The sequence below is a fragment of the Macaca mulatta genome, chromosome 15 (assembly GCF_049350105.2).
Source record: "Macaca mulatta isolate MMU2019108-1 chromosome 15, T2T-MMU8v2.0, whole genome shotgun sequence".
Taxonomy (NCBI): Eukaryota; Metazoa; Chordata; class Mammalia; order Primates; family Cercopithecidae; genus Macaca; species Macaca mulatta.
In genome coordinates, this window is record NC_133420.1 from 10,989,227 (window position 1) to 11,132,583 (window position 143,357).

The 143,357-nt window shown below is 48.7% G+C and overlaps 2 long non-coding RNA genes across 2 annotated transcripts; one reads left to right on the plus strand and one right to left on the minus strand.

Moving 5' to 3' along the window:
* The first annotated feature begins 26,313 nt into the window (after nt 1-26,313).
* LOC106996240 (uncharacterized) lies at nt 26,314-90,643 on the plus strand. The gene is made up of 3 exons (XR_013405074.1): nt 26,314-26,470; nt 88,849-89,098; nt 90,487-90,643. It is a non-coding gene; the product is annotated as an uncharacterized LOC106996240 (long non-coding RNA).
* LOC144334832 (uncharacterized) lies at nt 50,680-52,288 on the minus strand. The gene is made up of 2 exons (XR_013405075.1): nt 51,576-52,288; nt 50,680-50,988 (listed from the first exon to the last, which is right to left on the minus strand). It is a non-coding gene; the product is annotated as an uncharacterized LOC144334832 (long non-coding RNA).
* Nucleotides 90,644-143,357: the final 52,714 nt, after the last annotated feature.

Consider the following 143,357-nt stretch of genomic DNA (forward strand, 5'->3'; position numbering starts at 1 on the left):
TTGTCCCGAGGCTGTTACACTGCCCTGGGCTATGTGGCCTTAGAAAGCTGTGCCCCTCTGACCACTTGCCTGTGGAATCTGGTGACTTTGAAGTTAATCCAGCAACTACATGTTTTGGAAAGCAGATTGCCTCTTAAAGTGTTGGTGATTATGATTCTAACACTAGAATTTCAGTGTATATTTTCCACCCTTCTTACTTTGTCTCCTCATACACTGAGATGCTGTTGCATTTGCCCTTAGGCTTCATTGAGGGGAGGGTCAGTTCTGACCCTTTCTTAGATATTGACCTTGAACGGACAGAATCGAGATTCAGAAAAACCCTCGAGCTGTGAGAGTGTGCTGATGTCTACGTAAGTGGGGTTCATGTGTCAAACTCAGGTTTAAGAAAAACCAATTCTAGGCTGGGCATAGTGGCTCACACCTGTCATCCCAGCACCTTGGGAGGCTGAGGTGGGCAGTTCACTTTTGAGCCCAGGAATTCGAGACCAGCCTGGGCAGCATAGCAAGACCCTGACTTTACAAAAAATAGGAGTGGTAATGTGAACCTGTGGTCCAGCTACTTGGGAAGCTGAGGCTGGAGGATCACCCAAGCCTGGCAGTTTGAGGCTGCAGTGAACCATGATAGCACCACTGTACTTATGGTGCACTGTGCCTGAGTGACAGAACAAGAACCACCACCACCCCCACACACAAAATATCAATTCATGCAGTGGCCAGTTCTTCTGGGACCACCTGTAAAGGCTACTCTGGGCCTCACGGTTTGAGAAGGGTCTGTCCGGGGGCGAGAGGGAGTGGCTTGAGGGCCTAGAAGCCAGTTCTTGTGGTTCAGGGTGACTGCGGGTGTGGAGCTGGGGGCAGGGCTCTCTAGGGCTTCTAGGATGAGCCCCTGTGACTTTGTCTGGTTTACATCCGTCCAATAGAAATCTACAGGCTCTTACTCTAGAAGCTTCTGCCGGGGCTGGTGGACTGGCCTGGGGACAGAGGGTGTCCTCAGAGCCTCATGGTGCCATCTGGTTTAGGAAGAGCACTTAGTCACCTAGATCTAGGATTTATGGCACTACAGGGGACTCGTCACACTTGGAGCAGCAGCCATCTGCATTCTACACTTGGTTCTAGGTGAAGTATTTTGGAGCCTGTTGGTACCCTGTGTTCTGTTTATGTGTAAAACAAGTTAGAGTTATAACTAGTTAAAACCTATTTTTTAAATTTTGCCACAGAATATGGCAGTTGTGGTGGAGCCTGGTCAGAGACCCCCACTCTCGTACGCTGCCGCATGCTGGGGTTGCAGGCGTTGACTGCATCGGCTGCCCCTCCTGGCGTGTCTGTGTTGTTGACACTGGCACCCATCGAGGCTTGGCCTGTGGGACTCGTGCAGCCGTTTGTCTGCGTGTTCCTCTGAGGTTCCGCAGACTTTACGGTCCCGTGGCAGAGCGTACGGTATCTGCTTGCATCCTGATGTCCTCAAACCCCAGGACAGGCCAAGAGTTCCTTACACACAACTGCAGAGGGCCCCGTGGTGTAGATTTGCGGGTGACACAGCCTTTCCCCAGCTCGACCTTCGTCTCCAGAGTTGGCTTTAGGGTGATAGAAACTTCCTTCAGACTGGGGGGCCCTGAAGCTTTGGTGCTAGGAATTCGGTGACCAGCACGGATGATACCCCATTTCTCTGCATTTGTAGCAATAGTTGTTAACATGACCACAAGATGTATAAAGGAAGGGAAAAGGAGGTTTTATTTTCAGAGTAACACTCTGTGCTTTGGGAAATGTGGTCTTGGGGGAGCTGTAAGCACTCGCCCCTCAGGAGGGGAGGAGGCCGCGGCGTTACACATTCCGGGGTTTGTTGGTTGTGTGTGTTTATCGGGCTCATGGAATGTCTGAACGTTTACAGGGAAAGTGGGGTTTGTTCATCCGGTTCGTGCAATGTCTGAACACTTACAGGGAAAGTCTAGCACACATGCAGTGAGTTAACCTGTAACACCCATGTTCGCCTTGGGGCAAGCGTAACATTTGAAATGAAGTGGACTGGGCGTGTCATGTACAAAGGTGAGCTGTTGGGCGCAGACGTTTATGCGCAGCCTCAGTCACAGCCAGGACTGGCTCAGGGTCTGCAGTTTGTGGTGGGAAAGGACACTCACTTGGCCATCCTGTCCAGTCGGGGCTGCCGGCAAGGTCCCAGGGTGGGGTTGTCTGTTTGGCCGGCGTCTGGAGTCCACCCAGGTCCCGTGGGCAGCGTTCCTCTAAACCAGGCTTCTGATTGTGGAGGAGACTTCATGCTGGTTAACAGACTGTACAGGAGTAGTGCTGTGGGGCTTTGGGGTCGACTTTCTTCCCTATGATGCCGGTTACATTTCTCTCGGGACCTCATCCTAGCCACAGAGAGTGCACCTGGTCTGACAGCAGGGGGTGCCATGTTGACATAGTAATTTATTGTATTAACCTTTTTATTACTATTATAATAACTTTTTTTTTTTTAAAGGGATAGGGTATTACTGTGTTACTCAAGCTAGTCTGGAACTCCTGGCTTCAAACAATCCTCCCACCTCAGCCTCCCAAAATGCCGGGCTTATAGACGTGAGCCAGTGCGCCCAGCCTACAGCCATGTTTTTAAAACTCAGCAGTTTAAAAATCCTACTCCTTTCAACCCCTCGAGCAGGCTGGTTGGCTTTGTGCAAACTGGGGTGTCACGATCTTGGCCCCTGCTTTTATTTTTCCCTTTGGCCTCAAGTTCTGATGAGAACAGCAGTTCCAAAATGGCCATTAGGTGATTCTTCCATTACTAAAGCCAGAATTCTCACCAGTTTGAGATGTTTCTCCCCAAGATCCCAGAAAGCTGTTTTGAATCAAGCCCGTAGCAAAGAAGTAAGGAACTAAACTCGTGGTTCCTTGCTTAGTACCTGGGGAATGGGTTAGTTGCTGATACCCTTTGATCTGTGCTCACGTGCTGCATCTCGTCATGGGAAGCAGAGTTGCCCTGTGGAATAAAGCCCAGCTCACGGTGGCACGTCGAGACGCTCTGAGCTGTCAGTCTCTTATACAGCGGCAGACTTGGAGACTCAGCATCGCATGCAGAGCCCAGGCAACTGGAGTGAATCCATCTTAGAAACCACACGGCCGGTCCGCAAGGTGGACGTCCAGGCATATGGCCCTGACAGGCCCACTGTGAGGTGAATTAGGAATTCGTTAGCAAAGAAATCAAACTCGTCTGTGGGTCCCAGCCACTTGGAAGGCTGAGGCGGGAGGATTGCTTGAGCCAGAAGATCAAGGCCGCGATGAGCCATGATTGTAATACTGCACTCTGGCCTGGGTGACACAGCGAGATTCCGACTCAAAAAACAAAACAAAACAAAACAAAAAACCTTACTCTTCATAGCAGGGGGGAGAATTTATCAAAGTAGCTGCAACAAAATCTTAGATGATGTAATTTCAGTGGCTAAGTGAGCTGTCCAGCCCACGTGGCTGGCTCACAACGCAACAGAGCAAGGTGCTGCTGCAGCTGCCCTCCCACTCGATCGCTTGTGGACATTTTCTGTTTTCCCATATCTCCCTTTTGGATACGTAGCTCGCTACTTTATAGCTAAGCATCAGTAAAACAGGTTGTCTATTTTGAAAAGTAACTATTGTGTCTTTTGAGGACAGAAAATGAAGCAGGTGACAATAGCATGGTGACGTGGTGAATAGATTTAGAGGAATATTTAATACTTGGCACCACTCTGATCCCTTCTTCTTCTCTCATGCTTAGTTACAGCTGCCGCCTGCTAGGACAGAACACTTTGAGCTCTGTGAGTAGGAATTAAACATGCTCTAAATCAAAAGTTTTAGTTAAGCAGTATTTTATGTGAATGCCCAGTCCCTAAGTGCTCACTGTGCTGGTGTGTGGTGTCGAAGAAGGAAGGGGGGCTTGGGGCCGGGTCTATGGTGCAGTGTCCGCGTTCCCACATGTGAGATGAGGGTCATGAGACATGGCCTAGAAGGTTCAGACTTTGGGATTGAATGGATCTACCCACTCCTGAGAAGTCTCGAGTCTAACTCAACTTGGGCTGGTTTTAGGGAGATGCTGGGCAGCGCTGTCCTCATAGGTCACTGGGAGGGGCTCTGGCACCGTCCCTATCAGGTGTCTCATGATCAGCCCAGCTTGCTCATCTCAGAAGCTGCTGGTCGTGTTCTCGTTCCTGTTGTTTGTTGCGTGTTATTTCGGTTCTGTTCATGTGGGGACCTAGGAAGTTCCACAGTGAGAGGAGAGCCACTGAGCCGCCTTCCTGCCTGGACGCCAGCCCCACGGAGGACCGTAACTGCTTGAGGGTGGCTTCTGCGCCCAGCCTCACCTGTGGAGGCATTGACGCAGTGGTACTTTCTAAGCTCCTGGAGCACATAGTGCTATTGTGTGGATCCACAGGCCACTGTGGCGTCCAAGCACGTGCTCCCGGAGAAGAGGACTCTGCGGGCACTGATAGTGGGAGCTGGCTGAGAGTCCAGTGAGTGAGACTCCCTGTGACATGCACAGCTGCCATCTGCACAGCCCCTCCTGACGCCAAGATGGTCGTGCGATATATGCACAAAGCACATCTCCAGCAAAAACCCGCCGAGTGTCCACATCCAGGGTATCCACCACGGCGGCTTTTTGGTGTTAATACGATGAATGTGAGTAGCAGGTGGTCTGCGTTCTGGGTGAGTGTGTGACTGTGCCACTGCAGTTTTGTTCTCATGTCTTGATGAGCATGAACGGCTCCTGACGAGGGTAGGTAAGGATGCTGTGACCAGAGACTCTGCAGTATTGTAGCTTGAGGAATTAAAGAGGTTTTCTCTCTTGCAAACCCATCAGGGAGGATGTTCCAGGCTGGTGACTGCTCCATGAGGTATTCAAGGATCCAGGTTCCTTCCAGGCCCCTGCTCTGCATTCCTTGCTGTGGTTGGGACTGGGTGATTACCACGCTGGAGATGGGGGGAGGCTTAAGGCGAGAGTGTCCATGATTGACCTAATCTACGTAATGGCAGGCAGCCAGGGAGTAAAGTGTAGCCATGGCCCGGAGGATGGATGATGGATGTTGGTGAACGACAGTCACCACAGCTGGCCCAGGGATGGGGAAGGATGGCTGAGTATGCCGTTCAATGGTACCTGGTTCTTTTAGATTTGACTTCCTTATGGATTTTCTGCTGTAAAGAGGAGAGAGCCTGTGGTTCTAGGCCAAGCATCTCACTCATCTCATAACATCTTGTATCCCTTAGCCAACATTTATGTCAAGTTTTAGAAGTCCTATCAAACTGGCAAGCATTTCTCAATTTGGTTTAACCATTGGATTCTATATCTGTGTATGCATCTCTATTTTACATCTATGTGGTTATTTGACACTCTGTAGTACATTTGTAATAGGTTATATTTGGTAGAAGTTACTTTCAACAAACCCTTGCTGCTACTTGAATTTTCAAGGTTGCAAGTAGAAAGGAGAGAATAAAAACCACATCTTCTCTAATTTTGAAATGTGTTATTCCTCAAATCACACCAGAAGTACAAATATTACAAATTACAAAGGCAGCCAGAATCAAGGTTAAGAGATTTCTGGGGGATTCTGGCTAATCAGCAGTGTTTGCTGAGGTGTGTGCAGCACAGCAACACGCCAAGAAGCCCGGGAGCGGGGAGAGTTGGGAGGCCAGGCTGTGACTTCAGAGGTGCTGTTGCCTCAGGGAGAGAAGCTAGATGCAGAGAGGATAAATGGCCACAGGTGTGACCACCGCCGTCCTTGCCGTGGTACGGAGGCCTTTGTATGGGGGCCTTTGTGAGCTGAGTTAAAAATAAAAATTGAGAGAGTGCAATGCATTCTTAGTTTTTAAAATAAAATGCTAATAGAGAAAGTTTTGTTTGTAAGAATGTAAAATGTTACATCTTTGTTTAGAATTTAAGGATAGTAATTTGTTTCTGAGATCTTTGTGACTGAGATATGAAATCTTAACTATGGTTTTTTTCATCCATGTTTTATACATATGCACGTATACACATATATGTAAGGTATATAAAAGGAAAATAAGCGTGTCTGTATTCACATTTATATGCACTTCTGTAATGTGTATACTTCTAGTCACACATAGGTCTAATCGACTATGACTTTACTTGATAACCACAAGAGGGTAATGAAATAATGTACCTGCTCTTAGCCTTGCTTTTGCATCTGAGCAGGGACCCTGTGAAATGCGCCTCCCACGTTCCAGGCCTCACACAGCCTGTGCCACGTTTTGGAAGCAGGAGTTTGTCTGCAGCCACTTCGGGAAGCACGTGGTTGCCAGGATTGCCTAGAGCTCCAGGCTGTCTTCAGTCCCAGCCTCCCTGGGGTAGAAGCTGCCCTACCAGGGTCCTGGACATGGACGTTAGGGCCTGGAGCCAGGGACTGCTCCTGAAGCGGGGGGACTCCCCTCAAGGCTGGGCATGAGAACCGAGAATAGGAGGCGGAACTAGCCTCGGGCCAGTGCATGGCCTCCCGGAAGTGCTTGCGGGAAACCCCAGCCACCCTTTGCTGACCCCACAGCCAGCACCAAACTCTGTGAGATCCCCTTGGCCCACCCCTCAGGTTCCTAAAATGGTTAGGGTTTCCTGAGCTGCGAATTTTTTGGTCTAGGCTAAAAAGTCCTGGGACAGACTCACAGGGTTCTTTATGTAGAAATGATGAGTGTGCTGGTGACTCAGAGCAGGCACTGCACCCTCACTCCAGGGTCCTTTGCGCCAGGTGGAAATGAGCGTGTGGGTCCCCCAGAGTCCCTGCGTCCTCACTCCAGGCTCTGCTCATTGATTTCTTATTTAAAAACCTAAAAGCCTTGATAATGAAAATGCATTCTCCCCAGAGAGTAGAGTTTCCGGTTACGGAGGCTCACCTGTAAATGCCGTGCCAGGTCAAATATGCTGAGATCTGGGCCAGGTCCTGCTTCCTACCCACGGCCAAGGCAGGTACATCATTTGGGAGGTGACCCAGGGGGACATCTGAGAGGCTTGCTGGTCCCCGAGGGATGAATCCGCTGGCCTTCACACTCTGCTCCGGCCTCCATCAGCTCCTTCTTACCTGCAAACTGCCTGCTTTGACGTTGCCATCATTGGAGATATGTTAGGGACTTAGTATAGTCCCTATACCTGTGGGTATAGTCCCATAAGATTCTATACCCACAGATATAGAATCTTATGGGTTGACGCCAATAAGACCAGCAGATCGTGGAAAGGTAGGAACCAGGGCTGGGAGGGTGGTGACCATGGCCAAAATGACAACCGTGTTGCACTGGGAGGTACATCTTCTGTCTAAAGTGTTTTTTTAAAATAAAAAACGTACTGTCTCAGGAGCATGAGAGGGCAGGCCACAGATGGGGAGATCGCATCTGTAAAAGACTCATCTGAGAAAGGCTGTTATGCAAACCGTGCAAGGAACTCTCAAAACGCAACAAGAAAATGAACAACCTGATTAAAAATGGACCAAAGACCTGGACAGATACCCCAACAAAGAAGATACACAGATGGCAAATCTACACGTGGAAAGATGACCCGAGTATTATGTCATAGGGTGAGGCGTCACAGTACACCCATCAGCCTGGCCAAAACCCAAACTCCGACACCACCACGTGCAGGTGGGTGTGTGGGCATCAGGACCCTCACTCATCACTGGGGGAAGTGGGGCAGCTGCTGTGGGAAGCAGCGTGGTGCTTTTCCATGGAACTAAGCTCTCCGACCACAGGAGCAATCACAGTCCTGGACATTTACTCAGAGGAGCTGAAAGTTTACTTCCATGCGGAAATGTGCACACAGATGTTAACAGCAGCTTTGTAATTGCCAAAACTAGAAATCAACCAAGACGCCCTTCGGTAGGTGAATGGATAAACTGTGGTATGTCAGATACTGGGATACTATTCAGCACTAAAAAAAACTGGATCCCTAAGCCATGAAAAGACATGGAAGGATCTTAAACGCATGTTGCTAAGTGAGATTCCAATGTGGAAAGGCTGTCTGCTGTCTGAGTCCAACCACAGCACAGTCTGTAAAAGTCAAAGCTGTGGAGACAGTAAAATGGTCAGCGGCTGCCAGGGGTTGGGGAAGGGAGAGATGAATGGGAGGAGCATAGGGGATGTGTAGGGTGGGGCAGCAACTCCAGGTGGGGCTTTCATGGGGGATCCATGCATTCCACGTCTGTGAAACCCAGAGAGTGAGCAGCAGCAGGCCGAGTCCTCGTGTGAGCTGTGGACTGTGGGTGGTCGTGCCGTGTTGATGCTGGTCTGTCGGTCGTACAGACACGCTGGTCTGGTGAGGGCAGGAGAATGATGGAGGCGGTGCCTGTGCTGGGAAAGACGATACGTGAGGACTCTCTGTACTTTCCTCTTGATTTTGCTATGAACCGAAAACTGCTTTTAAAAATGTCTACTGAAAAGGCAAACAAAAGAGTGCTGGCCAGACAGCATCTGTGTGAGGGTGTGGCCTGTGTTCTACATTCAGAATTATCTAAATTATTCAAAGTTAAACTTTTGCATTAATTAACTCACTAGAAAGTTACAGTATCAGCTTGAGCGCTGCCAGGATGGCCAGGATCCTGTATCCTGACCAGCTTCTCCCCTTACATGTGCAGTTGACGTCCATGGCCACATTCCAGTAAGCAGCAGGGCTGGAATCAGGAGTCAGGCTTTGCGGGACAGAGAGGAAGTGAGATTTGTAAGCACGTGGCTGAGGGCCAGCAGGGATGACTTTTTGAGCAGTTTTCCATATTGCTGAGGCCTTGGGGCGTTGGGAGTCCCCAGTCTCGGGTGCCTCAGAAACCAAAGGCTGCTCATAATCCTCAAGTTCCAGATGCCTCAGGGGAGGTACCTGGGTTGTTGGGTGCAGTTCCATTATTTGCTGCTCGGTGGGATTTGCCTGCAGCATTTCTGGTTGTTTTTAAGAGCTGATGTTTGAGCTGCTTAAAATCACATACAGATGTCGATTTACCTATAAAAGTTAAGAACAGAATTTGAGTTCAAAGAGTTGTGAAAATGTTCAAGGTTGTGTACTAATGTATACATTACATTTGTGGAAATATCTGAAAGTCCAGGATTTATATTAAACACTTCTCTTGATTTTTGTAATATCTACCTGTCATTTTTCCATTTGATTAATAGATGTCAGAGGGTTTAAATTTTGAGTGTCTGAATTCACTGAAATTAAAACTTCTTACATCAAATGTAATTAAACTGAATGTAGCCAACAGTGCATGCTTTTGTAAGTATTGATTAAAATATATATAAAAACACATATCTATGAACATGCAGATGCCGGCAACAATTAAACCATGAAAGTAGAATTAGTATTCTTTGTTTTCTGAGAAGACAAATTTTTAAAAAGCCAACAGGTCTTATAACTTTCTAGTTTCCAACTTATTTGCCCTAAAATGGAAGATTGACAGCAGCAGAAGAGGAGATCCTGGGCCAGTGAAGGCTCTGGGAGCAGCGGGGTGAGTGCTGGAAGGAGCTGGCTGGAGGCAGAGCAGGGAGGTGCTCAGACAGGCCAGGACGGCCTCAGGGCACGCGGCTCAGTGAGTGAGAAAAGGTTCACATTTCTTGGAGAGCCCTTGACTCTGCCCACGGAAAACCCAAACTCCTTCCAACTGGGATGTGCATCTCATGTAAAAGTTGTTACTCCCAGAAAGAAAGCCAGAGGATGTAGAAATTTTTTGTATGCAGAAATTACTTCAAATTTGTTTCTAACCTTATCCTTTTCTTCCCCCATCTTAATGTGTGGTGACTTTCTGCAGGTGACGCACACATCTTAGGAGAGCGCTGTATTTCAGTTGCTGTTGGCTCTGTTGTGACTTTGTGGTGTCTGATGTTCTGGTTCTGATGTTCTGCGCAGAACGTGGCTCCTCCCTGCTGAACGTTGCTTGTTGAAGGCCCGTGTGGAAACTTTCCTTGTAAGCTCGTTGACCACAGCAGTCTTGGTTCAGAAATCTTTGGACATCCTGAGACTTCACACAGCCTTCTAAGCTTTCTAGCGTGACCTTTTCATTTTAGTGTTCCCCGTTAATTTAGACGTTTTCCAGAATGTAAGTAATCTGCTGAATGCAGGGTGGGGGGTGCCCTCCGTTGGCTCTGGGGAGAGGCATCGCTGTTTCTCCGGGTGGAGCTTCCCGCCCACCATGGTGTGCTCCAAGACGCAGCAGGGTTCTTTGGCAGAAGTAACCGTCGAAGACCCGCGTCTCCGTGGCAGGGTGGCTGTGGGTGTGCAGCCTCGCGGCCATACCGGCCCCTCCCCATCATTGGCATCACGGAGAGGAGCAGGGGGAGGCCTGGGATCTGTCTCCAGAGTCACAGCTGTGCTTCCGAGACTGTGTCATCCGTGTGTAAGTAGACATGCAGAGAAAGTGTTGGAGATAAGCAGGAGACGGTGTCTGTCCCTAATGAGCTCAGGCGTGCCCTTGAGAGAGTCAGGTTTCTGTGCGGCTGCTCCGGACTCAGCCTGGCTGTGTCAGTGCAGGTGACTGCTGGGCTTTGGCAAGGCTTCACCCACTGTCCGTCTGAAACGGTTCCCTTCGCAGGCTCGCGGTGCCAGCTGGGTGCCCAGGTCTGATTTCCCGTCAGGACGGAGGCCCTGTGTATGTGTCGGGGAAGGGGGCGAGGAAGGGGGAGGTAGGGGTCCTACTTTATTGCCGTATCCAATGCCACGCGGGGTCACCACTCAGGAAACACGTGTTGTGTGGGTCAGCGATTGAGTTCAGAAACCTGGAAAATTCAGCAGTGTAGGCTTTGGGCATGACCCGTCCAGCCCTACGGCTCTTTCTTTCTCTGAATTTCCTTCCATGGCATCCTCCTCATCCCAGGGGCACCTGTCCCCGTATGGCTGTTGGCAGCTCCACAGCTTCCTCTGCTTCCCCTCCCAGGCTCTGGTGTGGTTGAGGCAGCTAGTGGCCGTGCAGACCCCACAGCCAGTAGATCGCTGGTACCAATGCCCTGGGCCTGGGTTACCTGAGTCAAGGACTCTAGTGCATGGCTGAGCTCACCCCAAATGCCTGGATCGGAAGGCCTTGGTTGCAGAAGGGTAGGGTTTGGATATTGAAGGACAACCTGCAAAGCAGAAGGGGAAATGGCTGTGCTGGATGGGCAGCTAGAGGAGTCTGTGCAGAGCCTGGGACCCAGTGCAGACACAGAGCTGACATGGGCAATGTGGTGACACGGCCACCGTGGAAGTGGGCAAAGTTACAGGCTTCAGAGCGACATGGAAGGGCTGATCTAAAACGATCCTCCTTTTCCTTTAATCCTAGCAACTGCTGGCTTACGGGGTGGGGGAGTGAGATCTGTGGTGGCCGCGAGGAGAGACAGGGATTTTAATTAACCCCTCTTTCTGGGAGAGGGGAGTAACCATTTCTGTAGGATGGTGAGCATCGTCATCTCAGGCAGCTCAGGCTGCTGTAAAGAAACACCATTGACTGAGTGGCTTATGAACAGCAGGAATTTGTTTCTCACAGTTCTAGAGGCTGGAAAGCAGGATCAGGGTGCCGCATGGGTCGGTTCTGGTGTGGGCTCCTTCCTGGTTGGCACACACCTTCTCTCTGGCCCTGACACAATGAGAGGGTGAGGGATTTGCTGGGCCCCTTTCTGAGGCACAAATCGCATTCAAGGAGTTCCAGCCTCAGAAACTCATCACCTCCCAAAGACCTCCTGACAGCATCACATTGAGGGTGAGGATTTCAATCTGTGTTTTGGGGGACAGGCAGGCAGTTCGTGACCGTCACCCTCTTTGTGTATTTCTGACTCAACATTGAGTCTACATTCAGCTGTCCAGGGAACAGAGCCTGTGTGGACACTAAGCAAGGTCAGAGCTGCAAGCATGTACACATCGGGGGCATGGGAGCTGCCAGGGGTGTGAGAACAGGGTTTCATGTCAATTGGAGCTGCTTTCCTAGCAAATGTACTCATAAGCTATCCTGGCAACATTTGCTTTTCACGAAGAGTGGATCAGGCAGTGGGGGCAGCAGGCGGTGTTGCCAGAAGCTTGGAACTGATGAGCAGCAGAGAAGGGGCAGAGGCCACGACCTTGGCCGTACCAGGTGTCTGCTCTCCAGGCCTCAAGCCTGTGACTGTGCAGAGACCAAGCCGACCGGGGCTTGCCGGCCAGTGTGGCTGTCATGCGGGTGATTATCGGGGTGTGCTTTCTATGTAATGTTCCCTCAATCCTATGCCCACCCTACCAATTTCTGTGCCTAGCAGAAATCATGCTGCGTTTCCTTGATGAAGCCTTGAGTTTCCTATGGAGATGTAGGAATAGCACGATTTGGCTCACGTCAAAATACTTTGCAGTGAAGCTGCATGGAAGAGGATTCTGGGCTTCCATTTGATGTTTTCAACAATACCTGAGTGTTAAGGGACCGTCTTGCTTGTTAAAAAGCACCAGATGAAAAAGGCTACTGGTTAATAAAGGAGACTTTTTACATTAGCACAGAGAGGGTGGCTTGAGATAAATTCAGCGTAACGTAGGTGTGTTTCTAAGCCATCAAAGGGACCATCTCTCTGCTGGCGACACGTGTTTTCTGGTATTGGTTTTGTTCTGAAAAAGGATGACTGGCATTCGGTAGAGTCATTCCAAAATTCACCTGGAAGGTGTCCACATGGTGTCTTGTTTTCTCCTGACATTCTGGGCACCACGAGGAATTATTCCTGTCTTCAGCACTAGCAGGAGACTTTTCCTGAACACCTGCTCCTCTTTGGCATCATGCGTGTGAAGGAGTCAGAGTGACCCTGTTTTCATGGAGTTTTCAGACACGGTGGGGACAGTGTAGCATTAGTGTCAGGCTCGGGTGGGACGCAGGTTTTCCTCAGACAACAGCTGCCGATTCCAGGATGGCCCTCGACCCCCCCTCCCTCTGTTCCTCTGCATCATGTCTGAATTAAGGCTGTTCTATCGTAGCAGGGGTATCATGTTAGCTGGAATTGTGCTTTTTTTAACCTGGCAGTAAGTAAATTAATGGTACATTTGCCAAGGACAGCGAGGTTTGATTTGATGAATCCAGTGGGGAAAAGGAGAAGGGGCTTGGCTGGGTGGGGACGTGTATGATGGGAGCAGAATGGAGCAGCCATGCAGGCTGTTGGGATGGAGGGGCTATGCCCGCATTTCCATGGGGTCCGTCGATGTTTGTGGCATTAGACCTGAACCTCTGTCTCTACTTCTAACACCCACATAGTGAGGAAGCCCCTGACAGGCCTGAGTTGTTACTTCCCATGGCCATCACTGGGAAGTGCCCCGGACGACTCTCCTGGCTGGTGACGGCCCTGGGCCTGGACATTGGCTTTGTCCTGAGTTGTTTCTTCTTGTGGCCATCGCTGGGAAGTGCCCTGGATGCCTGTCCTGGCTGCTGACGGCCCCGGGCCTGGACACTGGGTTCATCCTGAGCTCTACGAGGGGCTTGGGCTCCATGCGCAGCAGGCACCTGCGGATCCCTTTGGACGTGAGATGTTGGCGCTCGGCTTGGAGGCCACCGCGATCTGGGTGTGGTCAGGACCCGGCTCATCCTTTGGAGAGACAGCACCTTCCCAGGGGCCCCTCTGAGGTGCGTAGTCGTGCAGTGCCCTCACAGGATGCCCGGTCCTCCGAGAACTTCCCGCCATTCCCCTGGACCATCAGGTGTGGGAGTCAAGTGTGGTGTGTATGTCACGGGCGGGGGTGCTGAGGACACCACGTGCCTGCTCGTGCGAAGACCCGAGGCGCTGCGTGGGCTCGTTTCCAAGGGCCCGTTGGCATCTGGGGACCTGTGGGTGTCTTTCTACTGGCAGGAAATAATGGGTGGCCCATGTTAATTTGTGTCTTTTTTTGTCAAAAAGCCCTAATGTCAACATTGTTGTACCACTATTGGAACCGCCCACCTCAGGCTCACTGGCCCTCCTGTTTCTGGGCTGCTGCAGTGTTGTGTTGGGATAACTGTGTTAACTTCGTTTGAATTTTCTTCCTGTTCTTTTGGAATAAGTGTTGATAGCTTGTGCTGCTTGTTCACCCCAGAGGCGAGGGTGTACTTTAGGCCTGGAGGAGCACAGCCCGTGCAGGGAGGTGCCGGGTCTCTGCCTCTCGTATCGTCCACAGCCCTCTCTACATGTCTGCTCTTCACTCCTCATGCCCACGGCCAGGGTCAAGGGCCGCTCGCTCTGCTGTTTGAGATCCTCGGAAAAGGTGGTGTTTACACTGAAGGGAGATTGGGGGTTTGCGGCTGATTTTAAATAGGAGGAAATGATGGTGACAGAATGAGCAATGCCTAGCACTTAGTCTCAGGCTTGAGAAATTGTGTTTTAGAAGCAAGGTATCCCCAACTCCGGTTTTCTTCAAATTAAATCTTTTAAAGAGTTCACAAATATAAATAGTTAAAGCCTAAAAACTATGCAAGAGAGGGCCTAGAGCCCAAGCCACTGCCAACTCTGACTCCAAGACACCTCAGAAACTTGGTCCTCCTCCTCAGAGAACTCCGCTTCTACTCCTCCCTCCACACTGCTCCCTCCACACTCCTCTTCCACCCCCTCCCCTTCTTCCTTCCCCTTCCCTTCTTCCTTCCTCCCCTTATTCCTTCCTCCCCTTCCTCTTCTTCCCCCTCCCTGTCCTTGGGCAACCTCCATGGAACTCTGGTTGAAAGTTACTGCTCTATAGGGCCGCCCATTTGATAGACGAGCACGCTGAGGACCAGACACAAGTGACTGACTCAGACCCGCGCAGAGGCTGGCCCAGCTCGCATGCGTCTCCTGCCTCCCGTAACACTGGGTTGTCCCTAATGGAAGAGAATCAATGATGCTGCTTCACTGATCTCCTCCAGGGAAAACAGGGTGATAACAGGTTATAAACATGGAAACGTTTTGGAAAAGCCGTCGTCCACTTGTCATCTCCATCTCTCCTGCCCGGAAGATGTAGGGAGAACCTGCCTTCAGCCCACCCTCATCCCATAACAGGACAGAGAACAAAGGGGCAGAGACCCAAGTCCTGTCAGTGCCCTCAGGAAACCCCCTGTTTCCTCCTTATGGTGGAAGTGGAAACCATCCCGCTGGACTAGATCTTCCCGGGAAGCCCCTCCACCGCGAAAGCAAGGAATCTGGTTTGAGCAAACACCATTCTTGGTGCCATCACTTTCTGCAGCTGAACCCTGCATACCTGGCCCATTAATCTTGCTAGTCCGGTGTTACTGGGTCCTGGGAGTTAATGTGGTCTCATGGCAGGTGTTTACCGTTGTGTTCAGAGAGGAGAATAGAACTTTATTGTGTTGAAATCAGATGATAACCATTGCCATGTGATTCCTTGGGTTGGTTGGGGCGGGTAGTGCTCAACACTTTTCCTGAGGGCTAAGTTCTAGTTTGAGACCGTCTCACTTTGTCGCCCAAGCTGGAGTGCAGTGGTGCGATCTTGGCTCACTGCAACCTCCGCCTCCTGGGTTCAAGCAATTTTCCCTGCCTCAGCCTCCCAAGTAGCTGGGATTATAGGTGTGTGTCACCACGCTTGGCTAATTACAAAGATGTTTAATACAGGCTGGGTTTTGCCATATTGGCCAGGCTGGTCTCGAACTTCTTGCCTCAAGTGATCGGACCACCTTGGCCTCCTAAAATGCTGGGATTACAAGCTTGAGCCACTGTGCCTGGCCCGATCCTGACATCTTTTAAAGCTGCCTTCATGTACCAAAAGCCAGTCTATGTTTGAAAATCAGGCTTGAAGAGCCTAGGAGGAGAGGGATAAACTTCAGCTAGGTAAATAACTATACATATGTTAAAAATATGGGCCAAAATCTACCGCAAATGTTAACTCTTCTGCTTTGCATTTTATATCCATTTATGGTTATTCTTTCAGTATTAAGATTTTTAAAGATTCTTTTGATAATTATGAACAAATTACTATTAAAACTCAGCTGCATTTGTAACACTTTAAAGAACTAATTGTATGACATTATTTTTACTGGAGGCATTTTGGATTGTTACATAATTAATGTTTATCTCTTTGCCAGAAATCTTTTTTTTTCTTTTCCAGAACAGAAACCTGAAAAGAAACTTTCCTTTGCATTAAGTGTTATTTCACTGTGTGACAATCAATTTTTGCATATGAGAACAAGATCATCGTGTATTTTTGGGATAATTCTTGCTTAATAGTGATAAAGCTAAGTGTTAAAATTATGAAACAGCTTGTTTCTTTGAAAATTACTATTTGCCTGCTCACCAGGTGAGGGCTGATGAGACCGTGAATGTAAAAGTTAAATTGTATTTAGCTTGTATAAAAGAAGTTAACAACAAAAAAAAATTTTTTTTTTTTGTGCTACTACTGAAGTCGCTTAGCTGTGGAAATGAGGTTATTGCAGGCACCTAGAATTTTATCTCCTTCACTTCTACAATGAGAAGAAATTCTCCAACAAGCACAGGAATCTGACTTTCTGATGTTGAGACTCCTAGGCATCAAGCCCCGTGGAAGAGTTGGTGATTACGTGAGCGTTGGCGTTGGCGTTGATGTGGGCACCCTCCAAGCTGGACGCAGGGAGCAGGGAAGGGCAGGACAGGCCCCTCAGGAGCCATGAGAAAATAAAATGTTGGCAGCAGTGGTGAGGGTTAATGTCAGGGGCCAGGAGGAGGTGGCAAAGGGAGCATGTGCCTCAAGGCAGCCCTGGAACCCGCAGTCCCTAGAGTGAGGTCTGGTCTGCAGGGGATGTGGATGGCCACGTGGCGAGGCCCACAGACAGCCTGGACTTCGCTGCCTCAGAACTCCGGTGGACGCTGCAAACAGCCCCACAGGGTTGCAGTGTATATTCCTCGGACAGAGAGAAGGTGCTTGGATCTGTTCCCGACATGAAGCCAGCACCCTGTGAACAGTGGCCGCTGCTGTCGTGACTGAGTGCTGTCCAACTTGGGGGCATTTGCTCTGCTCAGTTCACTTAATTAGGCAAGGAATGGGGTTGCCCTGCCTTCAACAAGCTTGACGCATTGAACGAGGACTCAGTCGATAAAGTACCCTGTAAATACGCTCTCCCGGCTAGAGTGAGGAAAGCCCAGGGAGCAGTGGTTCTTCAGTATTAGGTGTTTGTGGCGGGGCCAGCTGTGCGGCTGCCAGAGCGAATGTGACCAGGAAGCCTCTGTCCCCGCCGGGCGGTGGCCAGCGTTTCTGTTACACGTGCCGTAGGCAGAAGGTGGGCACTGCTGGGAAACTTGCTCATATTGCTGTTTTCTGATTAGAAATTCAAGGTTTCTGAGCATCCTACATCAAATTTGTACATTGCTGAGACTGTACACATTTCAACACTTGTTTTTTTCTGCTTTTCGGATCCATACAACCTGGCATTTGGCCGTGGCTTCCAGGACAGGCTGGATGCAGAGTGAAGTCCTCTCCTCACTGTCAATGTTTGCAGATGTCTTTTTGTAAAAACTTTGTATTTCTTGAGAGTCTCAATTAGGTTTTTACTTAACTAGACTTTTAAAATTGCCATGCACTTAACTCTCCCAGTTACACTCGTGAGCTAACGTGGGTTTTTGGTTTTACTTTGATGAATGTTTAACATTTGCATGCTGGATGTGGGGGTGGAGGTCATTTATCTGCTTTTCATTTCCTTCTTGGTTATACTTAGAGACTTCAGGTAAGGTGTGGAAAGCGTGGTACAGGGTGAATTGCAGGCTACAGTGTGGCGTGGTGGAGGAGAGGCGGGGCTGCAGTGTGCACAGTGGATGAGAGTAAAGAGATTCCCATCCTCGAGGGAAACACACAACAAACAATTTTAAAAACTGATCATCTAGCTTGCATGAGGTCCAACACATTCAGTTTGCAAAGTTTAACTTCCAAGTTAACTTAGTAACTTTTCCCCTAAGTCATTAATTTAGTAGCTTATGTTTAAATATATGTTTTGTCTAAAACAAGTCATAAATTCTAAAATGAATGACTAAACATGTAATAATTTAGGCATACAGCACCTGAAGGGAAAACTGCCAGTATGCTAAAATATTGGATACAGATGCTCAAAAAATATAATGTAGCATTCTTACAATGCATGTGCTTTTAGCATGTAACTTTGTGAGTAGTTTTGAGCTATATTTTTAGGAATGTGTATATCTTGAATACTTTAGGGCACCACTGCAGATGTGTGCGTGAGAGGTATAAATGCTGAATGTTCTTCTCCCTTCCCTTAAATGAAAAAGATTAGCTCCCTTCATTTTTATTTCTACTTTGTTTTTAAGTGGACTCTCACTCTTGTTGCCCAGGCTGGAGTGCAGTGGCACAATTTTGGCCCATTGCAACTTCCGCCTCCCAGGTTGAAGTGATTCTCCTGCCTCAGCCTCCCCAGTAGCTGGGATTACAGGCACCCACCACCATGCCCCGCTAACTTTTGTATTTTTATTAGAGATGGGGTCTTGCCATATTGGCCAGGCTGGTCTCAAACTCCTGACCTCAGGTGATCTGCCCACCCTGACCTCCCAAAGTGCTGGGATTACAGGCATGAGCCACCACGCCCGGCCAGCTCCCTTCTGTAATGATTTATATAGTTGTTTTTGCTTTTTGTTTTTTTGAGACGGTGTCTCACTCTGTCGCCCAAGCTGCAGTGCAGTGATGCAACTCTTGGCTGACTGCAGCCTTCACCTCCTGGGCTCAGGTGATCCTCCCACCTCAGCTTCCTGAGTAGCTGGGACTAGACACATGTTACCACGCCCAGTTTTTTTTTTTTTTTTTCAATAGAGACAGACTTTTGCCATGTTTTCCAGGCTGGTCTCGAGTTCCTGGGCTCAAGCAATCTGCCGGCCTCAACTTCCCAAACTGCTGTGATTACAGGCGTGAGCACCACATCTGGCCCATTTTTTTTTTTCCTTCTAGGATTAGGAGTCGACTTTCAGAAAACCCTTCAACCTTGCAAGCTTAATTTTCCATAAAAATATTCCTCTAGGATAAAAACAAGACACAAAGTAGTATGTGTGGACTGCAGTTAAAAATTTTCAAGACAACGTAGCTTAGGAAGGTTGACATTTATAAAGAGCAGGAGGCCCGTTCAGTGCCTTCTAGGCACTGGGAATGGCGGTCTGTGGGCGACTTTAACGTGTGCGGCGTCCTGAGACGTGATCGTGGTGTTCACGCTTTTACCGAGGGCCTCCTGGGAGTACCAGAGGCTCTTCTTCTGCAGTCGGCCAGCTAGGCAGCAGCTGCTGGAGAAGGAACAAACAGTAAAAGACAGATGTACACGGTGTTATTGTGGCAGAGAGGTTAAAACCAGGCTCACTTTGTTCTTACCTTTTTAAAAGACTAATAATGAAGTCCTTAAATATGTTCAGGATTTCAAAGCAGTTGTGGGTGTGTCTGTGTCTCTAGCTCCCATTCGGGTGCTTCCTGCGAAGAGAGCTTAGAGAGGCCACCTTTCCTTGATGAGGTGGCACAGCCTGGAGAGGTGTGAACCCCGTGGTGGTGGGGTGACTGACCTGGGGTCAGGCTGGGTCAGCGTGGGGATCCACCCCCACTCCACGTTTCTGTAGGGAATCCACAGTTCTAAGTCTTTCTGATATGGGTAAAATGAACCTGGAAGGGGTGTTATTTTTTAAGAAGTAAGTGCCATGCTATTTTTTCCTCATACTTTTCCGTGTTTAAGCAGCATTGAAGGATAAGACACTGGTAGCATGTTGGTTTGGAAGTAATGTTGTTGGTTATTTTCCGTTGAATCTGACCCTAAGGTTGCCTGGTAACACAAGTTTTCCTTTAACAACATGGGACTCTGTTGAATCTGTCGCCCCATTGGCTGAGCCGTCTGAAGTCAGTGCGGTGGCAGCTGAAGAGGCCTCTTTCCCTTGGAGGAAGCCGCTGGATTGGCAGGAGGCACCGCCCTTGATTGAGGGAGTGAGGCGCCTTTGCAGGGACCCCACGTGGCACCTGCGGCTCTGTCCTACCCCCTGCTAGTTGGCCAAGCAGCCTCACGACAGTGTGCTGAGTGTGAATGTTCACTGGGGCAGGCCAAGGCTTTTGTTCCAGAAACACTGACTTCAGAAACGGCCGGCCATGTGTGTTGAGCATGGCAAGAAAGACTTAAGTGCGTCTTAAACCTCTTGAACAAAGCAAGTTGATGTTTCAAATGCATCTCGAAGGCTAATGACTTTGCTATGGTCAATATTCAGGAGAAAAGAGGGTTTGATGAAATAGAAAGACAGGAGTGGCAAGTGACGTGCTTGTGCCCCATATGACTAAGCGATGTCCTGGCCGTTCCACACCACGACCTCTGAGCAGCCAGCCTGCAGATACTGGGTCAATTTAGATATCCCTGATCTCTGCAGAGGTTTGATGAGGTAGCCCAGGAGCAGATAAACACAAACGCTGACTGGAAACCCTGGAACACGGAGGCACTAGAAACAGCAAGCTGCTATTAACATCATAGTGAGAGACAGTTGCCTGCTCTCTTAGGGGTGTCAGCTTCTTTTGCTTCTAGACTTCCATCTGCGTTACAATACAGTTTTGTTCAGTTTATCCCCATTACTCCGCTGTTTTCGCTGTTAAAGTCTCAGCCAGCACTTAGCTCTGACACTGCAGGAATTTGACTGTGCGGCTGACCAGGCCTCCCTGGCATGGCTGTAAAGCAGGCGAGAGCTTTCCGGAAGGTGGTGACGAGAACCCGAGGCAGAAATGAGCGTTGCTGGTCGACATAAGGCAGTGCACCTGCAGCAGAGCATGTACGTGCACTTTCAGGCTAAACAGGTGGAGGAGAGAAGAAAACCGCCTATGATTAGTCACTTAAAATGCCACACACCCAACCCTTGAGACCCTAGCACATAGAGTAGTAGTGGTCTTGGAGATGGCAGGTGTGCTGAAGTCTGATTTTCTCACTTGACTTTTCCAGCAGCGTTTTCCTCATCTCTAAGCTGGGGCTAAAACTGCCCCGCATAGATTTGTGCATGGAACCGTTCGTGTAAAGTGGAGTAGCCCCAAGGACCTAGGAAGGACTCGTGGTCAGTGTCGGTGGTCATGCGTGCTGTACGGGTCCCCCAGGAAGACGATTGTTATAGATAACTCCCTCCGTTCAATGTCACTGAATGTAAAAGGTGGGACCTTGGCTTCTGATGTGTCTGGTTTGCTGCAGGCCGTGGTGCACCCCGTGGTTCCTGAGCCCTGGGCTGAAGTACGCCCTGCTGCATCGCCTGTGTGCTTTTGCTGTGTAACTTAGAGCTCCTGCCCTGGGAAACTTCCTCGCGCCTGAGGAGCACCACAGTTTGCTGGAAGACCTGTCCGAAGCGTGGACTTCGAGGAGCCCCGCCTTGACCCTGTCCTCTCCAGGTTGGGAGCGACTTTGTGGGGTTTGTCGGCTCTTCTCTCAGGTGTCCTGTGTCTCATGGATCAGCCGACGAGCCCCGTCTGGAGGAGCACTCTACAAAACGCTGCCTGCCACCCAGATCTCCTAGCGCAGAGTGAGGCCACATCTGCAGACCACACCGCACAGAGTCCCGAGGCATTCGGCAAGAAGGGGAGTGGGATGTGTGTGAGATCCCACTGCGGAAGCCGGCTCTGCTCCGTACTCTGCGTTCGGGGTGCCTGATGTTCAGATCTGCTGTGTCTATCGGGGGCCATGGCGAGGTGGTGGGAGTGGGGGCGGGGAGCAGCGCGGATGGATCCAGGGAAGGACTTAGTTGAATCCCAGCTGCCCACATACCTGTTGCTGGTCTTGGACAAGCTCCCTAGTTTCTCTGGGCTTCGGTTTGATTGTAAGACAAGGACACCGCCCCAGTCTGAAGATGTCGGTGTGTGCGGGAATGCCTGGCGCAGTCACGATGGGTTTTCCTTCAGCCTCCTCCATGCCCCTCCCTGGGTCAATCAGTATCCATGCGTGCCACAAGTAAATTCCAGTCCCTCCGAAAAACCAGTTGACCCGAGTTTTATGGTTGAGCATGGTGAGTGTGCTTGCCAGGAAATGCCACTAGATGTCATGGGCCTGCTCCTCTATGTCCACAGCAATCCCCGGAACAGGCTGGTTCAGGATGTGGGAGGTGGGAGTCGGTGTTGTACCTAGGTCAGGCTAAAGTCAAAGGCTCATTTGCTCTGTGAGGGGTGATCAGGATGACATATCAAGAGGAGCCCCGTGGCTGACTCTGGAGGTGGATGGTTGGGTCGGATTGGCCCCCCTCCAGCACTTATTTCGAGTGATGCCTTCCCTGGGTCACGCAGCCCTGATCTGTAGGGCACAACTTTCCAGCTCCAGCCAATCTGGTCTTGCCCTCTCCTTCCAAGAAGGTAGGTGCGGCGCAGTTGCCTTTAAGCGGCTCCTTCTGGACACTGCAGGGCGGCAGCAAGCAAGCAGGGGCGGCTTTTTTCTTACGTTGACCAAAATATGCGGGGCCAGCTTTGCACGATCCCATTCAGCATCACACATGTGCATCGGCCACTCACCTGTCCATCTGCCACAGACAGGCTTGGACAAGACCATTGAGTGGCCTTTACGGCAAAGAGCCTAAAGGGCTCACAGGAAAACCGGAACCAGCGCAATGGTAACAGCGCAGCAATACCTGTCATTGATCAAGGGGTATTCTGGGCCGGACATGGTGTTAAGTGACCCAGTTCGGTTAGCACTCTTAGAATTAACCCCCTTTTGCCTATCAGGAAATCGAAGACGGAGGGCATTAATGCCAGGGAGCAGGGAGTAAGGGGACTCACAGAGGGGCTGAGGGGCTGGGCGCTCTGAGCCCACGGATCCGCCCCCAGGCCCCGGCTGCACGGGCACCAGAGTTGCTGCTCTGGAGGGGGTGAGGAGCTCTGGGGAAAAGATGGAGCCTGACGTGGGTAAGATTTGGATATTTTCAGAAGAGATTTTCAGCCTGGAATGCGGGTGTAAGTGACTGAATCGTAGTGACGAGCCAGATAGCCCAGCTGCAGGAGCTCCCCTGTGGGGTGAGGGAAGAAGGCCTTGGGGGCAGGTGGCTGAGCAGAGGCGCTGGGTCGCCAGGAGCCGCCGTGGGTTTGGAAAGGGGGAGAAACGCAGCGCCCTGCACTGCAAGGGCACTGAGACGTGGTTGCGGTTCTTCCTGACCGTGACAGGCACAAATGGTACTGATGGTGGAATGCACGGAGTCTGCCTTCAGAGAACTTCTCCTGTCTTTTAAAACCTGGGCCTCTCATTTAAACTTGGTGGCCTCAGGTGAATGGTCAGAAACAGTTTCTGATGAGGTTGCAGAGATTGTGCTTGGCCTCTGATTGTGCACAGCCTCTGATTGTGTACAGTCTCTGATTGTGGTGTTTGGCCTCTCTGTGGCCTCTGTGGCCTCTGTGTGATCTCTGATTGTGTGTGGCCTCTGTGTGGCGTCTGATTGTGTGTGGCCTCTGTGTGGCCTCTGATTGTGCTCAGTCTCTGATTGTGCTCAGTCTCTGATTGTGCTCAGTCTCTGATTGTGGCCTCTGGCCTCTGTGTGGTCTCTGATTGTGTGTGGTCTCTGTGCAGCCTCTGATTGTGTGTGATCTCTGATTGTGCTCAGTTTCTGATTGTGGCCTCTGATTGTGAGCGGCCTCTGATTGTGGGTTGTGTGAGTTTCCCAGGATTAAGTAGATGAGCCTCATGCTGGGGCAGGTGTGCCTTGTGTTGGGCATGTGGAGGAGGAAGAAGTTTAACCCATCCCCCCTTTGGGAATGACAGGGCAGTAACAAAGGTGGTTGATTTATACATGGCCATCCTCATGAGGTGAGGACCTGAAAGGTTTACTGCGTTCCTGGAAAGCTGCTCTGGGCATCACCATCACTGGTCATGGACAGCAGCTCAGAAGCCCACTTAAGGTGCAAGGAGGGAGTGGCGCTGGTCCTGCCTGTGCCGAGGTTGCTGGTCACTCCTATGGCCAGGTGATGGCTGCTTTTGCACGAAGCTGGGGTCAGAGTTAATTTGGGTAGTGTCGGCTTTGATTTAGGTCAAGACTGGTCAGTCTTCCTAAAATACTAGCCATGAAAGCTTTCATAGATTGTAGTTCTTTGGGAGGTTCCTATGTGGTTTTTAGATGTTTAAAGCATAGGGCCCATGGCCAGTGTTGAATTACATTTTGTTCAGTGTAACTGACAGGACACTGGACCTGAGTCCCAGGCCTGCCACGGGGTTCAGGGAGCTTCAGAGAGGGGGATGTTTGTGCTGAAGTTTTCGCAGATGGGATGGGACATGGGCACGGGGCTGGAATGCTCTAACCTTCAATCTTCAGTCATCGGTACTGAAAGGAATGTGCAGCAACAAACTCACCTGTGCGCACGCATATCGTTTTCAAGGATTGACGAGCTTTTGAGAAATATCTGAAGACTTTTCAAGTTTTGAAAGAAGCCGGGATGACACTGGAAACGTCAGGTGTCTTGGCTAGTGATCAGGTCCATCACCACACACACGGTCCCTAACCTCGCACACCTCTGATCCTGCACAGTGGGTGACCAGGTCTGTAACCTTGAAAGTTTCTGATTAGGTGCAGCTGGTGACTAGGTCTATAACCTTGCCTGGCTCTGATTGGACACAGCAGGCAACCAGGTCCCTAACCTCGCACACCTCTGATCATGCACAGCGGGTGACCAGGTCCATAACTTCACACTTCTGTGCACAGCAAGTGAACAGGTCTCTAACCTCAAAAGCTTCTGATTGGGTGCTGGTGACCAGGTCTGTAACCTCGCATGGCTCTGATTGTGCACAGCTGGTGACCAGGTCGCTAATCACACACACCTCTATTCGTACACAGCGGGTGACCAGGTCCATAACCTCACACCTCTGTGTATAGTGGGTGACCAGGTCTGGAACCTTGCAGACCTCTGATCGTGCACAACAAGTGACCAGGTCCATGACCTCATGCCTCTCTGCACAGTGGGTGACCAGGTCCATAACCTCACACCTCTGATCGTGCACAGCTGGCGGGTGCAGGACCCACTTCAGTGAGGGGCTGACTTCCCAGATGTGAATGGGGAATGCTGTGTGGCTCGCTAAGCTCCTCCATGCTTTGGGGGCTCTAGGCTGTGGCCGGCAAGTAGGATGCTGTCCCAGGAGGCTGCTATGTGTTGGGGATGGGAGGCAGCTGCAGGGCGGAAGTAGGATGTTGTCGTAGGAGGCCACTGTGGGTGGGGTGGTGGGATGGGAGGCAACTGCAAGGTGGAAGTAAGATGTTGTCCCAGGAGGCTGCTGTGTGTGGGGGAGGGAGGAGGCAGCTGCAGGGTGGTGAGGGCGTGCGTATTACTGGGAGTGGTCTGATCCATGCCTTCTGCACGTGAGTTCTGGTGATTATCTTCCGGTATGTTGATGGATCATTCAGCGCCCCCATCACATTTGACATGAACTGTACTCTGTGAGTGGCCCTGCCCCGGGTCATGACCACACGCTGGACTTGAGCTGTGGGAGCCACATGGACAGTTGGAGGCCTCAGACCCTAGGGCTACACACACCGAGATTTCCCGGCTGCGTCTCCCCAGGCCTCGTGCTGATCTCCCTTGCTGCTGCTGTCCCAACCCCTGACATGGCACAGCTTCCCTGTCAGAAGATGTCATGGAGCTTGTCTGCTGTTCGTAAATCTTACGCACATTTGGATACGTTAGCTTCATGCAGAAGTGCTGCAAGCAGGAGATAACGGAGGCTTGGCGCCACCTGGTGGTCTCCAGGAGTCTCTCTCCACCTGCAACCTAGCAAGTCAAGGTTACCTGAATGTGTCCTCCGAAGGTAACAAGCATGGGAAACATGTCAAATGCCATGCAGTGCGAGGTGGTTCTGGGAATACCAGTACACTCTCGGGCTGCCAAATGTCATGTCGTGTAGATGTCACAGCCTCCTTTTCTTTGTCACTTGTGTTGCTAATCCCCTGGATTTCTCAAATCTCTGGATTTCTCAGGTTCTTTACTTCTCCAGGAAAAAAACCTGCCCCATTGTCCTGTTACCTCTGAAAGGGGGCTTTTACAGCAGGAGGTGATGCAGCAGCTGTCAGTATAGGCACATGCTGCAGGATCCTGCTAGTTCAGGTGCACCCAGAGGGAATATAGCTGGGCAGGTGGTCCCCATCTCCTGGGTCTCCGGGCACCTCTAAAGGCCCCAACCAGAGTCCTCCAACCCACCCGCGAGGCTGGCGCAGCAGCAACGCGACCCCACCGGCAGGGACCCCGCCCACCTGTGGCGCTACCCCCCGCCTCCGCGACCTCACCCACCGCTAGCGTGGCCCCCACCTACGACGACCGTCGCGTAGGTCCTCCTGCCCACACCCGCCCCCGGCCAGCCCCTGCCCCTTTCTCTGCCCCTTTTCCTGCCCCTGCCCCTAGCCGCGCCCCCACCCGAGCAGCCCCTCCCATGCGTGGGCCCCGCCAGTCATCGCCCTTTGGCGCTGGGGCCGGGCGGGGGCGCGGGAGGGGCAGCGTTTCCGAGTCGGGCGCGCACAGGCAGGGTCTCCATTGCCTGCTGCGCACCCGGACTAGCGGCTCCCCTCAGCCTCCTCTCCTTGGACGCCGACGACTCCCGGGCTCCCAAGGGCACCTTGCGGAAGTTCCTGGAGCACCTCTCCGGGGCCGGCAAGGCCATCGGCGTGCTGACCAGCGGGGGGGATGCCCAAGGTACGCGCCCCCTCCTGGCGGCGAGGGAGGGACGGACGCAGAGAGGGGAACAGGGCGAAGGGGAGGGAGGGACGAGGCAGAAGAGGGGGGAAGCGATGGGAGGAGCCGGGGAAAGGTGGGGAAACGATGGGAAGAACCGGGGAGAAGAGCGGGGAAGCGATGGGGGAGAACTGGGGAGAAGCCCGTGCCCGGGAGCGGCAGGGGTACCTGTGGGGCGGCGTGAGCCGGCAAGGCAGCCCGGGGGTCCTTGCCGGGTGGGGCGGAGGAGGAAGGGATATGGCGGTAGGAACCTCCATCCGGAAGATAGTGAGCTTTCCACCCCATCCGGTTTATGTTTTAAATTGAGCCTGGCAGACGGGGTCGCCTGGAGCACCCTCGGGGGTCGTTCTGCCTCTGAGCTGTAGGACGGGGCCGGGCTTCACCTCCGAAGCGTGGGTACAGCGCGATCACTTCCTAAGTGGACCCTCGCCCCCTAACTCCGCCCCGCGCCACCCCCCAGCATGTCGAGGAAGAAACGGCCGGCCGGGTCCCCGCGGGCCTCCTGTCACCTTGAGCCCCGCGCGGCGTGGGCGGGGTCCCGGCTGCTGCAATGCGGGATGCGGCGCGGGTGCTCTGGGTTCCCGCCTGGCGTCTCCGAGGCGGTCTGGCAGCCCCTCGCGTTTCTGTTGGAAGATTTAAAAAAGGGTTTCCTGCGCTCGCATGTGCTGTCGCCTCCTGGCTCGTGACAAAACCAAAAACTAAAATGGGTCCCAGGCCCTCCCCTCCAGCCTCCGGGGACGGGAAGGACCAGGAAGCGGGGACTCCCGGACGTCAGCGGCGCCGCGGCGCGGGCTCTGGGCTTCCCCTGCCCTGCAATGTGGAAACGGCTCTCCAGGAGCGGCCCGAGCCTGGGCCCACGACGCGGGAGGACATTTAACATTGAAGAGCGGGAGGTGGTGGAGAGTGCGCTCCCCAGGCCCCGGGTACACGTAAGGGCGCCGGTGCCCGGGTACAGGAGGGCGAGGCTTTCTTGGCCAGGTAGCCTTGTTAAATCCATCTGAAAGTCACAAATAACTAAGTATCAAGTCGTCACAGATCATTTAAGTATCCTGAATGAGATGGCTACGGAAAACATGAAAACATCGTTACTGGTTACGTGCATGATGCATCCAAAACATTGTTACCTGCACAGTGGCAGCACTGATATTTGTGGGCTTTTGAACGTGTGGACTGGAGTGTTAAGAGTCCTTCAGAATTATGACAGTAGTTTGATTTGAATGTTCTTTTCTTGGCGAATAAATGCTGTACATTGAATTTACCCAGGAAACTAGGAAGGTGAACCCACACGAAGGACACAGGCCTGTGGGCTGCTCCAGGCGCCATTAGGGCGTTGCGGGGCCTGAGTCATGCGCTTCCCGCTCAGCCTCCTGAGAGCCGTGACGGCGTCTCTATTCTGCCTCACACTTGGACCCGCTAGTTTCATATTCTTGTTATGGTTCCGAGGCTACAAGCGGTTGGATTCTGTGAGTCACTCTCTGTCTTCCTCCTCCGGCTGCTTTCAAATGGGTCGTCTCTTTTTTTAGAAGTGTTTTTAAAGCAGTGATTGATGGGGTGAGTTGTAGTGCTGTCCTGAACTGCAGAGGGAGCGCGTTGAGGAACCTGGGTTTTGATGCTGTGCACATCAGCTGAGTGTCAGTCCCATTATTAAGCTCATTTCTTGGTCTTCTCATCATTACTCAGACGCCTTAAAAAAAAAAAAAAAAAAAAAAAAAAAAAACTCCTGCTTGCCGTCACTGGCTGAGTTTGGCAAATGGGTGTTTACCCTAGAAAGAGGGGCATTTTGTCCTCTGGAACGTCTAAGGCGCCCTTTGGTGACCTGGTCGGTTTCTGACTACTCTATCCCATGGGTGTCCTTCCTGCTTCCACCTTCCCTTTCCGAACGCCTCTGCCTCCAGGGCTTTAATTTTCCTTCTGTGTGTGTGCCACGCAGAGGTTATGACTATTGTGTGCCGTGTTTTTTTTTCTTTCTTTCTTTCTTTTCTTTCTGCTGAGGGCCCAAAACTTGCTGTATCTCAAAAGAAGCAATTGCATCCATTTGTTCGCGATGAGCATAAATTATCCTTTAAGGGAGACTAATTGGTAAACCCGGCTGCTGTGGGTAGAAAGACAGAGGTGGCCGCGGATCTGCCTCTTCGAAGCCTGCACAACCGTCCTGCTTTCTTTCTTCAATATCCGGGGTGGGGGGGTGGGGGTGGAGGTTAATTTTAATAAGCCCTTGCAACCAACAAAGCAGGAAAGTGCTAAGACATTGAGGTGTGAGATTTAAAATTACAACCAGCAGCCTCTCATTCTTCCTTCACTGAGGGCTGCCGCTTCGTTTTGGGGCTGCAGGGTGTGTTTGGCAGCGACTCATGAATTGAGATAGTTCTTTACTAAGAGTTTTGTGCTGTAGGTATGAAAATGGGGAAAGAGGGAGCACTGTCCGGGGTGGAGAGGCGTGGAGAGACGCTGTGATACATAGCTAGTCCTTTTCTTCCGGGCTCCTGGTTTTAAATCTTTTTTTTTTTTTTCCTAACAGCTTGAAAGATGGTTTTTGGGTCTTAATTAAAAGATTGAAGACTGTGGGCCAGACCCAAACTAATTCCATTGGCATCAGGGAGAAGGATTGTTTACATATTTCTCTATAGGCATAATTGTTTTTTTATTTTTTGCTGAATTATTTGGTTAGTCAAATCATACATTAGAGAAGTAATATTAAAAATTAAAAAAATAAAAAATGTATCTGTAAACATATCCCCCTTCCATTCCAGTCTTTGTCTCTGTGTAATTTTAGAACCTTGGGCCATGATGTACATAAAGTTTATATTCTTTTAATATCTTGCTACTTCATTGTTTTAATGTTTAATCTTTGGGTTGATTTATCACAGGTTACTTGACCGTTTCTTACAGGTGTTTGGTTTAGGTTTTTTTTCCCTTAACACTAATGTAAATTTGAGTGTTTGGCTAACAGTTTTAGCAGGATTTAAGGCAGAGCCTCAGTTAGGGCCGTGGATCGATTTATAGTCCCTAGTTTGAGGAGGGAGGTGGCAATCTGCCCTTTCTTCTAAAATTGATATGTTAAATCACAATGGACATGTACTTGATTTTGAGCACTTGAGACTCCCCTGGGGTTCACTGGTATTGCAAGGTCAGGGCTGGGGATCTTCTGCTGGAGAGGCCCCCAGCGTGCCCAGCGCAGAGTCCCGAGTGCGTTACTGCAGGACAGAACCCCTGGGCTTTGTCCTCCAGCGGCCATCTCTCCGGGGAGAGCTGACTGCTCCAGGAATGAGGTCTATGCTCTGAAGCTCACAGTCAGCAGACCAGCAAAGGTCAGCACAGATGATCTTATTATATGAATCATTCATTTAACAAGCATTCATGGAATACACACTCCGTGCAGTTGGAACTTAGAGTGGAAGGCCATCAGCTCACTATTGTCTGAGCAGAGCTTGATCTCTGGCTCCCTGTTGTAGCCTCCGCTCCTAGGAGGTGCACGGTGAGTGTTGGGGGACCCTCCACAGGCACAATTGCTGAACAAGGACCCCTCCCAAGGGCGTCAGCCCTGGGCCCTGAGCTCTGAAGAGGAGGAAGACATTCCTAGGGCCGACTTCCCTTCTGGATACTGAGCTCTGCACAGAGAGAAACTCTTCCACATTCACTGCAGTGAAGTTCATACTTTAGAGACTGGGGCCTGCATTCCCCAGAATTTCCATGGCCACAGGAGGTGGCTGCACCATGCGACTGGTGTCTATGTTCTCTGGAATTTCTGTGACCACAGGTGGTGACTGTACCATGTGACTGGGGCCTGCATTCCCTGGAATTTCTTTGGCCATAGGTGGTGGCTGTACCATGGGAATGAGGCTCTGTGTTCCCTGGAATTTCCATGGCCATATGTGGTGGCTGTACCATGCGACTGGGGTCTGCATTCCCTAGAATTTCTGTGGCTGCAGGCTGTGGCTGCACCATGCAAATGGGGTCTGCATTCCTCGGAATTTCCGTGGCCATAGATGGTGGCTGTACCATGTGTCTGAGGGTCTGCGTTCCCTGGAATTGCTGTGGCTGCAGATGGTGGCTGTACCATGTGACTGAGGGTTTGCATTCCCTGGAATTTCTGTGGTCGCAGATGGTGGCTGTTCCATGCAACTGGGGTCTGCATTCCCTGGAATTTCCCTGGCCACAGGTGGTGGCTGCACCATGCATCAGGTCCTCTGTCTCAGGAGTTGGTGCCATTGTCTCTGTTACTCCCTCGCCTGACACAGAGAGGCAGTTCCTGACTTTATCACTCCCAGGAAACACACAGGCATCTGCTTTGGATCCTTGTTTTATTTCCCCATCACCTTTCTCATCAAAGGGAAATTCACATCCCTCTAAAGCTGAAAATGGTGTGGGGCCCCCTGGTGGTCTTTTTAAGGCATTATCAGCAGGTAAATTAGACCCTATGGGCCAGTGTACCTGAAATGAAAACAGAAAGATAAGTCGTGTCACTACACTTTGCTGGGAGATTCAGGGTCTTTTTCAGTGGCAGACTCATCCAAAGTAAGTTGTTGGTTCGCTGCAGATCTAGACGGTTAGCTGTGTCGGGATTAAACTTAGCCAGTGTCGACAGTGTGGAGCTTAATCCTCACGGAAGGGTGTCAAGTACAATGAAGAATAGCTGCCGAGTCTGCTATTGTCAGGAGAGGGGCAGGTACCTCTCTCGCTTAGCCCAGTGCTGCAGGAGGCGGGGCTCACGTCAGGCCGTAGTTGTGAGCAGGTTGGATTTTTAGCACGCTGGGACGGTAAAGCACAAACATCTATTTTTAACTTGTGGGTGACCTTCTTCTGTGCTGCTTAAGTCTCTGTAGGCCTTTCTCTGTTTCCTTCCTGAGGAGTCTGTGCCAGGGTCCCAAGCGTTCTCTGGGCTGCACCTCCGCGCCTGCCCACTGAGGAGCCTCCTTCTGGTGGCTGTGGGACCGGGCTGGGCCCACACTGTCAGCATCGTCCAGGGTAAGCAAGCCCGTCCTTCCACACCTCAGTGTCCCCAGCTGTTGAACAGGGCTAATCAACTGACCGTCAGGATTAATGGGGATCAGATGCACTCATCTCATAGCCCTGCTTGGTAAATAGCCACTTCCACTCTGTCCTGCAATGTGCTACTTTAGACTTGTTCTTTACCTCCATTTAGCCAGGTGATTCGAGGTGACAGTGACTATCAAGAGGGATGTACAGAGGAAATCAGTGGAAGAGAGCTCGAGGAGCAGACATGGGCGCAGGGAGCACAGTGCGGGGAGCAGGGGTGCAGGGAGCATAGGCATGGGGAGCACAGATAGGTATGGGGAGCATGATCGTGCGGAGGACGGGTGCGGGGAGCACGAGTGTGGGGAGTACGAGTGTGGGGAGCACTGGTGCCTGGAGCACAGGTGTGGGGAGCATGGGTGCGGGGAGCACAGGTGCCGGGAGCACAGGGTATGGAGAGCACGTGTGTGCTTGCATCTGACAGATGCTGCTGAGCATGTACTCTGTGCTCAGATGGGTCAGAGCCTCAGTGCCTCTTTTTAAAAAAAAAAAATCTTTCTTTTTTTAAAGATAGGACTTCTGTCTTGCTGGTGGCCCCTTTTAGTCGATACTCCTTTAAGCCTGCTTTTCCAGAGGAAAGCTAGGAAGGATGGCCTGTATAGGTTCCAGTCTGGGCATATCTGGAAGAATGGCCTGTTTTAGGTTTGAGTCTGGCGTATCTAGGGACATCTTTGAACCTCCACTCAGAGTCCCAGAGCCACCTGTAGAGGCTCCCCAAATGTCTGCTGGGATTTCCCCTCTGCTCGGGGATGATGAAGAGCAGAACCTCACCCTGCCACGACCTCTGGGATCCTCCTTCCTGGAGGGCAGTGCCTTGGTGGCCAGTGTGTGTAGGAGGCTGGGTTGGCACCTTCGGGCTATGCTGTGCAGCGGGGGCTTATGCCATGGGCATTCTTGTGCTCTGCACCGGGACTGGTGATGTTGGGCATCCTCGTGCACTGTGGACCACATGCGGTGCACATGAGCCAGACAGCTCCTGGAATTCGGAGTCTGGCTCTGTCTCAGGCCACCCACCTGTCTGTGGCACTTCTGAGGGATTGTGGAGACCGTATGAGTCTTGTGTCCCCACCCTCACTGGCTGGACACCTGTGCCAGGCTGGAGCTTTATGTTCCACCATCCTCTGTTCCGAGTTGTGTGAATATTTATTTTCATTACCTACTCTCATGAGCTTTCCTTTAAAAAAAAAAAAATCAGAGACAGACTTTGAAGTCCCATGGCCCCTCCATTTGTGGACCTAATGGTATTGCAGAAATTATGGCTCCAATTATGTATAATAACTGGGGCTACTTTAAAAGTCATGTAAAGGAACAAGGTGAAGTGACCATTTCAAGTGGTACATCATGCTGGATTCTTAAGTGAACGTTATCAGGCTTTCAACACATTTTCTCTTTTTATTTACTTTGGCGAATATAATGGATGCTCAGAAGCTGTTGGAATTTAGTAAGAGGAAGTTATCCTTAAGGAGCTATTTAAGCAAGGGGACAGTTGGAGTAAACGTAAGTTATGAACACACACTTATTCCAAACCAGAGAAATAAAAGCATCAACTGTACTGGGGTTGAAACTTGGTTGCTAGTGTGCCTTTCCTGCCCACAGTGACTGTGGCAGTGCTGTGGCCAGGAAATTCTGGAAAGAAGACTTGGTGCCAGTGGTAGTTTTTGTGACGATTCATTTGCTTTCAGCTCAAGTGACTATAGCCCTACTTGCAAATGGCTGGGTCTCCACCAATGGACCACAACATTGACATAGGACAAATCAGAAATGGCCCTTGGGTTTTTAACAATTATTATTTTTAATGGACACATTATAGTATATATGCGTGGGATACAATGTGATATTTCAATACATGTTTATCATGTGTAAATAGCAAATCAGGGTAATTAGCATGTCCATCACCTCAAACATTTGTCATTTCTTAATGCTGGGAATATTTAAAATCCTCTCTTCTAGCTGCTTGAAAATATACAATAAATTGTAAACTATAGTCACCCTACAAGGCTATAGCACACTAACCCTTATTTTTACTATCTAGATGTAATTTTGTATCCATTAGCCAACCTCTCCCTTTCTGCCTTCCCGCCGCCCTTTCCTGTCTCTAGAATCCACTGTTCTACCTTCAGAGGGTAGAATATCATTTTCCTCATAGAGATCTTTAACCTTCTTGGTTAAATTTCTTCTGAGGTATTGCTATTTTTATTTTATATTTTTGTAGCTAAATGAGATTGCCTTCTTGATTTCTTTTTTCACTGGCTCATTGTTGGTCTATAGAAATGCTACTGATTTTTATACGTTGATTTTGTATTCTGTAACTTTACTGAATTTGTTTATCAGTTCAAAGAGATTTTTGCTGGAGTCTTTTTTTTTTTTTAAATATATAAGAGCATATTGTCTGCAAACAGACAATTAGAGTGCTTCCTTTTCACTCTGGGTGCTCTTGATTTCTTTCTCTTGCCTGACTGCTCTTGACTAGGACGTTCAGTGCTGTGTTGAATAGGAGTGGCACAAGTGGGCGTCCTTGTCTTGTTACAGATCTCAGAGAAAAAGCTCTTAGGGTTTCCCCATTCACCTTTATGTTAGATGTGGGTTTGTCACATATGGCCTTTATTGTGTTGAGGTATGTTTCCTTCAGTGCCTCGTTTGTCGAGACTTTTTATCATGAAGCAGCGTTGAATTTTATCAAATGCTTTTTCTGTCTCTATCGAAATGATATTATGGTTTTTGTCCTTAATTCTGTTGATGTGATGTAGCGTGTTTATTGATTTGTGTTTGTTGAGCAATCCTTGCATCCTGGGATAAATCCCACTTGATCATGGTGTATAATCTTTTTGATTTGCTGTTGGATTCAGTTTGTTAGTATTTTGTTGAGGATTTTTGCATCCGTGTTCATCAGGGATATTGACCTATAGTTTTCTCTTTTTATTGTGTCCTTGTCTTATTTTGGTATCAGGGCAATGCTTGGCTTGAAGAATGAACTTGGCAGAATTCCCTCCTCTTCAATATTTTTGGAATAGTTTGAGAAGAATTGAAATAAAAATGTGTAGAATTCAGCTGCGAAGTCACCTAGTTCTGGGGTTTTCTTTGTTGGGAGACTTTTTATTATTACTTAGTCATACATGTTACTCATTATTGGTCTGTTTAGGATTTCCATTTCTTCTTGGTTCCATCTTGGTAGGTTGTACGTGTCTGGGAATTTATCCATTTCCTCTAGGTTTTCCAATCTGTTGACATACAGTTGTTCAAAATAGTCTGTAATGATCCCTTGTATTTCTGTGGTATCAACTGTAATTCTCCTTTTCTGTTTCTAATTTTATTTATTTGGGATTTCTTTCTTTTTTTTTTTTTTTTTTTTTTTTGCTTAGTGTAGCTAATGGTTTGTCTATTTTATTTATCTTTTCAAAAAACCAACATTTTTTTCTTCACCTTTTATACTTGTTAGTTTCAAGTTTAATTAGCTCCTCTTTGATCATTGTTATTTCTTTTCTTCTACCACTTTTGGATTTGATTTGTTCTTGCTCTTCTAGCTCATTGCAGTTCGTTGTTAGGTTGTTTATTTTAAATCTGTTTTTTAAATGTAGGAGTTTATTGCTATAAACTTTCCTCTTAATACTGCTTTTGCTGTATACCATAAGCTTTGATATGTTGTGTTTCTGTTTTCATTTATTTCAAGAAATTTTTAAATTTCCTTCTTAATTTCTGCATTGACCCATTGGCTATTCAAGGGCATATTGTTTAATTCCTATGTATTTATACAGTTTTGAAAGTTCTCCTTGTTGTTGATTTTTTTTTAAATTAAACTTTGTGTTCTAGGATACATGTGCACAATGTGCAGATTTGTTACGTATGTATACATGTGCCAAGTTGGTGTGCTGCACCCATTAACTCGTCGTTTACATTAGGTATATCTCCTAATTCTATCTCTCCCCCCTCCCCTCTTTCCCCTCCCCATAACAGGCCCCGGTGTGTGATATTTCCCTTCCTGTGTCCAAGTGATCTCATCGTTCCTTTCCCACCTATGAGTGAGAACATGCGGTGTTTGGTTTTCTGTCCTCGCGATAGTTTCCTGAGAATGATGGTTTCAGGCTGCATCCATGTTCCTACAAAGGACATGAACTCATTCTTTTTTATGGCTGCATAGTATACCATGGTGTATATGTGCCACATTTTCTTAATCTAGTCTGTCATTGATGGACATTTGGGTTGGTTCCAAGTCTTTGCTGTTGGGAATAGTGCCACAATAAACGTACGTGTGCATGTGTCTTTATAGCAGCATGATTTATAATCCTTTGAGTATATACCCAGTATTGGGATGGCTGGGTCAAATGATATTTCTAGAACTAGATCCTTGAGGAATGGCCACACTGTCTTCTACAATGGTTGAACTAGTTTACAGTCCCACCAACAGTGTAAAAGTGTTCCTATTTCTCCACATCCTCTCCAACACTTGTTGTTTCCTGACTTTTTAATGATCGCCATTCTAACTGGTGTGACATGGTATCTCATTGTGGTTTTGATTTGCATTTCTCTGATGGCGAGTGATGATTGTAGCATGACTAGCTGCAGACAAAACGTGACGGGGGGCTACATGCATCAGCTAACAGAACAAAATGTTTTACAGTGCTTTCTCAAACAATATCTGGAATTTATAAATAACACTAGTAGTTTTGGTCAGGGGTTAATATTATTATTATTATTTTAACCACCAGGGCCAGGTGGTGGTGCCAAGGTTGTCTAGCTATTTTTCTTACTTCTGTTTCTTTCCAACGATTTGCTTTCTGCCCCTTCTCCTGTCTTATAAAGTAGGGAAAAGGGGAGATGGGGAAAAGCTGGGAAAGACAACAGGAGAAGTGGTGGTCTCATTCCATATTATGAGCATTTTTTCATGTGTCTATGGGATGCATAAATGTCTTCTTTTGAGAAATGTCTGCTCCTTTTTGTTGATTTATAGCTTTACTCTGTTACAGTCTGAGAATATCCTAGATGTTATTTCAATTAAAAAAAAATTTTATTGAGACTTTTTTGTAGCCTAGCATATGGTGGATTGTAGAGAATGTTCTATGTGCTGAGGAGAAGAATGTGCATTTTGTATCTATTGGATGACAAGTTTTGTAAATGTCTGTTGGGTTCATTTGGTCTACACTGGACTTTAAATTTGATATTTTGTTGTTATTTTCTGTCTAGATGATCTCCAGTGCTGACAGTGGGATTTTGAAGCTCCTACTATTGTTGTGTTCTGTTAGTGTCTCTCTCTCTCTCTCTCTATATATATATATATATACGTTTATATATATACACCTGTATATATATACGTTTATATATATATATATATATATATATATATTTGAGACGAAGTTTTGCTCTTGTTGCCTAGGCTGGAGTGCAGAGGTGCCATCTCAACTCATTGCAACCTCCACCTCCCGAGTTCAAGTGATTCTCCTACCTCAGCCTCCCAAGTAGCTGGGATTACAGGCATGTGCCACCATGCTGGGCTAATTTTTTGTATTAGTAGAGACAGGGTTTCACCATGTTGGCCAAGCTAGTCTTAAACTCCTGACCTCAGGTGATCCACCTGCCTCCATCCCCCCCCACAAAATGCTGGGATTACAGGCGTGAGGCACCGCGCCCGACCTCTCTCTCTATTTAGATCTACTAATATTTGCTTTATATATCTGAGTGCTTTGTTGTTGGGTGCACATATCCTCGTAATTGTTATATCCTCTTGCTATGTTGATCTCTTTATTATATAATTACCTTTTGGTCTCCTTTTTACAGTTTTTGACTTAAATTGTGATTGGTCTGAAATAAATATGGCTACTCTTGCTCACTTTTGATTTCCATTAATGTGGAATATGTTTTTCCATCCCTTCACATTTAGTCTATGGCTGCCATGACCATTTTAAATGTGGCACTGAATATCTGCCTTTTTTTTTTTTTTTTTAAGAAGTACAGATGTCACCCCTCACACCTCTATTCTGGGGCTGGCCTGGGCTGGCCAGCAGGGCTCCCTGGCTCGAGGCAATGTCTGAAGTGTTGTTGGACAATGTGGATCTGTGACCCCTTGGTCTTTGGGGAAGTGGGGCACCCCAAGACACCCACAGTCTTGCGACAGTTTACGGCTCTGTGTGTGGCTGCTGTGAGGCAGCTTTGGGCGGGGAGGAAGGAGAGCAGAGCCCATCTATCCTGGTGTGGAAAATGCCCAAGAAAGTAAAGAAATGGTACAAAAAAATCATCATCTGCCCTGGTGCCATTTCTGTTAAAAAAAAAAAAAAAAGAAAAAGAAAAAAATTCACTCTGAGTGTGGTTCTGTGCTTGAGGAGGATAGAAAATACCTGGAAAGACAAGCAAAGTGTTCTTATGTGGTCAGCGCTGGGAAGTGGGATGGGAGGCTTGGGAGCGTGTGGAAAGGAGGACGTGGGGTATTTTATTCTAGTTTATTTGGTAGAGCAAGTGATGAAAGTGAAGCTTGAGTGATCCGAGCAGCTCGGCCTGGCCATGGGTAGATGCCAGCATGTCCCGCCTCCCGCCTCCAGCTGTAGCTCTGTTTCTCAGTAACAGATGAGACAGGTGGCGTGAGGCTGTGGGCGGAGGAGGGGCAGCTCGGTGTCCCCAGCACGTGATTGTCCAGGCTGCTCTTGGGCCAGCCTGAGGGAAGGGGCGGAGGAGAGCTGGGAGGGTGCACAGTGCGTCCCCCTTCCCCGCCCTGGGACTGAGGTGAGCCCAGGCTGCTGTCAGGATGGAGGAAGATGCCCTCAGGACGGAGGAAGAGGCCGGTAGAGTTTGGTCAGCAGCCAGCGTGATCTTTCCCACAGGGGATACGCAGTGCGCCAACTCGCAGGAAAAAACTCTGCTTTAGTTTTTAAATTTTGCTCATTCCGTTTATGGTGCTCGTCATGCTAAGATTTGGATATTGTTGGTAGGAATCAGTGTCAATTGCATACAGTTGACTCTTGTACAACACAAACTTGAGCTTTGTGGGTCAACTTATATGTGGATTTTTTCAGCCAAACTCTGGGAGAAAATACAGTGTTCTGCCACGTGAAACTCATGTCGGAGGGCTGATTCTTTGTACACGCAGAAAATACAGCGTTCCTGCCATGTGAAACGCGTGTCGGAGGGCCGACTCTTTGTACACGCAGGTTCGGCAGGTCCACCTGTGGGGCTTGAATGTGCCTGGATTTGGTGTACATGGGGTCCTGGAACCGACTCCCTGAGTCCAGCGAGGCTGGCCCCGGGACCGGCTCCCTGAGGACAGCGAGGCCGTTTCTAGTAGCAGGTGGTTTATTTTGTGTTTTCCCCCTGGCTCTACACCCCATTCTCAGAGACACGGCTGTCACAGTGGGACCAGCTGGGGCAGGGGAAGGGTGGAGGGCAACTGGTAGAAGTGGCCATGGACTCTCTTAGGAACGAGAACCGTGGCACCTACCGTAGACGAAGATGTTGTTGGTCTGCGCTCTTCTCGTGTTGGTCTGGGGCATGCAGTGGCCGTGGGCTGGTGTGGTCCACAGCCCCGGGCTCCGTGGTCCCTGACCCTGAAATCCCATCTGGTGCTGTGTCACCTCAGGCCAGCTGTCTCCTGAGGGGAAGGGAACAGGGAACAGCCCTCCCTGTGTGGCCTGCCCAGCACCACCCACCCCCAGGACCTCCAGTGTTGACCCTGCTGGGGGCTCCTCTCTCCTGGGGGGACCTTGTCCCAACAAGAGGACTCCACGGGCTGCAGGAGGTGTCGAGCTATTTTCTCTCCTGGAACTGGGTTGCTGGCAGCTCCCAGATGCAGGAGGAAAGGTTCAGAAGTGCCTTCATAATAAGAAATTGTTGACGTGAACTTTGGACAGCAAACACTGCTTACATTTCCTTTTCCGTTTTGATGCGTTAATGGTGTGTGGCAACACCGTGACACACGGGGATGCGGGTGATAGGTGACCCCCCCCGCAAGGGGGCCATGCACCTGTTTCATAATAAGAAGGCATGCTTCTCTTACTGCAAATAAAAACTTCAATGGTTTTCTGCCAGAAAGACCCTGTCCTTTATGTAGGATATATAGAGGATCATTTGGCAAGGGATTGAGGATTTGGGGTTAAACTAAAAATAAATTAATTTCATTTTATAGCACTCTGAACCCATTTGAGTTCATTATTCATTGAGAATTTGAATAGCACACACTGTTCTGACTTCTGATTTCCCCCTAATGAACAGCATTTGCTGTAACATGACAAAACCCTGAGTCTTAGAATTACTGGGTAATGTGGAAAAAGGCAAAGTTGGTTCTCTGTTGTTTTACTTTAAGGAAATTATATTATTTTGCAGCCACTTAGTTTTCTCCTTTCCAATAAGAAAAATTGCTTTTTTACTACCTGAAAATTCGTGAAGGTCAAGGGGACACAGGCTACAGTGCATTAAAAGCCACCATCAAATGTGGACGTGGACCCAGTTTCCCCCTGTTCTCTCCCACCATCAAATGTGGACTTGGACCCAGCTTCCCCCTGTTCTCACCAACCATCAAATGTGGACATGGACCTAGCTTCCCCCTGTTCTCGCCAACCATCAAATGTGGACATGGACCTAGCTTCCCCCTGTTCTCGCCAACCATCAAATGTGGATGTGGACCCAGTTTCCCCCTGTTCTCTCCCACCACCAAATGTGGACGTGGACCCAGCTTCCCCCTGTTCTCGCTAATCATCAAATGTGGACGTGGACCCAGTTTCCCCCTGTTTTCTCCCACCATCAAATGTGGACGTGGATCCAGTTTCCCCCAGTTCTCACCCACCATCAAATGTGGACTTGGACTCAGTTTCCCTCTGTTCTTGCCCACCAACAAATGTGCATGTGGACCCAGTTTCCCCCTGTTCTCTCCCATCATCAAATGTGGATGTGGACCCAATTTCCTTTTGTTCTCGCCACCATCAAATGTGGACACGGATTCAGTTTCCCTTTGTTCTTGCCCACTTTGTCACAATGGCTCATTTCACAGTCACTCAGGAAAGGAAGAAACATTATTTTTAATAGGCAATTCCGTAACGTCACTCCATCCTCAAGTGGAACATTTGTGAACAGTAGCAAGTATTGATGTGTACACCTCTGCAACCCAGCAGGAATTAATGCTTTTTATTTATGAATGGATGGTCATCGGATGGCCAGAGGGATTCCCTGTGAATTGCGGGGGTCCTCATGCCTGCTTGTGAGTGACATGCACATGGCGAGGGCTAGGGAATCTCAGTCTCTGTGATTCGAGTAGTGACATCGTTTACGCAAGGCAGGTGGATGACTCTTTGAGCTTGGCATGCTCCTGGGTGGCACAGCACAGCTGACATGGAGTGGGGCAAGGGCTTGTTCCACGAGTTTCTGTGTTTTTGTTGTGGTTGTTGTTGTTATTTTTTTAGAGATGGAGTCTCTCTCTGTTACCCAGGCTGGAGTGCAGTGGCGCGATCCAGGCTCACTGAAAGCTCCGCCTCCTGGGTTCACGCCATTCTCCTGCCTCAGCCTCCCGAGTAGGTGGGACTACAGGTGCCCGCACCACGCCCTGCTAAATTTTTTGTATTTTAAGTAGAGACGGGGTTTCACAGTGTTAACCAGGATGGTCTCGATCTCCTGACACTGTGATCCACCCGCCTTGGCCTCCTGAAGTGCTGGGATTGCAGGCGTGAGCCACCGTGCCTAGCCTGTTTTTGTTTTTTTGAGACGGAGTCTTGCTCTGTCGTCCAGATTGAAGTGCAGTGTCATGATCTAGGCTCACTGCAACCTCCACTCACTGCAACCTCTGCCTTTCAGTTCGAGCAATTCTCTTGCCTCGGCCCCCCTAGTAGCTGGGATTACAGGCATGTGCCACCATGCCTGGCTGATTTTTGTATTTTTAGTAGAAACAGGATTTTGCCATGTTGATCGGCTGGTCTTAAACTGTTGACCCCATGTGATCCGCCCGCCTTGGCCTCCCAAAGTGCTGAGATTACAGGCATGGGCCACTGCACCCGGCCCTGTGTTTGACTCTTAAATCTTCTTTTTCTTTTTAATATTTCTGTTTCTGGACGGCCACTCAGTGGATATGGAGGAAGAGTTCACAGATGTCCGTATTACATTTCTTACTTCAATTAGCCTCCCTTGAACACTGCTATAGGGTACAGACGCATGAAGGGCTGAAAGGGTGGTTGCGTCCCAGTAAGTGTGAGCATGGAGCTGGTGTGTGAGACCCCGGTGCCGGTGAAGGCACCCGTGTGAGATGGCCTGGGATGGGGGTGTGCAGAGCCCTGACCGTGGCACACACCCTTCAGCTTTGATGCTTCAGGCCATTGCTCTGGTCATCAGTGAGCAGAAGGTCTAACAGCAGTGATATTTATCACTAGCTGTGTTGACCAATGTGTTAGGAGGGTGAACCTGTTTGACTTAAGCTGTTTGATGGGTTTGCATTTAAATAGACAACTGGTGACCTGGTGCCTGGACACTTACTCTGTGACCTGCCCCACGTGACTTCTCCCTCTGCTATGCATTAGATGAGATGGGTGTGTTTAGGGTGGTGTGGCCCTAGACTGGAATACATTAGAAGTACAATCCCTGCCTCACCCCAGATCTGCCCCACCCCAGTGTGACTTTTGGAGGTGGAGGCCCAGAATCCTTCACCTGCCCTCCAGGTGGGCCTGAGGATGCTGAGGTTTCAGAGCGCTGCTTTGCTAGCACTCCAGCAAGTCCTGCTTACAGAGACCAGGATCTGAAATGGCAGGTTACCAAATTGTATAGCAGAAAAATAGAAACGTTTCCTTAGAATGGGTGTAGGAAGAAAAGTGATTTCCTTCACCATACCTGGAAAAGATTTCTAATTAGCACGCACTATTTTTAATTATTAGTGGTCTCCTGTATTTCTTATCTTTTTTTTTTTGATACACGGTCTCACCCTGATGCCCAGGCTGGAGTGCAGTGGTGTAATCTTGGCTTCCTGCAACCTCCGCCTCCTGGACTCAGGTGATCCTCTCACCTCAGCCCCCTGAGTATCTGGGACTATAGGCACGATACCACACCTGGCTGATTTTTGGATTTTTTTTTTTTTTTGTAGAGTTGGGGTCTTGCTATTTTGCCCAGGCTGGTCTCAAATTCAAGCATTTGTCCTGCCTCAGTCTCCCAAAATGCTTCTGTACCCCTGACCCAACAAGGAAGGACAAGAGGTGTGAGCCACACTCCTGGCCTCCTGTCTTTCCTTGTTGAAGCAGGGATGTGGAAGCACTTGCCACAGCTGACTTGAGTATATCTCGTTTTGTTTTGTTTTCGTCACGGGTAACCTGGCAGTGCTGTGCACCAGTGCTGCTGGCCAGCTGTTTTTTGATGGACTGGCAGAAAATCAAACTGAGACACGGGTTCCTTTCTCCCTGGGTACTAACCAGATGGGAAAGGAAGGACGTTATCTGAGTATCATCTTCATGAAGGCTGGTGGGGAAACGTCAACTTTAAGGTGCCTGGGATCTAAGGCATGGAACCCAGAGTGCAGCAGAACATAGGGGTTGTAGCCTTGGGAGCAGAGACGTGCGGGCCGGTGCCCTCGTTCCTGGCGGGTTCTGAGTGCAAGAAAAGGTTAGTGAACCAGCCGAGGTCACGGAGCAACCTGCCAAAACCTGCCTGGATGTATGGCTGGCGTCAGTACTGGCCCCAAAACTGCCCATTAGGGGATTCCTTGCAGTTTCAGATCCACCTAGTGGTCCGGAGAGTGTCCAAACCATGACCTCAAAGAACGAGCTGTTGCCTTGAGAGCCTCCAAGGTGAGGGTAGAATTTTTTTTTTTTTTTTCGCAATTAGCAATAATTTGTTGTGAATGATCTTGGACCTATTTTCACTTCTTTGTATAGGAAGAGAGACAGAATAAAAAGTCTCAATGTGCCAGATGCCATGTAATGAAGTCGTGGGATTAACATTGTTGATTATTACGTAACATCACATTAATTGGAACATATTCACACGTGTCCACAGCGTGTGCGTGTGCCTAGTTCGATGAGCACGTTGGGTTGGGGTTGCTGTTGGTTTTTGCAGCCCCTCTGGGTGGTGCTTTCTCTGTGACTTGCCCAACACCGTTGCTGCTGCCTCTGTTGGAGTTCAGCCTTGACCGGCCTTGCTGCCACCAGGTTCTCAGAGCGTGTGCACCCTCTTCCCCGCGTGCCCCCTCTACCCCGCGTGCACCTTCTTCCTGGGGCACACCCTCGTCTCCGCGAGCACCCTTGTCCTCCGTCCTGTCCACCCGGGGTCTGCTGTGTGTTTCTACTCACCCCATGCCCGCCTCTTGCTGTGAGCTCAGTTTATTGAGGTGCGGTGAGAAACCAACAGAGGGGAGCAGTGTCCCAGCCTGTCAGGGCAGGAAGGAGCCTTGGGCATCTCTTCCGCAGCTCTGGCGACCCACCCTTCGTGATGTAGTGCTGGGGAGAGAGGTGAGTTCTAAAGGTAGGACCGCCGTGATTTCCTGAGTCTTAATTACCTAACACTGGGTCACCTGCCATGTCGCCTCATCGAAGGCACCTCTAGAGACAAAGCAAAGCCTCTGGTGGCCGTGGGCGGGGTGGCCATGCCTGTCTGTGGGTTCTGTAGAACCTACCCGGAGCCCCTCCAGCCATGGGGATGTTCAGGCACTTGCCGCCTGTGAGAGGTGTATGTTAGCCGCGTGGTAGGTGCGGACGCCTGGAGGGACAGGCACAGGCCCACAGGTGTGGTGAGTGTGGGAGATTTAGCCACGTGGGGACGTGTGGAGGGACAGGCACAGGACCACAGGCGTGGCGGGTGTGGGAGAAAGTGCACAGAGTGCCCAGCAGATGGCGTGTGGTCAGCGGAAGCCGTGAACAATGGCCGGGCTCGGGAGACACATTTGGAAATACACTTTAAGCAACATCAATGGATAATGCTGCGATTTGGTTTCCTCCCGTGGTCCAAAACACGTTCTAGAGATGCCGCTGCTTTGTGTGTACCTGAGACAAGGGTCTAAATGTATTAGGGCCTTGATGTAATCTGTAAGACAGGCACAAAATGCCTATTTCAACGAGGCACTGAACAAGAAAGCGTGCTTTATTCAGTGCAATGAGAATGCTTCATTGTCATAAGCAAAGTAAAATGCCTCCAAGGCGAGCTTGCCATGTGTTTAATGACCTTGGACACGAGCTTCCTAAACCTGCCAGAAAGTGCTTCCAGCGTGGCTTCATGCAGTGGTTTCATGCAGTGGCTTCAGTGGAGAATGTGCATATGTGGCTGATACTGAGAGCTGCGCAGAACCCTCCTGACCTGACGGGTGCCCATGTGTGGACCGTGAGCCGGGCATCCTGACCTGACAGATCCCCATGTGTGGACCATGAGCCGGGCAGCACCCTCTTGACCTGACGGGTCTCCTTGTGCCCATTGTGGGACCTCCGTCAGTCAAACAAGTGACACGCGTCAAACTGAATGCAGGGAGGAGGGTCCAGGATTGCACGCAGCCTCCGTGTCTCGTCCTTCTGAGGCCTCCTGGGAAGCCAGGAGGGCAGTGGGGTCTTTTGTGTGTTTCCTCCTGGTGGCTGTGAATTTGTAACAATGGCGTTTTGCAAAAGGGCCTGGAGGCAGAATCAGAGCCTGTCTTGGAAAGGATGACGTCTTCACGGGCACCTCTTTCCGCCACTCCGGTGCTCCTGTGATTTTCAATATGTGCACCCTGCAGACTTCAGCCTGTTGGTGTCTTGGGGAAATAGATACCAGGATTGCTCCAATGCCTGCAAACTTGAAACAGGAATTTCTCTGCATGAAGTGGGTCACCAAAATGGGAGGTAAGTGGAGAGGGGAAGGAACTTCTTGGCCTCGTCAGCCCTTTTCTTGAAACTCACAGTCAAACTTTGTCAAATTCTAGATGACGGTGCTTCAGGCGATGCATTTAGGTATGTTATGTCTTGTTTTCTGAGTATGGTGCTTCGAGAATTTAAATATTAAGGTGAAATTGCCATGCACAGTTGAATTGGCACCATAATTGGACTCTCTGTAAAGGCTTTTGGTTTCCTGTTAGAGTGACTTACCATTTTTTGAGTTAACTGAAGCAAACTCTGCTGTCAGCACGAAGGAACCACTGTATAGTTAGGACGTCCAATTAAATAGAATTCTCCTAAATAGAGCGTGTTCTTTTCATAAATTTTAAAAATTCATTTATTCATCAAACACATATTGAGTACTTATCACCCTGGTTGCTAGTCACTGTTCATATATATTTTTAAGGAATTACTTCCACCTAGCTCTGAAATAACATTGCATTTAGAATTTAGCACAGAGGTGATTAAGCATGAACTTTTCTCAGCAGTCTTGTTTTCATTTTTACTTGAGAACATGTTCTCAGACTCGGTGCCCAACTGACATTACCGTGCATTGTCCGAGGCACACACCTGGCGGGGCTGTGTCTCTGGGGCTTTAGAGCAGGAAGGAAGGGCTGCCAGGTGTCTGGCCCTTCCATGTTTCCCTGGGGAAAGGATTAGGCCTTGGGCAGGAGTCTTGGCTTGTCTTACTGGATTAGCTGGTGTCTTTCAGTCAGCTCTGCCTTGGTGTTAAACTCTGGACTGACTCTGACCTCTGAGTGGCAGAGGAGAGGACAGCGATTTAGAATCAGTCGTGCAGACCGGGGCACCCAGCGGGTCTCTGATAAAAAGTGGTGGCAATTGATCACTTGCCTTTTTGGGAGAACTGTGTGGATTGACTCAGACCTCTTTCTTTTGATTTTATCTTGAGACTTTGTAGAAGCAAAAATGCCTTTAAAAAATTAAATGATGGGCTTTTGTAATGTTTGTATCTCCCCAAAATTCACAAGTTGGAATCCTCACCCGCGAGGAGATAGTGCTAGGAGGGGGAGCTTTGGGCGGTGAGGAAGTTGTGAGGGTCTCATAAATGGGATTTGTGCCTCAAAAAGGGACTACAGAGAGCTCCCTCGCTCCTTCCACGGTGTGCGGACCCAGTGAGAAGGCGCCGTCTATGAACCAGGAAGCCTTCACCAGGCAAACCTGTCAGGCCTTGGCTAGGGATTTCTCAGCCTGAGACTGAGACTGAGAGCTGTGAGAAATGAACTTGTGTCGTTCGCCAGCCCCCGCCCAGCCTGTGATATGTTGTTAGAGCAGCCTGGGTGAACGAAGGCAGGTTGTGAATTTTCTGTCGTACTTTCTGGCTTCAGATACTTGCTAAGGAGATGTCACCATCTTACCCAGGTGGCACTGTCTGGAATCAGATGTTTCGTTATCATTTGACCCTGTTCTTGCCCCACGCCTGTGCCGTTCACACCTCCAGGTGTCTCGGCTGCCCGCGGCCCCTCCAGACGTTTCTGATTCGCGGTGTGATACTGGTCGCGGCCGTGCCGTCAGTGACCAGGAGTAGGAGCTCACGCCCCTCGTGAACCAGCAGCCTCACCCGGAAGCTGCCGAGAAGCGTTTGACAGAAGGTGATCACGCCTCAAGACTGAAACTTCCTGTTTACAGGGAATGGAGGTGCATAGTAGGGAATTTCATGATGGCCCTAGAAACAGATGCCTCTGGGGTAGGGGATATTCTGCAGGACAATGGCCCCGGACTCTCGAAAAGTGAAGATCACAAATAAAAGTGTGCGAGGCTGTCCCTGACGAAGACGGGGAAGGAAAATCACTCGGTGCAGTGTGTGGCCCGGATAGAAAAGACGTTTTCGGGACGATTGTGCTTACTGAACATAACCTGGACAGCAATGCTCTGAAATCGTTCTTGTCTGCTGATGATGGCAGTGCGGCTGCAGAGGGGCCCTTATTCCTAGGGAATGTGTGCCTGAGGACTCGGTGAGGCAGCAGGAGCCTCTCACCTTCAAGTGGCTCCAGAGGAGAAACAAATCTGTCTCTCTGTCTGATCTACAGAGAGAGTGAGAAAGCAAATCTAACGACACATTAGCAGTTGTTGGAGCTCCACGTGGAGAAAACTTGACCACTCATTGTACTGTTCTTCCACTTTTTAAATATGTTAGAACATTTTCATAATGAAAATGTGGGGAAGTAAAAATAAATCTGGAAATTAGAACGGAAGTGAGCCCAGCCAAGTGCTCTTGGGTTCAGCCGTGAAGAGCCAATGGTCCGTTGGTGTTTTCTTGACTCGTCGTGGGGATTTCCTCTTCCTGGGTTCACCACCTAGTTTTCCTTGTGATAGTTGTTTTATACATAGCTATGAACATAGGTGATGCTGAAAACACACGTTTAGTGTGGTTTGTCATTAAGAATTTGGAGAACTGGCTAAAGAAACCACTTGTACAGATTTGAGATGAGCACTGCCTGCCTCAGCGTCTGTGGTAACAGCTTCATTTGGGTGCAGAGCTTGGCAGAGGTTTGAGTGACCCTGTCTCGATGGTCCTGTGTCAGAGGACAAGGTTAAGCGTCACCACCGAGGGCCCTGTTGAGCCTCTGGGCCGGAAGTAACCTTCCCCGGGCTGGTGAGGCAGCCTCTGGGGGCCTTTCCTGACAAAGCCCTTCACTGAGCTTCAGTTTGGCCACCTCTGCCCTCACCTCCCCGACTGCAGGGCCTCGAGGTCTCACCACCTCCAGCCTGAGCGCCCAGTGCCCAGGGGCAATTTCCCGCCTTCCCTGGGGGCTCAGGATGCCAGCTCCCGGGGCAGTGCCCGCAGCTGGGCCCCTCCTCCTGGGCTGGGGGTAAGGCTGGGCACGGCCTCCTGCTATGTCCCACTGGCCACTTCACGACAGCAGCAGCCCACACTGCGTGGCCGCTCCTGCTTCTGTTGGATGAGGAGATGCAGGCCTTCACCGAGGCTTCCCGGCCTTGCCCCTGCTGGCCCCAAGGCTATGCCGCTTCCCCCTGCCCAGCCCCTGGTCTCTGTACAGTGTCTGTCCAGGATGTCTGTCGATCCGTCCTTGACATTCTATCCAGACGCGGCCAGTCTCATCCTAGTCTGTGAGGGGTGAGCAGAGCCCAGGTGCGGTCGATGTGGAGACGCTGATGGACTTCAGTGTGCAGGGAAGTGAGTTCCTTCATATCCACAGCCTCTGCGCAGCCAGCTGGGAGCGCACCCCATTCACTGGTGGATGTGCCTTGTTTTTTAGCCCAATCGCCTACATTAGGTCAGACAAGTCACAGTTGCCTGCGTTTCTGGCTTTCGTGACCATCCGCCTCCCTCCTCTGCCTGGGGCTGAATGGTGGGGTCTGTCGTGGGTTCGTGGGAGCCTCTGTTCTTGTGAGGCCACCAGGGACTGTTATCCAGGCTGATTCCATAGGAGGAGTTTGGGGTGAGCTCCTGAGCGAGAGTTGGGAAGACTGACGTCTGCGTAAACCTTGCTTGTTCGTGGTTATTCCTCTCAGTCTTCTTAAATTCTGAAAAATTGGGGGCCAGTTTGAAATAAGGATTTAGGTATGGATTGGTGAGGAAAGAACGTTAATCTGATTGAGTTTACGTTGTGTGTGATAATTTTATGCTACCCTTGGGAAGAACTGAAGATGTTGACAGTGTTGTGAGAATCATTTCTTTCTTTCTTTCCTTCCTTCTTTCTTTCTTTCTTTCTTTCTTTCTTTCTTTCTTTCTTTCTTTCTTTCTTTCTTTCTTTCTTTCTTTCTTTTCTTTTCTTTTCTTTTCTTTTCTTTTCTTTTTTTCTTTTCTCTTCTCTTCTCTTTTCTTTTCCTTTCTTTCTTTCCTTTCTTTCTTTCTTTTCTTCCTTCTTTCTTTCTTTCTTTCTTTCTTTCTTTCTTTCTTTCTTTCTTTCTTTCCTCTTTCTTTCTTTTCTTTTCTTTTCTTTCTTTTTTTTTTTTTTTTTGATGGAGTCTCACTCTTGTTGCCCAGGCTGGAGTGCAATGGTGCAATCTCAGTTCACTGCAATCTCTGCATCCTGGGTTCAAACAATTTTCCTGCCTCAGTCCCCCAGTAGCTGAGATTATAGGCGCTCACCACCATGCCCAGCTAATTTTTTGTATTTTTGGCAGAGATGGGGTTTTGCTTTTAAGGAGATTGTTCATTAAGTATTAATTGGTGGCCTGCCATTGAACTAATGTTAGTGTAGTACTGACATCATCAGCCACGGCAGAAACTTACTTGGCATCCCTGGAAAAGAGGGCAGGGAAGCATAGTGCCCTGAAACCACCTCATTCTCCAGTGCTACTTCCAACTCTGAGCTGATGGTCATTATGAGTGGATCTGCCCTGAACAAGTAGTTTAGTGCAGCTGCCTTGGACAGGCAGGTTAAAAGTAACAAACTGCCACAAAACTCAGCTAATAAAATGTCAAGAGAGACATGGGGCACCAGGAAGGGGTGAGGCCTGTCTCCCTGTGTACCATCTGTGTGGAGCCTCAGTACCTAGGACACAGCGTTTACGCAGAGGCCCAGGTTTTTATTAGCATTTCCCTGAATAAAATGTCACTTGTGAGCTGCGGACTGGGAAGCTTTTTCTGATGATTAGGTTTTGTAATGTGGGATCATCAGTAGGCAAAGTGGATCTGAGGGCTGTAGGATTTGGAGACTGTCCAGGGCGGCTTTCTGGGGATGACAGGCTTGTCTCGTCAGCAGTCAAGACACCAAAGAGAGTCTTTCTGAGAATAAAAGAAAGAAGCTTTTAAGGAAAAAAGCAGTTTCTCTCTCTGTTTGGGAGTTGAGTGCATTTTCCTACATTTATTCGGAGATGTTCCTTGGTTCCCACCATGTGCTATTGCCCCGCTATGGGGTAGGGTCACCCCACCGCGTACCTAACCTAGGAAAACTCCTCTGCAGTTATTTCAGAGGCTGTGTGCATTTCTCTTGCCTCAATGGGTGGAGTGAGTTTTTCTTCCTACTTTTTTTAGTCAGTTTTCTTAATCTAGCGTACCTTGCGTAGAGAGCAGTCCACCTGTAACCAGTTTGTTCCTGGAGGTGCTGCAGTGACCTTGGTTACGCGTGGGCCCCGTGGCTCAGGATGGGTCGAGGAAGGAGTGTGTGTGTGAGCAGTGGGCACTGGCCAGAGGCAGGGGAAGTGTGGCCACTTGTGGCTTAAACTCCCCCCATGCGCTCTACTGCACCGCTGGGACGTGAACACTCTCGCCCTGGACGTTTTCTCTGAATGCTCAGTGCCCAGGCTCTTGGGTACACAGGCGGCCCCGGGGTTTATTTGAAAAAGGTGTCATGAACAGTGAAGTAACCCACGTGCCTAAGCTTTGATTGACAGGAAGGAACGTAGAGGCTGCTGAAATCCTGGTCATTTTAGAACAAAGTATTTTATTAACAGTTTTCTAAAAGAAAGAAATCGTTAAAAAATTGATCCCTGTTGAGGTAGAAGGATCTCGTCCTCATGCTTCTCAGTTCTTTCCAGAATCAGCTTCCAGTTCAGCTGCACAACAGGTTCTGCTGGTGGCTGGAGCAGCCCAGGTAGGTGCTGTTGGGTCTGAGTTCACACTGGTGCCCGTGTGGTCTCCAGTTATGGTGTGGGCTGTGGGGTCTGAGTTCACAGCATTGCCCATGTGGTCTCCAGTTACGATGCTGGCCGTGGAGTCTGAGTTCACACTGGTGCCTGCGTTTAGAACGTGAGTTTGACGTTACTGTGGTAAGGGGTATCCTACACGTCATAATTCCTAGTCAATATCGGGTATTTAGTTAAAATAGAGTCAAGTATAGAGAGGCATTGGCCCCTCTGCCGAAAGGGCAAGGCACGGTGCTTTAGGTCCAGGTCCCCAATATCAACTATGAAAATAAAACGTTGTCAACTCCAATTGCAGCCCTGTCCTCAGCGGGTCATTGTTTATGCTAACAATTATAAACAGCGTGAACTTGCTGTCCTGAGAGGCAACACACCCTCCATTCTCTCTGCAGTGCAGCTGCCTTGGTGGATGGAACATGCCCCTCCTCCCTCCCTCCACCCTCCTCTCTCCTTCTCTCCCTCATCCTCTCTCCCTTCCTCCCCCCTCCTCGCTCCTTCCCTCCATCCTCCTCTCTCCCTCCCTCCCCCCTCTCCTCTCCCTCCCTCCCCCCTCTCCTCTCCCTCCCTCCCCCCTCTCCTTTCCCTCTCTCCTCTCCTCTCCCTCCCTCCTGCCTCCTCTCTCCCTCTCTCCCCCCTCCTCTCTCCCTCCTTCCCCCCTCCTTCTTCCTGTTTTCTCTCACCATTCTCCCTCCACCTTCTCTCCTGGGTGAAGGGCAGAAGAGAAGAGACCTCTGGAATCTTGTGCTTCATCCAAGCAGCTTGGGGGCAGCATCAACAGCTGCAATTTGGCTGCCCCAGCAGGTGCCTCAGGGCAGCGTTTCTAATGGGAGTCCTGGAATCATGTCTTTCCTTAATGTGCCCTAAAGGCTGGAGGACATGAAGTGAAACAATGCTCCATGCTCAGTCCTGTGATTTTGTGTATTTATTGGACTTACTTTGAAATTAAACTAAATGATACTCAAAGTACAGCATGAGAAAAACGAAAAAACAGGCTATGGTGTTTGAAAAACAAACAAAACCGTTTGGTTTGTTGGTTTGTTCTTAGACCTTCACAGGCTCCTAGGTCACACGTTTCAGTTTCTCAGCGAGTGACATTCTCTGCGGAAGCCGTGTCAGCCTCTTGTTTGATGATGTCAGCCACAGCAGAAAGAAGCACTCCATAGGTCCTGTGCTCAGCACCTTGGCGTGAGCTCTTGCAATCTTCTGTTCATCCTCATCACAGCTCTGTGCAGTGGGCGTCCTCCTGATCCCGGTGGGAGGATGGAGGATGGAGGCGGAACGGTGAGTGACAGCAGGATCACATGAGGGGTCTTTCCCGAGGTAGAGAGGGGAACCGGCCCAGAATCTCAGTGCCCATTACGTCCTTCCTACTCCTCCTCTGCCTCTCTGTGACTGACTCAGGCTGCAGGGACAGACGTGAGTATGTGCAGAGTGTGTGTGCACCCCTGGGGGTGTGTGCTCATATTGGCAGGGAGGGATGTGAGTGTGTACAGAGCGTGTGTGCACACCTGGGGATGTGTGCTGGCATTGGCAGGGACAGATGTGTACAGAGTGTGTGTGCACACCTCGGGGGTGTGTGCTGTTGGCATGGACAGACGTGAGCGTGTACAGAGGAAGTGTACACACCTGGGGGTGTGTGCTGGTGTTAGCATAGACAGACATTAGCGTGTACAGGGCATGTGTACACACCTGGGGGTGTGTGCTTATGTTGTTTTGTAAGCAGCAAATACGTGGCCCGATGCTTCTGGCGGCCCTGCGCCCGTGCTGAGTCCGTCAGTGGCTCTCGGGTTGGGGTCTCCATCTCCCCAGACAGCACTAGAGTGTCTTGAGGTTTCAGATTCTTCCTCTCCGGTTACTTGGGCCTCCTCAGACCGAACATCAGAACCAGCCAACTGCAAACTACAAGAACATTCAAATGCATCTTCAGTAGAGAAAACAAAAGCAATTGGAATAATTTTCCAACATGACCCCGTGGTTAAGCCGTTAGATACTCCAGCTAACAGATTGAGTCACTTTAAAATTCACACCAATTAAAATGGTTGTGAGAGTTGCAGAGCTTTACCTCTAAACCTTGAAATAATTGAAGAGTTCTGCTCCACTTGCTTACAAACTGGGGTTGGGGATAACTTTCAGTCCAAAGTAGTAACCTTCTAAATCCAGCTTAGATGCGAGGCTCCCACTCACACAGGAAGAGAGAGAGACCCTTGATTATTCTCCTGTTTCAGATACTTTGTCATTTTTTTTGTATCCTGATCATCACTTCTGCTTTTCCAATTCAAACTAAAGGGAGTTTAGTTCTGTTTTGGAGAAGCTGTGGTTAGTGGTTTCTTTTCATGGTTTGCTTAATCTCTTAAGTCTGGCACTTACATTTATCCAAATGGACTTTTCTTTAGTAAGACGGTGCCATAGCCCAGGGCTTCTCCCTCCATATCTGCTCCCCAGGAGGCCCCCTAGGAATGGGCGCTAGAGATCCAGCCCCTCTCCGTGTGCCATTTTCTTTGAGTCTAATGTAGGTTTGGCTCAGAGAAGAAAAGAGGCCTCCGGGTTAGGTGCCTCTGACTGCTTGCTTGTGAAATGTTTAATGATAAGGCGACTTCCAAACTAATTTTACACATTAATAGTTGTAACTTAAAGTATCACTGCAGTCATAAGAACAAGAAACACTCCCATAAAGTAGATAGGCAGAAAAAAGCCATAAAAGTTTAATAAAGTGCAAATAAAATGGTGTTGTAAGAATGTACAGTGGGAAATGTTCTCAGTCCAGCCAGATCGGCTGTGGCGTCCTCCTGTAAATACATTCAGCCACGTGTGGCCCTGATCGCAATCAGTACTGTGAATTGTGATCCAGAATGTTCTTGGGGGCCGATACCTGGACTGTGCCAGCAGCTGAGTCTGATTGGACGTCACGGCGGTGATGTGCTAGGCGTGGCCAGCTGGGCCGAGGGGTGGCCACCTGTGCACTAGCCACGTGCAGCTGTTATTCTTGTGATGGAGTTGCACGGGGCGTGGCCTGTCCACCTGGGCTACTTAGAGTACCGGGAACCCAACCTCTGGTGGGTGCCTCCCGACATGGGAGCTGTCTTTTTTATCCAGGGCCCTCTGGCGCTGCAGACCCTGAGTGCACGGGGAGGCAAAGGAGGGCTCTGCTGGGCCATGGAGGTCCCCAAGCAGGTGGTCACTCATTGCTTGTGGAATGGTCCATGGCCTGTGAGTTTATTCCCGGGGTCTGTGTGAGCGAGGTTAACCAGTTCACAGCTGGGCACTTACCCCTTACACAGGTGATACTAGTTAAAGTGGAATCTATATTAGCTCGCACGGGAGTGTGTGAGGAGCTGGGAGGGTGGTGAGGCTTGGCCCTAGCACTGGAGCCCGGGCTCCTGACTTTCTGCGTCTTGCTGTTGCGAGGCCATCAGGGCCGCTGTGGGTCCTGAAAACAGTAGGTGCCATATGGACCAGGGGATGCGGAAGCCTCTAGAGGCTGTGGGAGGCAAGGAGACAGTCGCTTCCCCAGAGCCAGCCCTGCCGACACCTCGACGTTAGCTGGTGGGAACTGTTTTGGACTCCAGCTTTCAGAAATGGGAGAAAATAAGTCAGTGTTTAGGACGCAAAATTTGGGGTGATTTAGTGGAGAAATAGAAAACCAGCCCACGAAGGTGCACGCATTGAAATGTGCTGTGTCCAGGTGTTCACAGTGGCGTGAGGGGGATGGCGTCAGGGTTCTGGGAACTGTGCAGTTTTACTGAAGGAAGGGGGCTCGCCACGCCTTTCCTCATGTAACTGAAGGTATGTATGCCTGCCACACTGCCCAGGAGACAGGGACTAGAATTCTGACTTTATTTCTTATGGGAACCAAGGTCAGAACACGGTGAGGGCTGAAACGAGCTTCCTACAGCCTGAACTGGGCAGAGAAATCGCAAGTAGTTTGTGTTTTTCTACACAGACCTGTCCCTTCAGGTTTTGTTAAGTTTTGGAAAAAGGGAGAAGCCAGGCACACCTCGGCGACGGACAGTGTTTCTGGAGGTGGTGTGGCTGGGAGGCTCAGAAACTGCCCTCCAAGAGCACTCATCTGTTCCTTATTGCACTAATACCTCATTTACAGAAATTACAGAGCTGTGCGGGAGGCCTCTGGTCTGGATGGCTTTGTGTGGACCGAGGTCACGGGGTGTTGTCCCAAGTGCTTATCCTGATCTGGCAGAAGCTCTGTTCCCAAATGATTATGCCACAGTTTCAGAGCCTATATCTGAGTGATAGTCTTTTAACTTTGTTGCATAAAAGCAAACAAAGTATGTCTTGAGAGTCTAAAAATCCGTTTAGTAGCATGGCTGTAAACTCATACATGGGGCATTGGGATGGAGTGAAAACCACCGTCACCTGGCGTGGACGCTGTGTGGTATTCTGTGTGGTGGCCTGCTCGTGCCTTGAGCTCCATCTGCAGTGTGAACAAAAGCTGTGCATTTGAGAAATGTGGGCAGGTCAGCTTGCTCCTCCAGGGGCCTGCAGGCGTCCGGGCGAGGGGCCTGGGATGAGTCCACGTCAGTGGGAAGGAGCTTGGTTGTGTCAGCATATATGTCTGTCTTTACAGTCCCGCAAGCCCGCCAGAACCCAGTTTTCCTTTGGTCATCTAATGCCAGAAAAAACCCGATTTCTTAGAGATTCTTGTAATTTATGTTAATGAACCATTTGACCATACATAAGATGTTATAAATGCATGAGGCTTTATAACTTGGCAGATGTATAACTCGCATGTTATGATTGAATCAAACTGTTGAAGATACTGGTTTCACTTGAAGATTTTTAGCATTTTATGGGCAAATCAAATGCCAGTAGCATTTTGAAGGAGTATTTTGGAATCGTAAATACAGTGGGACACTGCTGGGTCTCTGTGATGCTGGTGAGGTGTACGTGACCTCAAGCTCTTGAAGCTTACAAATAAGATTCCTAAATGGTCACACCTGCAGTGCTGGAAGTCAAAGTGGATTTCTGTAAAGGAGGTATTAGTGCAATAAGGAACAGATGAGTGCCCTTGGAGGGCAGTTTCTGAGCCTCCCAGACTCCCCAGGAGGAAGCGGGAGAGGGAGGCAGTTACCCACCAGAACCTGGATGGTGGAGCCGGGTTTGCTGGTGGCCCTGCGTGGCAGGTAGTTACGTGCAATAAGGAACAGGTGAGCGCCCTTGAGGGCGTTTTCTCGCTCTGCTTCGGAACTGCAAGTGGAAGACGCCCCAAAGTGGGGGTGGGGGGTGTGGTTGATTATCCAATGGGGCCGGATTTGCTGTTGGCCGCTGTGTGGCAGGTCACTGCGGGGAGCGATGGGAGGTGAGTGGAGTGGGAATAGAGGATGCACCCTCCACAGCTACTGCTGGGAGTTGGCTGTGGTAGCAGAGGGGGCATAGAGGGATTCCCATGAAGGGCAACATGGCCGGGATCCCACGTGTGCTGGACGCTGAGGTGTGGCTATATGTGATCTCAGTCTCCACAGCCGTCCTGGGAAGTGGGTTCAGTCACCTTCCTTTCTCACATTTGAGAAATCTCGGGCTTACATCACAGCTGAGTGGGTTGGAACTAATGTCTCAGGCAGGACGTTGGCCCGAGAGCCCAGATCTTAACCCCCCCTGCTCTTTTCAGTTCACCAAGCTTGTAGAGAGGGGTGTGTGGTGGTGGGGGGCGGTTGAGAAACCAACACAGTAGAATGGGGGAAGGAAATAAACCAGGCAGGAGACACAGGCTGTGCTTGGGAGGTCTGCACGGGGTGTGGGTGGCACCTCTGGGCCTGTGAACCCCGTTCTGTGCTCTCGGCTTGCCCAACCTTGGCCCTCAGCCATATGCTGTGCACTTTAGGTGAAATCTCAGTCCCTCGAGTGATGCGGGCATCTTTTCTCCCTGGCTTTGCCTCTCCTTAAATCATGGAGTCTCAGTGGGGATGGCGGGGTGGTTGGTGGTCCATGGAATTTGCCCTCCACTTCCCCATCCTTGTCTTGTCCTGTCTGGCCTGTTACCTGTGTCTGTGTCTCTTCAGAGCATGCAAATGAGTGGAGGCCACGGCAGCCTCTCGCTGATTGGCCTCTCAACTTTTTTATTCATCAGAATCGTGTTAAATGCTGATTCCTAGGTACCCCATTAGACTGTCTACGCCTGCCTGGCATGGGTACTTTGGGGAAGGTACAGAGGGTTGCTGGGCTGTTCCAAGAGGGAATTTGCATTTGTAGAATGTCAGCTGTGGTCTTTCCAGCACTCTACTTTCCACGCACACATGGCATTAAACCTGGAAAACGTCTGGGTGCTGTGCTGGTGAGGAAGCCCCGGCTGGACGAGGGGCTGCTGGGGCTCAGACTTGATTCCTGGGCTGGGGGCTGTGGGCTTATTCTCTTCAGTGGGTCTGCTGATGGGATGCCCTGGGAAGTCCTGCTGTGCACTCGGGGAAGGTGCAGAGACACGCTCGGGAAATACAGACCATGGATTTAAAACTTCCTACTGGAATATCTTTTATGAGCAAAGTAATTTGCATCTAACTGTAGACAATCATTGCTTGAATAATTGATTTGTTTACCAAATTGGTCCTATGAACAGAATAAAGTTTTCATTCATGCCTTGTCTATAACATAAATAGGAGCATTACCGCAACCTAAATTAGCTTTAAATTTTGTATCAGATTGCAGTCCAGATTACAAACGGCTGCTTGATAATCTAATTGATAAAACAGGAATTTAGTGCTTGGAACCCAGAGTGAAGGGAACAGAATTGCTTTGGTTTCTCAAAAGCGTGTGACTGAGGGGTGACCTGGGGTGCAGAGAAGTGGCTGGAGTCATTACACTCGAGGAGATGATCTGCCCCAGCCTTTCTCAGCTGTCTTCTGGATAAAACAAAAGGGCGATAAACAGAAAAATTCAGCACTGAGTTCATCTATTCCCTGAGCTTCTCATATGGTCATTAATGTGACTGGGCTGTATCTGTGAAGCCGTATAGAGGCACAAAAGAATTAGGCTAGAGTAAGGTGGCCGGCGACCTCTGGCGTCTGTGCCACGTGTCATTTCCTGAAGCCCTTTTGGGCGAAATGACAGTCGCAATGTCTGTTGTTCAGAGGAGTGTAATCTCACGTATGAGATACAGATTTTAAACGATGGAGATTTTAAACACTAAAGCCAGGAAGCTTGGTGGGAGTGGCTGTCTTCCGAGTGGTCTTCTGTGCTGCCATGGACGAGGCGTGGATGTGTCATCCGTTGGTGAGATCCACTGGTGAAGGGGCTAAGCAAACCCTGGGGGGAGGAGGGTGAAACTACATCTCTTCTGGCATCCCTAGTAAATACGTTTTGTAAAACCTGTGAATTTGACCCTAACCCTGAGTGTTGAAGTCTGGTGCAGTGTCTTGAGCCCTCTTTTGCCTTGAGGGTGAGTGACTGTAAATGACCGATTCCTCAGTGATGAAAGTTCAAATTTAACTTCCCTGAGGAAGCCAGACCTCAGTCACCCGTGTCTCCATTAACACTGCGGTCCCTACTCGGGTGGCTGCAAGTTTCCAGGCCCTCCTTGGAGACAGAGCCGTGCGGTGCTTGATGATTTGATAACATCAGCCACCTTCTGTCTAATCGCGGTACAGATGATTCTCCTACAAGGAAACGGATCTAGTTTCTTCCCTGATCACTGGAAGAAGCAGCCTGCCTAGGGACTGCACCGTCCTCTGCACTTTCACAGTGAAGCCTGTGTCTGTCTGCGAGGAGTGTCGTGTGTGTCGTGGGAATCGCGGGAATTGCCTCCTTAATTCTTTCTGCTTTTGAGGGCTCGGACAGCTCTGCCTGTTTCACCCGGGACGAGCAGCGGGTGGTCTCTGGCTGCTGTGGGACTAGGGCTTGGGGTGCATCGTCACATCCGGTGACCTGTCCAGGTGGGCATATTGTCTTGCCTGTTGGCTGAGGCAGCTGTGATGCCATGGGGGTCATGCTTGTATCAGGGCCAACCCAGTTCTTCCCGTGCACACTTCTGCTGCTGGAGTGCTCTTCCTTATGATGACGTGTTGAATTAGGGTGGAGAATGCAGAGAGGCTCTGGGCCACTCCTTCCCATTCTTACTCCCTGGAGCTGTGATGCCCGACAAGGGAGCCCATAGCCAGAGGCTCCTTTAAATTTAATTAGAATAAAGATTTGATAACATAGCGAAACACATTTGAAAAGAACTTCACAGATTAAATTCCGGATTCAGCCCTTCAGGCCCAGTGGCCACGTTTTGGGGCTCAGCAGCTGTAGGTGGCTGTTGTCTTTCTGTGTTGGCTCAGCAGATTGGGACGTTTCTGGTTCAACAGTCAGTTCTCTTGAATGGCTCTGCCTGTGGTGAGGGCACCTTGGCTGGAGAGCCTCGTGGGGATCCCTTAGGCCTTTGGCTACAGCCAGGCTGCACGGTTCCTGTGCCTCGGGTCCTCTGCAGGCCCAGAGCTATCCCACCACAGAGTCAGCACTGCTAGACTTGGGTACTGTGTGCAGACAGCAGAGGGTCATGTCTGGGTCTTGCAGGGGCTGGGGTGACTGGCCTCCTTGGCCAGGAGCCCGTCTCCGAGTCTTCAGGGGAAATGCATCCACCCTCCACACTGTGCACCAGAGGAAAACTGTAGGCTTCTCTGTGGATGGTGAATTGAGATCATGCAGAGTGACTAGGCTTGGGCTCCTGACCAGCGTGAAACCTGATACCTTTCGGTGGAACCTGACATGCCTCCATGTGTACATGGCAAAAAGAATGCAGCGTTGTCAGCTTGAATCCAGATGTGCTCCCGTTTTGAGGTGGAAGGTTCTGGGAGTATTGGCCTTTGGTGATTGTCCTGCCATGGAAGACTTTGAAATGCAGGCACTGGTTTAGGATAACCCTGGTTTCCTGGTCCTGTATGTGGGCATCCCTGAATATCCCGTGCTGGAGGAAAGCAGGGCAGATGGGAGGGTGACAAGAGGTCAGGTGTTTCCAGCTCTGGGGAGTGATGCCATCAGACGGCTGAGATCAGGTGGCCGGGGAACAAAGCAGGGATGCATGGAAATGTCATGTTTCCTGGGGCATGGGGAGGACCTGTTGAACTCTATTCCTGGGCAACAGTTCTTCCATTCTCAGGAATCTGTGCCATTGTAACTGAGTAGCAAATTCTAGAATTGCTCTAATTACTTACTGTTAAGTCCCCATCCCAATTACCATGAATTAGCAACAGTGATAACAGTTTGCCAGGTCAAACCTTGCTAAGAAAAACCAGTGGAACTAGTTTTAGTTGCCTCGAGTTCCCTCCAAATCGGATTCCTTAGCGGCTTATGTCCCCACAGCTGCTGCAGTTCTTCCTGGGCCTGGCAGGCACATTCCAGACATTGACATCTCAGGTCAGATGCAGGCGTGCATATTATAGAAAATCGCACTGTGCTGTGATTGGCTTGAGCTGACGTTCTCTAGGTGAGAGGCGGAGGCCGAGGACCTGTGAGGGACTGTCTTGAGTGTCCTCTCATTGACTTGGAGCAGATGCACATTTGTTCTTCAAAAGTTCTAATGGGATGAAATTAGAAATAGGAATTTTTAAAATTCATGTGTTATGAACTCTGTTCAGTGACTTCCTCTGAAATGAGAGACTATTTGCAGACGAGGCATTCAGACTGCAGCTCTCCTTAGAACTGTCCTAGACCTCGATGCCGTCCTTTGGCCTCTTCCTGGGTGTGGGGTGCTCTGCTTGAAGCAAAAGCACGTGGTCTGTGCATCACTACTGCAACCAGCTCAACGTACACACCCACTGGGAGGGGGGCCAGATCACTTAACATTTTAAATGCATTTAACATTAAACCAGCAAGTCAGCCAGTGCTTTCTGTAACCAAGCTGCCTGGCTTATGGGAACCTGACACTTAATTTTTCAGAAGAGAATACTTGCTTCTGTGGAGTGTCAATATTTGTCTCATTTGTTGAGACTCTGCTCAAAGTGATGAACGTGTGTAAATTAGGACCTTTTTGTGTAAATTGGGCCACAGAGCTCTCTAGGCACAGTCAGAGGAGTAAACGGCTGTGACAGATGTCGCCTGATGTGAGCCGTGACCAGGCACTTTGGAACCTGGGATCCCATCTCCAGCCTTTCAAAGGACATAGAGGAATATAAAATGCAGATGGGAGAGTTCATATTTTGGTCATCTCTGTTCTTTTGAAATCAAAGTGCAAAGAAAAAGTTTTGCCTTGAGGTCTTACCCCATCCTTGTTTTTCTCCTGAGGTTTTAACATTTTCTTAACTGCTTTTTTCTCCCCCGATCCTTGGGGAACTTCTATCTTCATATCTTCTTAAAAGATATGGTTAAATTCAACACTGAAATTTAAAAACATGCATTCATATTATTTTTCTTTAAACTGATGTATCTGACATTGGTGAAGAACTAACTGGGCGTATTGGTGTGTTTTTATTTTTTTGAGATAGTCTTGCTGTGTTGCCCAGGCTGGAATGCAGTGGCGCGGTCTTGGTTCACTGCAGCCTCACCTCCTGGTTCACGCCATTCTCCTACCTCAGCCTCCGGAGTAGCTGGGATTATAAGTGCCTGCCACCATGGCTGGTTCATTTTTGTATTAGTAGAGATGGGGTTTCAACATATTTGCCAGGCTGGTCTTGAACTCCTGACCTCATTTGATTCGCTCACCTTGGCCTCCCAAAGTGCTGGGATTACAGGCATGAGCCACCACACTTGGCCTGGGATATTCTTGATTGTAACTGTAATAGATCCCTTTAATAAAAACAAAACAGAACAACAACAACAACAAACAGCTGTCTGAAAAGTCCCAAAATTAAAGAGCTCACTTGGACAAGGATTTGGACACCAGTGGAATGGCCTAGTACAAACCATAGTTACATGGGCCACTCGGCCTGTTAGATCCTTAGGGTATTTGAAGTCGTGGGGATATTTGCATTTCTGCTTCTGGATATCGTGTCAGTATGAATTCGGCTAGTGTTTGAGGGCCAGGCTCAGATCCAGGAAAGCAAGAGCCCCTGCCCTCACGGCACTTCTCTTCTGTGTGTGTGTGTTAGGAAAATAGAAAGCATAAGATATTTTTTTCAATGAGCTGGGAAGATGGAAAAATAAGCTTAAGATGTTTACTTGTTCAGAAGAAGGGAAGTGCAAGGAATACTCAGCTTTGTTGCTGCTGAAGGAGGCCCCTGGCGGAGGATGTTTCAGAGGTGGGGTTTGTCTGAGAAAGGTGGCAAGAGGCAAATAGGATGCCCCATCTGGTTTGCCAGAGATGGGGAAGACCGTATCCCCAAAACAGCCTCAGCATTCTGGCAAAGGCTTTGGAAAACCAGCTAGGGTGTGGGACGTTGTTGGCTGCTGGGTAGAAGGAAAACATTGCTGATCCTGAGGACTGTACTGTTCTTCCACTGCTATAAAGAACTACCTGAGGCTGGGTCATAAGGAAAAAAAGGTTTAATCGGCATACAGTTCTGTGGGCTGTACAGGTTTCTACATCTGGGGAAACTTAGAGTGGAAGGTGAAGGGGAGACAGGCATGTCTTCACGTGGCTGGAAGGGGAGAGAGAGTGAAGAGGAAGGTGCCATGCACCTCCAAACAACCAGATCTCAGAACTATCATGAGGACAGCACTAGGGGGATTGTGCTAAACCATTAGAAACCACCCCCATGAGTCAGTCACCTCCCACCAGGGCTCACTTCCAACAAAGGGTTAGAGTTCATGAGATTTGGGTGGGAACACACAGCCACACCATGTCAGGCTTCCCATTCTTCTCCTGCACATGCTTCGCAAATGGTTCTGTCATTGGTTTTTGTTTTTGTTGATACATAATATGTGTACATATTTTCAGAGTGCATGTGATATCTTGATTCATCCCTATATTGATGAAATCTGTGTACTTGGGATGTCTTTCACTTTAAATATTTTCTTTTCCTTATGCTGGTAATGTTCAAGTTATTCTCTCCTAGCTGTTTTGAAATCCACAGTAGATGACCCACTGCCATCCCCCTGCTGATTTATCAATAGTAGGTCTTGTGCTCCCATTAGGCTGTGTGTTTGTGCCCGTTACGAGCCTCTGCCTATCCTGCTTATGAGTGGACTCTGCTGGGCCCTGTTGACCACCTCCTCTTGGCCTCCATGAGATCTGCTCTCAGCTCCTGCTTATGAGTGAGAACATGCTCCGTTTCTTTGCTTGGCTCGTTTGCTTAACGTAATGTCCTCCAGCTCCATCCATCCTGTCTCTGATGACAGGGATCTCAGGTGTATGGTGGAGTATTGCTCCTGTGAATGTTCGGGCCACTTTCCCTTCATCCCCTGTTGACGGGGACTCAGGTGATTCCAGATCTTGGCTGCTGTGGATGGTGCTGCATTGAAGCTGAGAGCAGTCACTGGCTTTATACTCGGGGGACGTGAGCCACTTTGATGTTCTCAAGCAGCCATTCCCCAAAGTCCTCCGTGGAATGCTGCATTCCTTTGTGCCCATGGTTTCCACTAGGACGAAGAGCTGGGAAGGGGCTTCGAGTGAACCCTTGGGTTTCTGTCTTTAATTGGTACCCAGCTGCACTGACCAAGTGGGGGTCCCAGTGACCCCGGACACTGCCTCACATAAGGTCCAAAGATGCAGTTAGGTTCTTTTTTTAACTTAAAAAACAAACAAACAAACCCTTTTGACCTGATTAAGCTATAGCGTTATCAGTTAGTGTTTTTCATATTGGAAAGGTGTATATTTTATTTTCTAAGAAGGAAAGAAATCCTGTTAAATACTCTAACTACAGATTAAATCATGTCAAGGAAAGAGGTACTATTTTGGGGGAAAATTATCCCTTCATGTCAATGATCAAGGAGAGGACTTAGATTGTTTAATTGAGTTCATTATGAAATCTTAAGTGGTTTTGAGAAGATGAGCTGTGGATGCTGCAAGACATGAGACTGATGGTGATTTAATGTGAGTCAGCCCTGACAGAATGTGGCTAATATTTAAAGCTTGCTCCAGTGTTGCTTGATAGATTGTAAGTTAATGTAAAGATCTGTTTGATGCTTTTATTTTACAAACTATTATGGAGAAAAAGTTTGACAGCCAAGGAACCACCTTCAACCAATTTCTTCCTACTTTCTATCACTAGAAAAATTTGTCCTGTTAATTCCAGAATTTACTTTTGAAAAGTTCCTGTAAGGAGAGCAGAGGTATTGGTGATTGAATAGTGACTTGAATTTAGGTGAAGATCGTTAAATATTTCATAGTCATGTTTGTCTTGGTGGTTTTAGCAATTTTATATTAAATTTAGAACTGCGAGTGAAACCAAATGTGTTCTTTTGCTTTTGTGATACTCCTTTGTATGACTATACTGGTAAAGAATGATAAAATGTGTATCGGGTATTTTTTCTGTGTAGATATTAGGATTTTGAGGGGAACAAAGTAATCATTCTTCTAATAGACATTGTGCTGCGTGTTGGGTCCTTTGTATATTAGCTGAATCACTATAATGAGGACAACTTGAAAGTTTGTTTCTATACAAGATCTTTTATAGCTGACTTGTGTTACGCAAAATCCTTCATCCTCTAAGAAGACTAAGCAATGGGTTGGAGGAGAGGTTTAATCACCCATTAGGTTTATTCTAAATGCCCAGAATTGAAAGCAAGTACGAATTATGTTTTTGAAGTGTGGTGTGTGTGTGTGGTGGACTCCTTTTTAGGTCATGGGAGGGAGGTAAAGCAAAGATCAGATTTGCTGATAAACATTTGTGCATATGCTAGTGGAGAAGTCAGATGACTTGACTGCACCTGCGTACTCTGATTTTGGTTTTGTTAGTGTCTGTAGCTACAAGCCACAGCCGCCTCTGGGACTCATCCTGAGGGGCTGTGATGAGGGTTATTACAGAGTTGTGTGTCTTAGCGAATGGCACAAACGGTCTTGTGGGCCTACTTTGGCTTTGTTTGAATCTGTAGATTGTTAAACTAAGTTTAACATTTTGAGGATTATAAATTGTGATTCTTGTCTAAGAAGAGGTTTCTGTTGTCTCTGAAGACAGGAGCCACAATACAGATGGTCCCTGGCTCACAATGGTTACATTTGTGATTTTTTTTTTTCAACCTTGTGATGGTGTGAACTAGTCACACTCAGTGCATTGTTCGGCCCGAGATGGGCTGCCTCTGGATGAACCCATTGTAAGTTGAAACTATTATGTCAAATGCACTTTCTATTTAGGATATTTTCAGCTTACGCTGGGTTTATTGGAACAGTTTCATCCCACGGTAAGTCAGGGAGCATATATGCCCATAAAAGTAGAGAGAATCTCATAGATACCATGAGATATAATGTCTCTGATGTTATAGAGATACGATGAAAACAATCAAGTGGGACTTGGAAGCCTTGGAGGGACTCACATGGGCGGCTCCTGGAATGCAAACGTGAGCGCCACTGGCTTCTGGATGTGACATCTGTGCCTTCTGCTTAGCCCAGTGGGTTATTGGCTGCTCCTGAGGGCAGAGAGGCCAGCGTTCCTGTGTTTAGGTGTTTGAGCTGCCTTAAGAGGCTAGGTCAATTCTCACTGGTGTCTTCAGGGCTTTAGGGCTTCTGAACAAGCAGGAGGAAGGACGACTTTGTAGAGCTTTGGAAATCTCAACGGACTTCAGGGCCATCCCCCTTGGCAGGAGAGAGCTCCACTGGAGGTGAGCAGGGTGCCATGCGTGCCTGTGCTGGGCCCAGACGTGTACGGACGTTGTGAGGGCCACAGGACGCAGATCGGTCTTGGTTCACAACTGGTGTCAATGGCCACGCAGCATTTCTGCCAGGTACATGACTGCGGGGACTTGGGTTTTGGGGTGTGCGTCCTGGTTGCCTAGTTGCTTGGAATACCCCCATTCAGACCCCAGCCTGAGTCACCGTGACAGGCCTCCCGCTTCACACGCCACACGGAAGCCGTGGCGTCGGTCACTGACGCCCACCAGCTGTCAGATGTGCGTATGTATCTTCCCTGGTCTCGTGATGTGTCTTGTTTTGAGGTTATAGTAAACGTTCTTTAAGAGGGGTTTTGGAGTTTTTATGTTGTTTGCAAGGAGGCAGCAGGGAGTGCTTGAGCAGTGAGATCCCCTTCCCAACCAATGCAATTTCAGATCACAGCAGGTAATTAGGGCAGCGGAGCTGTGGGATCACCTACCCAACCAATGAGAATTCAGATCACAGCAGGTAATTACGGCAGCCGGGTGGGTGGCAGAACCCTGAACTGTGGCTGTTTCTGGTGTCTTGCCCCGGACAGAGTGTGCTGGGGCCTCCGTGGTCCTCTGTGGGGTGAGTGGAGCACATGAGCTGGGTGCTGCTGGGCTGTGACTGGCTCCCCAGTCCGGGGTTTATGCAAGACTCGTTCTTAAGACAACTTGGAACCCAGAAAGCAACATGAGGAGAACGGGTTTGTGCGTTTCTGGATCCTTGGTGCTTCCCAGTCTCAGACGCTGTGCAGGCTCTGAGGGGTCTCGCCGGGAAAACTTGAACAGTTGGCCCCCGGGGTGGAGTGGGGCTGCAGCGGGTCTTGCAGAAACTGGAAGTGGGGGTGAGTGTGGCAAGCAGGACCTTTCAAATGGGCCCAGCAGGCTGCATCTGTGGAAATGGTGCCACCTAAAGCAGGGCTGTGGCCAGCAGGACCTGAAAGGCTACAGCGGGCTCTGTTTCTGCTGTCTTGAGAGAGTCTCTGCATGGTTTTCCTTGGTCTTTGTCTATTTGGAGGACGCTTCCCCCTTTCTTGGGCTTACCAAGCCTTCTGAGCTGCCTTGTTGAGTATGACAAAGCCCTGAGAAGGCATTTTTATCGCATAATTATGTTATCCTGGTGGCTGGATAAATGACCTGCAAATGTGGGTGACTCAGTAGCTCTGAGGGTGCTCAATATCCAAGACAGGTGGGAAGAAAATGTTCAGGCAGGTGTCAGAGAATCTGTTCTCTGCTTCACACTGGGGTCCTGGTTTGCTGACAGTCTTTGCACTTGATCCAAAATGGGGATAATGAAGTCTCACGGATTCGGCTTCAGCTGAGAGCTGCCTCCAGCACAGTCTTGTGTGAGTAAGAGTTTATAGGTTTGGTGCAAAGGGCGGGCGTCAGTTGATCTTATTTGTGGTGGTGCTTATGGTGGCTTTTCCGTAAGGAATTTAGAGTTTATTAGCTTTGGCAAGGGAATCCTGAGTGATAAAGTGGAAGAATGCTTCAGGAAATTCTGGAACCTGCAGTGAGTTTGGAATCTGTATGAAATTGGGATTTAGATTCTCACGATTTCCTAATGCTACCCCGAAACCCAGTAGTTGAGACAGTCGTAGAGCTTCAGTTGTGCTGCCCCGGTTCCCCATTTTAAAAGGAACACGTTGCTTTCATCTAGAATGTTCTGAGCTCTGAGTGCTGCTAGCGGAGTTTCCAGCTCTCTGCATCAGAGGGGAAGCCAGGACTGCGCTCACGGTGTCGCGGCAGCTGGGAGCTGAACCTGGACCTCAGGCACGTGTGATGCTGACCATTTTCTGTAAACTCCAAGGGTGCAGTGGTCCTCTTGGCACTGTACAGTCTTCTGAAGCTTTTGATGTGTCTGCACTTTATAGATTTTTCAGAAGTAGAAGGCCTTTTCCCACACCCTTGGGCTGAGTTTTGTCAGAGGCTGGTGTGTGGGAAGCACCACACCCACATTCTGACAGCGAAGACTCTGGTGCCCAAACGAGGTCAGAGTGGAAATTTGTTTTTCCTTCCCTCCAGTCTGGTCCAGCTGCTCCCTGCTTGGCCAGAAGAAAATCATGCTTATCCAAGTCATAGGCAAATCCCCGAAGTCAAACATTTGTCTTTTTTCTTTAATATACCCATTTAGTTTGTATGGGACGATAGATGGAGAAGTGTTTTTTAGGGGAAAATTAATTTCTTTAATTACAGAGAACTTTTTGGACAAAAACTGTAATCAAGAAGCTATTGTGTAATAAGATCTAGTTAAATACTACAGTTGAAAGCTCTTTATATTTGATCTTAAACTTGGGCCTGGTATGCATGTCCGCACGCTCGTGCTCATGACGCCAGGCTCAGCTGTGAACTACAGGCACGGTACAGACTTTCTGGTTGCTTTTTTGAAAGTCTTACTGCTTGGCCTCTCGGACTCAAATGTTGAGTTAGGTTGATTCTGTTCAGAATGTTCATCCCTCCATCTAGGGTCCAGTCATCTTTCAGGAAGGAACCGTCTTCCTCATCTTTGTCCCCTACAGTATTGTATATTTAATAGTTAAATATTTATAGGTTACATGGGTGACTGATCTGTTCATTAGGAGAAAAACAATGCCAACTTTTACATCATTATAATGGACTTGTTAAATGACTGTTAGTATAATGAAGTTTCCATGGCAAAAGAGGCTTTGCAGATGTGACTGTAACGGACAGTGGGATGGGGGAGGACCCTGGGTTGTCCAGGTGGGGTCTAGCGTCCTCATATGTGCATTGATGGGAGGGAGTACGAGAGTCTGCCTCAGAGGAGGAGACCTGAGGATGAGATAGAGGCCAGAGGGCTGTGGGGCTGAGGGCGGGGGTGGGGTAGTGGCCGGAGGGGCATGGGCCAAGGGTGGGGCAGGGGTTGGAGGGGTGCAGGGCTGAGGCTGGGGCACTGGTCAGAGGGGTGTGGGGCTGTGAACCAAGCTGCATGGTGGCCTCTATGAATTGGGAGACTCCAGGCAGGAGCACAACCTACTGACCCCTTGACTTCAGCCCTGGGACTCCTGACTTCCAGGGCTGAGAGGAGGTTTGCGTTTTAGGTAATTTGTTGCAGCAGCAATAGGAAGTTAATGCAGTGTATCTGTTCCTCACCTCCAAAGCTTTGAAAAGTAACCCTGTTGTATCAGCCTTTTGTGTGCCCTAAATTCTAATGAGATGGTTTGTAGGAAATAATGGACACAAACGATGGCAGAACACAAAGTTGGACAGAAGCAGTGTCTTTGTGGTTCTGTAGTTTGGGTCTGTGAAGTTAGATTTCGGTCAGAGAGTGTGTGGTCTTGTTCAGCGTATACCTGGAGTACTTGTTCAGAGTTCCTGGGGGAGTTGTCTTTAACACTGTTAGCATTAAAACTTCAAGCACATCAGGGCCAGAGTTCCTGAGTCAGTGTTAGGCGACCTTTGAATAAGAGTTGGCATGTAGAATCTGCCCACTTTACTAGCATGAAGCAGCAAATTTTTTTTTTTTTTTGAGATCGAGTCTCCTTCTGTCACCCAGACTGGAGTACAGTGGCTCGGCCTCGGCTCACTGCAACCTCCGCCGCCTGTACTCAAGTGATTCTCCTGCTTCAACCTCCAAATTGCATGATTTTTTTTTTCTGTTTTATATACTTAGTATATGACAACTCTGCAAACTTTATCAATACAAATGACATGCCAGAACTTATGAGAATCCAGCATTTTCCCATGCAAATTAGTAGTGATGTGGAATTCCTGGGCTGGTTTGGTTTTATAAGACGTAGGGGCGGATTCTTTGCCTAATTTCTGTGGAGCTAACAATTGTTAATCACCCAACACTCTTACCTCCCCCAACAGCTCAGGTGAGGGGGTTACCCCCGCTGTCATGATGAGAGGCAGGAGACTGAGGCTTAGGTGAGCAGGTGACACATTACTGTCCAGCCCCACCCCCCCCCGTATTTTCCTGCCATGGCTCAGCTATCTTCCTACGAGAAAGGACAGACACCCTGGTGCTGGGTAGAATTCCTTGTGAACCCCTTTGCATCCTCCAGGGAGTTCTTGCTTTACGGTGGTGGCTCATGGGGAGGCCTCTGGCCCACTGAGAAAGTGACTCATGTTGTAACATTACTGTCTCTCTGTCCGGCTGCTGTCGATTGGGTGATTTGTAAAGAGACATTTATTGCTCAGAGCTCTGGAGGCTGAAAAGTCCAAGGTCAAGGCAGTCCAAAGTCAAGGCACCTGCACATCTGGTGTTCCAGGGCCTGTGGCATACAGACGGTAGCATCTCACCGGGTCTTGCATGGCAGCAGGCGTCTCATCGGGACTCATATGGTGGAGGAGCAGGAGGGCTCCTCCATCTCCCAACAAGGACACCAACCCCAGTCCTGAGAGCAGGACCTCCCAAAGGTCCCACCTCTTAATGTATCCCATCGGAGATGGTTTCAGCATGAGGTTTTGGGGACATTCAGGCCAAAGCCATTGCTCTGCCACGGTGTTAGGGCTGCATGGCATCATTACTGCAGCAGAGCCACAGCCTTCTCATGTGCATTTGCTGCAGGAGGAAGACGCAGGTGCCTGTGCATGTTGGGGTTCAGTGCAAGAAGTTGAGACCCTCTGGGAATCTTAGCAGGAGGAACTTAAGGCTTTGAGAACTGACACCTTAGGACTGTACTTTTCTTCAGACTGTAAAAACCTTGGTGTGTGATAATACTGAACATTTCCTGAGCCCTGTGATCCTGTAAAACAGTGGTGGTTAAGACATTCCCCCTCCCCACAACTAGGCCCCCACTTTTACTGCAAGAAGCCCCTTCCCATGTGGCTTAGGCTGACTGGCGGATGACCATTTACCGAGGAGAAGGCCAGACACAGGCCTTCAAACCCCCCATCTCTGCCTTATAAGTGATTAGCTAAACTGTCTGTTCCCACTGATCAATCACCTCCCACTTTGAAATGGTTCTTTGTGGTGCAGTTGCGCCTAGGGGGGTGGACTTGTCTTTGACTGTTGCCTTCCACAGAGGACGGTTAGGGTGGGCAGGAAAGAATTCTCTCCTACACGTCTGCATTCCAGGCTGTTTCCAGAAGTGGGAATTCTTGTGCCCTGGAGTCTGGGAATGGATTTCTAGTGTCCCAGCTTCAGGTGGAGTTGAAATTGAGTGAGACAACCCGCCACACCCATCTGGAGCCAGGAACTAGAGCCATTTTTAAAGTGGCAGTTTCTCCATAAGATTACCCAAAAAATGCGCTCAGCACATTTCTTTCTTTCTCATATGCATTTGGCCATCTAAAATGGGAATGGTGGTTTTTTGAAGCATGGATGTAGTTTTAAATTTTGAGTATTGTAAACCTTAATGTAGCTTCTTAAAATGTTTGCCTGATTATTTGGAGATTTACTAAACCTTTGGAGTGGTAATCATGAATTGATCTATATGACTTTGCTTTCTATGATGCAATGAAAGTACTCTAATGAAAACCTCTGCAGTTGGGTCAGCAGGCGATTGGCCAAAACAAATTCTGCTTTTTGGGTTTCTTTAACCAAACAAGGGAGTAGAGTGTAGGCCGAAGTGGCAAATTCATTTCAGAGCACGCCAGAGCCCTCAGTGATTGAGCAGCCTTCTCAGGTGAACGTGTAATGTGCCGTGAGTCTTGGCAAGCCTGGCTACTGATGTGTGCACGTGACATCACAGAGGCACACCTAGGAAGATGTGGTTTCTGTAACAAGCTTTGGAAAACCAAAGTTCAACTTAATTATCCAACTTTGTTATAGAAAAAGCTTAGATCAGATGGCCAAAGACCTGATTGTTTCATGGTTGACACATGGTTATAAAATTGCCCTTACTTGGTGCCAATCGGTGTTGGTCCACAGTGATACTCCTCCAACCTCACTGAATAGTTTGGAGACTGATATGAGACTGTGAAAATCTCCTTAAGGTGAAAAGGGCTCTGGGGCACCCAGGAATATCCGCACACCTGTGGCCATTCCCCTATAAGGTGGAAAGGACGGCTGGGTCACGCGGGAGCATCCGCACACCCATGGCCGTCCTCTTTAAGGTGGAAAGGGCTGCTGGGGTGCCCCGCAATATCTGCTCACCCGCGGCCATTGTTCCTGTCCCCCTTTCTGCTCAATCACCTCTGTGTTCCCGCATTCAGGCTTTGGGACAGCTCGTCCCCTGGGCTGGTGAGGAAGGAGTGGAAGGTTGTTCTGAGGCTCTGTCACTGTCTGCCCTGTCATGAGCTGGGGAACGCAGTGGCGGTGACCCTGGAGGAGTCTGGTCAGTGAGGGCTCCGGCAGGAAATGCTGAGGCTTGAGGTGGCTCTGCCAGTTGTAACCAAATGTCTTCCCTCTTATTTCCATGATTCCTTCTAGTTCTGCACCTTGCACTGCAGAGTCTCTGTGTGTCTATAAATATACATGAGTTACGATACAGGTGTCTCTTTCCCCTCTGTCTGGGGCTGGGCCCAGGGAGTGAAGTGCAAGACCCCCTTACTGCTGGATGCCCACCAGCACGAGGCACTGCCTACCCTGCTAACGAATGCCTACAGCGAGTCCTGGAAGCCTCCTTCTGAGCACCTGGCCTGTTGAGGGTGTATACGGGAGACAACTGAGCTCCCTTTGCCCCACCCTGAGCAGAGACTGGGGAGGCGGCGGCAGCACTGCCCCCATGGTGCATCCTTGGTGCATGGAGGAAAGTGTGTTCATGCTTAAAACACAGCCCATCCTCTCAAAAGCAGGGTGACAACCACATTTACTTCTGGAATCTTAAAAAAGGGCCCGTCTCTTTGAGAGAAGAACGTGGTATGTATGTGTGTACCTCCATTGTTTTCTTTGAGACAGTTTCCCTCTGTCACCCAGGCTGGAGTGCGGTGGTGCGATCTCACTGTAAGCTCCGCCTCCCGGGTTCATGCAATTCTCCAACCTCAGCCTCCCAAGTAGCTGGGACTACAGGCACCTGCCACCACCCCTGGCTAATTGTTTGTATTTTTAGTAGAGACGGGGTTTCACCGTGTTAGCCAGGATGGTCTCGGTTTCCTGACCTCTTGATCTGCCCACCTCGGCCTCCCAAAGTGCTGGGATTATAGGTGTGAGCCACTGCGCCGGGCCATATGTGTGTACCTATTTACAAGTCTTGCCCGACGTTTGCATTGAAAAATTATTGAAAAACTTAAGGATGTAACTGACAAGAACTTTATAGGTTTCTCCAAGGAAAAATTTGGAAAAGTTAAGTGAACCCATAGTGTGTTTTACTTCTATGAGTCCCATACTTGGATTTTTAAATGTGGGCAAAACGTCTGTATGTTCTTCAGCCTGATTTCCGTGGAATCGTGCATGAAACGTGCTGAAGTTGCCATGCGGATTTTGTTATGTGGCGGTGACAAGTGGGGCTGGTCATTAAACAACTGGAGGGATCCCTGTCCTTTCTGTGCTCCTGTTGGACACTAGGCACGTGCTTGGGTGTTTTCTGTGCGTGTGGACAAGATGAGGACAATTTCCAGATTCACATGGTGGTATCTTCTCCCTTTTCTGTTAAAACGTGTCTTCTGCTGCTTCTACATAGACCAAGTGTTTCTTTCTCTTGCCTGTCTATATAAACACTGTTTAACAAAAACTGTATTGTAGACATGTGAAGCTGAATTCCACATGATACAGCAGATAGAGATGACTGAGTATACTGTTTTGTGGAAGGAAGGTTTAAAATGATTGTTACCTTTTTCCCTGAAATAGGGAATAATTTTAACTTTTTCCCTGAGATAGGGAATAATGAAATGGGAAAATAATTAAATTTTCCCATGTAATTGTTAGATTATATTTAATTATTAGATTATTCATGTATTGCAAGGGAAAAAGGAACTAGATCACCCCATGTACCCAAATGAAAACTTAAAGGGTATGGGCGAGTTCATTTGAACTCCTTTAATTTGTTTTAGTTTGTTTGTTTTTGAGAGTCTCACTCTGTTTCTCAGGCTGGGTGCAGTAGTGCAATGACAGCTCACTGCAACCCCAACCTTCTAGGCTGCAGGTTCAGGAGTGGACAGAGGAGGCCAGAGGAGGCCCTTGTGATGCGAAGCTAAACGTTTAATGATGGCGCTGTTGAGTGCATGAGCCGCGTCAGCCCAAGAGTCTGGGTAGGAGGGAACGGCGGGGTGGAGAGAAGACTGGACAGATAGGTGCTTTCCTCGGCCCCTGGGAGCACGGTCAGGTCCATGCTCAGACGTCCTGGTTTCTCCCACATTGCCATAAATAGCAAGGGAAGGACTCGGGCCACCCAGGGACCTCAGGGGTATAAGCTGTGTCCTCGCGTGGCCCCAGCTGTGGCCAGTGATGTTGTTCTCTTTAACCTCATGCTTATTTTCTATAAAAACACAAAGGGACAGAAGTAGTTCAAGGGCCTCTAAACACTTATGTAATTGTTAATAGGCCTACTTTTATGCTTTCTTATGTATTAAGAGCAAATCATGAAACAAACTCATTTCTGTTTGAAGAAATCTTTACGGTTCTCATTTTTGTGGCAAGCAACATTGATTCTTTGCTTAGTGAGCGTTAGTGCCCTCCTGCCCAGTGCGGTTGCCTGGCGTGTCCTCGCACACACCTCTGTCCATTGGTCTCCGTTCACCTTTCCGCCTAGAATTGTAGGAGGGGCACTGGGATCTTAGGGCTAGAAAGAAACTCTGAAGACCACTTTTGGGGGCGGCTTTTAGTCAGGGCTCTCCAGAGAGACAGCCAGCCGGGTGTGCGTGTGTCTCCAGGGGGAGGGCTGCTGCAGGGGCTACAGAGTCCAAGAAGCCCCAGGACCCACAGCCTGCAAGCTAGAGTCCTGGGAGGGTGTGGCTTGAAGACTTCAGAAGCGGAGGGTGCAGATCCCACCCGGGTCTGAGGAGCTGAGACCCAGGAGCACAGGCTGCAGAAGACAGATGTCACTGGCCTATCAGCCAGACAGGTGGAGTGAACCCAGTTTTCCCCACCTTGCTGTTTTACTCGGGCCCTGGGTGGACAGGGTGGTGTCCCCCACACCGGCGAGGATGGGTCTCCACTCAGTCCAGAGGCAAACATGCATCTCACCCAGAAATAATACAGAACCAGCCATCTGGGCACCCCGGGCACGCTCAGGTTGATGCACAAAACCAACGCCACGCGTGGCCCCGACGTCTGCGTGTTCACATCACTCCACGCACATTGCTCGGTCATCGTCTCGGTGAGTTTGTAAGGTCGTTGTGTGGTTCTGGGGCTCTTTGTCCCGGATGGTGGTGGTGGTGATGACAGGCTCCCCATTGCCCCAGCTCAGGTATGGAAGGTGATGGCACCAACGGCTCCTTGTTTCTCAGACACTGGAGCGGGTGCTCTGTGCAGCCAGTTCCAGCTGCAGCAGCATCTGTTTCCTATGCCGATTCCATTCGGAGTGTGTGCCTCCCTTCTGTTGAGGGTGTAGACTTCTTTCAGGGAAGAACTGTGTCCTGTTCGCCTATATCTCCTGTGGTGTATCTCATGGCTGAATAAGTAGCTATAGTATACCTTGGTGGCTGAATGATAGGTTCATTGGAAGGAAAACTTGATACTTTTTTTTTTTCTTTTTGGGATGGAGTTTTACACTCAACGCCCAGGCTGAAGTGCAATGGCACGATCTTGGCTCATTGCAAACTCTCCCTCCCGGGTTCGTGATTCTCCTCCCTCAGCCTCCCAGGTAACTGGGGTTACAGGCGTCTGCCACCTTGCCTGGCTAATTTTCGTGTTTTCGTTAGAGACGGGGTTTCACCATGTTGGCCAGGCTGGTGTTAAACTCTCGACCTCAGGGGATGCACCCACCTCGGCTACCCAAAGTTCTGGGATTCCGGCCATGAGCCACCACACCCAAGAACTTAATACCATTTTTTTTTAAAATCATAATGGGCTTGTTAAATGCTTACGTTAATGTTTATTTTTAAAAATGTTATCTGTGACCTTTCAGCTTTTCATAGCACTTCTCGTGTGAATATTTTAAAAAGGCCCTTTACTCGTGGGGGAGGAGCAGTTATCCCTTTCAGCAGAGGGAGATGGAGGAACAGGCCCTGGTGGGTCTGAGCACAGGCAGTCACCCCAACCTTGGTGATTGCTTAGGTCTGTTCTCCGTTCACCGTAGCGCATCCACTCTCATTGTCAGCTTAAAAATAGGCTTTTTCCTATTTCTAATCAGAACAGTTAGTTTGTTAACCATCACGTTAAGGTATCGAGAATGATGTCTTTCAGGTCTCAGATATGACACAAGTAGTAAATGCAGCTGACCCTGAACAACATGGGTTTTGAGCTTCGAAGGATCACTTATGTTAATTATTTTCCAACCAAACCCTTACTGAAAAAACCTGGCTTTGTGGAGGGCTGGCGTTTCCTACATGCGGTTCCATAGGGTGGCCGCGGAGTCCTATGGATACGTAGATTTGGGTAAACTCGGGGGGTGTTCTGAAATCCATGTCCCTGTGTATACAGAGGGACAACTGCAGCTTTTTAAAAGTTTGTGTCCTGCCTTGTCCTAAAAAGGCTCCAAGGTGGATGCAAAATTATTTCATCCTTTTGGTTTTCTTGGTGGGATATTGATGTTTATTCTTCAGTGTCTAAAATCCTGAGTGAACAGAGTTAGTGCTTCAGGAATAAAGCCAGTCTGGAAACACATATTGAGATATCCACCTTTTCTTCATGGTTTCACTAAAGGCCATGATCCTATTTTATTCGGTTGAACTGTAGGAAACTGCCAATATTTGCTGTTTTTGGCCTACAAAATGGCAAGTTCGTATGATATTAAAAACAAAGGCTCCCTGGTTGGGGAAAATAGGACTCGGTGAGAACCTGAAGTTGTGTGTCATGGCCTCTGAGTCACAGGTAAATAAACCTGCGTGAGGGGAAGTTGGCTGTACAGTATTTTCCCTCTGTTTTGAGACTGTCAGAAAAAGGAAAGTTCCATTGTGTTGGGTCCCTTTTCCTCACCTTTGCTGCAGAGGGGACTTGCCATTATTCCTCTTGTTTCCAGTGCCCAGGAGGCTGATGCCACATAGAAGACCTGCAGGTCGGTGCATGTGAAACAGGCAACGGACACGCTGTGCACCTTGGGACGCATCTGAGAAGTACGTGCTTGCAACAGGTCTGAGGTGAGGGCGTGTTCCATCTCCTCTCCCTTCTCTGGCTTTGCAGGCCTTTGAAGTTGGTCCTGGAAAGTGAAATTAGTTAATGCTGATTAGCTCCAGGTCAAAGCCTGGGGGCCGAAGAGACCCGCCCTTCACTCCGGGTGTGAAGCATTGGGCCTTCCCATCAGGAGGCAGCAGGGACTCGAGAAAGCCCCACATGCCCTCCAGTTCCCTTATGTTGAAATTTTTTGTACTCGGCCATGCCAGGTCATTTAGGAGGTAAATGGGGGGTTCACATGGGGGTGTGCAGTATTCTTAGGTGTCAGGTGTGAGAGTTTGTAGAAGCTGTGCGGATAGGAAAGGGCCTGGCAGGGAGTGCTGTTTACACGGAGCCAATTTAACGCGAGGTCTGTGCTCTGCCTGGGTCCGTGTCTGACCGGTGTCTCCCAATCTGCAACAGGACGTTGATGTGACTCGGTGCCATCGTCCCACTCTGTGTAGACGTCTGAGGATCTGTGCGCGGCTGCTCTGTGAGAATGAGTTGTGATAATGAACTGAGAAACAGTGAACAAACCCTGAATTGGTTAGCACTGGTTCCACGGCCACTTCTGCCGTGGTTGGGGTCATTCATAATAAAGTGTGCTGGACTCCTATGCAGAGCTCAGAATTTCAGAGGCCCTTTAACTCGGCAGCTAACCAGTCGCTTCCTTCAGAAGATATTTGAGTCCCCTTTACCTACCAGGGCGACCCTGGGAGTTTGAAGATGAGTGAGACAAGCCCTCCCTGTCTTGTGGATTTCACTGTCCAGAGGGGAGACAGATGTGGATGGTGAAGGGGGCCCTATCAGAGGTCAGCGCACGTCAGTTTGATTTCTTCAGCACTTGCTGTGTTCAGGCGGTGCCCCGGGCCACGTGCAGAGCATCTGGGGACACTGCCCATGGCATCCCAGGCACAGCTAGCATCTGCGCCATCTTCATACTTGGCCTGAGTTTTGGGGAAGTACCGAGGACGGCTTCTGCCCTTGCTGGAGAGAGTTGGAAGTCAGGGCAGCCCTCCACAAGGAGATGATCGCCAGCTGATTCCTCAAGAAAGAGAGGTGGTCCCCACATGGGCAGAGCAGGGCAGCATGCGCAGACCTGGGTGTGGGGTCTGAGGCATGTGCATCTGAGTGGGGTCTGCTGGGAGACAGCAGGGGTGAGGTGTGAAGGCAGTTAGAATTTACAGGATAAATGATCACTAAGGCGATGCTGGCAAAACATAAAATCGGGACTCTCTGGGGTAAACGTGGACTTAGGGTGACCCTGGGCGTGGGTATTTTCAGGCTCTGAAGGCAGAGATTTAGGAAATTGGGGCAGAGCTGAGCCCCAGATGAGGATGAAGACCACCCTTGGGATGTTGAATGAGACAGGGGTGGAAACCCAGTGAATGTTGTGGGGTCAGTCCAGCAGGAAGGCAGCAGAGGAGACCCGTGTCCTCAAAGGCCCCGTGGGGCCTGCCTCTCAAAGTACTGGGATTACAGGCACGAGGCACCGCTCCCTGCCGATACTTTTAAAATTTCTAAGCTACTCTCTGTCATACCCACTCCCGTATTTTTTTTTTTTTTAGACTAGGTTTATGGCTATATTTTTTCCAAGGGAACCAAACAGTTACCTGTTTGAAGTACAAATAACACTGTGTTTAAAAACCGAAAATGCCAATTTGCATAGAAGTTTCCAAATACCCAGTTGGTTTGAGCCTTGCATTGCAGTGTCACTACCTGCTCTTAAATTTCTACATGATGTATAGATAGTGAGGCAGGGACGGCTCGTACATCTTCAGGTTTCGATTCTACTATCTTGGGCTATATTTTCATTTATTTTGGCACATCTGTGGGTGTGGCAAGCAAGGCCAGGGTATTTATTTTGAAGCTTGTCCAATAACAGTTTGGAAGATTTTCACATTTTTAGAATTTTCATAGTAATAGTCATAATTTACAAAGAATTTAAAATTGTGCAGTCATTATTTTGCTTTTTTCTAGATATGCCCTGAAACAGGGTTGCTAACTATCATTCTACATCACAGGATTCAGAACAGTACCCTTTTGGAGCAGAAGCCTGTAATCGAGGAATTCCGTCTAATCAGTTCACTTTAAACGTGTTTCAAAGGTTTTCTTTCTCCTAGTTGGCACCTGTGGCTATAGTTTGTTTTCACTGCTGAGGAATATTCCATGATGGAAACTGTAATTCATCTGTTTTTCATATCGGTGGACATTTGGATTATTTTGGGGAGGGTGTGTATGTCTATTCAGCCTTCATTTTTTCAGGATTGTTTGTAGAAGATAATGTAACAGTGTAACATCCTCTGCTACGGAGCCAACACGAACCCTGATGACAGCCACACAGACTCACGCACAGACTCTCAGGCCTTGTTACCAACGCACAGAACCATTTTCTTAAGTTGAAACACAGTAGCAGAACCTGAAGCCATGTGAACGGGTCCTCCGATCTTACACTTGGAATTCACTTTTTATTACTATGTCTGCTAATTAGGAAGCATATCAATTATAGAGAAAACTGAGAATGTAAAATTATATGTTTATAACAGAAGAAAACTTATTTAATAGCCCAGAGCACATGGCTATGTTTTTCCCTCATGCCGCACCGTTTTCTTTGCTTGAAATGGGAAATGACACTTGAAGGCGGTTTTCTAGCGACTGTTAGACTGGCATAGTTCTTCAGAGACAGAGGATGTAAAGCACATGGAGAATTTCTGTTTGTGGAATGTGATTTCCGGGTCACCTCATTCAGGCTGCCGCCGCCTTCCCCTCTGGCCGCCTGCACCATGGGACGTCTGAGGAGGTCCCTGTTTCATCCTCTGGAAATTCTGAAAAGGAAGGAGAGGAGGGCGTGCAGGGTGTGATGCATTTGTGTTGGTCCTTCCAGCTTTTATTTGGAGTCTCGGCTGCCTTGGTGGTTCCCGCCTTTATGTACCTAGTTCGTGGCTTCGTCCTTGTGTCTAATTCACAGGCAGAGGGATGGAAAGAGAAGTTGTATTCAGCCAACAGCTTGATGTTGTTCTCAAGGCTCAAATCGACTGGGTATTTGGAGACTTCTGTGCAAATGGGCATTTTTGGTTTTTAAACACGGTGTCTTATTTGTACTTCAAATGGGTAACTGGTTCTCTTGGAAAAAATATAGCCATAAAGCTGGTTCTTTAAAAAAAAAAAAAAAAAAGGAGTGGGTGTGAGAGAGTGGTTTAGAAATTACACCAGTAATAGTTGGGCGTGGTGGCTTAGGCCTGTAATTCCAGCACTTTGAGAGGAGGAGGCAGGTGGATCCCCTGGTTAGGAGTTCCAGACCAGCCTGGTCAACATGGTGAAACCCCGTCTGTATTGAAAATATGAAAATTAGCCAGTCATGGTGACAGGCACTTGTAATCCCAGCTACTTGGGAGGCTGAGGCAGGAGAATCACTTGTACCCGGGAGGCAGAGGTTGCAGTGAGCCGAGATCGCACCACTGCACTCAACCCTGGGCGACAGAGCAGAAACTCCATCTCAAAATAGGAAGAAAAAAAAGCACCCCGGTAATGGAAACCTGATTGCGTCATCTGTGATGGAGATGGCAGATTATTTCATTTTTAGTGACAGGATGAATTGGATATGTTTGCAGTATTGATCTTGACAAGGGAAATGGTGAGAACCAAATGTGCCTCCCAGTTTGGGCCTTGCCGTTGGCAGAAGACCCTGGCGGGCAACAGACTGGAGACTCGGAGACCGAGGGGAGAATTCTCACGCCTTGACGCTGGTGCAGTGTGTGCTTCTGGACTCCTGCTGGAGGGAGCGGCCCCTTTGCCTTGCAGGCTTTGGTGCAGTGGAGACCTTAGGACCTGCCCCTCCTGGCACACCTGTGGGTGTGGCGAGCAGTGCCAGGGCTGAGGCACAGGTGCTGAGCCCGGAACGTGGGACGGGAGAGGCAGCACTCGCCGCCAGGCGTCTGCTGCAGCAGCCCGGGGTTTCTGCAAGGGGGCGGGGCGTTAGTTTTCCTCCTTGAATTTGGGTGGGGAGGGTGTCCTGGGGTGCTGTGTCTGCACTTGTGTTGCTCTGAGGTCAAGTTGTGGCCCCGAGTCCTTGTCCCTCTGCCAAAGTGAGGGTTTGCCCATTTTCAGGTCAGATTTCCCTTGGGTCCGGGTCTCTAGGAGTGGGGCACATTCGAAGGGGGCGTGAACACGGTGGACGCCCGTGGGCCTCTTCCTCTCCCCTCAGCTCCTGGGTTGTGTGTGAAGAGCTGCCCAGCGGAATCACTCTCCTGCCTGGTGTTTCATTCACCAGAAATCGTTCTCACTGTGGACTCGTGAGTCAAATGTAATTCAGGAATGAAACGTGCTGTTGCTGGATGCCACACACAGCATCAGGAGCTTAGTTGGGGATTATATGATCTTACCCTACACCTTAAAAGTAAAGACTATAGTTGTCAGGCCTCTGATCCCAAGCCAAGCCATCGCGTCCCCTGTGTCTTGCACGTATATACACCCAGATGGCCTGAAGTAACTGAAGAATCACAAAAGGGCAAATGCCCTGCCTGGACTTAACTGATAACATTCTACCAGAAATAAGTGAAAATGGCCGGTCCTTGCCTGAAGCGATGATTTTTTTTTTTTTTTTTTTTTTTTTTTGGTGAAATTCCTTTTCCTGGCTCATCCTGGCTGAAAAAGCTCCCCCGCTGAGCACCTTGTGACCCCCACTCTTGCCCGCCAGAGCACAACCCCTCTTTGACTGTAATTTTCCTTTACCTATCCAAATCCTATAACACGGCCCCACACTTACCTCCCTTCCCTGACTCTCTTTGGACTCAGCCCGCCTGCACCCAGGTGAAATAAACAGCCATGTTGCGCTCACAAAGCCTGTTTGATGGTCTCTTCACACGGGCGTGCATGACAATAGTTAAGGGGATACTGAAGTGTTTGGCAGCTCCAAGAACTTTTTCAGTTTGTGTCGGGACATTTTAGGCAGAAGGAAAAGCTTGCTTAGAGAATCTTATAGAAATGTTTGGTGCAGTGCCATTAACTCGTGGAATAAATGTGTAACTTTCGGTGGAGGCCCTCTGGGAAGAGCTTCACTTTGAGTGCACCCTGGTCTGCTCGCTACAAGAATCGGCCGTGTCATCCCGCTTTCCGTGGGTCTGCAGGTGTGCGTGGTCCATTGCCCTGCACTGTGGCCATGGAAGGGAAGATGATCTGGAATGTTGGCGACAGTTATCGGTGTGTGTTGGTGTGTGCTGCTTTCTACAGGGGAGAACATTTCTGTTTAATAAACATCTCATCAGGATGATGACTGCAAGATATTTGAGTCTCATTCAATAGTGTTTCGGGGTTCCTTCTGTTTTTAATCTGCTTTCTAGCACTAGGCAAGTGAAGACATGGAAAGTAAAAACCCATCGAACTTGTAGAGACATGGTGTTGTGTAGGAGCAGACTGTAGCCTCTGGCTCTGTTTAAAGATTGTAGTAAACCTCTTACCTGGCATGGTCAGGGTGTAAGTTATCTTGTTTAATCGAAATGTGTATGAGTCAAAGCTGGCGCCTGCATTGTTGATGAAATACCAGATTTTAAGGGAACATGTCAATGTGCCGTAAGATACCAACAAAGTTCCTCATTGATGTTCGGTGCGGGTTCGGAGGAGCTGGGCCTTAGGTCACTGGGGTCGTCTCTGGGAGCAGATGCTCAGTGTGGGCATTAGTCACTTAGCCTTTCCAGAGCCGAGGAACAGCTCTCTCTGGTGGTTTTTGGAACCTGCATTTTGAGTCAGTTTGTCCCACTTGACTCGAAGTTGCCGCGCAGTTTCAGACCTTTGCCTCCACCGTGCGCTCGTTTTCTTGTCCTCTGATAACTGCCTCAGTTGCCCCGGCCTGACATTTGAGCCTCGTCGTTCATGGACACAGACTCCGTGGTGGGGCAAAGGCCGCGACTCCGGCTTGCACAGTTCCGTGCCTCTCACCATGGTTTATCACATCACTCCCAGGATCTCCCGTTTAGAGGAAGAGTGTCCCTTTCCTGCAGGCCCTGTGTGGTGTGGAAACCACCCCTACCTACCTTTCTCCCGTTTGAACTGTACCGTGAAGCTATTTCTGTCCTAGCCAACCGTCAGAATTTAAGGAACAGTAATTTATGTAACTTATTACACGCTTCTCAGCAGTTCTTTATGAATTTCATTCTGTTGTGAAATTATTGCAGTTTTCATGGCTATGCTGGTCTCAGGTTGTGGCCCTTGAAATGAATTGCCTTCCCCATTGTGTGTTAAGGTTGTGCCTGGGAGCGGTTGAGGCCTCACCTCTGCTTGGGGAGGCAGCTTTGCTCTCCTGACAAGAGAAAGAATCTTTTTTAGAACATTTCTAATGTGGTTTTTGCTTCCAGACAGAATTACTTTTTTCACAGAGACAGCCACTCAAGTCATAAATTATGCTCAGGATGGACACACGGGTCAGCTGGCAGAGTGGAGTCCAGAACAGACCCAAAGATGCAAAAGCAGTTCAGTGGAATTTGAGTCTTTTCAACAAATGGTGCTGGAATTATGGGACAGCCGTATGAAAAGAGTGAAAACAGGGAGAAATTCCTGTATGAAAATTAAGGTGGACCATAGCCCTGCATGTAAAATGCCAAACTACAAAACCTGTAGAAGAAACGGAAATTGTCGAGACCTAGGGTGAGAGCTCTTAGCCATACCATGATCCATAATCAAGGAAGAAAACAAGTAGGTAAGACTCATCAAAATTAAACTTCTAATATAAAAGACACCTCTAGGGAATTGAAGAGACACATTTTTGATAGATGGGGAGAAGATGTCTATGAACCGTGCAGCCGGCAAAGGACTCGTATCCAGAATGCACAGGACTCCCACGGCTCATGACAGAGAACAAACCACCTGACTTAAAAGCGGAAGAGACCTGAATAGATGCTTCGCTGAGAAGGACGGGAGGATGGCCCGAAAGCATCTGAAATGACCTTCAGCGTGACTGGTTGCACCGAGATGTGCACCGAAGCCGCAGTGAATTTGTTCACACCCCTGCTGGAGCGCCTGACTAAGGTCTTCCGACAGCCCCAGGTGCTGGTGAGGACAGGAAGTTGGGACTCCTGTGCGATGCCGGGGTTCAGCATGGTGCAGACAGCTTGGTGGTTTCTTACAAAACTGAACTCACACAAACGTGGGTCCCGGTGACCGCACTCCTGGGTATTTACCCTAGAGAAACAGAAGCTGATATTTAAGAAAAACTGTGCCCAGATGTTAATAACGCTGTCTATAGTTGCCCAAAACAGGTTACAATGTGCCACAGCCATACGTGGAATAATAAACACCCAGCAGCCCCGAGGCCTGGCTGTTGATCACAGGACACCCTGGCTGCACCTCCAAGCACGATGCCCAGGAAATCATGATTTTGCGAGTGTTTTGCCACAACACTCGCAAAAGACAGACCCGGGGGATGGGAGAACACAGAGAGGGTGGTTGCTGGGAATGGGAGGGTATGCTTATGAGGCCTCGTGAGTGGGTTTGGGGCTGTTGGACTGTTCTGCTTGTGTGATGATGATTATGGGAATATTTGTGCCGAAATTCACAGAACTGAACACTGTCCACTTTACTGTAATTTTTAAAAAGTGGTAATATGCTCATTTTCAGGACTGTTTTTAATGGAAGGTGGAGTTTGCAGATGATTTGTTAGGGCAAGCCTGTCTCAAGAGTTGGTAGACGATTCGTTAGGGGCCTGTCTCAGGGCCCTTGGGTTGGGTTGGGTTGGGTTGGGTTGGGTTCGGTTCGGTTCAGTTGGAAAAGCCTTCCCTGTTGCGGGCAGTAGCATGGGGCACGGAAAGGATATCAGCAAGGAAACACGTAGAATCCTTTGAGGAAACGTGTATTTCTAACTTGCTATAAGATAGAATTGGAAATTGTAACGGTTTTGTTTCCTAGAATCTTGGTAGAATAGGGAAGACAGTGTAATAAAAGCTAATTTTGAAATGAAGAATTTGAAAGATTGCAACAGCAATAGCTCTAGGAAGTCACCCTGGAAATGTTTTTAAAGATGTTCAGTAGCAATAGCTCTAGGAAGAGTCACCCTGGAGTTGCTTCTTGAGCATTGGTTTCCTGGCTGTATCTTCCGACTTTCATTTTTGAGTTTTGCTGTGAGTTGGGGATGTGTGGGAATAGCCATCCCCAGGTGTTGGGTAGGAGTGGCCCTGCAGGGGGTTGCATGTGCCCTGAGGCCTGAGGCACTGTTTCCACCTAGCTTGGAACATGGGGACTCTTGTCAGTGGCTGGAGTAAGAGTACCATCCTGGCAGGCTGGGGGAGCCCCGGGGTGGTCTGGGCACTGTCCTCCCTGCCTGCTGGACGGCAGCTGGAGGAGCTCGAAGGCTGCCTGCCTCGTGGCTGTCAGCGCAGCAGCTCCTCCTGGCCCTGAAGCAAGCTTTGGGTCCATGAGTCTCTGAGCCGGCACTTGTCTCCTGGGACCTCCGCCACTGTCCTGAGGGCCCTGGTGCCATTTTCTCGGTAGGACCCAAGCCTCAGGCAGCTGCGACCCCAGATTCGGTTGCTTTCCCTGCCGTCTCTTTCCAGCACGAGTGCTCACCTCACTCAATGTAGAGCCTCAGGTTCCTTCAAGATCCCCAGAGATGGAATCTCCCAATTTTACAAGATAGTTGGTGACAAGATATGAGTGGCACTGATTTAACTCAGCTTCCAGAGTTTAAGTTCCCAAGACACAGTCCTGCTCCTTCCTGGGCCTCATCCTGTGTGGCTGGTGTGGATGCGGGGTTTCCGGAGGGTGGGGCTGAGCCAGGTCAGCAGCAGGGGGATGACTCATTATTGATCGCTCAATGCCTTGAGGGTAACTAGGATTAATGACCTTTATAGGGCTGTAGGCTTGGGGTACGTGTGTATGTATGTGTGTGTGTGTATATATATATATACACACACATATATATGTGTGTGTGTGTATATATATATATTTAAACAAGGTGGACACGGTTGTCACTGCATTTTTCTGACATGAAACGTGGAGAGCAGAGGTTTTAGGAAACTCCTGAAGCCACACTGTCAGTGGGGCCTGGGCGGTCTGGCCTTAGATCCTGCACTGTTTGCCCCTCGCCACGCTGTCAGCAGACCCGGGTGGTCTGGCCTTAGAACTCATGCTGGTTGCCCCTCCCTGCCACGTTATGGGGTTTTTCCTGTCTCTGGGCAGCATTTGATAGCTTGTGAAACAAGAGCAAGACTTACTATGAGTGGATATGCCGTTATCTGAGATCCAGAACGTTTCCTGGACCTGGCGTTGCCGATGTCACGTAAGGGGAGGTGAAAACATTTTCATTGTGGTCACTGGGGCTCCTGAAATGGTGTTTTTCCCCGTGAAAATTGACTCATAAAAATCTGTTAACTGAACACTATGTGAACAGGAAGAAGTGTGTTGGGCTCTAGTTAAATGTCTCAGAGCCACAGAAGTAAATGAGGGCACCTTCCGAGCACAGCCTCCCAGAGGAGGCCAAGGACGTTTGCCTGGAGGGTTTGCCATGAAGCAGGACTCGGGTAGGGCTGGTCTGCCTGGAGAGGCCTCTGCCATGATGTAGGTTAGTTGAAGTAGTTGAGGGGTGCTGACGTGAAGTCGGTGGTCTCCGAGGAAGCCCATAGCAAGGCCGGTTTCCGTGGGATGGAAAACTGCTGATCAGTGGCTGTAATCCTGGCTTCACGGGTCTGACGTACAATCCTGCACTTGGATACCTGGATCCCAGCCAGGTCAGATGGACCTGAAAGGACATTTGGACTGTGACGGCTGCACTCATTCTCAGTATCTGTAGGGTCTCCTATGTATGTGTGTGTTTCCACTTTCTTTCAGCACAATTTCTCTCTCCCAGTGAAGTAGCGAGAAAACAGAAGGAAACATGGAATGAAGATGTGATTGAGGAAAGTGGGGTGTGGTCTTCGACCTTATTTTGCTTTTGTTGGTGCTCAAGAACTCCACCTGACCTCAGATCTGAGCGTTTCTGCCAGGAGGTCCTGCCTTTTATCCTACCCCGATGGCTGTTGAGACACTCCAAGAAGCTTCGTTAACAAGTTGCCTTTTCCTTTTACAGCAGTTGGATATATTTGCAGCAAAGCAAAGGAATAACCCCCCAATATGGTGATGAAATGCATTTAAGTATAGATAACATTCAGTCTTGAAGGGCCTGGGATTTTAATCATCTTTGGGTCATGTAATTAGTGGTGTTGGTGATTAAAATCTCCTGACAGCTTTGTTCTGCCACGTCCCTCAGTTTTGAATGATGATCTTCCTGGTTGTACCTTGGAGGGTAGTTTGTGTCAGTAGAGAGCAGAGTGGTGGTTCCCAGAGGCTGGGAAAGGACAGAGGTGAGGCCCCTGAAGGACACTGGTCTTCCTGGTTTAGGGGTTTGGGGCTCAGCCACCTTCCTGTGTCCGTGTAAATTATACCCAGGATTATTTTCACTTGCCCCACTTGAGTTGAGCATTGGAGCTTCAGGATGTGTGTGCCCACGTCACCTGGGCTGTGATCCTGGAGTTGGGTGAGACATTCCTGGGTTTATAGAATTACTCTGAGATTATTGAAAACAGAAACACTTGAGGCATTCGTAATGCTATTTCCTGAACATAACTTATGTTCAGTTCTTCAGAAACTTTTATCTGAGGAAGCATCTATAATTTTTGTTTTGTGCCACTCAGTGCTAGAAAGAATTGTGCAACACTCAAGTGAGTGGCATTATTCTTCTCCCTCCACCATGCAAGCAAGATTAAAGGTACTTCTGGCTCCCCGCAGTCTTCTCACCTGCAGGGCGCCTGGCGTGGCAGTGTGCTGCCTTCTGTCTTCTTTCTGGGGAGAATCAGTCGTGTTTGTGTGTGCTCCTCAGCTCAGCCTGGTGCGGTTGTGTGGGTGAGGAGCTTGGTTGCTAGGTGACCCTCCCAGGCCTGCCTCCCACCTCCCTAGGCCTTGTTCTAAACTGACAGATAACCAGTGTCTTTTGGAAGAGGACAGCAGCAGGGCAGGAGAGAGTTTGTTCACAGTTTCTCCTCGCACTGATGTTTGAGCCTTCATCCAGCCTGGGCGCTTCTACAGAGCTGCCTTTGTGTGTTGCAAACCACTTCCTCCCAGTAACCGTGCTTTCAGAGGTTTGGAAATGTGACTTAACTCATCTTCAATTTAAAGCATACTATTAAATTTTAGTGTTGAAATTGATGTATTTTATGGCCTTTATTTGATTTCTCTTGATTTTTTTCCCCCATATGAGACATGGCATCTTAAGGGAGACAGCCTGGTGTTGGCCCTGTTTCCTAAGGATGGAAGTGAATTCTGAAAGCCCTTTATGTAGGCAGTGAAATAATCAGGGAATCGTTATTATAGCTATGCCTGTCCATGTAAAGCGAGCACCACTCATAAGCAGAAAAAAGTGCAGCCCGGGGGCAAGGTGAGCCCTAATGCTGCCTGTGCCTCACCTCCCTGCCATGAGGAACGAAAGTGCAAGCGCAGGTAGTTGAGTTAGCCTCCAAGCCCAGCCTGTGCCCCCCTCACATCCCTCTGCTTCTGCAGGGGCACAGGCAATGCTGCCACCCCTCGCTCAGTGCCACGGCTGATGCGTCAGGAACAGGGGTTACTGTCCGCCCCTTGTTCAGTGCCAGGGATGATCTGTCAGGATCCCTCGTGCTCATCTGGTCCTCATGTCTTCATCACCAGCCTCCTGCTGGTAACGGGCTTATTACCTTGGTATGGGTAATAACATACCCATACCAACGTATGTAATAACATACCCATACCAACGTATGTAGTAATATACCCATACCAACGTATGTAATAACATACCCATACCAACATATGTAATAACATACCCATACCAACGTATGTAATAACTTACCCATACCAACGTATGTAATAACATACCCATACCAAGGTGTTGTGGGGCGGTGCTCAGTCCTCCGAGGGAGGGAATCGGCTCTTACCCGATTCATATTCAACAGGACCGGGGAATGTGTTCTTGTTCCATGTCCTGGATGCCAGGAAGTCCTTGCCCTGGACCCTGTAATGCCCGGGGTCTTCCTGAGAAACGCTGGTGGCCACTGGAGCACAGCCCGGCCCCCTCCAGTTTCTCTGTTTTGTAACTGCACTTGTGTTTAGCAGGTCTTCCAGGACTTAGACGCTGCTTGGTGTGAGCCAGGTTTTGTGTGGAAGGAGGACAGATCCGAGCCGGCAACCAACCAGCCCAGAACCATCTTTTATGCTTCCAGATTCTGTGGCCAAAAACTTCCCCGTGGACATTGAGGGTGGTGCATTTCTGCTCCAAGACGTGTGTGGACTCAGCTGGAGGGATAGAAAGGACGTGGAACCTCTTCACTCCTGGCCTGGGCTTGGACCTGCTGTGTAGCCTCTCAGTGACACCAGGGCCCCCTTGTATCACAGCGGCCTCGGGTTGCTGGCACTGCCCCAGGATGCCCCAGGCTTCATGATGTCCAGGCTCCCCTGGCATGGCGGCCTCAGGTGGGTGGCACTGCTCTGACGGACGTCCCAGGCTTCATGATGGTAGGGCCTCCTTGTGCCATGGTGGCCTCGGGATGGTGGCACTACCCCAGGGTGTCCAAGGCTCCAAGGCAAGTGTTCCGTCCAGCGAAGGGAAGTTGTACTGTAAGGTCTAGTCTCGGAAGATGCCTGGGGTCCTATCCTTCAGAGTGGTCCTACACTCACCACAAATCAAGCCAGGGGAGGCCCTGCCAGAATTTGCAGCTGTGTTTCAGGTTGTCCCACAAGACCTCTTTTATTTTGGGTTAGTCAGGTATATAATTCTTTTTCTCTTTGGTTATTTTAGAGACAGGCAAAAAAAAAAAAAAAAAAAAAAAAAAAAACCTTTTTGTGGCCCAGGCAGTGGTGTGAGCACAGCTTACTACAGCCTCAACCTCCCAGGCTCAAGCAATCCTCCTGCCTCAGTCTCCTGAGTAGCCAGGACCCACAGGCACATGTTCCACGTGTCCCCATGCCTGACTTATTTTTGTATTTTTTGTAGAGATGGAGTTTTGCAATGTTGCCCAGGCTGGACTCGAGCTCCTGGCCTTATGCGGTCCAGCTGCCTCAGCTTCCCAATGTACTGAGATCACAGGCATGAGCCACCGTGCCTGGCCAAGTGTGTTTCTAATTTCAAAGTTAAGAGGACCCAGAGTCAGTTAATGACGTCTCTACTGGAACATGCTGCTTATAGTACATTAGGAAAAATCATCCAGAACTTGGAAACGGGGCTGGACAGACACAGCCCTTCGAGGTTGTATGATGAACCCCTGGGGTTTTTAACCATCTGGAGGGATGTACCATGTCAGACTCACTGTTGTCGACGGGCTGAAGCCCAGGTTTCATGAGGTTATGTGTCGGCTTGTAGTACTTTCTCTGGCAGAGATGCGAGTGACTTCTGCTGACTGAGAGGCTCAACTCAGAGATTTCATGGCCTGAGGGACGGCAGCCTGTTTGAGCTAATCGAGCAATCTCGCGCTACCCTTATTTTCTGAAACGCCTATGAGTGACTTCTCACACGGTCTTTGAAGCGGCTTCATGCCCGCGCTCCTTGGTAATGATCGAATGCTTTTTTTGACCCCTCGTCCCCTTTCTTTGGGGTGTTCCAGTCTCAGTTCTCATGTGTTCTGCTTCTACGGGAATTTCTGAAGCTGCTGAGTGTAGAAAGCACTGAGGAGGCTGTGCTCCCACCCCTGTGAGCCTTCCAGGCATCATCCTCTCCCCTTGGCGAGGCGGCGTCCATGGCACACCGAGGAGGCTGTGCTCCTGTCCCCCGTGAGCCTTCCAGGCGTCCTCATCTCCCCTCCAGGGGGACAGAAGGAACCTTTCAAACCCTTCTTAAACTTGTTTTCATGTCTTTGTTTTAACAGATTTCTTTGCATCGTCTCCCTTATCCAGAAGTGAGGGTGAACGCTGAGTTATTCACGGGAGTCAAGAAACCACACACAGCCCAAAGTGACGTTTGTTTCCCTGGAATGATTTGTGTGTGTTCACCTTAAAATGCAACTCAGTAAAACAGGTGTGTTTTGAGGAATGACTTTAAATTACCCAGGTAAAAATGTGACAGTTAAATTTCATTGTCTGTGCGGGTGTCCACAACCCCCTTCTGTGATTGCGTGTGAGTTTGTGACTTGTGGTTATTTTTGAAGAAAGAAAATCTGTTGCTGAGGACTTCAGAGGGTGTGCTGGGATTGTGTAGAGTGGACATCGGGGGCTTCAGTGTGTGGCTTCCTTGAAGAGGTTCAAATTAAGGCTGAGAGTCCCTACTCCAAAATGCTCTGAAACCTGAAACATTCCGAGCTTCCCCATGACGCTGGAAGGAAATGATTTTCAGAGCACTTTGGATTTCAGGCGGGGGATGCTCAACTGGAAATTGAAATATTGCAAGACCCTTCTGGCCCCAGGAGCTTGGATAAGGACATGGAGGGGGCCTGTGCCGGGTGTCCCTGGAGTGTGGGGCAGACTGGGCTCACCGGACTGGTTTTTGTAGGAGCCACAGAAGGGAAAGAGGGTCAAAGTGGCCACGTCTGACTCCTGAGAAGTCTGGACCAGAAGGAGGTGGGCACGGAGGGCAGCAGTTGAGTCCCCAGTGTCCGGGGCTCCTGTCCCTGGTGGAGTTGAGAGCCTCCTCTAGTTGTGGCCTCTCCCCTGTCAGCAGCCACTGAGGCCTGAAGGGAGAGAGGGCTGAGGAGAGGAGGGAAGGATAGGCCTGCTTCTGGAGAGGGCCGGCGTCGGCCTGTGCTAGCCTCGTGTGTTACTCCTGCGTCCAGGGTGCACGGCCATGCCTCGTGGTGTAGTGCTTCCCGGGATGCACAGTACTCTTGTCTGCAGTAACGGCTTTGTCTCCGACCCTTGGAGGCAAGTTACCTTTTTCCCCAGTGAAAAGAGGTAAAAAAATCTTACAGAAATGCATTTGTTCTAATGTCTATTTTCTGATAAGACATGGTCGCTTAGGCTAAATCTTTGGGAGGTCAAGGCAGGAGGATCACTTGAGGCCAAGGGGTGGAAGACCAGCCTGGACAACGTAGCAACACCCCATCTGTATAACAGAAAAATTAGCTGAGTGTGGTAGTGCGTGCCTGTGGTCCCTGCTACTCTGGAGGCTGAGGTTGGGAAGATCACTTAAGGCTACAGTGAGCTGCGATTCCTCCACTGTACTCGAATCTTGGCGACAGAGCCAAGACCCAGTCTCAGAAAGAAAAGTTAAAAAAAAAAAATCCAGAAATGTCATTTTCTTTTTTTAAACCATCCCAAAAGAAAAATCGGTTTTTTCTAAGAATGTAAAAGGAAAGTGATACAATTGTTTCTCTTTTTCAAATATTTACAGTAGTCCATCCATGTCATCTCTCATCTCTCATCTCATTACAGAGCAGCAGGTTTCTTTGAGGTTAGTGGTGTTTCTCTATCGCACCTTGGAGAACAGCCAGCATGAAACCTCTTACCACGATCATGCACATTGTTTGTAGTCCCAATTAAAATCCTCTCCAGAGACGCCTGTGCTGCTTATTTATAGCAGAACTTTGGTTTCGCTGAAATGTGCATTCAGCTAATGGTTTTAAGTTCATATCTGAGATGATGCTGTATAATTCCTGAAGCATATGGTATCAGTAATGATTGAAGATAATTCTGGCTGATGTCAGTTAGAGGATATTTTTCACTTCAAGTTAAAACTTCCTTCGTGATAGTCATTTTGGGATTCATTTAACTATGCTTTATTTCATAGCTCAAATTTTCATTAGTCATTTCATAACATAGGATTTTGAAAGCAGATTTGGCAAAATCTTTCTAACAAAATGCTTGCTTATGACGTCCCAAGGAACAGCACTCAGAATTGCTGGTAACTGTGGTACATTTTAAGGCTGATGATAGAAGTCACTTGAACAGGAAGGGGTGCTTTGTGAGGCAGATGGGGTTTGAACCCCGACCCTCCTGATACACCAGCCCTGACCCTGGCCTTCTCTCCTCTCCACTGGGAGATGAGAAGGGTGCCAGCATCTACCTCACAGTCCATCCTGAGAACCCGGGACTAAGGGCTTGTGTTCCTCTTGCAGGTGGCGCAGATGTGGGGGCTTGACGATATACATACTGCAGGCTGCCAGTGTCGGGGTAATATAGTTTTAGTCATAAAGGTGGGATTTGCTTTGCTCCTCTGCAGACCAGGTGCAGTGCTGCTGTTGTAGCAGGTGTGTGGATCCTCTTGGGTGGTCCTTAGGTGGACAACGAGTCACCGATTCGGATTCCCAGTGTTAGATGTGAGGGGACCATGGACCTCATGTTTTCAGAGGGGAGGAGTAAAAAGCTTCCCTTGTAATTCCAGGACTGTCTTATCCCAGGAATGCCAAACCACTGGCTTTCACCTGACGCTGTCGTAGGTGACACTGTATGGAAATGAGGACTCATGTTCCGCATACCTGAGCCAGTACCGTCTCCCTCCAGGGCCGTGGCTGAGCCCTCCTGATTTCGTTGGGTTGCCAGCCTGGGGATCTGTAAGCCCAGTGACGTCTCTGGTCTTGGCCCCCGCTCCCGGTGGGGACAGGAGGTGGCTTCAGGAGGCTGGTGATGAATGCCTGAATGAAGCCGACTTCTGACTGCAGTTTTGTCTAAGGGCTTCCCCGGGTGTTAGATGTCAGTAAATGACACCTGTGTGTGGATCTCATGCGATGAGAGAAACAGTCGGGGAAACCAAAGCTTGTGGAGTCTGCAGGTTCTGGACTTGAGGTTGTGTGCACCTGTGTACTTGGTGAGGGGTGTGATATCTGGAATGACTGTGCAGGTGTGTCACGTTTGTGTGTGTGTGGTGAGTGTATTTAGCAGGTGTGGGTGGAGTGAGCATGTTCATGTGTGTCATATGTATTTGAGGGTGTGTGTGGAGTGTGTACACGCATCATATTTGGTGAGTGTATTTGAGGGTGTGTATGGAGTGCATACATGCGTTTGCGTGTATAGTATTGGGTGAAGGGGTGGCATGTGTGGAGTAAGCATGCACACGTGTATGCTGTGTGTGGGTTTTCTACGTGGTCCTCCCCTGAGCCTGCTCCTGGGCCCTGCTGTCCTGGCAGCTTTACAGTTTGGTGTGTCTTTGATTCCCGATGATTCCGGAACCAAATTCTGAAGCTGTGATCACAAACTTGCAGCCCTGGAGGACGCTGGTTCATGGAGCCGGCACGAGGGTCTCTGTGCTGGCCTCTCCCTGGGCTCTGTCCACAGAAGAGCATGTCCGATGATTGAGCTGGGCGGGTCTGTGGCTCCCCAGCCTCGAGTCCGCCCTCAGTTCTGTCCCGCCTCTGTTTTTCTTGCTGAGGGGCTCTGGGAAGTGGAGCCTGGGATGACGTTTTCACCCTGGGGTTGCTTCGCCAGCTGCCCAGGTGCTGGCTGCCTGAGGCCTGCTGCCGTCCTGGGTGGACGGGGCTGTCGCGGGGACATCCCTGCACAGGAAGGCAGGTTTAGGAAGTGCCAGAGGTGAGTGGCTTCCTCCCACACTTGATTTTCTGGAAAGTTCTGGGTCTCATATTTTTCCCTAAGGGAAGTTAGAAACTGAGTTTCTCTGTAGGGGAACGTCTTTGCAGCGTCTGTTTGAATGTTCTCCAGGTGTGGAATACTCGGGGCCGTGTGTGTTTGGGAACATCCGTGTCCTGAGCGAATTCAGTAGGGAATGGAGAGAGGCCTCCTGTCAGCTTGGCCTGTGTTTCCAGCTTGTTGAAGGTTGACGGCTGCTGGTATCCCAGGGAGAGTAAAACACTGGGTGTTGTGGGATGGGAACGTTCCCTCTGACAAGGTCAATGGGAAAGCATCTAAACAAACGTCCCTGTTCTCTGGGCTCCTCGGGGTCGAGCTTGTTTTGTGGTGTTGAGGGAAAGCTACCCTTGTTCCTGTTCCTCACCATTTAAAAGGTGTCCAGGGCTCGTTCCTCTGGAGAGGTGATATACGTTAGTGGGGGTCAGGTCGCAGGCTCCGAGGTTATTTGGGATCTGTCAACTGATTTCCTGAACGCACAGGTGCTTGGTAAAGATGTTTCTGATTAGCTAAAACATGTCAACAGGACGTGATAGCTGGTGGTTGTTTAAAGACTATCACAATTTTCCTGTTACTTTTTAAATGCCTGTTGAATAAGGGAGGATTCACATATTTCTCTTTTCCTGTCTGCATATTTGATATTTTGTTTTTTGTTTATGTGGGTGTGCAGTTAACAGGATTTAGAAGCAGTCTTAGCCCTGGGGAGACTTCAGGGCCGCCTCAGTCAGTGCTGAAGGGAGGCAGGGATTTGGGGGCTCCATTTGTTCCTCCATAGGACGGACACCAAGGGACAGAGGTCAGCAATCTCAGTGAGGTCACAAAGACGGGCACACCCAGCACCCTGGCCCATGTGCCTCTCCTTCACGTTTGTCTCTGCTCAAATCTGCTCTCCTGGGTCATCACGGGTGATCTCTAGGCGCATGCTTGGTTCTTGCAGAAGTGGTGTCTGGCTGTGGTCAGTGTGGGCCCTCAGGACTTCCATGTTTTTGGCTCACATTAATATTAGGCAGTGGTGTATGTTTGTTTTGGAGTGGTAGATCGGGTGGATTTTGGCTTTGCCAACTCATTTCATACCTGTTTTCCTAGGCGCTGGGACCCTCTCGTAAGCCGCATGTTTTCCTAGGTGCGGGGGCCCTATCATAAGCCGCGTGTTCTCCTGGGCGCTGGGACCCTATCGTAAACTGCATGTGAGGGATCTCGGAGGTGCTCCTTATGAGGATCCGACGCCTGACCTGAGGTGGAACAGTTGCAATTCAAAACCAGCCCCCAGAAAAATTGTCTTCCATGAAACCCATCTCTGGTGCCAAAAAGGCTGGGGGACAGCTGTCCTAACAGGTGCTAAGATGTCAGTAGATTTTTGGACTCGGGCCTCAGTTGAAGAGGATAAGATTTTGAAAGGTGGGGATTGAAGGCTTCTAAAAGGCAGGTTTTCATCTCCAGTGGGGCCTGGGCAGAACTGGCTAGAACTGACCCAGAAGCTGACAACTAGTCAGGCTGGCTCACTGCCTGTGTCCTGTGTGTGCAGCCTTGCTGTTTATTCAATTGTCTGGTGGTGGTGTGGATTCCATCAGCCTCAGAGTAGTGGAACCCATTACTTCAAGGCTGACCTTATTTAACTTTATCAAAAAGACATGAAAATCATTTAGTATAAATCATCCAGATACCTGTATCCTTTCTTTTCCCAGAGGCTTTTAAGTATTGCAACTTAAAAATCTTCAAAAATAACTTTAAAGGAAAACCTCTAAGTACATTTTTGATGAGCACCCTTGACAGCTTTAATATGTGAAGTAAATTCCCTTGACTTCTGTATTTCTCTTTGCAGAAGACTTTATATTTTGTCAACAGTGGCCACTGTTCGGTGACCATCATACCTGCCGTGTCTCATTTAGAAAGTTGGATGTGGATGTATTAACTTTTCAGACACACAAATACATGCACTGTTTGTTTTTGGTTTTGATTTTTTGGGTTTTTTTTTTTCCCCCAGCTGAATTCAAGAAAGGGAAACAAGCAGAGTAAGTACCCGAAAACGTCTAAGTGGCTGGGTGGGGGATCTTACTATGGTGTTGGATTGTGTTCTGCCAGACATCGCTCCTTGAAAAGCTGACCCTGAAAGGGCTGGCATTGCCCTCACCCTGGGACATTCGTCTGTGTCACCAGAAAATGAAGAATCTGCCAGAGTACTGTGAGTCACATTCAGTCAGAACTCGATTAACTAAGAGGCTTTGTCTCAAAGGCCAAAATGTGAGGACACATTTTTAATTTTTAAGGAGCCCTTCGTCGTGAGTCGGTTCTGATGTGTATTGCATTAGGAAACCTCTGAACTTCCACGGTCCGGCCCCAGAACTCCGAGGGAAAGTGGTTGTGCCCTTCCCACTGTTTTTGTCACTAGCTTTATTCATTTCCTTAAAACCCTTTTTGTATGAGTTCTATTATAGTTTGAAAAAAAATTCACTTAGGTAGAACCGGAAGCGTTTCCGCAGTGTTAATACTCATGACGTGTTCTGGGTCACGGTATATGTGTACTGCATAAATGTACATGTTTGTATGTGGTGTACCCATACTACGTGTATTTCCACTGTGCATGTATTTACAATGTATAGGTATGTACAGTACCTATGTGTCTTACACACGTGCATGCTGTAGGCATGCATGTACACGTGTATATGTGTATATGGGCACTATGGTTATATGCACACTACTTGGACACCTGTCTGTTCTGCATGTGTACATACATGCATGTATTTAATGCCATATGCATACCTGTGTACACCATGTGGTTATGTGCACATTATTTCTGCAGATGTATATATACATATGTGCACACAAGCATGCATGTATACTATGCACACTGAATAAACTTCTGGATATGTACACACTAATACATATACATGCTGCATATGTATGTACACTATTGTATATGTGTATACGCTTTATACGTTAGTATACTGATGTACATTGTATACATGTGCATATGTGTACACTGCGCATGTGTATGCATGCTGTCGTGCACCTACGTGCATTGGATAAGAATGTATGCTATATGCATGTGTATACATATAGCAAATAGCATACCTGTGTACATACGAATGTGCATGTGTATGCCATATGCATGTACATATAGGTTATAGTATACCTGTGCACACTGTATGCATATAGATGGGTGTACATGCTATGTATGTGCGTACATGTTAGCGTACCTATGTACATTTGCTATATGGATGTATGTATGCTCTATGTTTGTACACAAGTAGTGAACTTATTTGTACACTATATATTTGGATATGTGTACACTCTATGCATGTACACTACATGGATTTGGATGTGTGTGCACTCTACGCATGTAGTGCACTTATGTACACTATACGTATTCGGATGTGTGTATGCTCTATGCAGGTACACATGTTACAGTGTACCATATATGTACACTATGTGGATGTAAATGTGTGTGTGCTCTGTGGCACCAGGAATAGGGCTCCTGCAGGGATCCAAGAATGCACCATCTCGCTGGCACCGGAGAGTGTAGGAAGAAAACAGTTGTTTGTTGCAACCTAGTTGAAATTTGGCAGGTAACTGTACCCTCGGCAACGATTTAAGAACAGTCACTTCCTTGATGTGTGTGTTCCTGAAATCATAAACAGCTTTGTGAGGTGTGTCTCATCCCCAGACGAGAGAGGGAACCGAAACATCAATGACTCGGTCACTTAAGTGAAGTAGAACTAACATAGTAGCTGTCTAGCTTTCCATATGATAACTTTATCAGCAGCTCAATGAGAAATCGCCACTCATCAGGAAATGTGTCCACTTTCTACTGTTCCTTATTCGTGGCGTATTTACTGCCTCGTGTTATTCCTCACGATGTAGCAAAATCCCTCCTAGTGTTGTGAATCTAAACAGTTCATGACAAATGTAGTGTCTTCTTTGTTAACATTGAAAACGATATGTAAGTTCACCTTCAGATTCTGTTTGGAAGGATGAGAAAGAAGTTGGTTAGGACAAAAGAATAGAGAGCTTTCAAGTAAACAGGGAAAATAAGGACTTTGTGCAAAATATTTCCAAATTTGGAATTTGAGAATACTAAATCTCACACCTAAGATCATAGGTAGTTTTTTTTGGGGGGGTTTAAAATTAGTACTTGGTTTTCCATGCCTTTGGGAATTCTACTTCTGATGGAGGATTGCAAGAATAATCTGATTTTTCAGAACAGAAGGACAGTCTGTCTCAAAGGTAAATTCCAGGTTCTACCATAGAGAAATAGAAATTGCTGTCAACTTTCTGTAAGGTTCTTCAGTTCTTTCCTCTTCTGTGGTTAAAAAACCGTCTCTGGGTTTAGTCTCAGCCAAGTTCCTCTTACTAGGTTGCCTTACATTTCGCACAGCTGTTGAGAGTCTTCATCATTCGTAGTTAACTTATGAAAAGCAAAACCTTGTACTAGTTAGATCTGAGCACCTTGAAGGCAGGACCTTGTTTTATATTTTTAATAAGCAGCAGGGTGACGGCAGGGCTGGGGCCCTTCATCCCATCATGCGTTCCTCTGAGCTTTCAGAGTTCTCACTGTGTGCCGAGTGTGGTGTTGGCTGTTTAGGGTTTAAATAGGAATACGAGGCTCTGCGACTTGGGACGCTCTTACTACCTTCATAGAGAGCTTGGTGACAGCTTAGCATGACAGCTTGCACACCTGTTGTGTATACTTTATTACGGCCCCACAGAAAGGGTATTGATTTAAACGTGACTAATTTCTCGTGCTTATTTTTGCCTTTATTCCTAGTTACAGTCCCGATACTTTTTCTTCCTTTAAAATCTTGCCAATCGCTGATGAATTGGTGATAAATTATGTTTATGTGTTCTCTAAATCTAGCGATTTAATTGGAGGTCATTCTTCTTGTACCATGTGTCAGTGCTATGTCAGGATGGCTCAGTTTTACGTTGTCAAAGGATTAACTAGAGTAGGATGCAGCCTTACTGGAACTTGCTCATTTATGAAATATAGGCACCTTATTTTTTGTTATACTCGAGGTGTGCTCAAATGTATACATTTTGAGCCATATTAGAAGGATATACAAGATTGTAATGAAGAAAACAACAAGTTGATCAAGTACCAGCTAATGAAATTTATGTTTGAAGTATATGGAACATGGACCTTGGCAATCAGTTTTCATCTTGACCTTTTATTTTTTTACTAGAATCTTCGTCTGTCACCCAGGCTGGAAGGGTGGAGCACAGTAGTACGATGTCCGTTCACTGCAACTTCTACTTCCCAGGTTCAAGCGATTCTTATGCTTCAGCCTCCCTAGTAGCTGGGGTTACAGGGTGTGTGCCACCATGTCCAGATAATTTATTTGTAGTAGAGATGGGGTTTTGCCATGTTGGCCAAGCTGCTCTCCAACTCCTGACCTCAAGTGATCCACCCACCTCAGCTTCCCAAAGTGCTAGGATTACAGGTCTGAGCCACCATCCCTGGCCTTATCTTCTGTTCTAATATTGGTTATTCAGTCTGAATGATAGCGCCTGGTTGTATTAACTTGTTGTAGAAAGCACAGTTGAAATGAATTTGATCGTGTATATACTTGCTGACTTAGCGTTCATGGCAGCACTGTGAGGTGGGCATTGTTCCTGAAGGAAGGCCGGATGGGCAAGTCGGGGCTTAGATACGAGACTTGGGCACAGTCACTGCTGTCCCATGGCTGAGATCAGGCCTGTCTGACTCCTGTACCCCGAACTCTTCTTAACACACGAACGAGCAACTGTCAAGAGTCGGTGCTCGAGTGTGATGTGGCCTGTGGTGTTTGCCTCTCAGCCTTGCTTTGGCTCAGGGTAACAGGGCAACAGCTCCCTCCCTCGTGTGGCTGCCTGGGAGTCCCAGGAGAACCAACTGATACCGTTTATAAATGCTGGACATCGAGCGTTCTCCTTGGTACCAGCACATCTGGAATTGGACAGTGCAGTTAGATTCTCGTCCAGTAAACCTGTACAGGAGTGTGTGAACTCTGCATTTGCTTCTCCCGGACAAAGGTGAATTCCTGGTCACTATTGGATGGCAACAGGTGTGGCCTGAGGAGCAGCACGGAGACAGGCACCCGGGTGCAGGAAGAGCATCTGCAAGAGGGGTTGGGGAACGTGACAGACGCAAGTGCGAGTTCAGCTATTACCGGAGGAGGGGGGGTTGAGTAAGACCAGATTTTCTCATTGTTGCCCCTTTCTGAAAAGGACCCTGAATTGACTTCTCTGTGGCTCCTCGCGCCTCCTTGTCAGGTTGGAGGAGACTGCGCCCCCGGCTCAGGCCCTGCTTGCGGCGAGAGGGAAGCTGCTGTTGCTTGCTCTGCCCTCCCTGTGACGTCCTCTGTGCTGTTCTCCGGGAACAGTTCTGCCGAGCAAGCTTGGACACTGCTCCCTTCTGCCCTTTCATGTGTGGAAGGCTTGTGTTCTTTCCTGGTTTTTGATGATGCTGAGCTATGTTTTTGCAAGGATCACATGTGCCCATACAGGGAGAAGCCCCTTTGCAACTTTAACATCTTGACGTTCTCAAGCAGAGCTTGCTATCGAAGTTGACAGACTCCTGTGTTTTTGTTTTGGCAGAAACTGAATTTCAGTCCTAGGACAGCTTCAGCACACTTGATCCTAGCTCTTCTCTCTCACTGCTCCCCTCGTGTGTGGCAGAAATCATATGCCCTGAAGTTTACCAGTCCCTTCATTTGAAAATCAGTTAATGTTTGCGATCCTCATGAAAATTTTACGTTTTATAAAAGCAATTGCAAAGGACTGGGTTTTGTGAAACCAGTGTTTTGTGTGTATATTAATTGCACTCACAATAAGCTTTGTCTTCTAAATATTTCATGTTTCAGATTAGCACTGGAATCGTGCCCTGGAGTAGTTTTGCTTTTCCGCTTTTATTTTTGGCTAAGGTAAAGTTGAGAACATTGTGATATTAGGTGTAATGAGCCCTTTTAGTTTCTTCTATGTCTGTTTTCCTTTAAGCCAAAACCAGCAGACTGATACCAGTTTGTGAGCACCTGGCATCTCCCAGGCCTTTCCTGGGTCTTCCCTCCGCTGTCTCGTCTCGTGGACAGAGCAGTCACTTGTGGAAGGTGAACCTGAGAATCCATGCGTGGAATTATGTAAATGTCATAGCTCTCTTCTGTGACGAACTGAATCACATTAAGCCCAGTAAATTGTAACAGCAGGTTTTGCACACACAAAGCATTGAACACCAGGACAGGTAACCAGGCTGCGACGCTTCTGGTCCTGCACAAGACCTCTGGTATCACAGCACATTTAACAAATTGGCAGCATTGAGTGTTTGAAAACGTTGTGTATGTACCATGTCCGTGATTTTCGAGGGCCTGGAAAAACACCTCTGTGTTTAGAGCAATCTTGATCAATGGGAGCTTAAGGTTAGTACTGGGGCAGACTGTGTTTTAAAGAATCAAGATCTCTCGAGTATGTTTTGGTTTTCCCATGAAGAAGAAAGATGTTAGCTGTTCTTTCCTGGACTGTGACTATCAGAGTGCCCCACCTCAGTCACTCACATGTTTACTTCATTTCCATTTAACCGGGCTGGGCTTGGGTCAGAATACTTCTGTTGTCAAATGTCATATGAGGCTGAGGAACTGTTTTCTGCTTCATCGTTGGCATGTGGAAATACTGTTTTCCAAAGCATACTCTACTTTCTCATTTGTGTTTATATAAAATAATGGAATGGTTATTTTAACTGTGCAGTTTCCTATGCTTGGTTATTTAATTGCAGAAAGATAACGGTTTTATTTTGCTAAAATCTGTGCTAGGAATTGTGCAAAATATTTGTGAAATGCCCATTTTACTAGCTGAAATTATAGATCTTTGTATAGAAAAGAAAAAGCCTATTGCTACAAGGTGCATTGTCTTTATCGATGCAAAAAGCTTTAGGCTTATTGGCCGTGTAGTCAGTAAAATGCATCAGAATGTGGCGAAAATTGAGAAAAGCAATGAAGTTTTAAAATCTGCTATGCAGTTTTCTTCAACTCCCTTGCAAGATACTTAATTTGAATAAAAGACAGAATAAAGTGTTCCCATTGAAGAAAGGGGCAGGAGGACTGTTCAGAATGTGTTCTGAATCTGAGCAGTCCTGCCACACTCGTCTGTGATGTGGTGGTGTCCATGGTACCACTTTTACAGAACTTTAAGAATGCTACTTCTGTGAATAAAATACATTTATTCTTAGCATTTCAGTTTTGAGTTTTGAGAAGTGTAAAACGTGTTAATGGTTTCTTTCCCTTACAGAATTTACTACTACTTTTTTTTTTTTTTTAATGCCTACAAGACTCTGAAGCACATTTATCACTTAAAAAGAAAATTTTAAAAAAGGGCCAGGCGTGATGGCTCACGCCTGTAATCCCAGCGCTTTGGGAAGCTGAGGTGGGTGGATTGCTTGAGCCTGGGAGCTTGAGACCCAGGGAACCAGCCTGGGCAACCTGGTGAAGTCCCACCTCTACTGAAAACACAGAAATTAGCTGGGCGTGATGACTGCACACCTGTAGTCCCAGCTACTCCAGAGGCTGAAGAGAATCGCTTGAGCCTGGGAGGCGGACCTTGCAGTGAGTGGAGATCACGCCCTTGCTGTCAAGCCTTGTTGACAGAGTTTGGACCCTGCCTGAAAAACACCAACGATAATAACGTATGGGCGAACTGCCCGGCTGCTCTGTCTAGAGTAGAATAAATCCAATTACGTTTTTGTCTTTTATTAGCATTGAAATTTTCTTAATCATCCCTTTGTTTTCATTACATTGTAGCAATATATTGCTGCTTCGAGTCTGGAACAAGTAGGCTTCTCTGGATCAGGTTCTTACTGGATTGCTAAAACTTAGAATGATTTTTCCCCTCCTTGGATGTGACTTACAGAACTTTGCCTTTTGAGGTGATGTGCTGCATTTGATAGCGGACACAGGAACGTCCAAAGAATTCACTTATGGGGCTAAAATGTACGTGCTTTGTAGTGTTTCCCTCCTAGAATGAAAACGGTACCTCTCATTTGGGGGTCGATGATGCTATTTGCTGAAAACATTTTAAATTTTATTTATTTTAATTTTTTTGAGACGGAGTCTTGCTCTGTCGCCCAGGCTGGAGCGCAGCGGCACGATCTCGGCTCACTGCAAACTTTGCATCCCAGCTTCACGCCATTCTCCTGCCTCAGCCTCCTGAGTAGCTGGGACTACAGGTGCCCGCTACCACGCCTGGCTAATTTTTTGTATTTTTGGTAGAGACGGGGTTTCAGCATGTTAGCCAGGATGTCTCGATCGCCTGACCTTGTGATCTGCCTGCCTCGTCCTCCCAAAGTGCTGAGATTACAAGCGCGAGCCGCCGCACCCGGCCAAAAACATGTTTCTTTACTGCCTCAGTCCTCAGTTGGGTAGTCTGTTCTTTGTAGGACACTGAGGGAGCGGGGACATCTTGAGTCTTGAAAGGCGCGCTCTGCCAGATGGGAATCTTCCAGCTGCTTATTTAGGGAATCCTGCCGGCTGTCATTGACTGGAGAGCGCAGTTTCCTGGCTGCCCTGGTCTTTGAGGGGAGGGAGGCTGAGGGGTCATTTTCCCACCTGGACCAACATGTTTATTAAACCTGGTTTGTGGATCATTTGGATCTTTTTATGAAGGAAAAATCACATCTGTGACTTTCAGATGAGTGGAAGTCATGTTAAAAATATATATATATATATATATATTTTGGTTACTATGGAGAAGTTTTGTCCTTGTGACCTGTAAATACAGTCACGGGAGAGCAGAATGTTCACGGTGTGGGTGCTTATGGTGTACATGTAGAGTCACATTCGTCACAAGTATTACGTTAAAAAGTGACAAATAAGAGAAATATTTTCCTCTTTACAACCTCGGTAAGAAGCTGGCAGTACTCTTGTTTTTGGAGGGGTGTGAAGGGAATATTGAGAAAGTGTCATCAACATTAGACTCGCCCACTCTGCAAATCCTGGGCCGGCTCGAGTGAGGACCCCGTGATGGAAAGATGCCCCCCTCTGCCCGGAAGGAGGTGAATCTTTGTAGCGCTCAGGACGCATGGTTCATCTCTATATAAAGGCAGAGTGTGAAACGCCGTGGAGGCTGAGAGAAGCGATGTGGTTAGCAAGTATGAATGAGACGTTTGCGGCTTGTTAGCACCTGGCGTGTGTGTAGCAAACTTTGCTATCTGCACACATGTGATCCTCAGAACACTGGCGTGTGGAGCCGTGGGGGCTGTCGAGGGCCCCAGCTCCTGACGGGCTGAGGAGTTCCCTGTTACCGCCAGGATAACCGTGATTTTGAAGGCTGTCACTCAATCCCAAGTCCCGGAAGGGGCTCCTTTCAGAGAGGAAAACACCCCTAGAGCCTCGGGCAGAATTCAGTGATTTTTCATATAATGCTGCTTAGATTTCGCAAACATGAAACCAAGAACATATTTCAGAATGCTTATGGTTCTTTTGTAACCATGGAAACAAAGTAATTTTGCAGTCGATGGACAGTTTGCAGAAGCTGAACTGCCTACGGCATGAGCACAGCGCTCTCCCTACCGCCCTGGGCCTTGCTCTGGTTTGCTGGGGAGGCTTCGCAGGGCCTCTTGGCTGGAATACCTCTCCCGTGTCCCATGTTGCTACCCCTGGTCACAGCCATACTGCTGGGCGCCTGTGCCGTGAGGACACTGAGTGGACACGGAGCCGCGGGGCAGCAGTTGGTCATGAGGTGGCATCCACATGGTCCGAAACAGGTTTCTGTTCATTAAGAATGATCATTGCAATAAAAACATAGAGTGAAAGAAAACCCTCTACTGACCTAAGAATGCGTCAGCTGACTTGCATTGGGAAGTGCAGTGAGGAAGGTGAGGGCTGAAAGGAAATGAGGGAGGGAGAGGAAAGGAGAGAAGGGAAGTGAAAGGGGGAGGGAGGATGGGAGTGAAGAGGGAGATGGAGGAGGAAGAAGAGAGAGGGCGGTGGGCAGGAGCCTGGGAAATGAGTCCCAGAGCCGCTTCCTGACCGTCGTGGGTGTGTCAGAGCTGATCTTCCAGGAGAGGTGGCCTGGGAGGGCTGACCCTTAGGAAGTGAGGGCCTGGGGGAGCTGATTTTTTGGCCCTCAGCGGGACTGTTACTGACCTGAGATGCAGTCGATGGTTATCCCGAAGAGGTCGTCTGCACTGCCACCGTTTGCTGCCAGGTTGGAGAGAGAAATGCTCCTCCCCATGGGTTCTTTCTATTTTGTGGATTTTTCCCAGTTTAGCTGAGCAGCCTGTCAGTGGAAATATTAGGGATTACTAACATGTCTCCATTCTACAGAGCAGTCGGCCAGCTTCCGATCCTGTAGTTGTTGGGGGCACGACTCCCGTGGTGTCAGTGCCGGCCCAGCGTGGAAGCCGCAGCCCGAGGCGCTGGGAAACCTGTGGGGCTCTCGCTGCCCGGGTTCTGATGGGAGTCGTGCGCTGGAAGAAAGATGTCCTTAGGGCAGAGCCTGGCGAGGAGGGGGTGCTGCTGTTGCAGCAGTATATGGAATTTCAAATGACGAATGAAACAAGCTTTTAATTATGACCAGAGCTCTATGCTGTGCGTTTCTTCAAATGGAAACGTTGTGCTTAAATGAATTTGCTGTTAATCGGTTGCCTCATGCAAGACGGAGGGCTGGGAGTAAAGTAGAACATAGACTTATCTACAAAGCTTCCTCTTTTCAGACTACAATCTGTTGGATGGTGCTACACAGGAATACATGAGAATTCGTGTGAGAAAGGTGAGGGGTGTAGAGCTGTGTGACCGGCAGGTGTTGGGGGAGGTTTGAGAGAAGCTTTTGGCTGAAGTGGTGTCAGGTGCAGGTGCTGAAGTGTGATGTCTGGCTGGATGGAAGAGCACACGCCTCTGGGCTGCGGGAAACCCATAAAGGAGGAGGTGGGCAGACGTGAATCGTGTCTTAGGAATGGTGGCAATTCAGACAGACCCAGGATCAGGCTCCCACGGGGGAGGAGTGGACATCAGGACCCAGGGAACGTGGGGCGGGGGTCATACCCAGGCCTCTGCGGAGCTTGCTGCTGTGTCAGCAAGGCCCTGTGCTTGCCCTCCTTAAAACTTTCCTGATCCATAAAACGGGCACAACAAAATCCACCTTGTGACACTGAAGCTTAAATGAGATGATCTACATGGTGCCTTCCTTCCCTTCCTGACACATCAAAGACTCACAGCTATGGTAGCAGCGACAGACTGGATGGAATGCTGGAGCCGCTTTGCGCCTGGTGAAGCCACATGGATTTGTACAGTGCTGGTGACTGTCTCCGAAAGCCTTTGGTCATGGCAGTGGCAGCCTTGAGTGGCTCTTGGCATACTTCAGTCTGTGGAGTGCAAGGTTGACTGGAGATTTGAGGCCATTGATACTACCCAGGGGTGAGCTGATGAGGCCCTAAAACATGGGGGAAGGCTGAGAGGACTTGGCTGCCAGAAACATGGTAAATTTCTGGCTTCGAGAACTTGCTGACTTATGGACATAGGAAGGTAAACCCAGATGGCTCCAAAATTGTAAGTCCAGAAGAAAGGTGGGAGGGTACAATTGCTGAGTGGGTCATGGTTGCCCTGTCCCTTTCTTTCTGGCCATCGTTTCTCCTCCCTCCCCCCTCCCCCTACCTTTGTGGGCTGGAGGGCCTGAGCCTGCACAGCGGTCTATTTCATGGTGACGATGGCTGATTATTAGCCTGCAATAAGAAGTCTCTCCATTTTATTTGGCAACAGTAGTTAAATAAATTTAAGGAGTGATGGTGTAGTGGTATTTGTTTTGTTTTTGCTTTTTTTTTTTTTAAGTGTCATTTAACTGAATGTTATTTCCAATTTCACTGATCACTTTGAGGGGCCAAAACATGCTTTGATTTGTTATTTTGTGTTTGAGCTAGTTTATTGTGTCACAGGAATGCCAATTATTCTGTTGTCACACATCATTAAGTATCTCAAATTGTGTTACTATAATACTTAGCTGAATTACCTCCCTTATTTTGGCTTTTAAAAATCTAAAATCTGTGTGAAACACTGGATGGTGCATCTCCATTGAGGGTTGTTGAGAAGTGTGACTTTTCCTGGCATGCTTGAAAATCAGTGACATTATTTTATAGAAACACTTTGTAACTGACACCAAAGCTAGAAGCTCCTGTAAAGGGCAGGGTAGGCAACGTGTTATACTTTGAGGGCCACAGACGTCTCTGCATATATTTCTTTTGTGAAAACTTCAAAGTGTAAAATTCACTTCTGGTTCCCTGGCCAAGGCTCGGTCGGGGATCGTGGTTTGCAGACCCTTGACAGCAGCTGAGCTGAAAGCTGGTCTCCCATGCGGTGAGCAGGAGCCCACCTCATTGCTTCAGCCAGGAAGATGCTGCCCTCATGCTGGAATTTACTTCAAACAAACTTGAAAGCTCTGGCACCGCTGCTCATTTCCATAGTGTTGCAGGCTATCTAAAATACGGAGGATGTCTTGGCGTTTTGATTTTGTTACTCCTGTTGAACGGCTCTGAGATGGCTCATCACGAGTTAGACATTTGCAGAAATGATCAAGCAGAGCTGCAGTCATCTTGCAGATCAAGTGAAGTTTTTTCTGAAAGCTTGTTACAGGCTTAAATTTCTGATCCCGTTCCATCCACTGATCTTGTATGATTGGTTTCTTTTTGCAACCATTTGGGTCTGTGAAGCGTCTTCCCCCTGTGGTAGAACTTTAGCTCTGATTTCATGCATGAGTCAGTATCCTCCTCATCTGTGAGGAGAAAGCGCTGCAAATCCTGTGTGGTTTCCGTCCCCTTCCTGCACGGGGATAGATTGGGAGGTATTTGTGGTGTGTGAACTTGCTACCCTCAGAGGCTCCTTGTTCACTCCCCTGGACCGTACTCCTCCCTACACCGATGGACTGCACTCCTCCCTCGTGGTTCATTCCCCGGACCACATTCCTCCTTCCTGGCTCACCCCCTGGACCACACTCCTCCCTCCTGGTTCACTCCCTGGACCACACTCCTCCCTCCTGGTTCACTCCCTGGGCGGAACTCCTGCCTCCTGGTTCACTCGCTGGGCCGAACTCCACCTTCCTCCCTCGTGGTACACTGCTCTGGGCCCCCACACCTCCCTCCTGGTTCACTGCCCTGGGCCCCTACGCCTCACTCATTGTTCACTCCCCTGGGCCCCTACGCCTCCCTCCTGGTTCACTCCCCTGGACCCCCACTCCTCCCTCATAGTTCACTCCCCAGGGCCCCCACTCCTCCCTACTCTCCTGGGCCGCATTCCTCCCTCCTGGTTCACTCCCCTGGGTCCCCACTCCTCCCTCTTGGGGACTTGGTTGTTTCCGCTGTGCTTGTGCCAGCACGACAAGGCTGAGTGGTAGCTCTAGGGCTGTGGCTGCTCACGTAGCTGTGGCATTAGTGTAGAAAACTGCGGGGATGCAGCTGCCCTCGCTGTGATGCTTCGAGTGTCATAGTCGGTGTGGGAAGCTGGGTGAGATGTGGATGTCCCAGGAAGGGACAGGAGCCTCCCCTCAGCCTCTGTCAAACACTTCTCAGCCAGGCGTGGTGGTTCATGCCTGTAATCCCAGCGCTTTGGGAGGCCGGGGCGAGCGGATCAACTGAGGTAAGGAGTTGGAGACCAGCTTGACCAATGTGGTAATTTTTTGACACATTAATGATTAAGGAAAATGACTCTCACTCGTTTGCCTTGCTTTTTAATTGATGATTGGTGTAGCCCAGTAATCTGAACTTGTTAAGCAACCATTCTTACTGAAAGACTAATCTTTAAAGGTCTCTTCCTCTGGACACGTCTTTGGCTGCTGTAATCAAATGCAATGTAATTAGCACTGGTTAATGGCTTTCCTTACTTGGTTAACAAATGCTCCTCAGAAACGTTGGTTTCTTGTTATTTTCATTTATAATTGTATTTTAAGCCTTCTAATTTTTCTAGCTTTCCTGCGAGTTGGGAATAATTGTGATGGGTGCTTAGTTTGAGATGTTGACATACACTGTATGCCCAGCTACTATGCCATTGTGTGAACATTGATTTGTCACTTTCTCATGAAGACTGATTTCACCTAGTTTGGTAAATTCTATTAATTTTAAGGAAGGGGGTGGAATGCAACTGCTGTTAGGAGGCTTTTTTAAGGATCGGGGAAATGTTGCCATGATTATTACCATTACAGAAGGAACATAAAAATACGTGCTGCTTTCACTCATGATGAATATGTAAGTCTGCATCTGTGACTGCAGAAAACGGCAGCCCGAAATCTTAAAATCGTGTGGATGCACCAAGCCCATGTGCAGGGCACTGTGGAGCAGACTGCATTAGCCGAAGTTGGCCCACAAGCCCTGAGGGATGGTGTCTGAGTTATGATAAGGCTCCGATTTGGGATTAAACAGGCCTCCAAATACTGTGATATTCTAAACAAAGACACAATACTGCCCAGGGAGCCCAGTGGGCACCTGTAGGCAGTGTAGGTGAGAAAAGGCTCCAAGGAAGATTCCTGCAGCTCAGCTAGGAGGATTCTGTAAGGCAGTAGACACATCAATGTTCACATAGGAGTGTTGAGCTATATTCATTCCTTTTAAGCAGCCAGGCTTGTGTGTGTTTTTAGGGGCACTCACATGGTGCCCCTTCCACCCTCACTGCTGGTTGTGCCTGTTTGATGTTCTGGATTTCTGTGTTAAGTGTGTCCACTCTCCAAATGTATCTCTGTGTCTAGAATATTTTAGAGTAGACCATTTACTGTTTAAACACTTGTTTTTAGTGAGGAAGAAATCTTTAAAACTGGCCATACAGACCCTGCTATAAATGTTTAACAATGGAATGTGTAATGTTTGACACGTAGTGTTTAAAATAGAAGACAGTTTAATTTAGAAATTCTGCTGGAATGCCAACTTAAATTACCACCATGTGTATGCATATGGAAAAGCATGAGAGTGAATTTGCAGAATTGGAATTTTGTCTATTTTGTAGAGATTCTGTAATGTATCAGGTACAAGCCTCACTTCATGATTTAAATGCATGAAGCTGAAATTACAAAACTTGACAAAAACATGCCTTTGAATAGTGAGCCTTTATCCTCCTTGAAATAGTGATTCATTCACTAAAATGTCCACCTGCAACTTTGTCAAACACATTTGTTACATTAGTTCTCAAGTGAGCTCAGTTTTCCAGACAGGGAGATTATTACTGCTTAAAGTTTGTCCTGATGATGTAGGTGAACAGGGAAAATGCTTTGACGTGGATCCTCTGTGTGTGTTAAACATCAGACGCGGCCTGCCCAACCCTCTGCCTGTAACTGGGAACCTTGACTGTCGGAATCATTGTAGAGAACCTTGAGGAAAGCAAAAGAAAAAGCTTCTGGAGTAGCAAAAGTTGTAGCTGATTTCATGTAGTAAAACATACCCATTTTTCTTTAAAATGCATCCTTCGGAACCTCAGCTTGCTGATTATTTTAGAATCGCTGTAGTCTGCTGACAGCAGTGGTGGGAACAGGTGCATGGCCCGGCTGGTGCAGGGGGTCTCAGAGCACAGCCACACTGCTGACACCGAAGGAGGGGCGGGCTGGAGCCATCACGCTCGGGACTCGTGCAGATGGCTTTGGCTGACCTCCAGGAGAGGAAACGTCAGTATCCAAGGAGGAAAAAGTGTATTAATTTCATGAGTGTTTGCCTTCGCAATGGCTACAACCCTGAGTTTGTGGCACCTGCTGTCTCTGGAATGAGGAGTCTTCCCTTCCTGGCAGACAAGCTCTAGATGGGAACAGGAGCTGTGATTGCTTGATTGAAGAGGTTTCCTTCTTGGGGAGGTGGCCTTCGAGCCTGACTCCAGGAAGCTGTGGCTGGCGGGAAAGGGCCTTGGAGACAGTGTATTTACCAGGAGGGTCAGTGACTGAGAACCATCCTGTTCCAAGTGTTGCCATTCTGGTTCTAGAGTAAACTTGGGGAGAAATAACAGCCCAATGCCTCGAGGAATCTTCTGTGATGTTGAGGACATTCGGTAGATTTGTTGCTGAGACTCTGAAATGAGAAGTCCGGGAGGTGAAGGTCTATCAGGCCGTGGGACGTGGTAGAGCTGCTGCTTTAGGGGTTGGAGTCGCCGTGCCAGAGGTTCAGTCCTGCAGAGACTTTTGCACAGTGGACAACTGCTGCCTCTGGTTGATTGTGAGTCCCCCAGATGAATACCCATGAAAGGTACCATGTCAGCAAAGAGTCAAACTCTGAAGCATTTGGAGATTTATTCTGAGCCAAATGAGTTACCATGGCCCTTGATACTGCCCTCAGGAGATCCTAAGAACGTATTCCCGAGGTGGTCAGAGCCCAGCCTGGTTTTATAGCTTTTAGGGAGACATGAGACAATCGATCAAATAAATATAAGATGTACATTGGTTTGGTCTGGAAAGGTGGGACAACTGGAAGCAGGGGTGTCCAGGTCATAGGTAGATTCGAAAATTTCCTGATTGACAGTTGGCCGAGAGAGTTGTCAGATAAGGGGTTGTGGAGACCAAGGCTTTGTCATGTTCAGGGAATCCTCCAGGTAGCTTCGGAGAGAATAGATTGTAAATGTTTCCCATCAGACTAAGAGTCTAAGTTCTGTCTAATTCCAGAAGGGAGGTGGGGTGATGAGGCAAGTCCGACCCCCCAGCGATCACGGCCTGGACTAGTTTTTCAGTTTAGCTTTGGAATGCCCTTGTAAAAAGCAGGGGCTGTTCAGATGGCCAAAGGGGCTTCGAATTCTAATGTTTTTACAACCAGAAAGTGATCGTGTTTTTTTCTGTGGATGACAGCCAGTGTGGTAATTAATATTTTATTAGCAGATTAATTTGGAAGTCAATGTGTTTTCAAGTATGTTAATTATTAAATCATCAACAAACAGAGAAGCGCTTATTTTGAAACCAGCCTGAGACTCAAGAGGCTCATCAAAGAAAACGATGGACTTGGGAGAACTGATTCACGTGTTTACTGCCCCAACTTTCAGGCTGTATGAGAGGTCTGTGCTGATACCTTGTGACTTGAGAACTTAAATCTTTTTTTTTTTTTTTTGAGACTGAGTCTGGCTCTGTCGCCCAGGCTGGAGTGCAGTGGCCGGATCTCAGCTCACTGCAAGCTCCGCCTCCCGGGTTTACGCCATTCTCCTGCCTCAGCCTCCCGAGTAGCTGGGACCACAGGCGCTCGCCACTTCGCCCGGCTAGTTTTTTGTATTTTTTAAGTAGAGATGGGGTTTCACCGTGTTAGCCAGGATGGTCTCGATCTCCTGACCTCGTGATCCGCCCGTCTCGGCCTCCCAAAGTGCTGGGATTACAGGCTTGAGCCACCGCGCCCGGCGAGAACTTAAATCTTGATTGACTCTTAAGAGTGAGGCTTTTTTTTTTCTTTTTAAACGATCAGTGTTTCTGTCTCCTGTGTTTTGTCTTCCAGCCGCTGAGCACTTTAGGTTTGTGTTTACGTGGCGTTGTTCCCGGAACCACCCGCTTTGGCTCCTCTGTCCTGCCCGCCTTGATCGCATCTTCCCTGCCCCGTGAGTTTTATCCCGAGGACTGTTCTCCGCTGTGTGGAGTGGAGGATCAGTGGACACTGGCTTTACCGACTCATTTTCTATGTAGCTCCCAGTTTCTCAAAATCATAATCGTCTTGGATTCCCTGTGAAACTGGGAGTCAGGCCTTGGGCACAGGGCTGGGTGGCCTTGGGCACAGTAACTGGGGCAGGAGGGAGAGATGAGAACAGGATGGACGGTTTGTCAGGGGAAGGAACCCCTTGCCGCATTCCTGTGTCTGTTTTAGGTTAAAGACGAATGGCCGGGTGGTGGATGTCTCACCTGCTGTGGCTGGACCTCGCTGTGCTGAACCCTGAGCAGGGGCCCCAGCAGCTGCCTCCTGCCAGGCCGGGGCCACAGGGCTGGGCTTCTGCCTCTGGGGTGGGTTGCGAGGGCTCCTGCCAAGGTGCAAGGGTCTGCACCGCTCCTGTGTGACCTGAGGAGCATGGGGGAAGCTGGTCTGTGCTCCTTACCTGGGAGAAGCTGAGCTCACCTGGGCCAGAGCCTCTGGGGAGGTAGGAAGGCAGAGGCCTGGAATTCCTGCTTTCCCCAGACAGCAAGAAAGCTCAGTGTTGCACCTGCTCTGAGATGCCCTCAGCAGCCATATATAGTTGACTTGAACTTGAGGGAAGGTGCCAATTAAGCCGGCTCTGTGGAGAGCTTTGAGGAGTCCAGGCCCTGGGCCCCGGGCTTTTTAATATGTTCCTTCCTGAACAAAAAACAACAAAAGATCCCTGTGGCTGATGCCGACTGCGTGGGATAGGACATGCCGAGCTTGCGTGGGGCTTGCCCCTGAGTTTTCTTGGTGCTCCTCCCAGGACCCACGTACACCAGCCTTTCCAGGCCGAGGCTTGTCCTGTTTAGACCCTCGTTGGTGGGGTCTGTGGTTCTGGATCGAGGGCCCAAGCACTTCTTTCTCCAGGATTCCTTAGGTTTCATCATTAGTCCCAGCTCTTCAGCAGGTGGAGCTGATTGACTCTGACATTTCCATTATGTTGTTCTTGTGTTGCCTTACGTGGCGTTGTTAGTTAACTTAGAATAATGAGTATGTGCCAGAAATAATTGATGGCGTGATGGGAATTATTGGTGATTCCCTGACATAGGCAGCCTGTATAGATAAGCGTGTTACACGGTGTCTGATTTCTGAGATGTTGGTCCAAACCTTCTCAGCAACACACTTTCAGGGGTAGATTCCTGTGCAGGAGAAGCTACTTTTCCCCGAGAAGCGGTGGCGGCCCCTGCACTGGCATGGTAGGGAGGCTGTATGACTGGGCAGGGCTGGACGTGCTCCTGTCCGCCCCTGCACTGGGCGCGCGCCTCCGCACCACGTATGTGTCGAGGGTGCCTGCCTTTGTTCCCCCAGCTCGAACTCATAGAATTGTATACCTTCCTTGACACATTCCTGCATAGAAATGATTAGATCTGGGGGCTGAATCTCAATCTGACATGCATGTAGGTAAATTATTCATGTGAATGACTTGGGTCCTCCACGTTCAGGGTCAGGAGGCGCGAGGTGGGTTTGGACACAGCTGCCTCACCTCAGGAAGTTTCTCTCAGAGCCTGTTTCTTTCTCTAGCAAAGTAAATGATGCCTACCTCACGGGGCTTGACACAGGCTCAGTACTCAGATGCTGTCTGGTCTTTATTATAGTTGGTATTTGGGGAACAGCGTGGCTGGTAAGAAAATGCGTTATCTTTACAATTTATAGAATGTCATACAAGGCAAGCGTGAAACCGGGACTCTACTCTAAGCTGAAGATGCTGGTGCTTACTCTTCTCCTGAAGCATCTTGTTGTAATTCTGGTGCGTGTCAGCCAAGTCATATGACGGCACCGCATGCGTGATGCCAGCTCAGTTACCTTGGACCCGCGAGCCTGAGGCTGCCAGGGAGCAACCCTCCTGCCTCCAGCCCTCGGCTGTTTCTCTCTCTATCCTTCCCTCTGTCCCTCCCTATCTCCCACTCCTCCTCACCACTCCTGCTCCCCACCCTACCCCCCTCACTTACTCTACAACAGAGGCTCAGACTTGAACAAATCCCAGCTGGGCCTATTTAACGCTTGGCTGGGAAACCAGAAGGAAAGGGGCCCAGTTACTACAAAAATAGAGAATTGAAATAGAATGTGAGCTACTTTTGCATATTTTTTATTTTAATCTGAATATAAAAGGCAAGTATCAACACAAAATCGGTGCTAACTGAGCCACACAGCTCCAAGTCTGCCTTGTCAGGGCTCCATGGGTTCCCATGCACTGGCCTTCTCTATGAGCGTCTGGACACGCCGCGACTGCGAAAGGAGCATTCAGTTATGGTCCTTTGAATGTTTCAGAGTCATGATTAATAAAAATCTTAACGTTTACCCACAGCCAAGTCTTCATTTAATAACAGGTACTGCAGGTCTCTGGGTGGGCCTGAGCCTCTGTTTTAGAAGCAGCCGTACCATCCGAGGGACAGGTCCGTGTGGGCTGGCAGGCGGCTTGGTCCTTGGAGCACAGGGTGGACCTGACCCAGTCCTGGCAGTGCGGGGCCTTGCATTTCTAGAATGTAGTGATGCAACCTGTGGCATAAATAAAAAGCCTCATGTGCCCCCATGAGAAACTGGGGCTTCCCCTCAGTACTGTGGTGTGCTGTGCTTCTGATCGTGCAGATGTAAAAGGGTGAGGGAGATGTCTAAAAACCAGGCTCCCAAAGACAGCCCTTCAGGTCTGGTGCTTTCATGTGTGTATGCACACCTGTTTGACGCGTGTACACCTTCACGCGTGCACCTGTTTCATGCATGTACACCTGTTTGTGCATGCGCCTGTTTCACACTTGTGCCTGTTTCACGTGTGTATGTGCCTGGGCATTCACCCTGTATTGCGTCATATGTTGTATTTTACAGATGGGGTTTTTTTCAGTTTGTATCGTCAGCTTGTAACGACTTTGGGAAGAAAAGAGGGGTTCCTGGCAGCCTTTGGCTCTGAGAAACATGATGTCACGGGAACAGATGAGACAGCCCGGGTGAGGCCGGCAGAGGCCATCGTGGCCTGGGAGTCCGTGCACATCCACTGTCTGTCACTGTGTGACAAGTGACCCCAAAACCTAGGGGCTTAAGGCAAAGTACACGTACGACTGTACAGCTTCTTCAGGTTGCAAATTCAGGGCAGCCCTGCTGAGCTGCTCTGGCCCAGTCCCCCGGGTCACCGTGAAGATGCTGTCCAGGGCTGCAGCCATCTGTAGGCTCAGTTGGGCTGGAGGTTCTGCTCCAGGATGCTGTGCTGACGTGTCTGCTGGCAGAGGCCGGGTCCTCCACACCTGGTCCCTCCCTGGGGCTGCCAAGCGCATTCCTGCCCAGGACCGCTCCTTTCCCCAGAGACGTAGCAGTGCTGGTCTTATGCCCAGCGTTAAGGTGGCTGGGTCAGGAGCAAAGACTTGTTTCCCCTACTCAGCGGCTACGCCTGCAGGGTTGGGCGACAGTGGAGGTCGCGCAGGAAGGTGTTCGCTGAAGACCGTGCTCTGTGACTTGACGGGTGTTCCTCCCAGGAGGGTGAAATGGAGACTGGACGCTGGAAGCGGTGTCCTGCATGGCCCCACGTGTAGTGGGCTCACAGCAGAGCTAAGTCCTTCCTTTACAGATACTTTTCAGAGTCTGCCCGCCTTTAGATTCTCTGACTAACGTGTCTGAGGAGGGTCCCAGGAGTCTGCCACCTGCCAGGCCAAGGAAGTTCCCTACATGTGGCTGGTCCCCTGACACCCTGAGAAACATGACTCGAGAGGATCACCCGAGTTTCCTAAATGAGTCACCTGCCTTCTCTTCTCTTTGCTTTCATGCCTCCCCCAGGATGGGTCAGTCCTGTCAGCCGCAGCGATACCTGCATGCTGGGGTTCCAAGGAGATTGGGGGTGTGTGTGGTCCCCCAGGGAGATTCGGTGACTGAGGATGCTGTCATAGCAGTCAACATGTCCTTATTGTTTTCACTTTTAATGAAGTTCAGTTACTAGGTTTTCTGAGGCACAATGATGTCCTTGTGAAAAATTGGTGATCAGGGAAACAAGCAAGTGTGGGAAAATGATCCTGCCCTTAAACCTGAAAAACGATGAAACAGCAAAGAGCCCTGAAGAGCCCAAGAACTTCCTCATGGAGCAGTGAGGAGACACCTCAGTAATGGGTTAAAAAAAATGAGATCATACTGAAGAAAAGGTAAACTAAATTTTGGGTCTCCTATGGGTAAAGAGATTGTGGTTTACATTTTGGAGGCATGCTTTTATATACTTATTTATTTTTCTTTGTTGGATTTAGAATTAGTTGCAATAAATGTGTTTTTTAATTAAAAAAATTGGGGTATACAAAGTCTAATCCCTTTGTGATATTTCTGTACTGTGAGAGTCCACATACAAAAGTGAAGCCCAGACTGTCTATCTCTAATGAACCAGAGCGAAGTTGTCATCTCCTGCAGGCCGGTCTGGTCTCCAGGCATCTGGCCATCCTCCCAGTCTTGGGCACACCTGCATCACTGGTGCTTCCTGCCAGACTGTGACTCTGCCCAGGTTTCAGGAGCACCCGGAACAGTTTTCCTGGGGCCTCCTGCTTTGTCCTGGCTCCTGGAAGGACAGGCTTTTGATGAAGGACTCTCCCCACTGCCAGGTAAATTGGTGATTGCCCCACAGTCTGTATTTCTCGCATGGGGCGCAGAGCGTCTGGGCGTGGTGTCCTGGCCCTGGAGCCAGCTCTAGGACTGCACGGCGGCCTTGCCTCTGCCCCTCATCTGGGAACAGGGTGGTGGGGAGGAGAAGGGAAGCAGGGTCTTGCCCCTTCTGTGTCTCGAGAACACGAGAACATATCGTCCCATTGCCTCGCACCATTCACAGCCCAAGCTTGTGTGAAGTATTATTTTATAACCTCCCCTGACAATGATGTATTTTATATAAGCAGCACATAAAGTGGTAATTTAATACCCTATCGAGCAAGATTAAACAATAAGGAGCAGATATAGCTGTAGAAAAGTTACTTTATCCAGGAAACATTTATCTACTGCAGGTGGATGTGAATCATGGCTTCCTCCTCGGCGGCGCCCGATGAGCCTGTGAGATTCTGTCCTGTTCACCACTGTTAGTTATAAGCTACACCTTTCCTTCTATGATGTTAGTTACAAGCTCTACCTTTCCTTCTATGATGTTTATTTCTTGCCTGTTCACCGCTGTTACAGTTACCAGCTATACCGTTTCTTCTGCGATGTGTATTTCTTACCTGTTCACCACTGTTAGTTACAAGCTATACCTTTTCTTCTGTGATGTATGTTTCTTGAAGGCATGGACTAAATCCTAATTCCACAGTATTTGATGCACATACTCAAGAGATACTTGTCTGAATGAATGGATTAATGGAAAATAGAAGTGGTGACTTCACTTTATTTCATTATGTCAAACTTTGTTTACCCAGAAAATTTTATGGTCCTTTGGATAAACAGGGCCTCTGTGCAGCGTGGTTAGAGATTGTGAGAGTGCCGCAAATGGCTCTGTGGCTCTAGGCTCACAAAGGTCATCAGGGACTTGGTGGCGGCACCTGTGTTGAAAACTGAGTTCTGCAAATCCATTCGAGTGACCTGCCAGCACACACAGCCCTGCTTCCCAGCTGATTTCTGCACAGAGGCTTCTCCTGAATGCCCCAAGTGAACGTGGGTTCAGCCAGCACTGATGGGCTTCCACAGCAAGCCAGGGTGCTGCAGGGACGAGAGAGAAGAGGGGCAGGACCCGAATCTTCCTGGGCCCCAGTGCCCGTGTGGGGACGCTGCCTGGCCTGGCTGTTCTGGGGGAGGTCAGGGAAATGATGGCACGGAGGGACTGTTGGCACGAGCCGCTTGCTCAAACATAGATCCCAGTTCTGTGTGGGAGGCAAAATAGAAATTTATGTGGATATCATCAGTAACATAGCAAACATGGGCTTCTTCCCTAGGGTGGCTGACCCTCTTGCTCATCTGCTGAGCAAAGGCCAGGCCTGACCTTCTGGGCCTCCACAGTGAGCTTTTCCCAAACTCTGTCCACTCCTTGGAGATGGCTGGAGTCAGGGTAGACATGGTGTGTCTGCCACTTTTTTTTTTTTTCTTTTCTTTTCTGAGATGGAGTCTTGCTCTGTCGCCCAGGCTGGAGTGCAGTAGTGTGATCTCGGCTCAGTGCAAGCTCCGCCTCCCAGGTTCACGCCATTCTCCTGCCTCAGCCTCTCGAGTAGCTGGGACCACAGGTGTCCACCGCCACACGAGGCTAATTTTTTTCGTTTTTAGTAGAGACGGGGCTTGATCGTGTTAGCCAGGATGGTCTCCATCTCCTGACCTCGTGATCCACCAGTCTCGGCCTCCCAAAGTGCTGGGATTACAGGCGTGAGCCACCGCACCCGGCCAGGTATTTGTCAGTTTTTGAAAGCTACATTTAAAGAATGAAATAGACCAAACAGAATTACTTCCTTTTGAATATTTAATACTTAGTCTACCAGAACACTTAAATGTAGTTACTGTATTAAAATAATAAGGAAGAACTTTCCCTCTGTTTTCAAAGCAAAAGTATAAACAACCTTTTACTTGGCAGGGATTTCACTATGTTTCTGAAAAGCCAGCAAGCACTTTTCCTGAAATAGACTCGTCTCTTTCTCTGCATAGACCCTATGAACATTTTAGCTACATTTCTGCTATATCTTGATGTGATAGATTATAGAAAATTCCTTGCTACTGGAACTTCACGATGCTTTCCTTTTAAACATCAAATAGAAAGTATAGATAGTAAATCTCAGATTAGTTGCCATTCTCGGTCTTGGTAGGGCTGCCACAAACAGCCTCTGTCAGTTACAAGAGAGTGTGTCTCCCCAGCAACCCGGCTTAGATTGCAGACCAAGCCAGCCTCACCCAGGATTCAGTGCAACGTCTTCCAAAACTGTAGCCACTGCTCTTGGAGGACACTTGAGAAGAGCTCCCTTTGATGCCTGTGCATGGCTGTTCTCAGATCACAGCAGCTGCAGCAGCATCTCGGAGGATGCCGGCAGGGGTGTCCTGGGTACTGACACCACGGCAGGGGCCTGTAGTGTCTGAATGAAATGGGCCGTGACACTGAGCAGCCTAGAGGAGTCCACAGCCACGTTTCAAATGTGCAGTGTCCGGAAGTGAACCCCAGATCACTGAGGAGCCTGGAGTGACCTGTCACAACTCCATTGAGAGAGCTGGCTGAATTCCGTACCTGTGCGGGCAAAAGATGGCTATTTGCGCTTGGCCCCTTTCCAGACCAGGGCTAGGGAGATTGTCTGCACAGCTAGTGGGAACTTGATTCTGTTCACACTCGGGGTTGAGTCTCGCTCCTTTCTGTGAGCCCAGGGAAGGTAGACATACCGAGCTCTCCTGGAAGAGGGCCCTGACGAGTCGAAACTGAGCTTCAAGATGGTTGGCATTGTGGTGTGCGTGGCGGGTTCGGACTCGATGCGTGCTACGTGGGGCCCAGCTGCTGCTGTCACTGATTGGTCTCAGGAGATGCTGCAGGGGACGTGGCTCCTTGTGGTACTTGGTGGTTTTCTCCTCACGGGAGTGGGTTTCCCTGCTGTGACAGGCAGCCTGGCAGGAGGAAGGCCCCCATGGGGTTGTGCCCCGAGGCCCCCTTCCTCTTGAAGAGCAGGAAAGGGGGTTTGGGATCCTGCTTCCAGCTGCGCTGCCTTGCTAGGTTCTTGGCCTCGGGCTGGGAGATGCTGAGTGCAGACTTGAAGCCTAGACCCCTTCCACAGCCTCCTGGGCACTTGTGGTGGTATGCAGGACATGGCCCTTGGAACTCCAAGCCCTACCCTGGTATGCCCACCCGTTGAGTCGTCTCGAGCACCTGCTGTGTGCTAGGCTCCGTGGTGGGGTGGACGGTAGCAAGGGCTGTGGGGTAGAGTGGACATGGTACGCGGATGATGAGGAGAAGCATCAGGGAGGCAGTGAGAGCACAGCTGAGACCTGCAAGGAGGGGACTGGCTGTGGGTGTTGGGGCTCCGGGAGCTGCCTCTACCCAGAGCCACAGCGGCCAGTGAGGGCAGAGCAGGGGACCGAGGACCAGGGAAGCCGTGTGTATGGGTCGCATCAGGTGTGCAGGTCTGCCGGGCTGTGCTGCCCTTCTCAGTCCTGGCTGGGCCTGGGGTCCCAGAGGGAACGGAGGGTCTTCACATCTCCCTCCTCTTGCTTCCCTGCTGCTTCCTGGTCAAGGGATGCTTCTTTATTGCAACTCTGGCGGTTATTCTGCATATTAAGAGGAGTTTCACAAAATCATAGGGGGAGAGGCGGACTAGGGATTCATTTTTTTTCTCCCCCTGATTTTACACGGAGGCTTCTACTATCCCTTAGTGTGGAGGCAGAGTGCAGATGCTCTACAGTTCTCTGTCCAGGAAGAGAAGAGCTGCTGGGAAGTCACAGATCTGATCATTGCAATAGCACTGACATTTTTAAGTGGCAGAATGCTGATGTCTATAATAATCAGAGTAAAACTTCAGTAGCTTCAACATAAAGATGTTGAGATGATCTTAGAGCCATTTCATCCCTAGATCCTTCTACAGTGTGGAGTGTGACATCTCTACCAGCCTCTGGTCAGTGGCCGCCTGTGGGTAACTGAATGCTTGAAGTGTAAATGAGAACTTCTAATTTTATTTAACTTTAATCAAATTTAAATAGCTATATGGGCTGGGCACCGTGGCTCATGCGTGTGTTCCCAGCAGTTTGGGAGGTCGAGGCGGGTGGATCATGTGAAGTCAGGTGTTGAAGACCAGCCTGGCCAACAAGGTGAAATCCCATCTGTACTTAAAAATATAAAAAATTAGTCGGGCGTGGTGACAGGCGCCTGTAATCCCAGCTACTCGGGAGACAGAGGCAGAAGAATCACTTGAACTCGAGAGGCAGAGGTTGCAGCAAGCCGAGATCGAGCCACTGCACTCCAGCCTGGGTGACAGAGGGAGACTCTGTCTTAAAAAAAAAAAAAGATTTTAAAAAACCCTACATGCCCCTAGTTGCTTCTGTAGGAGACGGCACGGTTCCAGAAGGTAGACTTTGTGTTGTGGACTCTGCAGCGTCAGGCTGGAGACAGTCTCCCTTCCTAGCAGCGTGGGCCCCTGGGCTGCTCTTCTACCAGAAGGGATGGTGGCGTCTCTGGGAGGTATCTGTGGACTCAGATCTGTGTGGATTAGTGACTTGTGTTACTCACAGATACTTAAATTTGTGGGTAAACGAATACCTGGACTGGCTGCAACTTCAGGGCGAGATTCGGGAGTAGGGAGTGAAAAGTGACGACGGAACCCTGGGCTTGTCCTGCCGCCCCCACGACCCGGTCGGGGCACCTTCTCGTCTGAAGTCCCAGCACGTGGTCAGGGTACCCCTCCCCTCTGAACCCCACAGGAAGTGATCGGGGCACCAATCCCCTCTGAAGCCCCAGCACCTGGTCGGGGCACCCCTCCCTTCTGAATCCCCCAGACCCTCCTGGCCTGCGGTGCTGCTTCTCCAAATTCTGCCCTTGGCTGTTTTCTAGGAATCACCTGCACCCGAGCAGGCTGCGTGTGTCACTTCTTGTCGGATCTGGGGTGTCGGTGAAGCTCATTTATCTTGTCTTCCTCCTCATGTGCCGTATCTCACCTGTTGTCTGTCTGAGTTTGTGTGAGTGCGTGTTGTGCGTTCTCAGGCTGTACTCGGGCTTAGGTGACAAGAACGTCTTAGAGCAATGGACTGTCTGCTCCAAAGGACGCTGTGCATGAATCGAGACACGGTTTACTTGTGGGGTGTAAATTTCCTGGGTGTTGGAGGCAATTGGGGAAACAAGGTCTAAAAAAGCCCCTGGGGATGAGGAAGGCAATAATGAAAAAAATTACTCTATACACACTTAGCAGTGGATTTAATTTGTAGGTGAATTTTGCATTTTGGGAACTACTAAAGCTACTGCTTGTAGGGATTCCTTGATGAGCTTGTTGTTTTCTGTCGAGTAGAAAGTAAAGTGGATCGGTTTTGTCTTTAATTCTGACTGACTAGAATCTACTTCCTTTTTCCCCCCATTCACGTTAGGGTGGGGATTGGGCTAGAAGAGCTGTAGAATCTCTTTATTTCTGATCTTAAATGAATTTTTTCTTTACTCAGTTTTTTTTTTTTTTTTTTTTTTTTTTTTGTGAGCTGTTACTTTTTCCTTCAATGCACTGTTCTTTGGTTGAGAAATGGGCTCTATTTGTACCGTGCTTTAAATGTACACAATGGTTCTAAATTGTTACTTTTCATTAAAGTTAGATAAAACATCTTAATTAAAATGTCATCCATAATTGAGGCATAGTCTGAGGCCTGGAGACCCCTCTTGTCACTTCCTTCCAGCCCTGTCTCCTTCCCTGGCCACGTTGCCCCTGGCAACATCTCCTCCCCACACCACGCCGTGTCATCCCCCCACCACGTCACCTCTGGTCACATCAACTCCCTCCCGGCCACAACACCTCTGGCCTCACTGCCTGCCTCCCTCTCTCCCTGGTAGCCTCTGAGACTCCTGCTGTCTACCCTGCCGTGGGTCTGTTGAAGGCTCCTTTCCCGTTTTCTGCTCCTGAGTGGGTCTTGGGGCCTGGATGTTTCACAGGATGAAAGTTTCTTCCCTTCCAGCCACGGGTCTCTGAGCGACAAGTCCAGAGAGGGCGCTAAGCTCTCCTTACCCACCTGGGGGCCCCGAGCCCTGACCGCCGACCATCAGGGCTTTTCTGTAGGGTGTGGGGCAGACTCATGCATGAATTGGACTCAAAAGGTGCTTCCAGGAATCCTTGTTTTAAGTGCACTGGAGCAGAGATGGGGAGAGGGGACCACCGGGTTTGCTCAGAATTTGGCCCTGCTCACAGCCAATGAGGCAACATAAGCTCCTCCTAAATGAAGCATTCCATAGACTGATTTTACACATGACAGTTGTGATGGCTGGAAAAGGTTTCACACAATGAGTGAGTTTGAGCTGCCTTTGAAGGAAGAACAGGTCCCTGCCGGTGGAACTGAAAGATCAGGGTGACCCAAGCCATCAGCAGCAGTGGGGGTGGGGTGGTGCAGACTCCCCATGGATGGTGGGCATGGCGGAAATGCGGGAGAGGGCAGGGGTTCGAAGGAACAGCAGGTCGGCAGTAAAATTCCCCTGCAGAGAGGGGACGTGACTGAGATACTGTCACATGTATACAACTGAGAGATGATCTGAGGATGATTTCTGGGAGCCTATCACGTGCTCATCATCAGTTCTCGGGATCTCTTTTTATGAAGTGAAAACAGTCATGCCTCTGCCTATCTTGTGAGCTATTAAGATCAAATCGGATAATCTTCAGCAAGACTTGTAAATGCTAAAGGTTATGACAGACTGGTCCAGCCCGCTTGTCTCCACCCTCCTTTCCTATTCGGTAACGTGAACCCTGCTGGGTACCTCACTATCTGCCTGGCTTCCTCCTCCATAACGTGAGCCTTGAGTATTTGCTGGGGACCTCGCTGCCTGCCATATAGCTGGCTGTAGAATTGTCAAACGGACTTGACTGGCACATAAACAAAAGTGCTCGCCAGGCCTTGGGAGGGCTTTCTGACATGTGGGTGCCTTCTGTTCCCTGTTAGGCTGGAGCTGCAGGAGCCCTCCTAGACCAGACAGAGGACCAAGGCTGGGGCCTCGGGGTGGGGACTGGGGGAACTCCCTGGGTTTATTGTGTGGGTGAGAGCAAACTTCAGTCCCGCTGTGGCATTGGGATTCAGGGTTCCTTCTGGAATGTTCTGAGTGAGAAACAGGAAGTGTGCACAGGTGCGTCTTCTGCGGATTTTATGGTTATCTTGGGAGAGCACTGGTGCCTCTGAACTATGAACCTGCAGAACCACTTCTTCCACTAACGGCCGCCTTTATAGAAAGAATGACTTACAAAAGATGTCACTTCAGATGGAGGTATTTGCAGGTGTGGCCTGAAAAATGAACAAAATGACTTTCAAGGAAAGTACCTTACATTATTCCCAATGATAGACATTTGAGCTTTCCAGCGAATATTAAAATATAAAAATCTTGTGTCTACCAGTTTCTCATGTGATTAATGATGATATTGATGCGGGTTTTTGTTTGTTTGTTTGTTTGTTTGTTTGTTTGTTTTTACATATAACGAAATGTGGAAGCTGCTCATAACTCTGAATCAGTGTTATCTAACCAATATGTGATTACAAAATCGTGTGCTGGTAAAAGCCATTCAGTTGCAGGACGGACCAGTCGACTTAGAAGGAATTGGGGCAGAAAGGTCCAACGACCAGAGCACAGACTGTGTTGCAGACAGCCTGTACGGAAGTGCCACTTGTTATATTTGGCAGCAGAGAATTCCTAAAGTGATCTGAAAACACAGTGAAAATACTGCTTCCTAATTGTATATCAGCATGGGGTCGGACTTTCTTCATAAACTTCAGCCAAGGCTCTGCAGCCCACTGAACGCAGATGCAGGCATGAGAACCCTGCTGTCTGAGGTGCAGAGATGTTAGGTGTTTTCACAGCAGCACAAACTGTTGTCATGCTGCTGCTTATTTTCGAAAGTGGTTTCTTCTTTAAGACTCTGTTAAGATGTAATGACTTTATCCTTATAAAATGAACTAAATTGTTACTTTTTTTTTTTTTTTTTTTGAGACGGAGTTTTGCTCTGCCACCCAGGCTGGAGTGCAGTGGTGTGACCTCAGCTCACTTTAACCTCTGCCTCCTGAGTTCAAGTGATTCTTGTGCCTCAGCCTCCCTAGTAGCTGGTACTTACAGGTGTTCAGCACCGTGCAGGCTAATTTTTGGATTTTAGTAGAGATGGGGTTTCACCATGTTGGCCAGGCTGGTCTCGAACTCCTGACCTCAAGTGATCCACCTGCCTCTGCCTCCCAAAGTGCTGGGATTACAGGCATGAGCAGCCACCACTCCCGGCCTGATGAGAAAGCTTTTCTGTGCTCTTTAATAAAGTGCCAAGGGTTCCTGAGACTTAAAAGTTTGAAAACCACTGGCTTAAACCGACAAAATTGTCCACGATTCTTCAGTGTATCTTCTAATCTGTTGGTGGAGAAAGGACGGTAAGGGTTGCTTTTCTTTTTTCCTTTCACAACTCAATGGTGCTGGGACAACTGGGGTATCCACATGGAAAAGGATGGACTGGACCCTTCCTCACCCTACAGGCAAAGCTCAACATGGATCCAGCATAAGGAGCCGACTGTGAGACCCATTCTGTCAGTCTGCTGGGTACCATAACGGACACCACAGACCCTGCGGCTTAAACAACAACATCTTATTTCCTTTTTCCTGGAGACTGGAAGCCTGGGATCAAGGTGCGGGCAGGGTTGGATTCTCTGGGGCCTCACTCCATGCTGTGTAGATGGCGTCCTCTCTGTGTCCTCACAGGTTTCTTTTATGTGCGTGCAGCACTGAGGACTGTGTCTAAATTCTCTTAAAAGAACACCAGTCATACTGGATCAGGGCCCACTCTTAAGATCTCATGGGACCTAAATTGCCGAGTTAAAGGCCCTGTATCTAAATACAGTGACATTTTGAGTTTCTGGGGTTGTGACTTTAACATGGGAATCTTGGAGAGGGGGCGGGGGACAGTTCAGCTCATGACACCTTTAGAGGAGAATTCTGGAGAAACGGTTACGTTGGATTAGGCAATGTTTCCTTGGCTGAGACGTCTAAAGCTGTAACAAGCAACTGAAGGGAAAAAGACAGTATCAAAATTAAAATGTTCATTTCAGAGGATACTATTAAAGTTAAAAGATAACCCACAGAACAGGATACATTGTCACAATGAGAGCCTGATATCAAGAATATATTTAAAAACTTTTAATAACCAATTTAAAAATGGACAAAGGATTTGAATAGACATTCTCCAAAGAAAGACATATAAATGCCTTAAAAAGCACATGAGATGGTTAGCAGAATTCATCATCTTAGAAATGGAAATCAAAACCACTGTGAGATACCACTTCACAACCACCGGGAGGGGTAAAACCCCAGTATTGGACAGTGACATGGTGAATTTGGGAAAACTGAAGTCTTGACATATTGCTAGTGGGAGGGGAAGTAAAATGGTACAGTTGATTTGGAAAAGTCTGGCAGTTCCTCAGAAAAGTTAAATATGAAATCACCGGACGACCCAGCAATTTCACTCCTAGTCATATGCCCAAGAAAACTGAAAACACTTTTACAAAAAAAATCTTATGCAAGAATCTTCATAGCATCAGCATTCGTAGTAGTAGAAACAGTCCAGGTGTCAACAGGTCACTCATTGTGAGAATTCCACTCACCTTGGACGTGAAAGATGCCAGCACCGAAGGTCACGCCAAAGGTCACGCACTGTACGATTCTCCTCACAACAGGTGTCCAGAATGGGCAAATCCAGAGAAATGGAAGTTGGCTGGCGATTGCCAGGGGCTGGCGGAAGGAAGGAGCAGGTGCTGACTCTTAATGGGTTCAAGGTTTCTTTGGTCCGTGGTGAAAAAGTCCCAGAATTACATACTAGTGGTTGATGTGCAGCTTTGAGAATACGCTAAACAGACTGAATTGTATCCTTTAATATTGGGGCTTTTATGGTTTGTAAATTCCTTTCAATTTCAAAAGGAACTCAAGAACTTCTTTGGTGTTGACATTTAGATGGCGAAAGAGACAGTATCCAAAACAAGTTACTATGTAACTCACGTCCCCAGAGTTAAACTTCATTTTCTGAGGATCTTGAAGTGTTTGAGCCTAGGTGACACAATGATCCTATACTAGATGTTACACCCCATCTTACTGATTTCTATCTCACATAACCATATTTAGGAAAAACCGACATGTAAACATGAGCTGAATGCTATGCAGAGGCACATTCCTCTTACCCGGATGATCTTTAGTGGTGCAGTAAGAGATGAGGTCATAGCAACGTTAGTTTAGTTAAATTTCCATGGCAACAGGAATTTGGCACATCTGATGAGTTAGATGTCCCTGCACAGCTCCTAACGGGGTTGCCCGTTTCTGTGTGGTGTCTGTGTATATTCTCACTGTGGAAATAAGTGATAGCACCTGCACAAACACTTGCTTGGAAACGCGCACGAAGCTGGTGAAGGCAGAGGACAGGTGAGAGGGAAGCATGGCTCAGGCCTGGCAAAGAAGACCGTTATTCCGAACGCAGAAGATTCAGGAACACAATCTTTGGGAAAACTGGTGATGTCCGTGGATCTCACCACTGTCGGGTTGTATCTGTGCAGCCAGTTACCGGAGCCGCCAGAACCGCATGTGTTGGTATTGGTGTCATCACTCAACGCTTCTGACTTTTCCTGGTGCTGATGAGGACTGCATGTGGCGGAAGCAAAGTGCTGACCTAGCACAGATCATCAGACCCCAGTTATTTTCTATGCAGGGGGGGCAGGGTTAGAAACCCCCACCCACTCCCCAATCCTATAAGAACTGGGATCTGATGATCTGTGCTGTCGAGAGAGGCAGGGTTAGAACACCGCACTCTCCAATCCCATTGTTGAAAATAATAGTTGGCTTGGGAGGGTTTTTATTCCAAAGGTTGAAGCCGTGCGTTTCTGGAGCCTGGGCTGTCAGCAATGGTGGCTGGGGAACGCTGGGGCTGTGGTCATCCGGCTGCCGGCAGCCCTGCTGGTGGGTCCTGCCTCTTTGACATCGTTCGTTTCTGAAGCTTGCTTTCCCCGGTGTTGGAAGTAGCAGCACTGGGGGAATGGCCGCCTTCCTACAACGAAGCTCTGCCAGGAGAGTAGACATGGAGCATCTGTTCAAGGACGTGACGTTCTGGGCACCGCACCTATGCGTTCTGCTTCTCAGCGATGCCTCTTAGTTGATGTTACCATCACCTGGCATTTCCCAGGAGGTAACTCGCAGATGCCACACTGATGGAAAGCCGCAGCAGCGCGGTTCGAGTCCAGGGCCAGCTGGAGCACATCAGCAAGATCAGGCTGGACACATGTGCTTGCTGACAGGAAAATGACAGGAAATGTGCTTGCTGACAGGAAGGTGACAGGAAAGAGGCCCGTGTGGAGAGGAACCAGTGGATTCAAGACAGGGAACCGAAGGAGCAAGTAATCACAGAGTGGGAGGCTCAGGAGCCAGCAGACAAGTGGGATGTGGCTTCGGTGCTGCTGGGTTGGTGAGGGGCCTTCTGTGACTTTTCTAAGCGTGCAGTCAGTTGTAGGGGTGGGTGTCGGCTCCCGCAGATAAAAGCCAAGCGTCTTGCAGGAGAGCAACGTGTGCACTGGGAGTTCCCAGTTGCGTGTCCCGGCATGCGTCCCAGAGGCCCCTGATAAGGCTCAGTGCACCAGGCACACAGTGGATTGTTGGTTCCTGACCCAATGAGGAAGTGAGGCAGTGAGTGAGGGCCGAGACACAGGTGCGGGGATGCACGGGACGGGGTGTAGTCAGGTGAAGAGTCAAGCTGTGGGGTCCGGGAGAGATGGGTTCGAGAATAAAAGGGGGTGCAGTGAGGTGGAGAGTCATGCTGTCGGGTCCGGGAGAGATGGGTTCGAGAATAAATGGGACCGGGGTGCAGTCAGGTGGAGAGTGATGCTGCTGCGGTCTGGGAAATGTGTTTGCTTCTATCTGAACAGCTGGACCTGAGCATATCTGTGCTTTGACATCTAGTCTGTACACTGTCCTCGGCAGGGTGTATATCTCTGGCAGAGGACACCCCGGCCACAGTGGATGTCAGCGGCGGTGGCTGGACTCAGGGTCCGTGAATGTTGCGTGATCGAACATGTTTGGTATATTCTCGGCTCCTGCCCAGGTGCCTCCCGAGCATCAGGTGTTGTGGCTCCCCACAGCCTTCCCATCTGTGTGTAGCATGACCACCACCTTCCTACCATGTGTTTGTCCTACCACGGCTGCCGTGTCTAATGGATGCTTTGCTTTCCAGCTACTTTCCTACCATCAAAACCCTTGAACGACTTTGAGTTTCAGAGATGACATGGTATTAGTCTTTCATGATTGCTCGGAAGATTTCCAAAAGCAAATGCAACTTACAGGATGCAAGATGTTGGAAATGACAGTAATTATAGATGAGTTTTCTCAGTTAGTCTTTTGATTGTAGTAAAATTACATAGCACTCTATTTTTAATTGTATGGTTTGGTGGCATTAAGTGTGTTCACACTGTCGTGCCGCGATCACGGCCATCCATTTCCAGAACTTCTTGGTCTCCCCATGCTTGAAACTCGATCTACCAAACACTAGTCCTCCTTCCGCCCCAGCTCTGGGAAGCACTACAGATTGTGTACAAAACAGGCTTTTTCAGTAAGAGAAGGGGCAAGGAAAAGAGCTCTAAAGACTGTCCTGAGATTTGAGGAAGTGTTTTAGGTTTTGCTGTCTGGTTCCCAGTGTAAAGGAACTATTGAAGACATGGGAGGGCGGAGGTCTGTGATCTCAGGAAGTGCTGGGCTGGGCAGCTTTGCCGCTGTGACGGGGGCACTTGCCCTCAAACCTGCCTGAGATAATCGCGTGAGGATAGTGCTGCATTGTGACAGCTCTGAACTTGGTCTCCTTGAACGTTACCAAGTACATAAGCTTTGGAGGTTACCGTCTAGTGTCTGCAGGAGACCTAGAATTTGAACATTGTTGACTTTAGAACACACTCATTTTATAACACTTTACCTGTTCTCATCAATAGGAAATATGCTGTGTCTTTTTTTTTTTTTTTTGCCTTAATATTCTGTGTTACGGTGGCAGTAGTTGCAGCAGATGCTACTTCTGGTTCATGGTCATCGCCAAACACAAGCTTCTGGAAATCATGTGAAAAATGAAGGGGAAAGTGCTTTTCTGCAAAGGCCTTTTTTGAACATCTTGTTTTCTTCTGGAATATCTGTTGTGGTGTAAAACGTTTTCATATTTGGAGGTTTGTAACGTGTTTTATACTGGTTAGCTTTGAAACCCCATGTTTTTGCATGTCATGGGGCTGCTTTATCCTGTTATTCTATGATATAGCTGGTTTGCAAAACTATTGGTTATTTCACTTTAAAAACCAAAGCAGCTTACAGATTGAGCGTGATTCCTGTAAGAATTTAATTGTAAAATTGATTTGTGTTCAATAAACTTACTGGAATGACTAGATCAGTGGACAAAAATATAAGAACATGTCAAGTCTCTGGGCCAGGAAGGACTTCCAAATAATACAAGTGATACACAGTAATTTCTTAACAAAAGATTAGATTTAGTACATAACTGTTTAAACCTCCATATTTTCTATTATAGCCATTCCACAGTGCCCATGGGGGTGGGCAGCAGGACTGCCTATGGAATCCAAGGTCTGTGGGCACTCAGATCCCTGCTATAAAATGGCATGGTATTTGCATATGGCATACGCACGTCCTCCTGCAGACAGTCATGTCAGGGTTGCTCGTAACAGCTATACCATGGACATGCCATGCGAGTAGTTGTTTAATGAATAATAAAATCTGAATGTTTAGTACAAACACGTTAAAAACGTTCTTGATCTATGGTTGGTTGAATCCACAGGCCTGGAACCCCGGGAGAGAGTACAAACTCTAGAAGCAAAATGAAAAAATAAAGAATTTGAGGTCAGCAGTGATGGGCATGGGATCACACTGAATCTCATGTGTTTTGTTGTCTGTGTCACCGTGTCCCGGGTAAAGGGGAACCATTTTTAGCTTAAGGTAAAATAGCTAACAGGAAACACTACAGAATGGGCACGAAGGCGCACCCCTCATTACCAGATGCTGCTGCATTTGCCCTTAGGCTTCACTTAGGGAGGGTCAGTTCTGACCCTTTCTTAGATACTGACCTGGAAGGGACAGAATCGGGTTTCAGAAAAACCCTCGAGGTGTGAGAGTTGCTGATATCTATGTGAGTGGGGTTCATGTGTCAAACTCAGGTTTAAGAAAAACCAATTCTAGGCTGGGCATAGTGGCTCACACCTGTCATCCCAACACCTTGGGAGGCTGAGGTGGGCAGTTCACTTTTGAGCCCAGGAATTCGAGACCAGCCTGGGCAACATAGCAACACCCTGACTCTACAAAAAATTGAATAGGAGTGGTGATGTGCACCTGTGGTCCCAGCTACTTGGGAAGCTGAGGCTAGAGGATCACCCAAGCCTGGCAGGTTGAGGCTGCAGTGAACCATGATAGCACCACTGTGTTTATGGTGCACTGTGCCTGAGTGACAGAACAAGAGCCACCACCCCACACACAAAAAATCAATTCATGCAGAGGCCAGTTCTGCTGGGACCACCTGTTAAGGCTACTCTGGGCTTCACAGTTTGAGAAGTTTCTGTCCGGGGGTGAGAGGGAGTGGCTTGAGGGCCTAGAAGCCAGTTCTTGTGGTTCAGTGTGACTGCGGATGTGGAGCTGGGGGCAGGGCTCTCCAGGGCATGAGTGGGTAAACGGATGGGCTTCCAGGATGAGCCCCTGTGACTTTGCCTGGTTTACATCCGTCCAATACAAATCCACAGGCTCTTACTCTAGAAGCTTCTGCTGGGGCTGATGGACTGGCCTGGGGACAGAGGGTGCCCTCAGAGCCTCAGGGTGCCATCTGGTTTAGGAAGAGCACTTAGTCACCTAGATCTAGGATTTATGACACTACAAGGGGACTCGTCAGACTCGGAGCGACAGCCATCTGCATTCTAGACTTGGTTCTAGGCGAAGTATTTTGGAGCCTGTTGGTACCCTGTGTTCTGTTTATGTGTAAAACAAGTTAGAGTTATAACTAGTTACAACCTATTTTTTAAATTTTGCCACAGAATATGGCATTTGCGGTGGAGCCTGGCCAGAGACCCCCACAGTTGGACGCTGACGCGTGCTGGGGTTGCAGGCGTTGCCTGCATCGGCTGTCCCTCCCGGCGTGTCTGTGTTCTTGACACGGGCGCCCATCGAGGCTCGGCCTGTGGGACTCGTGCAGCCATTTGTCTCCGTGTTCCTCTGAGGTTCCGCAGACTTCACGGTCCTGTGGCAGAGCGTACGATATCTGCTTGCATCCTGATCTCCCCAAACCCCAGGACAGGCCAAGAGTTCCTTACACACAACTGCAGAGGGCCCCGTGGTGTGGATTTGCGGTGACACAGCCTTTCCCCAGCTCGGCCTTTGTCTCCAGAGTTGGCTTTAGGTCGATAGAAGCTTCCTTCAGACTGGGGGGCCCTGAAACTTTGGTGCTAGGAATTCGGTGACCAGCACGGATGATACCCCGTTTCTCTGCATTTGTAGCAATAGTTGTTAACACGACCACGAGATGTACAAAGGAAGGGAAAAGGAGGTTTTATTTTCAGAGTAACACTCTGTGCTTTGGGAAATGTGGTCTCGGGGGAGCTGTAAGCACGCGCCCCTCAGGAGGGGAGGAGGCCGTGGCACTACACATTCCAGGGTTTGTTGGCTGTGTGTGTTCATCGGGCTCATGGAATGTCTGAAAGTTTACAGGGAAAGTGGGGTTTGCTCATCCGGTTCGTGCAATGTCTGAACACTTACAGGGCAAGTCTAGCACACATGCAGTGAGTTAACCTGTAACATCCATGTTCGCTTTGGGGCGAGCGTAACATTTGAAATGAGGTGGACTGGGCGTGTCATGTACAAAGGTGAGCTGTTGGGCGCAGACGTTTATGCGCAGCCTCAGTCACAGCCAGGACTGGCTCAGGGTCTGCAGCTTGTGGTGGGAATGGACACTCATGAGGCCATTCTGTCCAGTCGAGGCTGCCGGCAGGGCCCCAGGTTGGGGCTCTCTGTTCGGCCGGCGTCTGGAGTCCACCCAGGTCCCGTGGGCAGCTTTCCTCTAAAGCAGACTTCTGATTGTGGAGGAGACTTCATGCTGGTTAACAAACTGTACAGGAGTAGTGCTGTGGGGCTTTGGGGTCGACCTTCCCTATGATGCTGCTTACATTTCTCTCCGGACCTCATCGTAGACATAGAGATTGTACCTCGTCTGACAGCAGGGGGGTGCCATGTTGATATAGTAATTTATTGTATTAACCTTTTTGTTACTATTTTAATAACCTTTTTTTTTTTCTTTTTAAAGAGATAGGTTATTGCTGTGTTACTCAAGCCAGTCTTGAACTCCTAGTCTCAAGCAATCCTCCCACCTCGGCCTCCCAAAGTGCTGGGCTTATAGACGTGAGCCAGTGTGCCCAGCCTACAGCCATGTTTTCAAAACTCAGCAGTTTAAAAATCCTACTCCTTTCATCCCCTCAAGCAGTCTGGTTGGCCTTGTGCAAACTGGGGTGTCACGATCTTGGCACCCCTTTTATTTTTCGCGTTGGCCTCAAGTTCTGATTAGAACAGCAGTTACAAAATGGGCCTTAGGTGGTTCTTCCATTACTAAAGCCAGAATTCTTACCAGTTAGAGATGTTTGTCCCTAGGATCCCAGAAAGCTCTTTTGAATCAAGCCCGCAGCAAATAAGTAAGGAACTAAACTCTTGGTCCTCTGCTTGGTACCTGGGGAATGGGTTAGTTGCTGATACCCTTTGATCTGTGCTCACATGCTACATCTCGTCACGGGAAGCAGAGTCGCCCTGTGGAATAAAGCCCAGCTCACGGTGGCACGTCGAGACACTCTGGGCTGTCAGTCCCTTATACAACGGCAGACTTGGAGACTCAACATCGCGTGCAGAGCCCGGGCAACCGGAGTGCATCCACCTTAGAGACCACAAGGCCGGTCGGCAAGGTGGACGTCTAAGCATATGGCGCTGACAGGCCCGCTGCGAGGTGAATTAGGAATTCGTTAGCAAAGAAATCAAACTCGCCTGTGGGTACCAGCTGCTTGGAAGGCTGAGGTGGGAGGATTGCTTGAGCCAGAAGGTCAAGGCTGCAATGAGCCGTGATTGTAATACTGCACTCCGGCCTGGGTGACGCAGGAGACTCCGACTCAAAAAAAAAAAAAAAAAAAAAAAACAAAACAAAACAAAACCCAAACCTTACTCTTCATAGCAGGAAGGAGAATTTATCAAAGTAACTGCAACAAAATCTTAGATGATATAATTTCAGTGGCTAAGTGAGCTGTCCAGCCCATGTGGCTGGCTCACAACGCAACAGAGCCAGGTGCTGCTGCACTGCCCTCCCACCCGATCGCTTGTGGACATTTTCTGTTTTCCCATATCTCCCTTTTGGATACGTAGCTCGCTACTTTATAGCTAAGCATCAGTAAAACAGGTTGTCTATTTTGAAAAGTAGCTATTAAGTCTTTTAAGGACAGAAAACGAAGCAGGTGACAATAGCATGGCGACCTGGTAAATAGATTTAGAGGCATATTTAATACTTGGCACCACTCTGGTCCCTTCTTCTCTCATGCTTAATTACAACTGCCGCCTCCTAGGACAGAACACTTTGAGCTCTGTGAGTAGGAATTAAACATGTTCTAAATCAGAAGTTTTAGTTAAGCAGTATTTTCTGTGAATGCCCAGATCCTAAGTGCTCACTGTACTGGTGTGTGGTGTCGAAGAAGAAACCAGGGCTTGGGGCCGGGTCTATGGTGCAGTGTCCGCGTTCCCATATGTGAGATGAGGGCCATAACACACGGCCTAGAAGGTTCAGACTGTGAGATTGAATGGATCTGCCCACTCCTAGGAAGCCTCGAGTCTAACTCAACTTGGGCTGGTTTTAGGGAGATGCTGGCAGCGCTGTCCTCACAGGGCACTGGGAGGGGCTCTGGCACCGTCCCTATCAGGTGTCTCATGATCAGCCTAGCTTGCTCATCTCAGAAGCTGCTGGTCGTGTTCTCGTTCCTGTTGTTTGTTGCGTGTTATTTCGGTTCTGTCCATGTGGGGACCTAGGAAGTTCCACAGTGAGAGGAGAGCCACTGAGCCACCTTCCTGCCTGGACACCAGCCCCACGGAGGACCGTAACTGTTTGAGGTTGGCTTCCGCTCCTGGCCTCACCTGTGGAGGCATTGATGCAGTGGTACTTTCTAAGCTTCTGGGGCACACAGTGCTGTTGTGTGGATCCACAGGTCACTGTGGCGTCCAAGCACGTGCTCCCGGAGGAGAGGACTCTGCGGGCACTGATAGTGGGAGCTGGCTGAGAGTCCAGTGAGTGAGACTCCCTGTGACGTGTACAGCTGCCATCTGCGCAGCCCCTCCTGACGCCAAGATGGTCGTGTGATAAATGCACAAAGCGCATCTCCAGCAAAAAGCCGCCGAGTGTCCACATCCAGGATATCCACCACGGCGGCTTTTTGGTGTTAATACGATGAATGTGAGTAGCAGGTGGTCTGCGTTCTGGGTGAGTGTGACTGTGCCACTGCAGTTTTGTTCTCATGTCTTGATGAGCATGAACGATTCCTGACGAGGGTAGGTAAGGATGCTGTGATCTGAGACTCTGCAGTATTGTAGCTTGAGGAACCAAGGAGTTTTTCTCTCTTGCAAACTCATGAGGGAGGATGTTCCAGGCTGGTGACTGCTCCATGAGGTATTCAGGGATCCAAGTTCCTTTCAGACCCCTGCTCTGCGTTCCCAAGAACACGGCTGTCCTTGCTGTGGTTGGGACTGGGTGATTGCCACGGTGGCGGGGGGAGGCTTAAGGTGAGAGTGGCCATGATTTACCTAATCTGCATAATGACAGGGAGCCTGGGAGTGAAGTGTAGCCATGCCCCAGAGGATGGATGATGGATGTTGGTGAATGACTGGCCCACCAGTCACCGCAGCTGGCCCCCGGATGGGAAGGATGACTGATTATGCCATTCAATGGTACTGATTCTTTCAGATTTGACTTCCTTATGGATTTTCTGCTGTAAAGAGAAGAGAGCCTGTGGTTCTAGGCCAAGCATCTCACCCATCTCATAACATCTTGTATCTCTTAGCCAACATTTTTGTCAAGTTTTAGAAGTCCTATCAAACTGGCAAGCATTTCTCAATTTGGTTTAACCATTGGATTCTATATCTGTGTCTGCATCTCTATTTTACATCTATGTGGTTATTTGACACTCTGTAGTACCTTTGTAATAAGTTCTATTTGGTGGAAGTTACTTTCAACAAACCCTTGCTGCTACTTGAATTTTCAAGATTGCAAGTAGAAAGGAGAATAAAAACCACATCTTCTGTAATTTTAAAATGTGGTGTTCCTCGAATCACACCAGAAGTACAAATATTACAAATTACAAAAGTAGTCAGAATCAAGGTTAAGAGATTTCTGGGTGATTCTGGCTCATCAGCAGTATTTGCTGAGGTGTGTGCAGCAGAGCAACACGCCAAGAAGCCCGGGAGGGGAGAGTTGGGAGGCCAGACTGTGACTTCAGAGGTGCTGTTGCCTCAGGGAGAGGAGCTAGATGCAGAGAGGATAAATGGCCACAGTTGTGACCACCGCCATCCTTGCCGCGGTACTGGGACCTTTGTGAGCTGAGTTATGAACCAGATGAAGGCTGTGCAGGCGTGTGAGAATCCAGGCCAGACTCGACGGGTGGAGGCTTGGCAGAGTTGAGGAGCTAGTGAGACACCCCCCACAAGGTGGGGACTAATAGCCACCCCTTCTCCTTCCGCTGGCTATTAGGGGCCATGGTGGACTCACAGCTTGTTTATGATATTGTGAGTAATATCATCTCCCCCTCTGGAAATTATGAACTCTTTCACAGATGGGTGTATACCCTCAGTGTGTACACTATCAGAGGGTGTACACCCGTCTGTATTGGGAGTAATATCATCCTCTTCCTCCCTGAATGTTAAGAAGAATATCCCAGGATTGCTTCTACTCCTTGCATTATTGGGTGTCATATCCTCCTCTGCCACATAAAAATTAGAAACAATATCACTGGGGGCGTGTACACCTTCTGTAATATTTAAAGTAATATCATCCCCTTCCCTCCAGGATCATGGGAGCAGTATCCCTGGGGGGTGTATACTTTCTGCCATATATGTAATATCATCCCTCCCGCCTAGAAACATTATGAAGGACCATCTCACATGGGGTGTGCAACCCTTGGTGCGATATTGGGAATGCAATTATCCTCTTTCCCCCTTGCATGTTTGGAAAAATATCAGAGTGAGTGTACCCCTCCTGCCGTATGAGGATTACTATCCTCTTCTTCCTTTCTGCATATTAGAAAGAATATCACACGTGGGTTTGCACTTTCTTCGATATCTGGAGTCATGTCATCCTGTCTCGTTTTGAATGGCAAGAACAATCCCTTGGGGGGAATGTACACACCCTGCCATATTGGGAGTAATATTACGCTCTCCCCCCTTTGATAATTAGGAACAACATCCCATGCTCTCTATCCCTGGATATTAGGAACAACATCACAGGTAGGTGTACACCCCCTGCGGTATTAGGAGTAATAATATGATCAATTATTAAACATCCATGATCGATATTAACAATTATCAATGATATTAATAGGATACTGTTATTATGGATAATTATTTTAAATATATGATTATGCATGCTTAAAATTAATTGTTAATATTGTTATTTTATTACCAGCATCACTTAGTATTGATTTAAGTAACATTAATTGCTGATATTTTATTATTAATAGTGATATTACTATTGATTATTAATGCTAATCGTTAACATTTTTAGTATTTTACTATCTTTATTGTAATTATTAATATCGATGATTACTCTTAATTTTTCTCATATTTATTTATTAATAATTAATAGACTTGTTCCTGATATCCGGCGGGGAGAGGATATTACTCCCGATATCAAAGAAAGTGTACACCCCTCTATGATGTTATTCCTAACAGCCAGGGGGTAGAGGATGTCATTATTGAAACTATGGCAGTGGGTGTACATCCGTTCGGTCGTCTTGTTCCTTATATCCTGGGTGGGAGAGGATGATACGACTCCCAATACAGGAGGGGGGTGTACATCCTCCTGTAATATTGTTTTCTATATGCAGGGGGAGAGGATGATATTACTCCCAATATCGCAGGGGTTGTACACACCTCTTGCGATATTGTTCCTAATATTCCGAAGGGGAGAGCATATTACTCTCAATATGGCAGGGAGTGTACACCTCCTTTGTAATATTGTTCTTAATATCCATGATGGGAGAGGATGATATGACTCCCAATATCACAAGAAGTGTACGGCCGCCTGTGATAGAGTTCCTAACATCTAGGTGGGGAGAAGATGATATTACTGCCCATATCACACGAGTTGTAAAATCCCTTCGATATTTTGCCTACAATCCTGAGGGGAGAGGATATTATTCCCGATAGCAAAGAAGGTATACACCCCCCTGTGACACTAGGCTCAATATCCGCATTGGGAGACGATGACATTAAGCCCAATATCACAGGGGATGTACACCCACCCTGGGATATTGTTCCTTATATTGAGAGGGGGAAAAGATGCTATTGCTCCCAGTAACGCAGGGGCTGCGGCTGTACGCCCCTCCTGTGATATAGTTCTTAATATCCTAGGGAAGAGAAGGTGATATTACACCCAATATCTCATGGGCTGTACGGTGTCCGCTCAGAGATGTGTGGGGCTCTCTTACACCAGTAATTCCTTCTCTAACTTTAGCCACATACTGGTCATCCAGGGGCCTCCTAAAATCCAGCAGCATAAAAACAAGTGGAATTTCTGAGAACCAAAGATGGCACATGGCTCTGGTTGGCCTGCCACAGGCAGTTTTGTGAAAAAACAGAGATGTATTTCCCACAGTTCTGGAGTCTGGAGGTCTAAGGTCAAGGTGAGTTCAGGGCTGGCTCCTCCTAAGGCCTCTCTCCTTGACTTTCGGATGGCATCTTCTCTTGTGTCCTCGTGCGGTTGTCACTCTATAGATGTCTGTGTCCTGATCTCTTCTTACAAGGGCATCAGTCCTAATGACTTCGTTACCTTCATCACCTCTTTAAAAGGCCTTTCTCCACATACAGACACATTCTGAGGTCCTGGGTTAGGACTACAACCTGGGAATCTTGGGGTATGTAATTAAACCTGAAGCAGATGGGGTCTTACAAACTTGTGTCACCCAAGCTCATGCCAGAGCCCCATGAGGGAGCCCCAGGTCCCCCCTTTGATATGGTTTAGCTGTGTCCCCACCAAAATCCCGTCTTAAATTCTCATGTTTTGTAGGAGGATAGAAGTGATAATTTGACAGCAGAGAAGACAGTTGCTGCCAGGGAGGGGAGAGGGGACCCCAGACCTCCAAAGGTTGGAGGGTCTCGGGCCCCGGGCCCTGGGCAGAGCAGGCAGCCCCACCCCTGTGACACCCCTGATGACCGCTCAGTAGTTGGAAAAGGTGGAATCATATGTAGAGGCTGGTTGGGGAGATAGGAAGTTGTTGAATGAGTTTTTAAATATTTCCATCAAAATTCTTACTGCACCCTTGGTGTTGATGGGGACTAGTGGCTTCACCAGGTGCCTGGCTTCTTCCTGGCTCTGACTCTGGGAGCCTGGCCTGGCCTAGGGCTGCTGGTTGGATTCATTGCTGGCAGCAGGTAGAAGGTGGAGGAGGGAGAGGAGCTGTCCTCCCTCCTCTCTTAGTCATGCCTGTCCACGTTAGCAGCCCCTCCCCAGGCATCCCTTGCCCATGATCTGGGGAGTGCTATTCTCACTTCCCTTTGGGCCCTGCCCACCGATCTCCAAAGAATCCCATCAGTGACTCCTTTTAATCACCTCTTTGTCTGTGACAAAGTCTTCTGGGGCCTCCTGACTGATCTAAGGGAGAAGCCTGACTATCTGTGCAACTTGTTAAAGTGAAGTGAGTCATTCACACTGGCATGTATCTACAAGTCACACAGCTTTGCAACTGGAGTGACTTTAAGCTCATCGAACCAAAGCTTCCATGACAGATGAGGACACCCAGAATCATAGGATAGAAGTGACTTGCTCCCATCTCGGTCGGCCAAGCTGAGACTCAAGGGTAGAGTCTAGCAAAGCACACTTCGTCCTCCCTTAGAAGAAAGATCCTGCCCGCACGGCTCACCTCCACCTACCCTAGGTCTCCCCCACCCTCCCTTAGAAGGAAGGTCTTAGAAGGCAGCACATTCAACTTCACCTACCCTAGGTATCCCCCACCCTTAGAGGGGAGTCTTTGGGTCAGTCGCAAGACTACTCCGGACATCTGTAAGAACAAATAGTTTCCAGCACAGTCCTTTCCTGGGGTCTGTCTTTTCTCTCTGGGATGCTTGGAAGTTGAAGGGGTCAGGCAATTAAAGTTCTCCCTGGTATCTCAGGGGCCACTGACACACAGGAAAATGTGCTGCTCTGCTCGCTGTTTGACTTTGATGGATGCACATTTGTTCTAAATGAGCCTGACATTCATTAGCATGTAAACATGTTACTGGTGGTGGCTCGCAGGGCCACATGCTGATGGATCTCGTGGGCTGTCCCCGCCGGACACCACCAGGCTGCTTGGGTCTTTGCTGCTTCTGCCAAAGGCTCCAGATGTTGTTTTTCTTGCACTATGAAGTAGGCATTTTAGCTACAGGGATATATATATATATATATATATATATATTTTTTTTTTTTTTTGAACGAAAGAAACACAGACAAATCTGTGAAAAGAACTTGAGTTTATGCGCCGACCTACTGGAAGGAGCCTCTTAGAATGTCAGCTGCTCACTGTCTGCTTTGACTCCCAGGCAGTTCTCTGTGTCCTGTGGCTCAGATTCTGTGGGACTGAATTATATATTTCATTCCAGTTCTGCTCAATATTTCCCCACAAGTAGTGTTTAGGATGCGACTGACGCCTTTAAAGATATCTGCAGCAGGAATAGTGCAGAGAAAAAAACACTCCATGCTAAAATATTTTGAGCTGAAGGCAATTAAGAAGCGCTCTGGCCTTCCCTCTATTTTCTGAAAAGCAGACAACATAATCATATTATACAAAGACAAAAGTGCCCTTTCTCCCCTCTCTGCCAGAAAGGACGCAGGTCAATCTCTGCAGACAACTTCAGACCCTTATCGTTCGGGAAACAGCACCAGAGGAATTTACACAAAAATCTATCATTTATTGGCCTTCCCACAATTTGTTGCCCCCAATGACCCAAAGTCCTTTTACTTTGTCTTGGCTCTTCTATAAACATTTACTATCCTTGTTGAAGATGTTATATAAAAGAAAGCTCTGAGACGTCTCTTTGAGATTCCCTCATTCCCTGTGTATCTCCCATGTATATATGAAATATACATGCTAATAAGCCTCGGTTTGCTTTTTATGGGGTTCATATGGTTTTGTTATAGGAACCCCAGCCAATGAAGCTAAGATGGGTGGAAGAAAAGATTACATTTTTCTCCCCTGTAGTAGCATTGTTCTAGCAGTAGCATTTTTTTTGGTAGATTTCTGTTGAACACACACACACGCGTGCAGACACAGCAATGTAAAAAGAAGTGTGGGGAGTCCTGATGAAATTTTAGGTCCCAGAGATTCCTAAATATGTTGGGAAGTTGTCTTTAAACATTGATTTTTTTTTCCCACATTTACTCTCATATTTTTGATTTTTTTTTTCTTCTGAGATACCATTTCTAGATTGTTTTCCTACATTTTCTTGCAAGTCCGAGAGAGTATGCTGGTTAGTAGTGTGTCCAATGCACCACCTCTGTCCTTGTCAGTAAAGAAATGTAGTAATTGAGAGGGATATGAGGGTCACACTACACAGGGACGGAAACACAGATATGAAGTAAATAAAAACACGTGAAAACCCAGCATTTCTGGAACTCTCACCTACTCCTGTGCCGATATTCATCCTTCAGCTTTGCCTCCGTTCTTCCCTTCTTTTCTCATGCTATAGGGTCTGCTTTGGCGATGTCATCTACTTTCATTCTTCCAAAGTCAAGCTTCTAGCTTTGGTTGGAACTGCAGACCCATTGACTCATTCAGCAAATACTTTGTAAGCACATGGATAGTCACTGAGAATACCATGGTTCACCAACATGACCGTGGCCCCTGCTCTCACGAACCTGCGGCCTGATGGGGAGAATGGACACTAATATGACAATCACTCTAATGGGTTTCTGATAAAGAATTGAGGAAAGCGCACAAAAAAAAGGGAAGCGGGATTCTCTAAATTTATGCTGTAAAAGAATCTGGTGTATCTTGAGATAAGAGGTAGAAAATCGATGCATTCTGGAAGGTATGATCCCCTTGCAGTCTGGAGAGAAGTAGAGGTTGATTGTTGAGGGGGTTGGAGTGTAGGAACACCACGGTCTAAACAGAGATGGGGGTGCGTGCAGAATGCCTCTTGCAGCAGGAAACAGGCACGTGCAAGGAAGCACGGGAGAAAGTGGCACAAGACAAGAATGAAGGCAGGCAGGCAGGGGCTGGGAGATGATGGTAGATGCTTTATTCTCTTAATAACAGCAATGGCATGCTGTTGAAAGCACTTGGAGGTGGGGAAGTGGGTATGACATGTTTAGTGTTTTTAAAATTATCACATTGTCTTACCCAACTCTACTTTTTTTAATTTTTAAGTTCTTGGATACATGTGCAGGTCTGTTACATAGGTATACATGTGCCATGGTAGTTTGCTGCACCTGTCAACCCATCATCTAGGGTTTAAGCCCTGCTTGCATGAAGTATTTGTCCTAATGCTCTCCCTCCTTTTGTCCCCACCCCCCAACAGGCCCCCGTGTGTGTCGTTCCCTTCCCTGTGTCCATGTGATCTCATTGTTCAACTCCTACTTATGAATGAGAACATGCGGTCTTTGGTTTTCTGTTCCTCTTTTAGTTTGCTGAGAATGATGGCTTCTAGCTTCATCCATGTCCCTGCAAAGGACAGGAACCCATTCTTTTTTATGGTTGCATAGTATTCCGTGGTATATACGTGCCACATTTTGTGTATCCACTGTATCATTGATGGGCACGAGATATCCTCTTAACATGTGATCCAGCAATTGCACTCCAGTATTTATCCAAAAGAGTTGA